We start from the raw sequence: 144,179 nt of genomic DNA on the forward strand, positions 1-144,179 counted from the left end.
ATTTAACAGAAAGCTTCAATGATTTGCAGACGACGCAATACGAGGAAAATGGATATACATAGGTATTTGTATCAACGAAATGAGTTATTTTTGACATATTTATCATATATTCATTATCAGTAAAAAAAAAAAAAACACTTAGGCTAGAACTAACCTTACACACGAGTAGCGTTGTATTTTGGTTTCAGCAAAATTATGAAGCGGTTTCAATTAGAGCCTTTGGAAGGAAGACAAGTGTGTCTTCAAGTGACTTCGATGACTTGGTTAAGCTATATCATCAACTTGTACTATTTCACGTTCAGATTTACAATGCATTAAGCAGTACCAAATCTTTGAATATCTTTTTTATTTGAAGAGGATAATAAAAAAATAAGGTATATATGTACATTTTATTATAACTATTATATCTTCATCCTCCAATGAGTCGGCATTTCTGTGAATACGTAACTTTATATAATTAACAAAATATGGAGTGCAAAATCATTATGGATACTAATGTACTAAGAATATACAGTATGACATTTACAAAGGGAATGCAACCTTGATAAGCCATGTGGAATTTTTTAGGAATATCTGTAGAATGTGTCTATGCTGTGTCCATATGGTGACAAACTGGCATCTAGAAAGCCATACTTCTTGCCAGATATGACTAGAAAACAGCAAAACGGCAACACTGCAACACGCCGACATCTGGCGGTGGCATTAGGAATCATGGAACTGTTGGTAGCGTTCTCAACAATAGAATTATCATAATTACTGAATAATTATTAATAATATAACATATTTTAGGGGATTTATTTCTATTTCATGGATATTTTGGAGCATTACTTCTGTTTCGGGGACATTATGGGATTTGTTTCTGTTTTAAGGAGATTTTAGGGTGTTATTTCTGTTGTAAGGACATTTTAGGGGGATTATTTCTGTTTTAAGGAGATTATTTCTGTTTCAGGGACATGTTAGGGAGATCATTTCTGATTTGAGGACAATTTTGAAGAGATAATTCCTTCTTAGGGACACTTTTCGGGCATTATTTCTGTCTTAGGGACTTTGCTTGCTGGTTATCTCAATATCAGGGACATTTTGGAAGATTTTCTTGTAATCAAACCATCCTTCAGAGCTAACTATAGTTATATCATGGCTGTTACTGATTCCTTGAATTCTGACATTTGATGAACGTAATCTACTCACGTTTTACCCCCTATAGGTTATCGACGGCCTCTTCCTGGGGAACATCAAAGCCGCCTACTGTGAACCTCTGCTCTGTAAACTGGACATCGAGTGCGTTGTAGATCTCTCTGACGTGATGCCAGCTCAGGTGCCTTCGGCCAGCAAGTCCATCTGTCCCTGTACGTGTCCCCTGGAAACGGCTCACTTGAGAACTAGGTGGGTGTCTGGAGGTCCCTGGAAGAATAGTGATACATTTGTTTTTGAGCCTGGGTTCTGGAAATAGCTCATTTGAGAATTTGTTGGGTGGTTTGGGGTTCTGGAACAAATCCATCTGTCCCTGTACATGTCCCCTGGAAACGGCCCATTTGAGAACTAGGTGAGTGTCTGGAAGCCCCTGGAATAATAGTGATACATTTGTTCTTGAGCCTGAATCCTGGAAATAGCTCATTTGAGAACTAGGTGGGTGTCTGGAAGTCCCTGGAAAAATAGTGATACATTTGTTCTTGAGCCTGGGTTCTGGAAATAGCTCACTTGAGAACTAGGTGGGTGTCCGGAAGCCCCTGGAATAATAGTGATACATTTATTCTTGAGCCTAGGTTCTGGAAATATCTTACTTGAGAACTAAGCAGGTGTCTGGAAGCCCCTGGAATAATAGTGATACATTTGTTCTTGAGCCTGGGCTCTGGATATAGCTCACTTGAGAACAGGCGTGTGTCTGGAAGTAACTCGAATAATAGTGTTCTGGTAATAGCTTATTTGAGAACTTGTTGGGTAGTTTGGGGTTCTGAAAGTGCCTGTTTCTGGAAGCAGTCATTGAGAACGAGGTGGGTGGGTTGGATGTCTGGAAGTCCCTGAAGTGACAGCTGATCACTTGTCTGTACCTGTCCCCTGGAAACGGCTTATTTCAGAACTAGCTGGGTACCTGGAAGTCCTTGGAATATTAGTGATACATTTGTTCTTGAGCCTGGATTCTAGAAATAGCTCATTTGAGAACTAGGTGGGTGGTCTGGGGTTCTAGAATGAAGTGAGTGTCTGGAAGTTCCTGGAACGACATTTGTTCATTTGTTCTTGCGCCTGGGTTCTGAAAACAGGTCATTTGAGCATAAGGTAAGTAGAGTTGGTTCTAGCAGCTCCCTGGAATGTCAGTTATTCAATTGTTTTTTTGACTGGGTTCAGGAAGTAACTCATTCACTGATAAACTGAGTGAACTGGTTGTTTACTAGCAATATGGAATGATAGGCACACATTTCTTTGTCATCTGAAAATAGTACTACTCGTCTGGAGCCAAGGTGAGTTGAAGAGGTCTTCTGCCCAGGTAGAGAAAAGGTACTGTGTATGCAAAGAACTGAATGACTGATGTCTTTTACATTAACCAATATTCTAATGTGACACTGGTGACACAGCTCAGAGCCAGTAAGGCATGGAAGATGAAATTAAGTATACAGACATGAGAAATTATGGGTCTGACCCATCTTCTAAAACCTAGTGACTAATTTTGACTTAGAGTCTTAAATTGTTAGAACTCCATGTTATTTTACTGATGCTGGAAACTGGCATACTTGTCAGTCATTGTCAGACTCTTCCTCCTCCTCTCTCTCTAGGCTCTGTATCAACATCCCCAACTCAGAGGAAATCGACATCATGCAGTATGCAGATGACATCAACCGGTTCATCGAAGGATCGCTCAATCAAGGCAAGAATGTCCTCATCCACAGCTTTCATGGGAAAAGCAGGGCGCCTGCTGTCATCATCCAGTACCTAATGACGGTAGGTCCTCTGGATAACTGCCATTTGAAGTGATGCTAATCACGTCACATAATAGTAGATGTACTTAACTATGTCCTACAGTGATCGTGGATGTAATCAGGTATATCCTAGAGTTGCATTTTGAAGTTAGCCATGGCCTATAATGATAGCTGTAGTTAACCACGTCCTACATCACAGCTGTAGTCTACAGGTCTTATGATTCCAAATGAAATTAAATGAACCACGTCCTATTGCAGATGACTAATAAAATCTGTAATTTAGAACATGTACATATTATTAACCATGTCGTATGATTACAGATGTCATATCCTATAATTGCAGATGTTATAAACTGTGTCATATAATTGCAGATGTCATTAACTGTGTCATATAATTGCAGATGTTATTAACTGTCATAAAATTGTAGATGTTATTAACCATGTCATATGATCACAGATGTCCTTAACCATGTCTTATAATTGCAGATGTAATTAACCATGTCATATGATTACAGATGTCATTAACCATGTCCTATAATTGCAGATGTTATTAACTGTCATATAATTGCAGATGTTATTAACGGTGTCATATAATTGCAGATGTAATTAACCATGTCATATGATTACAGATGTCATCAACCATGTCCTATAATTGCAGATGTACAAAATGTCCTTCAGCAGAGCCTTCTCCCTTGTGAAGTCTGCCTTCCCCGAAGTGTCCCTCAACGGAGGCTTCCACAAAAACCTGCAGAGGCTAGACAGACGCCTCTCTGCAGGGAGTTCAAACTCCCTTAACCTCTCAGGGACTCCAAAGTCTCGGAGTGCCTGGAACTAAGCTTTTTGTTCCCTTTATAGGAGGGAGGTTTAACTGATAGCAGTGAACTACTTCGGTTTGAAGTTGTGAATGTGTGGAAGTTTTTTTTTTTTTTTTTTTTTTTTAAGTTTATTTCATGTGAAGTTTCAGAGATATTGATACATGTTCATATGGATCATACATTTGGTGGTATCCAGATCGTTTTTCATTTAACCGTACTTTTTATACCTAAAGAGTTTGGTTTGTTATGCACTGGCATTGCAATTGTTTTGGTCATTGAAGTGGTGTTGGTGTTATTGGTATTACGCTGGTATTATTGCTACCTAGAATTCCTTTTTATCTTTAAATAAACGCAAAACACCTTTTTCAGACCTTTTTAGGCTGCTCCATAGACTTTCCTACCCCCCAACAAGAACAACAACAATTTGTAGGCTTACTCCCCGAGTAAGCAAAAATTTAAAGGACACTTCAGTGACCATCATCACTGGGACGCCAGTGTATTAAGGAACCAGATCACTCATGTGTAAAAAGTACGTTTCAATGAGAAACGATTTTAGCTATTTTGTATAAAAAATAACGATGAAAGACAATTGAGGAATTTCCTTAACTTAAAATTTGTTGTTCCATGTTCCTTAAATAATTATGGCCACTCACAGCATTGTAACTCAAGTCTACGGTTACTATAGTGACCTCCTGCAACTTGAATTGGTATGTTATACGTGAATAGACGAATAAAGTGTGTAAATACATCGATGGTAAACGAGTTTTATTTAGTTTAATTTTTCCAATCACAGTCGATTGGCGTGACAGTGATTACTCACTGAGAGGTAAAATCTTTTCACGAAACTTTACCCAAATCAAAGAATTCCCACGTTAAGAATGTATCAAGTAATAATGAGATTATATCCTTATATATATATATATATATATATATATATATATATATATATATATATGCATATATAATGCAATATATATCATATATATATATACTATATATATATATATATATATATATATATATATATATATATATATCATATATATATATAAATATATATATGTATATATATGAATAATATAAATATGATATATAAATATAGAATATATAAAAAAATATATAAAATATATATATATATATATATATATATATATATATATATATAATATATATATATATATATATATATATATTCAGGAATGCTGATGACACATGGATGTTTTAAAAGATTTATTCATTGAGAAACGTTTCGCACATGACTATGTGCATCATCAGTCTGAAAAATGACTAAATAAAAACATTAAAAATACACAGGATTCTTAAAATGACAATTAAAAACATTTAAAGACTAAAAATAAGAAGCAAAGTAAAAACAACTGCTGTTACACTAACCTTCAGGTACAAAGGAAGAAGATAGAATGACCAAAGAAGGAACACCAACCTCCAAAGACGACTATGCCAGATATAGTTGAGCAGAGGAGCAGCCACCGTTTAACGATGGAACGAGTCTTAATATATAATGACTCTTAAGGTCGTCAGATAATCGGCATCCTTAGAATACCCTAATATGGAAAAGTGCTGCTTCTTGACCTCAATTTTACAATTGATAGCATGATTTTTTTATATTTGAATATTCTGGTCTGCTCAATCTTTGTCCCGTTCTAAAACTCAACCCTAAGTGACTGCAATAACGCATCTGCAACAACCTTTTCGTTGATCCAATATAAGTACCAGGACATCCTGGGCATGTAAACTTATAGACCACATTGGATCTCATGAAGGGCTGCAGACGGTCCTTGAAGCCAAACAAGGAGCCAATTTTACTGGGATTATTTGATATTAATTTTAAATTAATGCACGGTACTTCAGTTTCAATAATTTGTTTCAGTTTATGCGAAAATTTGGAGTTAAAAATATAAGGGATTGAAGCATACATAAGCTTTTTCGGAACATTAAAAACCGGTGTGGCAGGATGGAAATAATTAATTAAAAGTTTGTTGATGATTCTAAAAACTAGATCCTTGGGAAATGAATTTTGTTGAAAAAAGTAGTTAAAAATTCAATCTCCTTATGAAATATGGCCCAACTGGACGAGTATCTAAGAGCCCTATACACTAAAGTATAGATGGTATTCATTTTAAAACTGGTTTGGCAAGCACTGTAGAAATTATTTGCAAGACCTGTAGAAGTTTTCTTTCTGTAAACGGCAGTAGTAGAAACAGTAGTAAAATCCTTAATTAAATCCTTCCACCCTCTACGGTAAATCCCTTATTATCCCCTCCGCCATTTACTTACAGGTTAAAGTAACCTTTGTAAGTCCCCAACCCTCTACCAGGTCCAATCCTTTAGTTATCCCCACCCTTTGGACTTTGGCAAAGGTAAATCCTTTATAATCCCCCACCCTCTTACGGGTAAATCCTTAGTTTATCTCCAAACTCTACAGGTAAATCCTTAGCAATCCCCACCCTTTACTTATTGGTAGTACCCTTGTAATCCCCACCCTTTACTTTACAGGTAAATCCTTAGAAATCCCCACCCTCTACAGGTAAATCCTTAGTTATCTCCACCCTCTACAGGTAAATCCTTAGCAATCCCCACCCTTTACTTTATTGGTAAGTACCCTTGTAATCCCACCCTTTACTTTCCAGGTAAATCCTTTGTAATCCCCAACCACGACAGGTAAATCCTTAGTAACTCCCCAAACCCTTTAACAGGTAAACATACTTTACAGATAAACCCAACCCACTGCCCTTTACAGGTTAATCCTTAGTAATCCCCAATCCCTCTACAGGTAAAATCCCTTAGTTAATCCCCACCGTTCTACAGGTAAATCCTTAGTAATCCCCACCCTCTACAGGTAATCCTTAGTAATCCCCCCCACCCTTTAACCAGGTAAATCCTTTAGTAAATCCCCACCCTTTAAACAGATAAATCCTTAGTAATCCCCACCCTTCTACAGACAAATCCTTAGTAAGCCCCACCATTTACTTCACAGGTAAATCCTTAGTAATCCCCACCATTTACTTCACAGGTAAATCCTTAGTAATCCCCACCCTTTACAGGTAAATCCTTAGTAACCCCCTCACCCTTTACATGGTAAGTGCCCTTAGATAACCCCACCCCGCCCTCTACAGATAAACATCCCGTTAGTAATCCCACCCTTTATCCAACAGTAAACTCCTTAGTAATCCCCACCCTCTACAGGTAAATCCTTATTAATCCCCACCCTTTACAGGTAAATCCTTAGTAATCCTACCCTTTACAGGTAAATCCTTAGTAAGCCCCACCATTTACTTCACAGGTAAATCCTTAGTAATCCCCACCATTTACTTCTCAGGTAAATCCTTTGTAATCCCCACCATTTATTTAACAGGTAAGTACCTTTGTGATTCTCACCCTTTACTCTACAGGTAAGTACCTTTGTGATTCTCGCTGTTTATTTTATAGGTAAGCACATTTACAATCCACACTGTTTAATAAAAAAAGGAGACGATTTTTTTTATTATTCCAAATAACTAGATTATATCCTTTATAGGATATTGCCTTGTAAAATCTCACAATTTTAGCTGATAAAAAACATGAATAAAAAAATCTTTGAAAAATGCATTTTACTCGTAAATAAATAAGAATTGTAAGCAAATTACTTTCGTATCCTAACTACGTAACGGTTGACTACAACGAGGACCTTTCTTGGTACTAATATTTCATACGAAGTGGGCAAAAATATTCACAACAACCAATATCCCCTTCACAAACAGGTATGGATAAGCACCTTCATCTCCACTCCACTCATGGGACCTGGCCGTCTACTTACACAACCTGCTCTCAGCGACGTACCACAAGGTGGACATCGAGGGCTTTCAGAATTCCGCCTTCGATGTCTTCAGGAACATCGTGGCCCAAGGCGACCTGGTGACGACGAGTCTGCCATCTCGAAGGTTGCTTTTTTTTCTCGTGGTATATCTTTTGCTTTCTTATTTCTGGTGAGTAAAGCAAGGCGTTATCTTGCTTTTATTTTAAAGGTTTGAAATCTAGTGGGTATGTGTGTTATCTCAGAGTGGGCTTTAATAAAGTTTTGCGTATGGCAGAACTATTTCGTTTGCTTTGGCTCACAAGTGGAAACTAGGGCAAACGTATAATGCCTAGGCAAAGTTTTATCAATTATTGGGGGAAAATGTGCAATAGATACTAAATGCTAAGGACTAGTAATAAGATTTTCATAGTTCTAAAACCTATAGGTATTTCCTTTGCTTAAGGAATGCATTTAAAACATTACATTGGTTCAAGTACCGACACCCCTTAGTGGGTCTGTGAATGGTACAATCTTGAAATTAAGTTTTGCAGTGAATTTATGATTTTAGTTTAAAACATTTGGCTCATAAGAAGGCTTGGATTAATTTACTTCACTGAAATATTAGTTATATACAGATATTTTAGTAACCTGTGTGAGTTCTACTTCAATTTCTACAAACTTAATATTTTCATCTGCTTCTCTTTCATTTCAAAGGCAAATGAAAGTATTGCTGTGTTCTTTGTGAATCAAACTTTTTTTTAAATTTCACGATAAATATTTTCACTGCTATATCTATATATAATTCTGCAATCTCCCTGTGATAAATCCCAGCGCTTTCCATGACCTATAACAGCTCTTGAATCTGGAATCTGATAACAGCAAAATATACTCCTTCTAGCTCTTTATTCTGGAATGCTGACGGCCGTGCTGGCCATTCCAGCCTACGAGACTCCAGTGGACTCCCTGGAGGACCTACCTCGAGCAGTGGGTGAGGGATTCGTCCCAGAAACAGCAAATGAGTAGTATATGTTCCGCGTAAGTTTCGAATTGATTTGGTTTCCTCGGTAAGGTATAAGACCCTAAATAATGTTATTTTGTGAAAATATATGAGAATCTCTTCGTTTTACGTCATAAATAAAAAGAATATGTTATGTATGGGTAGCAGGCATAATGGTAAATCCTAATTATGGGAACTAATGTAATCGTTGATTGAAAATGTCAGTTGTACAGATTGTCACTTCTCAAATTGTCCACACTTTGAAAATGAAATGGATAAGTTATATATAAGAAGTGTTACACAATATCAAAATTAACTTTGCAAAGAAGTTATTCCACTAAAAGAATTCTTAAAAATAAGGAAACTCACAAGAGAATTTGTCTTACTAAAATAATACTGGTAGTTCACCTGTATAACTACGACCCTACAAACTTCTTGAAGATAAACGAACAAATGGTGAACAAACTAAAAGTTTCCCTCTGTGGTTGCTTACCATGCAACCTAGCACGAAACTACTTTAAAAGGGAAAATTTAAAGGATTATTGAAAACCCTCTAAAGAAAATTCATTTCCAACAGATATGAAAATTATTCGACAAAGCAAGCCTACTTATATTGAAGAGAAATAACTTTCCAATATATTTCAAGTTATTCGATCTCAAAATGACGAATAATTCATAAAAATAATTGGATACTTTCTGACCCAGTTTGACCCAGTTTTATTCTCTTGGAAGGTGTTTGAAAGGAAGTAAGTGTTCATCGGGCCCAAGACCTTGTCAGAGATCTTGGCTATGAGGCTTGGAAAAGAAAAGTTTCACTTTGGCCGGAGCAGTTTCTACCCTTTGGGCGTTGCCATGGCGTGCCCACTAGGGGCACCTTATATTGAGGTGTTTAGCAGTCAGTAAGTAAACTGGTGTTTAGCTATCAGTGAGTAAAACATTAATGTGGTTAGTATTTGCTTATCAGTAAGTAAAACGCTGCTATGGGACATATTTTCTCAGCAGTCTGTGAGCAAAAATATTACTAGCCGATATTTTCTTACAGTCTGTGAGCAAAAATATTACTAGCCGATATTTTCTTACAGTCTGTGAGCAAAAATATTACTAGCAGATATTTTCTTACAGTCTGTAAGCAAAAATATTAGTCAGATATTTTTTTAGCAGTCTGTGAGCAAAAATATTGCTGGCAGATATTTTCTTAGCAGTCAGTGAATAATATATTATTATGGCAGATATTTTCTTAGCCGTCAGTACGTAAAATATCATTGTGGAAGATATTTTCTCAGCAGTCAATAAGTACAACGTTGCTACGGGAGACATTTTCTTAGCAGCCAGTTTGTCAAATATACTATTGCAGATATTTTCTTAGCAGTCAGTATGTAACGTTTACGTAAGTTACAGTAGTACATATTTTCTTACCAGTCAGTGAAGCATTACTTTGGCAGATATTCTAAAGGCCTGTCCACAATAGCGGGCATGTGCCCGTTGGGCACTTCCAGCTGTTTGTATTTTCTCTAGCCTCTGAAGCAGTGTTACCAGACAATCACATCGTTCTGACCCCGGACTCGGTCGGTCACTATAGAGGAACGGGTTATGGTAACAATGTGTGCCTGTCGGGCAGCGACCGCTGGCGTGGACAAGGCCTTACTGACATGAACATTATACACTAGACCAGTCTTGAACTTTAAGGTTCTGATTACCAATTATATCTGTTTTACACTTGTAAAATCGAAGTATACTGAGGATGAACAAGGGGGGCTCGTCACGAAGTGGAAAGACTACGAAATCCGAAAGATTTCGCTGCGCAGACCTGAAGGAGGAGAATCAGTGGCCTCACCTTTCACCCTCACTCGGCTGCAAGTGAGTTTAATTGCTCGTTCGTGTCAGGTTGTAATGAGAATGGCGTTTCTTGTTCGTTTTCATTTTACTTTTTTGTTTCTGCTTTAATTCTTGCTGCAACAGTTCCTATGGAATGTAGTACGTCGTGTTTTTGAAGAACCGTGTCAGTTTGCACTGATCAATTTTGCTTTTATTGTTAGATATTTTTTTTTTATTTAGCTGCAACAATGAGTATGAGTTGTGTTTACTCTTTCTAAAAGGATCTAGTTCTGTTCTGGATATGGTGAACAGGGGGTTCTGTGTTACAGTTCTTTTAGCAACCATTTTCTTTAGTGGTTCTAGGACAGTTCTTAATTAGTTCTTGACTTGATTTGATCTTTGAAAATAATTTGTTAGTGGTCTGTTTGTCACTGGAGTTATTTACAGTATATATATATATATACATATATATATATATATATATATATATATATATATATATATATATATATATATATATATATATAATGGCATGTTCCGGAACATGCCATTATCAGTCATTTATAATGAATCATTGTAATGTTACTCGTGTCAAAAAACATATTTCCTAGATCTAATTAATACCTAGATGGAAACCCAGCGAGTTCTGTTTTATAATAATCATTGCCAATGTATTTTTACTCTCGTAAGGAGGTGTTTCCTTCGTTAAATATATTGTTGCACTATTTTTTAATATAAAGAAGATTTTGTCTTGCGTCAAAATCATCCAAAATCAAACTATGATTCTGCACTTATTGATTCAGCCTTTTAAAAAATAGTTTTTTTAACGTGTAGAAGATTTTGTATTAGGTAAAAATTTGCCAAAATCAAATTATGATTCTGTACGCATTGCTCTGGGAATTTTCACAATAAAATTTTCTTAACATATAGATTTTGTATTGCGTCAAAATTAGATAAAATACAACTATGTATCTTAAAGGCCGCTAATAACGTCCAGTTATACCTGCGCAGTCGGCCTGTGCAGGCAAAACTGAACCCAGTAACGTTCAGTTAATGGGTTCAGTTTTAATTGCACAGGCCGACTGCGCGGGCATAACTACACAGGTATAACTGACTGCTAGTGGCGGCCTTTACGTACAATTTCAACAAATCTAACAATGAGAATATTTCCTCCTTTTCAGGCTGCGTTTATTGTTGTCATCATTGGACTTTTAGCAGCGACTGTGTCTCTGGTTTTGGAACAAATCACCTTCCGCATCTCGTAACCTCGTGACGTCACGCCTCAGGAGTAATATCGTACAGGTTCTAGGAACTGAACTGGAATCTGAACGCTTCTGAGAATTTCAAATGTCTTAGTACTTACAAAGTGAGAATATACTATATTAGATTCACATCAACCATGTATTTGATGTCTGGGCCAGTCCTTTACGACGCTCCTGATTGGCTGTTGATTAGCTGTGATTGGCTTATCAACAGGCAATCAGGATCGGCTTAAGGGACTGGCCTAGACATCAAATGCAAGATTGATGTGAATCTACTATAGCCTATATAATGGAGCTAAAATTTGTATAGATGGAATATATTGGTCGATTTATATTAGAACCTGATCTGACACTTATTAAGTGAAAATGCCCCAGCTAATATTTATAAAGGAAAAAATGGAGGGGTCAATTTATACTTAGGACTGAGCTGATATTTATAAAATGGAAACTTTTTGTCATTTTACACTGAAACCTAGGCTGATACTTATAAAGTAAAGATGTATTGGACAATTTATGCCTAAAATTGAGTTAACACTTATATTGTGAAAATATATTGGTCAATTTACATTATACCCTAAGCTAATACTAATAACGAGAAAATATGTTTGTCAATTCGCATTTGAAACCAAGTTAATACTTTTAAATTAAAAATATACGAACCAAATTACACTGAAATAAGAGAGAATACTTATAAAAGGGAAATATATTGACCAATTTTACTTGAAACTAAGCTAACATCTATAAAGTTGTAATATATAGGAAAACGTATTCTAAAACATGAACTAATACTTTGTAAAATGAAAGTATACTGCAGGTAGTACTTATAAGGATGAAATAAACTGGCCAATTTATGCTAAATCCTGAGCTTATACTTTAAAGTGGAAATGTATTAGCCCATTTTAAGCTAAAACCAGAGTCAATAGGCCACTTTTAAACTTGTGTAAATTTAGGGACATACAAATTACTTAATTTAAAAGATGAATTTGAGTTGACGGGATTAATTAATACAAAATATAATTATTCTTATTGAAATGGTAACAAGTATTTAAAATATATTTCTATGTCAAAGTCAACATTGTCGACAGTACTCCTGTCCTAAAAAAAATGCAGCAGGAACTGACGAGGCAAACTATCAAATCAATATTCTTGTACGAAAGTATTTTGTCGATAATAAATTTGCATTCTAATTAGCTTTCTTATTTATGACCTAAATCAAGTATTTGTTGTCAGCTGATTTGTGTTTTGTACTAAAAATAGAGTTCACACAAGATATATATATATATATATATATATATATATATATATATATATATATATATATATATATGTAAGTGTTTACATAATAAAAATATGGAATGTTAGTCCATATATATAAAAGTCTAAAACTAAAGAGGTCAACCAGATTGCTTGCAGGAATGTGATCAGACTAGAGACGCTAAAGATGACGTATACAATAAGTATGTAGGCTAAGATAACATGCCGTCACCTGTAGTCATTCAATTGTTTATAAACATTAGTCCAAGCTCCCTGCTTGAGACAACTACCCCGACCTATTATTCAAACGGCCTACGTGATCTGTAGCGTGTCTCATTTGATTGTGTTCGTATGAAACTATGTCATCTGATAGTATGTTCATATGTTCGAACTACTGTCTGTTCCTTCATAACTTGTAACAGAGATGGTAGACAGGCAGAACAGAGTTAGCTATCGTCATTAGAAGACCTGTACCTCTTTACCTAAGCTTTATCATGTAGAGGAATAGGATTAGCCATCATCATTGGCAGAAGCGATCAAGCTATCGTCATAGAAGACTTGTGCGATCATACCTGATCTTCATCATGTAAAACTTCAGAAGAATATACTATTTTTATACCTTGTGTTTTCTACAAGAACCTCACCGAACCATGAGTTTAACACATCGTCGTAAAGATAATACCGACTTCGTAAGTGATCTACAAAACCCCAGACACTCCATTGAAGATGGAAGTGCAATACCAACCGACTTAGCGTAAGTTTATCGCTAGTCTAACATTACCTCATAGGGCGCCTTATCATACAAGGCACAAGCCCTAATATTTGGTGGCCAGCGGACCAGAAGAACTCTACAACGTCCTACGAAGAAAAAACAGAATAATAAATCATGAAGTCAACGACGACGAAAGCAGCAGATTCTTCAAGCAACCTAGTATCATCATTAGTGAGCGACTTCAGAAAACAACAAGATTCGTCAAGCAACTTAGTATCATCGTTAGTGAACAACTTCAAGAAACAAAACCGACGTGTCTTTTTCTTACGACAACGCAAGCTTCGTCTCTCATTAGAATCATTCAAGAAAACATCGTTAGTGAGCGTTTCCGGCACTGCAAGAAACAAACCGAACGCGTCTGCAGCATCGGATCTTTCAAGGGCTCGAATCATCGAAACAACGCGCACGGGGGAAACTGAAGCCAAACCAGGTCGTCCGCTAAATAGAGAAGGAGGACCAAGGCCGTGTGTCGTTATCGGAACACCGTGACTTCCCACAAAAGCAAGCTAAGTACAATTTTTTTATTCATTTGGAGTAACTTTGAGTGTTTCCTTTGCAGGTCGAATTTCGTTATTCCTGTGGCTGAAGTTACGAGACATTCTTAATCTTACTTTTTACAGAAATTATCTACATCATTGAGATTTCGCTACTGCGAGTTTTTTATCTTTGAGTGTCTGTTTCCAGAAGTTCTACTGAAATATCATAATCATATACTATGTTAATTTTATCATTTTGGGTGATTATTAATCCCTTACGTAACAAATCATATTAAACAGTGAATATGCGTTTACGCAGTGGACGTCTGTATTTATACAGATGCATGGATAGGGTCGTTAAGCACCGTAGTGATTAGAAAACACACAAAAACAAGTGGAACACCCGTACAAATCTAGATAAATTAGAGGTAACACTATTTCGGGTCATGACAATAAATGCTCCTTTGCAAGTCCCGATCGCAGTTTTAGCCTTGAGTTTTTTGAGTTATATAAAATATCGAACCTCAATGACTCAACTCAACTTTAAAATATGGCTGGATTGCAAGGAATAACATGTCTGTAAAAAAAACTTTCATCAGGCTAAATGCGCTGACCAGGATCCCTCACTATTTCAAATTTTAGCAAAGAATGAAGTACAAACAGTTAAAATTGTATGCAGTAGTGATAACTTGTCTTATTAGTAATCGCTCAGTTCCTAATAGTTCATCATTCATTGCTTTATACGTAACCAGCAACATAATGCTAAAAACACACAATACGTTGCCGATGGTAATAAAGAGAAGGATCCTAATTATTACAAAAAGAAATAGAAACAGTAGCCCGTTCAGAATCAAACAAGCAAACTCGGTGACTGTGTCACCTAGTCAAGCGGTCAAGGTTAGTTAAATCTGCCGAGTTTTCAAAGCGAAGCAAATTCCACACAATAAGCGACTCTAGCAGAGTGGGGAAAAGCGATGTTGGTTCATACATACCGATATCTTTTTGAACTAAAAAGGATTTTTCCTATGCATCACACGACAGTATCAAGTAATCAGAGCAGGTTCTAGTAATTTTAATACATTAAGTTATAATAAATACTGGTGGATTAAGCCCAACTGTACGCGCCGTAAAAATTAGAATATCTTGATTTATTTCACGTATTATCCTGTATTTACGGACTCACCGTCTGTTGTTCGAACTTCCCTAATGAGAAGTCCGGATAAGCGAGCGCTTACAGATACCTCTATAGTTATAAAAAACGTTGATCTGTATGTAGTGTAATTGTAAGATCCATCTAGGGGTATACAAAATATTATCTTACATCCTGCAAAATAAGGCGTGTTTATCAAAGGAAAATCCTATAAACCTTCAAACATATTAAAATCCGTTTGAACAAAAATGAGACAGTTAATCAAATAATAACTTATATAAAGGAACTATACATTTGTCTCATAAATCGTAACATTGTTCAAATGACCCAACAGAATTCTCCCACAACCGCAGTCGCACTTTGCACGCAAAAATCTCGAGAAGCATGCACCCTCGAATGTCTTAGTGCGTGTAAAAAGACTTTGCTGGGAAATGAAATTTTAATCCTTCCCGACACTCTGAAATATAACGATTTCCGCGAACAAAGCCCTAAAAGTATACATATCGGGGATACGGAAGTTATAAATATCGCATTTTTTATTGTTGCTAATTTTTAATCACGCCCAATCAGTCGTGGATGAATCTCTCTTATATTCTATCCAAAGTAATATCAATAAAGTCATTCAAGCAGAGGTGATTCAGCAGATTTTTTTTTTATCTTCTACCTGAATACCAGGAAGTTTCTCCACTAGCGAGTGATCTCTGGGAGAAAAACGGATGTCATTGAAAACAAAATACGGTCTAAGGACAAACATAAAGCTATATACGTACCTTCGCATAGACTCTCAATGAAATTTCAAAATAGAGATAAATGACGAAGTTGAAAAATGTTAGTAATAGGAGTCATTAGGAAATCAAATAAGCCCATATAATTTTTCCCTCAAATGTCATGCCATAAAAGATCGGATTTCGCGTATCTGCGTAGATTCTGTCGCTTAAACAAGGAAACGACTCCCGATAGTTTCCAGTGCGATGTACCGACGACATCTTATCTCTGTTAGGTTAGAATAAATTTTTTTCACCAACTTGGACTTACTTAAATGCTTTTACCAGATACCATTACCTAAGTGATTGTACCTCATACACCGTTTTCAGCACACTCAGGGGACATTATCAATTTTTACGTATGCCTCCGGCTTACGTTGCGCCCCAATTATAATATAGTGTTTGGAGACTTTTTAGGGGATACCCTACATGCCTATATGGATGATCTTGTAATCTTTTCTAATACCTTAGAAGTACATTCACATAAAGTAGAGCTAGTGCTACAGAGACAAAGACAAATAATCTCAGAGTAAAATATCTAAATGTGAGTTTTTAAAAAACCGAACATGTTTATCTAGGTTTTATGTGTCTGGTCAAGGTCTTAAAAGTAGTCCATGGTAAGGTGTCGGCTATTCATAACTTTCCGGTACCTATTAACGTAAAAAGGGGATACAGCACTTTTGCGCTGTTGTGGGTATTACAATCGTATGCAAATATGTAACTCTTCAATCATGACAGCTCCTTTAACAGATCTTACGAAGAAGAGCGTAGATTTATTATGGTCTAAAAAGCATCAACAGGCGTTCGATATCTTAATAGCGGAATAATGCAGCTTACCTAACTTAAAAATCCCTGATTTAAATAAGGAATTTTTTTTTATCGCAACAGACGCCTCAGACCAAGGGGTAAGAGGGATACTACTTCAGTAATATGATAAACAGTTCTTCCCTATAGCTTTTTATTCACGTAAACTAAAGCCCTCTGAAAGTAAATATGCAGTAATAGGCAAGGAAGGGCTAGGTATCTTTAACACTAGTACATTTTAAGTTCATAATCTATGGCTATCCTGATAAAGTCCTTACTGAACATGAGTCCTTTACCGAGTTTTTCAAAGGCTTTAATCACAGTCCAAAAGGAACTCGGTGACAAATGATCATTCAGGTCTTTGGAGCCAAGATAAGATATCTACCTGGGAAAGCAATTATCATAGCTGACGCATTATCCCGCAATCCCGCATCATACTGCAAAGAACCATTAATTAGACTAAAAGATATAGAAACATCCGTACCTATTGTTAAAACCGTATCTAAACAAGAAAATTCCTTAACCCAAGAGATCGCGAGCATTGAATATCTGGGTCGGAGCGCAGAACTGTTACAAACTGAACAAAGCAAGCGTCAACAGACATAACCCAAACAATAAACACTTCGAACGGAAACAGAGTCAGCAGCAATAAACACCAAACAATAAACACTTCGAAACGGAAACAGGGTCAGTGGCTAGGCAAAAACAATAAACACTTCGAGCAGAAACCCTAAAGCAAAAGTACATTTAAAGTATGTGTATCAAAATAATGTAATCAAATGTAATATTATATGTAGGTCTGTGACGAGGAAAACCCGAAGAACACAGCAGATGACTAACGACCAGGTAGTAGTAATAATCTTTCTCATACCAATCGTCATAAACTGGTTGCATTCCGTCATCCAGGGTTCCCTCCTTTTTCACAGAAAGCCAAATCACTGTTTTCTGGCCTACAATGCTTACAGATATAAAAAGCACATAACTAATTGTAACACGTGTCATGAAAACAAGGGATACACTAAGACACCTGTCAGTTTAAGGGCCTATCCTGTGCCAAATCAATCCTTGAAAGAATATACGTAGAATTATTAACAGAATTACGAGTCTGACAGAGGGAATAAACACTTCTTAGTGTTAATAGTTCCTTGACACGTTATATAGAATTAATAGCACTAAAAACAAACACCGCAATTGAGTGCGTTACGAATATTTATGAGTGCTAAATCAGTAAATATGGAATTCAACACATAATAATCTGTGACTCGGGTGGTGTAAATCAATAATAATCTCCTTAACACGTTGTGTGAATTCCTTTCCATTAAGAAAAACCAATAGTATATTTTATCACCCAGAGTCAATCGGTTTGGTTTGGTAGAATAACGGATAATTAAATAGGAAGTGTCAATGCCTTACGAGTTACAACTCGTGATATTGGATCCGACCGGATTATAGCGGTTCTCGCGGTTTTAAATACCTTTATCATATATATCTTGTATCTATAGAATTGATGCCGCAAGTAGCCTTATACGGTACGTCGCTAGAACACTTTTCCACATATTCAAGCCAACCATTAATTTATCAAATATATATAAAAAAAATATATAAATAAATAAATATAAATATAAAAAAATAAAATAAATATGGATACAAGTGGAGTCAATATAATACACTCCGTAAGAAGTCGGAAGGGTTACAAATTATAATAAAAAAGGAATCACGATAATATCAATAAGCAAAACAACGTAACCATTAAATATCCAAATATATATGCGTAAAGATTTGAACTCTAACTTAACGCTTTAGTAATGACAAATAAGCTAAAAGTTCAAACACATATCAAAACCTACTGACATATTGTCTGTCCCGGTGATTTATATTCGTAGTCAATGAAAAAAAAAAAAATTAAATAAATAAATAAATAAATAAAATAATAATAAATAAAATAAATAAAATAAAATAAAAGAGATTTTAAAGTCAGGAAGTCTAGAAGTGAAAATGTTATCTATGGAATAATCCTATATGAATCTTATACAGGGCTATAATATATATAGAATTTGTATGGAAACCTTTTTCATATAGTTTGAATAAGGAATATTTATTTAACATAATACCAACATGAAACTAATATATTGTTCAATTTTGGTACTGTTGTTTTTTTTTTTTCAGACATTCTTCTCATGCGGGTGGAGAATTAAAACACTAAAATATCATTTGAAAATACTAAAGTCGTATCTCTTACGGCAAGTAACGTAACTCTTAGCTGGCTGAGAGCAATCTCCTGCCAAGTGACGACGTCATCATTGCCGTATCAGCATTTGTTCCTTTTAACCTCAATAATCTGCTTACACAGGCTTCATCTGTGTGTCGTCTCTGCTTGCAAAAGCAGATTGACTGGAGAAAGGAATGCTTAGTTCATGAACTTCACATGTGGTTCATAGGTCACATGACAGGCCACATAACATATTCTTATCCGTGTGTGTAATGCAATTAGTTAAGGACTTGCAATCATTTTAAAATTAATGAACAAAATAAGCAAATAGAATTTCTATAACAACAAAATTTTTTTTCTGAACCTCATAGACATTTAGAAGTATCAAGATATGTATATATGAAATATTTACTTGCAACATTAGCCTATTACAATTCAAGTAAAACATTCATGGGAAAATGTCACATTTTCTTGAAAAACCCAAAGTTTATATAGAAATTGGTTACATAGTGGGTTTTTTGTTGCATCTCCTATCTATTAATAATGTTTTAAAAGTTAACCTCAGAGGATGCGCACGAGAAAATTGAATATGAAACTTTTGTTAGGGCACATAGAATCATGATTAATCTTCTCTTTGACTTTTATGTTGCCTGGCAATCTTACAATTAGCTCCGTTTTCCACTTCTTTGTCTAGTAACTTACTACCAGTAATATCGAATTTTCTTTGAGATTCGTAATGATATCTATTTATTTGTTATAATTATGGATATTTTTACAGTCATCATAGACCTGGATAGGTTCACTCATTGTTAATGCCATGGATAAAAAGTTTGTACAGCGGACTCTTCTGAATTCCAAAATATCAGCGAATTCATGTGGGTTAAGTCTGGTCTAAATGGCTCTCTCCCCTCCCCTGTATTTGGATGTCGTCTGAATTTACTTTGCCCTTGTGACAAGTATAATTTCACTTGCAGGCTGATTAATGGAACCTGGTTACAGTATCCTGCAGTACGAGAGTTTCACATCGCAACTTCAAAAAATCGTTCGTCGCAGCGGACGACTACAGTCAAGTAACAACCGCCTACAATGTGAAAGGAATTTCATGGACTTCTTCGACCGACACCGTATCTCGTCGTTAATCTCGTTTTAATGCGGAATGCTCCAGCGGCTGTCGGAATTCGACTACAAAAGGGACATACTTCCGACAATTACGACCCGAAGGATATTCAACTCTACTTTGCTGGCGAAGGACTCGTGCTGGGATGATCTATTCATCGCGAACGTAATCGTGTAGCTTAGGATGCAGAGAATAAGTATGAGCGCAAAATAGAACGTTGGACCCGCCCAGGCAAATTTTCCCCTTGTTTTAACCATTGAAAAAGGCCGTTTCAATTGGCTAAAGGTGGTTGTCTGGAACTGTGTAATGGACGAAAAGTTGTTCGAAAGCTAGTTAAAAGTGAAGTAGTATAACCTCGGTCATGTATCCTATATATATAAAGTATCATGTATCCTATATATAATTGATCATAAATAACAGAGTCGAAATATATCTTTGCGTGTACGCAATAGGAATCTCTTATATAAATGATCATAAATAACAGAATCGAAATATATCTTTGCGTGTACGCAATAGGAATCTATTTAAAGTGCACATATATTAATCATAATTTTATGAATCCATATACATATGTATAAACAAATCAGGTAGCCTATAATCAATCTGTTACCTTTTATCTTACCAATATCTGCAGGTATTTATGAGTTAGTATATTGATTAATGAATCAGATACATAACAGTTAGCATAAAAATCAACGAATCAATCAGCATAAACATTAATAATTTTATCAATTCATATATGAAATTTTTTATCAGTTAAAATATGATTTTTATCATGTTAATCTTCATTCTATGCAATTATCAGAGTACATTAGTATTTTCTGTAGCATAAGTATCTTAAAGAGATGAAGTGAAAAACTGTATCATTATATATCATGTGATCACTATTATTTACCAATATCATTGTTTTATATTTTATTACTTGAATCAATTCATGTACACCATGATTTTTTATTTACTTATATATATATATATTCACATAGTGTCTGTATCACACTCCTATAAGTCAAATGCAAGTCAAGTTTGAGTAATATTCAGTAGTTGGTTTTGGTAGCTGACCGAGCTAATGTAAGTGTTTACATAATAAAAATATGGAATGTTAGTCCATATATATAAAAGTCTAAAACTAAAGAGGTCAACCAGATTGCTTGCAGGAATGTGATCAGACTAGAGACGCTAAAGATGACGTATACAATAAGTATGTAGGCTAAGATAACATGCCGTCACCTGTAGTCATTCAATTGTTTATAAACATTAGTCCAAGCTCCCTGCTTGAGACAACTACCCCGACCTATTATTCAAACGGCCTACGTGATCTGTAGCGTGTCTCATTTGATTGTGTGTTCGTATGAAACTATGTCATCTGATAGTATGTTCATATGTTCGAACTACTGTCTGTTCCTTCATAACTTGTAACAGAGATGGTAGACAGGCAGAACAGAGTTAGCTATCGTCATTAGAAGACCTGTACCTCTTTACCTAAGCTTTATCATGTAGAGGAATAGGATTAGCCATCATCATTGGCAGAAGCGATCAAGCTATCGTCATAGAAGACTTGTGCGATCATACCTGATCTTCATCATGTAAAACTTCAGAAGAATATACTATTTTTATACCTTGTGTTTTCTACAAGAACCTCACCGAACCATGAGTTTAACACATCGTCGTAAAGATAATACCGACTTCGTAAGTGATCTACAAAACCCCAGACACTCCATTGAAGATGGAAGTGCAATACCAACCGACTTAGCGTAAGTTTATCGCTAGTCTAACATTACCTCATAGGGCGCCTTATCATACAAGGCACAATAATATATATTATATATTATATATATATATATATATATGATACTATATATATATATATATATATATATATATATATACTATATATATATATATAGATAATATATATATATATATATATAGATATATACGTATATATATATATATATATATATATATATATATATATATATATATATATATATATATATATAGTATGTGTGTGTGCAGGAGCGCGCTTGTGAGTGAGTATTTGTGTGAAGACTGGCTCCAGGGTCTTCAGAAAGTCCCTGGGGACTACATAGGAATTCCCCTCTTCTGATACGTATGAAGACGGAAGCAGCTCCCGTGAAGCCCAAATTGACTCCGGAATCCAGACACCTCTACTGCGTCCGGGGATCAGCAAACATTCGAAGACAGGATCGGCTCCGGCGGAACCAGAAATGACTCCTGAAATAGAATCCAGACACGTCACGTGGGATTTTTGGAAAATAACCATAAGGCAAATAGAGTTGATTTGTAACGAACAAAGATGTTTCTTAGTTTGCTTACAGTTGTGCTTGCACAGTGCTTTGACTCCATGCTTCAAGTCCCCCGAGTGATTACATTGTTTGCCATTATTGTTATGCTATTCACCGGAGTATTTATACTTCGTGGATTTAGCATTAAAATGGTTCAGTTCTTTGTCGATTTCATAGCCTCCGACAGCTCTGCCTGTCTTGATGAGGCTGGAAATCAGGAGGACGAAATTGATCACTCTGGCTTTGAAGAAGACCATGTTTCGGATAACGAAGTAGTATACGGACGTTCCAGCAATGAAGAAGGCGACCATCCAGATAGTGAAGAAGAAACAAGGAATTTGGACATAAGTCGGAAGTTTGAGGAAGCAATTAAGGAAAATGAAAATCTTTTCTTGAGGTTTGAGAAAGAGAGATTAGAAAAGGATCAGCTGATCGACGAATTACTGGACAAGGTAGAGGGCCTGACCGTAGCAGGACTGCAGATGGAAGAACACATCAGAAACCTCGAACGACTGAACAAAGAAAAGGAAAGAAAGATCAGTTCAATGTCCGAAGAGATGCAGCTGAAAAACGAAATGATTGAAAAGGCGAAGGTTACAGAAGTCCAAAGGAAGGAAAACGAGGAGAGAGACCAGATGCTAATTATTTTGGAAAACACGGTCGCGGTTCTCTCGATGGAGAAGGACACTTTGCATCGAGATATTCAGCAAAACGATAAAAGCCGAGAAGAAATGCAAATGAAAATGAACAAGCTGAATCAGGACCTGGAAGGACTTCGAAAAGAGAATGGAAGGAAAGAGAAAAACATAGAACAGCTGAAGAGGGAGAACGAGAACAAGACCTTGAAGATGAAAGGTTTAGAGGACGAGTTACAAGTCCTCACCATTCAGACACAGATGGCCCACGAAAATTTGAAAGAGCTCGACCAATGTAAAAGAGAATTAGCTGAAAAAAACAAGGAACTCGAAAAGCTGAGAGAACAGAACTTGCAGAAGGATAGCGAGATCCTTCGACTGGAAAATGAATGCATCCAGAAACAATTGGAAGTCAGCGGTTTACTGAAAGAATCAAAACTTGAATTCGATCCTGCTGAAACGAAGGAGCAACTAGAGACCAGAGTTTTTGAAGAGATGGAAGCATTATTGGAAATCGTAAGACGCCAAGAAGAGGTCTTGGCGCAGGATACGAAGATCAGCTACTTAGGAAAGGTCAAAATCCTTAATGGATCAAAGAATCATAAAGAAAAGGAAGTTTCCAGAAAAGAGAGGACGATAAGGAAAGCTAAAGAAACAAAGGCTTCGAATGAAACTCGGTGTCTGAGGAAGCCCCAGATCAACTGCAGAGCTCTCTACCGACGAATGGACAGCATCGAGGAAGAACTTCTCCAAATCAAAGGATTGCAACGACCTTCAGCTAGAACCAAGAGGCACTCTAAGGTCTCGAATAAAACTCCAGCAATTGAGAAGCCTCTAAACAGAGAAGAATTGCACCAGAAAATGGGGCTGATATCTGCAGCCAACCTCCAACGACTGGAGCGAGAAGCTAAAATGGTCCGAGAGCTCTACAAGATAAACGCCGTCACTTAAAGGGTGCAAGTAAAGGAACCTCTGCATTTTTAAGAGAACTGTGGTTTATTTGCAGAGGATAGAAGGCAGGAAATCTTAGATGTTGAGAATAGGAAGACACTAAAGTTTGTGATGGAATCCTTCCTGGATATGCTTGTGGAAGCAGCTCCGAGTGATCGAGAGACTACAGTGGATTGTGGGCTGGCGATAAGTGCCCATAGACTGGATTGTTGTGCATCCCATGTCCAACACTGGACTGTGGTGCATCCCCTCTCTCTCCTGCCGCATGATACCCTTGGAATAGGGTATCAAAACCCAATCTCATATGGGTAGTAGGCAACCACTGGCTCGGCGTAAGAACCCGTAAGTTTCATGCCTACTGCATATGTGAATTGGATTATGCATTGCAAATTGCATCCCATGTTTTGCATATACTACTGTGGCAACCTCTGGCGTGGCGTAAAAACCCGTAAGTTCAATGCCTTTTATATATGCAAAATATGGGCTATGCAATGCATAATGGATCAAATACTAGCATATACTGCAGAGGCAACCACTGGCGCGGCGTAAAAACCCGTAAGTTTCATGCCTTTTACATATGCAAAGTGTTTGATCCCAGTGTGGCAGAGGCACTAAGACATCGAAGGGCATCGTCAGGAGTCGCTGTACTTCGACGTCGTCTGATTAGGAGACCAGTCTGGAAGCTTCCTGTCTATAACGAAGGGTTTCCTACAATTAACAGAGAAATGACTGGATATTGGACTTAGTAAAGGAACCACCTGTTCTCTAGAATCAACCGCAGTGGAATAGTCTGGAGGCGTTACAAGAAGAAGGGTCATCAATCTTAGGAATTCATCTATCTTGGCTAGCTAAGAGAGCTGAGAAATGGGGAAGGGCCCACCCCTGGTTAAACTAAACCCCCATTTCTATGACGCTCTCTTAGTAATGATGCCCCAGGGGTGAGATCACATACGATCGCTAAAGGCCATATTTATATCTTTATCTATATCTATATCTATATCTGCATATATGTATACATACATATATATATTATACATACATATATGCATACAGACATCTATTTATTCATATACAAACAGTACATATGTATAAATATGCATACATATATGTATATATATACATACATGCATATATTCTATAATATTTATATTAGTAATATTATAATATTTCATGTACCTATTTATATGCTTACTATACCATATATCTGTATATAAATGTATAACATATATAATCTTATATAATAATAATATAATTATTATTATATAATAATGTATAATATATATATATCATATATATATATATATTATATATATGTATATATTATATATATATATATAATATATATAATATATAAAATGTATCCCATATAATTATATATATATATATATATTGTCTATTATATATAATAATAATATATCTTATATTATATATATATATATATAAAATTGTCTACCCATATAATATCTATTATATTATTATCTATATATCTCTCTAATAATATATAATATATTATATAAAATGTATCCCATATATATATGTCATATCACATTACCATAATTCATATACATACATCGAGCTACAATGTCCTTTAATATCTAATTTGCTCTACCTCGGAATTAATATATTTTCATATATGCTTAACCGAAGGGGAATTTTTTTTTCGATAATAGATTTGCCTGGTCCTGGGCACGAACCCAAGAAGACATTCAAAGCCAGGAACGTCAGTGAAGTTTTTACCTACCCCACCACCGCGAGAGGCCCATAAGTTTTTGTCGTCTCTCACCCTCAAATACCTTTCGCGCTCAGGTAATTCGTTGGTTTGGAGACAACATCAACCCTCCTCGGCTCCGGTAGTGTTGTAATGCTTTTTGACAACACATAGCATTTACATAAGTCATATCACATTACCGTGATGTTGATGTTGTCGCCAAACCAACGAATTACCTGTATGTATGTATATGAATCACCGGAGCCGAGGCGGGTTGATGTTGTCTCCAAACCAACGAATTACCTGAGCGCGAAAGGTATTTGAGGGTGAGAGACGACATAAACTTATGGGCCTCTCGCGGTGGTGGGGTAGGTAAAAGCTTCACTGACATTCCTGGATTTGAATGTCTTCTTGGGTTCGTGCCCAGGACCAGGCAAATCTATTATCGAGAAAAAAATTCCCCTTCGGTTAAGCATACGTATATGAAAATATATTAATTCCGAGGTAGATCGAATTAGATATTAAAGGACATTGTAGCTCGATGTATGTATATGAATCACGGTAATGTGATTTGACTTATGTAAATGCTACGTGTTGTCAAAAAGCACTACAACGCTACCGGAGCCGAGGCGGGTTGATGTTGTCTCCAAACCAATGAATTACCTGAGCGCGGAAGGTATTTGAGGGTGAGAGACGACATAAACTTATGGGCCTCTTGCGGTGGTAGGGTAGGTAAAAGCTTCACTGACGTTCCTGGATTTGAATGTCTTCTTGGGTTTGCGCCCAGGACCAGGCAAATCTATTATCGAGAAAAAAAAATTCCCGTTCGGTTAAGCATATATGAAAATATATTAATTCCAAGGTAGAGCAAATTAGATATTAAAGGACATTGTAGCTCGATGTATATATATATATATATATATTATATATATATATAGATATATATATATATATATATATATATATATATATATCTATAAATTCTTGGTAACGTCCAGTCCATAAACTTTGGCTCCCATTACTGGGAATTGTAATTTTTTCATTTAATCCCTTATTGCGACTGTGTACTTTTTTGTACCATTAGCTGGGTAGGTAGATCTACAGTACTATTCCGCGGCGGCCTAGGCTATGGCAGTTGCGGTTTTTCTATGCAATTTTACCTCCTGAACAAGAATTTTAAGTAATATTTATTCGGATGACTGTAATTAATCCCCAGGGGCCAGTACTAAACATGGCGAAATACATTGGGCGCCCCAATCCCTAGTGGATTGTCGTATCCGCAGTTACGTTCCTTGCAGTCCGTGCGGAACTATTCATTAGAATTGCCCTGTATATTTTTGGTTGGTCTTAGGTAGTTGACAGAAGTACTTCGAGGAAGGTACAGGAATAACAATTAAAGTTATATTACTCTAGCCAAAACACAAGATCTAGATCGAGTTCATATGTCAGTTGTAACCTCTTTAAGCAAAATTTTCTCATAGGCGCATGCGTTAATATTTCTGGGTTCGACCTGTGTTCGCCGGTGAAAAATCCCTGTAGCTCATTTTTCAAGTATAAATATATCCTAAATATACCAGAGAAAAAACTAGCATGGTATGCTGAAGTTACTACCCTCAGCGCGAGCACCCAAAGGGCGTCGGTATAAGTAAAGGGGCGAAGTGGAAGCCACTACTTACAGGCCTTCTGCCAATTAGAGGATTCCTTTCCAAAATCCCTCTCTTAGAGAGAGCCGTTGCAAAGGCCACTCCTCCCTCCTCGCTCCCGCTACTACTACTACTACTACTACTATACTACTATACTATATCTACTACTACTACTACTACTATACTACTACTACCTGACTCGCGCATCATCTAGCATTCCTGTATTAGCGATCGTGTGCGATATACGCGTTTGTCGCAGCTCCCAGGATTTAAGCTCTCTTCGTGATGTCGACTGGAGAACTTCCCTCTACACCTAAGCTGAGTACTCCAATTTACGTTTTTGTGACTTATATGGTTGAGAGGTTTTCCATAGTCCCTTTATTCAGCCTTAGGTTCAACATCTTGAACTTAGCAGCAAAACATTAAAATCTAATAGTATAGTATTTTAACGTGCCCTTTTTCCGATTTTTTTTGTCACATGGGGAGATATCTGCTGACATAAAGGAGTTCCACAAGGCTGCTTACTGACGCCTATTTAGTAAAATGGAGGACGATTTGACACGCAAGATACCTTAGTCATACTCAGACTAATACTGTGCTTGGAGGTAAGTTTTTATTTATAACAGTCGTCATTATTTCTAAAAAGCTTCTACTTTTGCAAATTTAATTCGAATGATTCTCGAGTCGTTAATAATAACACATTAGCTTGATGGAAAAAGTCCATTCTTTTCCCTCATCTAGAAATATACTGCAATCTACAATATTTATGTAAGACCATACGACATATTTACTGTTTTATCTGGTTTAATGTTAAACTACAGTATGTTCTGTAGTACTTCTCTTAACTCTGTCTTTTTATGTACAACAAGCGTTGGTTTCGCACTTGTGAAAATTAATGTGCCGAGTGTATAAAATTGAGTACCACAATATTTGTAATGAAGGGTAGGACTTTTTAATGATTTAAGAATAGGAAATTGTGTATTAACAATCTTGCAGTTCAAAGACTGACTCCTGCGTAGTTCAAAGACGTGTGAAGAGCGAAATTCCTAACATTAAACTGTTCAGTGTTTGTTAACTTGCCCTTCCATCCAATTTTTTATCTTGTGCCTGTTATTATCACATTTCGAAACTACAAAAAAATCTGTATTCAAAAAAATGTGAAAGATAAGTCATTCTTAAAGGTGCTTAAAGTATAAAAAGGTGCCCAATCAGTTTAAGACATTAATAACTATTGAGTTTAGTGCTATTGAGTTTATAGTGCCATGCGTTTTAAACTTTAAAGAAAATATGGTTGATTATTTTACTCTTGTATAATATTGTAAAACTAGTGCAAAAGCCACTTGCTTGGTTCAACAAAATCTAAAATGTGTGCAAAGCACATTAACCCAATTTTCACATTCATAAATTTGTATACGTATTGTGAAATGGTCGTAAAGGTAAGTAGACCTACTGTTGGCATCACAGGAGAGCGCTTACTTAAGACTGCATAAGAAGAGCACGCAGCAGAAAAACGGATGTATTAGAACCAAGTTATGCTAGAAGTTCAATGAAGTAATAATTATACAAATGATGATGCCGAGGATTATCCACTAACTGGAGCTCTGACATCTTGAAGACTGAAATTGTATGGTACAAGATTGACGAAACACATTGGTGCCTGTACTATTTGCAAGTCTGTAAGGAAAATTTGTTTTCCTGTAATTTTAATAGGAGTTAACATTACTCCTTTTGCGATGCTTAGTTAACAGCACTTGCTAGCAATAAATAAAATATATTGGAATAATATTTTAATGCGTGTTTTATTTTTCAGAGGTATGAATCTCGAGGGACCTTACTTGGAACCCAACAGAGTTCCTCAAGGCTGGTCACCAACTCCCATTTGGAAAAAAGTATAATGATTTGACGTGCAAGATGGTGTTGCAGAAGCCATACTCAAATTCTTGCTCTGCCTGGAGGTAAGGAAATAATTTTTTATTTGCTCTATTCATAGCATTGGTCATTCTTTCCTGAAATTTTATAACACGATAATGCTATTTCAGTATCAAACTTATCTCAGAATTGTGTAGAATGCAACTGAGTAATAAGCTTTAAAATTAATTTCTTCTCGTTTGGAATATTTGAGGGTATAATATACACACTGTGCATTACAGTGTGCATAATGCTTATCCCAGTTTAAAAATAAAAACTCTTCCTCCAACTTTTCTTGTGGTACACAGCATTGGTTTCACACTTGTTGGGTTGGCTAACATTTAAATGTTACTCATTTCAAGTAATAGTGCAAACCAGCGATAACAGCATCTGTACCATGTGCTTAGAAATCATAAATTTAAAAGCTACAACTTGTAAAGATCCCATGGGTAATAAATTTTCATTTAACTTGTTAAAAGTTCGTTCTGTTAGCCGTCCTTTAAATTATATATTGTGACTAGTCCTTTTTATTATCACAGCATTAAAAAATAGCCAAACATGACTGCAATAATGTTGCTAAACGTAGGCATTCTAAGGTGCTCTCTTGTACAAAAATTGTTTATTTACAACGTATAAATTCAAAAGTATTCAGTAACTGTATTCATCCATAACTTTGTACTAATAGTGCAAATAAAGTGGTTCTGTTAAACGCCAAAATTTATGCCAATTATTTAAACGGGAAAAAATGCTCAAGTTATATGCAAATATAGTCTTTATTAAACAATAAATACACATACAGTTGGCTTTTGGTTTTGAGAATAATCAACTTCAACACAATACAGCACACAGATAATAAGTTATGTTATGCTAAACTAGAAATCTTTTTAAGTAGACATAACCACAGCAGTATAATCATCCATAATACACGAAGACAAAAATTTACGGTACTTTTTTCAGGTTATAAGTGGACAGACAAGACACACATTAGAGCTGGCTTACTAAATATGTGAAGAAATAAATATTTTTCTTTTAAATGGCAAATTAGATTATGTCCTACTGTTGAAGAGTGACAAAGGAATGCAATGGAGAAATATGAAACTAAAGTAACTTAACATTGTGTTCTTTATATAACCTGTAACATAGAAAAATGCAGTCCTACCTAGTTTTATAACTAAAGAGTAATCCTTTCATTAACTACAAAGCCTAATTTTCTTGTATAATTATCCATTAACACAAGTCTTTATTAAATTTGTACACTTTCAATCATGTGTTGTAATATTATACTGTAATTACACAAAAACTAGCTTTTTCAGGGATACCAAATGTTATAAGTTTGTCAATTATGAATACCGTAATAACTTCATTTCTCTGTGGTAATGTGGAGAAGCACCTTACTGTAATAAACATATTCACAAATCACAGAAAGCTTTCGATTTCAGAAGACACACTTGAAGAAGAAGCTACCCAACATTATACATATAAATCAGAATAGTTTTCCCATGTACACAGAACCTTTCTCACAAAGCTTTAGATTCCCTGGAAAAGACCCAGTCACAATCATTTACCATATTTAAAACTGAAGCCTCTTAGTGTGGTTTTCTAAAAAATTTAAAAGATTTTTTTTATTGTGTTTTGGCAGCTTTGTTATATACAGTGTTCACAGTTTTCATGATAGCTCGACTCAGAACCTTTTTAAATAGCTTCATGTAGTACTTGGCCCTCGGCTCTTCCCGGATGGGTGTTACCGTGAAGACGCCTCCACCGCTCTGTTAGGAAGAGGAAGAAAATATACTGAAAAGGATACTATCTGCAAATAATTAAAATTTGTAAGTCTGCATAATCCTTAGAATCCAGTAAACCATAAATGAATTCAGTGCATTCAGTGCAGTTATCACTTCAGTACTAAAATCTACCTTCAAAATCTAAATGTATTTGCAGTTGTAAATATAAATTTTAAAACTAGACTAATTACACTGTACTGACTACATTAAATAGCACCCAAACTCCACTGTTGTCTGTACACCACTAATACAAAAGTGTAGATATTATCTACTTTAAAACTATTTTTGTATTTTTCAGAATCACATAATTGTACCTACAAGAAAAAGCCTGAAACTGAAGGGTTGGCGGTGCAGCCCTGTGAGAATTGGCAAGGAAATACAGTTCTAATGAGAGTAAGTGTGGTACTAATCTACACTAGCCCTGAGAATCGGACGAGAAAAAGCAATGAAAAGGTCAGCAGGAAAAGCTTTAAAGAATCTGCCAAAACTTTAAATGTTCAACTACAACAGCAGTCTTGAAAAAAAGTGCCAGATGAACATTCTGATGAACAACTGCCACATATCCAAGAACGATGCATCCAGTGTCAGCACATGAGGACCAGATGAAGTATGCATGCAGTGCCAACAGCCCTAGAAGCAGCACCCAATGTCACCAAGGGAGACCAAAAAGAAGCATGCATGCAGTGCCAACAGGCCTAGAAGCAGCTTCAAGTGTTAGCATAGGAAACCAAAAAGCATGCATGCAGTGCCAACAAGCATAGAAGCAGCATCCAGTGCCAGCATAGAACCAAAAAAAGCATCCATACCAGCATAGGTGACGCAAAAGCAGCATATACGCAGTGCCAACAAGCCTAGAAGCAGCATCCACAGCCAGCATACGAGACCCAAAAGAAGCATGCATGCAGTCAACAGGCCTAGAGCAGCATTCAGTGCCAGCATCAACCCAGAACAAGCATGCAAGCAGTGTAAAAAACCCTGAAGCAGCATCCAGCGCCACCACAGAACAAAAAGCACCACCCATGTAGTGCCAACAGGCCAAGAAGCAGCATTCGGTGCCAGCATAGAAGATCCATAAGAATATAGTGACAACAATCCTAGAGGCATCATCCAGTGCCAATATAGACCCAAAAGATGCAGCATCTAATGCCAACCTAGACTCAAAAGAGGAATGCATGTATGCCAACAGTCCCAGAAGCTGCATCCAATGCCAGCAGGCATAGAAGCTTCTTCCAGTACCAGTGACTGCAGGACCTCAGTGTTACCCAATAAACAACATAAACACCATTGAGCAATAATGCCAGCTAAACCAGCAACCGCAGCCTTGTTGATGGTCAATGCCGTGGCCAGCCAGCCCAGAAGCAGCATAACTGATCAACACCATAGCCAACAACCCAAGCAGTAGCAGCAGTAGCCAACATTGTGGCAGCAGCTAGTTCCCGCAGCCCCTAAATGTTGACGCTGTGGTAAGACACTGCCAAAAGCAACCAGGGCAGGCTTCTTGAAAATGTCCGGTGTACCAAATCAGTAACACTTAGAATTGGCAAGGAACAAGTGCAGTGTCCATGCCTACACCAGGCAAATAAGTGCAACACTACTATGTTTAGCCCCCTTGCCACCTCATTTTTGTCCTTCCTACCCATGGAACTACAGGCAGTCCCCGGCTTTCGACGGGGATTCTGTTCTTGAGACGCGTCATAAGCCGAAAATCGCCGCAAGGCAGAAAATCATCAAAAATCCTAAGAAAACCTTACTTTTAATGCTTTGGCTGTATTAAAAACCATGTAAACTGCATTTATATTGCATTTTTCATAAATAAAAACCTTCAAATATAGATTATTTTGCATTTTTTGCAGTCATATTTCTTTCGCCAGATCAGTGTTGTAAGCGTCATAACCCTGGAACATCAGTCGTAAAACAGGAAATAATTTCCGATTAAAGTAATTGAAAAGCGTTGTAACCTCAGAACGCCATATGCCGAACCCATCATAAACTGGGGACTGCCTGTACTGACCAAGGGACAAAATAAAGCCTCCAGTTGAAGAAAATAGTAATGCAAACCCAAACTTTTACTGTTATTGACGTGCATCTAACTGAGAAACTTATACAATTCCTTCTAATATACTGCTTCTTTACTTGAACTGGGAAAATAGCTAAATATGTTCTGAGCAAGTTAAGGTGCACTGTTCCTGACAATTTTTTTTATTCAGGCACACTGCACAGTAAAAGAGCATGAAACTCTTCCAAAATGTGAAGTGAATTTGTTCCTGATAAGTGTTTCAAGAATTAAAGAGCAAACAACAAATTTATTGTTCCTGATAAACGTGTTTCAAGAATTAAAGGGCAAACAAAAAAATTATGAGTCCCTGAGAACATATTCTACATAAAAATTTCATACAATAGCAGACAAAGTCTTCTAAATTTATTTTTGCAAAAGTAACCCAGCTCTTGTGATGTCAGAAGACTTAATATCAAGTAAATAAGATCACCTTACCTTTGTAGCTAACTGTGCAATATTGGAACTGGGTCTTCTCACACCCCAGGAATCGACAGACTTTTGCTTGTCCTGCCTGAGGCTATAGACTCTCCATCTATCTATACCTGTAAAATGTCAAACTTTACATTTCTAATAATATCAAATGGTACTAATCAATTTTATAGCTAATGCATATAACTTTTCAGCAAGTGAACAAAAATGATGCTACAAACCAACAGTATTCCTGACAGCTTTTGGACGGCTAGGGTTAAAAACTAACAACTCTGGCGTGAGGGTAAACAATACTAAGCGTCTGCGAACCATCTCCTTGGGCAGAGTTTCTGTGAACTGAAACAGAAAAAATACAGTTGCAAACAATCTGAGATTACTGAATTGCAGTATTTTTTGTATGTTTTTTTGTATGATCATGATGAATAATGTAAGATAAGAACAGAAATCTAAGCAAAAGGCTAGGTGCTAGAAAATTTAGGAAAAAGGCTAGGTGTTGTGTTAGAACCTATGAGGTCATTCAGCAATACAAGGCACATTGACAGTAAGAGGGTTTAAAAGGTGTAACAGGACGAAAACCTTTGGCACAAAAAACAATTTTAAGCTGCAAAGACCCTTGATTAATGTCTATAAGAATACTAGCTGAACAATAATTAATAAAAAGACAAAAGGAACCACACCAAAATAGTGAAAAGAATAGTGTATGTGCAATGACCATGCATGAAGTCTGCAACTCAAAATTCTTTACATGAGTTCCCACCATAAAGGTCAGAATGTTCAAAATAATCTGACAAAATAGACAGCCAAGTAAATTTTTTGCCCTAACCTTTCTACAGTAATGATTACAGTATAAATATGAAGAACAAAAGAAGTTAAATGTTACTTTTACTTTTAACAAGTTCATAAGTTCTAACCAGACTGTCAGCCAAAACTTGAGTTAGTCACATGCAATTAAAATTTTTGCATTTTAATGAAACATAGTTACTACTTGATACACAAATGTTTAATTATAACATATGAGGAGAAAAAGTTAGTTAATTTGCAGTCAATATATGCACTATTCTACAATTTATTTCAAATAAAATAATCTCCCCAGATATATAATCTCCTGAAACCCATAAGCAAAAGCCATCTTGTCTGAACCCCTACTTCATTTATGTAAGTGGATGTATCGTACTTCTGAAGCAAGGCAAATTTTCACACTGATGTGAAATGCTTTCCAGTAAAATTTTAGTTACTATAAAATTCACAGTTTTTTTTTCCAAGCTGTATATGTATTATTAACCAAACATGGCTGAATGTATGTACTTGCTCATGTGTTCTGATATGTAAAAGAAACTTTCTAAAATTCAAAAATGACCTTCAGAAAGTACGGTATCTTAAGACACTACACATGTAGTCTTTGTAATATTACTCAAGAGCTTCTTAAGAAACAAAATATTCAGAAATGTAGTGTTAACTTCAAAATAAGGCCCCTTGTTAAACCACATTTTGTGCTGAACTCCTAAAGGATAAGCCATATATTCTTGTTAACTTGGTGAAAAATTAAGCTTTATCAAAGGCTAGGTCATTTTATGTTATTGTACTTATTATAGCTTTTTGTTAAATGAATATACGTATATAAAAAACTCACATGTGGTATATCCTGGTTACTGCATCGAATGGCAAGTGCTATGCGCACAGAGCCTGGACGGAAAGGGAAGTTGCTGACAGCTCTTAAGCTTTGTCTCAGAGATCCACGTGATCGTTCGCTGTTGTGTGGCTGAGAGAGCTTTATCAAGGATGGCGATGCCAAGAGGGATGACCCTGGTATATGATAAATTATGTCTCCTCCGCCCACACCGTAACCAATGGCTGCCATCTTGACATCACTGAAATAGGAATAAAGAGGAGGAAGATACGTGTAGCTATGGAGTAATAAACTTACCCAGTCATTATGATACACAGTTTATGCAGTTTAAGCAAAATGTGGATACAATCCCTCAAGATCAAGATCTGAACTTAAAGAATTTAAAACTCACGTGATATTTTTTGCTTCGGCTATTCTCTGCAAAACGCCAGGGAGAGGACGGATGAGATTCTCGTACATAAAACTGTCACAGGTACTTTCATCAACTAACAATACGACATCGACCTGCTTTTGATCAGGCAATACTGGTTCACTGTAGGTAAGCTTGTTTGTTAGACCTGTGAAAAATTAAAGACAAGTGATTAACAAAATGGTGTCATAATATATTAATAATCTAATGACAAGAATACACATACTTATGTTATTCAAGATTTCTCGCAATCAGTGTCAAAGATAATGAATGACTGTGCCACTAAGACGCCTGTTTAGTCAGCCAGAGATACTGTTACTGTAATATCAGGCAAGGGACACTTACCAGTACAGACGACTGTAAACAAACTAATTGTCTCAAATTATCCTCATGTCATTCACACTACACTGGTCACGAGAGCACCTAACTGTCAGGTGTACAGTACCATACACTGACTATCAACAGTGTGTGACAGACACCAGATAATATCCTACTACTGTGACACCGCCCTTCCAAAAACTCAAATAGAGACAAGTAAAGAGGGAAAACCTTACTTGATAAGACGGCTTCCAGAATGAATTTAGCAAAAACGTAAATGTAGCGGAGTGTTAGTCCTCTTGAACTTTTGATTCCAGAAATTAACTTCTATATTAGGTTCACAAGTTGGAGAATTAAAACAAAGGGCACCTAATTTAAATACTCTGTCTATACACATTGCTTAAATTCCATGAGTAATTGGTACAATTCTTTTACAGCAAACCACATTCTACTTACCACAAATAGGGGGCAGCGATAATTCCATCTCCTCCTCTTTACAATTAGTGACATACGCAGACATGACATTACAAATAGCAGTCAGGTCTTCACTAGTTGCATCTACAATGTCCTGCTTAACATACGTAAACGGGAATATTAAATCTTTAATACTAATCTCTACACTAACACTCGAGTAATTGTCCACAGGGCTCTCAACAAAAGTACTCGTTTCTTCTATGCTGCTGTTATCTGTTGAGCTAGGACTACTCCAGTCTGTATGAACACCAGTTGTTTCACTGCTATTCACTCCAGGAGCTACCGATCTTACTTGCACGCTGCCAGAGTTGTTAACGCTTTCTTCTTCAAAAGAGGCCAAGTATCGGACGCAGGTTTCGTAGTATGGCTTAATATCAACAGCACCGTGGCAAGGGCTGTAAAAATGTTGAAAAAAGATTGCTATACAGTAACTTCACTTGTCTTATGTAGCTGCAAAAGTCAAATACTCATTGTAATAAAATGAGGGGCATAACTATGGCAACATTAGTTACACCATATTTCAGTATATAGTACCAAATGATTGTTTAACAACAAGTATCTAAAAGATTAATTGTTACTGGCTTGTAGAGCAACAAAAAACATGAGTAAATGAAGTATTTTGCTGATATCGTTTTACTTCGTTTAATTTTTTAAACAAGGACTAAGATGACTCACAAAATTGATGAAGAAATGTCCAGGAGAAACTTCTTGCACAAATGAATAGCTCTAGCACTAGATGGAATTTCCATCATCGTTGTCTCTGAGGCACAGAAGGATCCAACCTGCCAGCTGTGGCTAAAAACTTCCCCACTCAGTGCAATCTGAAACGGAAGGCACCATCTATCATTTGCCACTTTATCAGCAATCTCTGATGTTACATACATTTCTCAGATACTACTCAGATTTAATCCTACAGCAAAGAAAACTTAAGAAGTACAAAAATGAAGAGCAATGCCTCCCAAACTTTTCTGATACTCACCTGACCACTTGGTCTCATGAGATCATCTGCTGGGTCTAAATTCAAATGACCCAACAACCCCCGAGTGTCGGCGTGAAACCATCCACTCACCGTGACGACGCACGAACGATGGGTCGTCCAACAAATTAATGACATCAAACTCCTCTTCAACTTATCAAATGTTGCTATGCTTAAATGTTGCAGGTCCCTGGTAACGACTATTCTCTCACTTGTGTAAGGAAGCGAGATAGAATTCCCATCTATAGTTACCTATGCAGAAGACACAAGGGCAATTATTCATATGGAAAACAAGACTGTAAGATGCAATAAACCTTTAAGGTTTTAAGGTTTTCCAATCACAACCAAGACTTTACTGATAAAACCATGGAGTCTACTCCTAATTTCAACAACTTAGCTATCAGCATTTCTAAAATTTCTAAGGTCTTGTGGTCCCACTTCGCAGATTAGAATATATTTGCATAATTCCTTATCGAGATACATCTTCACTTCACACATTCACTTTGGTTAAACACAGTATACTACATGAACTAGTGCATGGCCTGAAAATGACTGTATTACACTAACCTCCTGAAAATACAGTAATGTTATATAAATACCTACTACAGTTAAGCAATTGAGTAACAACCTGAGTTACAAAAAACAGCTACAATGTTTACTATCATGAAAGAGATATTGGGGTCTCATTTAGAATAAACAGGAAGACTAAAGTGGAGTAAAGTCTTTCTTGGGAATAATAAAGACTTTTCTTTAGAGAAAAAATTCAAGTAACATTTTATTACAATAAACATAGTATGATGTAGCTAAGCACAGAATATCTACCTGCCTTTAATAGAAAATTTAAACAAAAATAGAAATGAACTGAATCTATATAGAAATTGAACAAGCAAAGCTTTGCAAACAATGTCATGAGTCAATGAACAATAAAATTCTCTTTATGATTTAATTACAATTGAACAAATGCTAATTAGCATTATGAAATTTCCCGGTGCTTTGAAAATATACTTGAAAATGTACAATATAAAGTTGTAAAAATTTCATTCAACTAAGCAAGTTCATCTCTTTTTTTTCATCATTCAACTAAGCAAGTTCATCTCAAAGAGAAGGTTATTAAACTCTTTGTCATGAACAACATTTTAACTTGCCTGGTAATCTGGCTGAACTTTAACCACTTTTCCTCCAAGAAGAAGAGTGTAACTTCGCAGTCCTGGCGACCCTTGCAAATCTGACACAAGTGTGAAAAGTTTATCTCTTGCATCAGTAAGAAGGATGTGGCTACACGACGTGTTAAGAGCAAATGTTCGGCCATCCAGGCTAATGAAGTTCGACTCGCCAATGACCGCACCCTGTGCTGTGAAGTAGCACCAAAGAAATATATCGTTTCAATAAAGATAAAGAGACTTCAATTCATTTAATTACACAAAGATAAAAACTTAGAAAAGATACCTTAAAAATAAATGATACACCACCATGTTATTATGCTAGCAATGGGCACCATACTAACTTAAACTAGAAAGTTTTGAGAATAACTACATATCTATAAGAGTAAACTGAAATTGGCACTGTACCAAAATAACAGCATTCAAACTCACTCAGACATCTTACCATATCCTTCAACTTTTGCAAAAATGCTCAACCTTGGTCTTCATAAGAATTAAATCAACACATTTAATCTAAATAGCACTGCATATCGTTCTGTCACTGTATAAGGTCATTTAAGATCCGTCTTATAAAAACAAGCATGTAGCCTCTCTATTTCCAAATGTTTGATGTGATCTTTTTCTTATATTCTTTCTTTAGAAGACATCTATTTGTTCTTTGAAGTCATCTACTTCTTCCCCAGCATCATAAGCATCAACCCTCCTAGTCTTCCAATCTCCAGACTCTGATAAGGGTACCAGGTTGCAACACTTTTTCAAAAGCAGACAGGTTGTTCTGGCGAGATCACAAACTAAAAAAACAAAAACTCTAAAAATACATGTACTTACCAACTACTTGACACACTCAGGGCGGGAGCTGCAATGTCCGCTGGATACGACCGTCGTAACACAATACACGAACAACCAAACAAGGACAACAACCACACAGCAATTCAATAACTGTACAACAAAAGACCACTGCACAAACAATCACTAACATCATCAACAAACAATAACATGACAAGTCAATACACCACCTACAACATCAAGGAACTACAACTCACCAACAACAACACTCAACAACTCATCTATAAAACAACAGAACTCACAAGCACAACAAATTCAACAACACAGGCACAACAACCTTCAAACATACAATATCAACAATAATTCAAACAATGACTTCAAAAACACACAAAACAACTGACCATCAATAATATTCCAGACTGCTGCCAAAAAACTGACTCTCCACCACAGACTCTGATCACAGACTGATTCAAAGCACAGATCATCAGACTTGCGACCAACCCAACTGACACAATAACCCCTCGCTGAACGAGCAATTCACTTGTTAACTATCCATTCACATGAACACAACCAACCTAACAAGCCAACAACCAAAACAGCCAGCTTCTCTCTCTCTCTCTCTCTCTCTCTCTCTCTCTCTCTCTCTCTCTCTCTCTCTCTCTCTGCAACCCCAGAAGATGTTGTCAAATGGAATAAACAGATCGTTCCTCCATATTGTTACTTTCTATCTTCAGACCTTGTGCTATAGATAGAGACAGTAATAACTGTCCTTGTCTTTACCTAAACAAATCACTGTAATGAATGCAGCCACATAAACAAATCAACAGGCATTTGAAACCAATTCTTGTAAAATATTAGAAAGGGTTAGCACACTAGTGAAAAAGGAGTACTGTACATATACAAGTTTCCAGAACATGTATTTGACTAAAGTAACTTAGGTAGATACTAGTCTTTCCAGTTACTTTCCTGTAGCGTGGAAAGGCTATGATATAAAGTGCAACAGTCTGCTAATAAAACTCATCTAAAGGGTACCACATGAACTTATTAGTACGACTTTTTCAAAAGAAGTGAAGTGCACTTGCATACTACTGTGATCATGAATGGAAAAAAAGTACCTCCAAGAGCAAACATTAAAATTTCGAAAGAACACGTCAAGACCAACCTTGGAAAGGAGGGAAGAAGTAATTGAAAAATTCCAAAGGATGAGTAAACAAATGCCACCACTGAAGGATGGCAGTTGGCAAAGATACTCTATGCTTGGCTGTTCTTGCTGTACCAGTCAAGAGGTTCCAGACATCAAGTAGAGAATGACTGCATTCTGGTAAGGGTACCTGTTAGAATGTACAGAATGAAAATCACCATGTCATTGAAATTTAGTTCAACAATCTACTTTTCTAAAACAAATTTACATTCTTTATACATAAAAACAGTTGGTTTTCCTTGAATTAAACTTACAGGCCTTCACGAGAAAGTGGTTAAATGAATAAATGATTTTTTTTTATTATAAATCATTTAATATTTTGATGATGAGTATTCATTCCCCCCCAAAAAGCAATTAGTATTTCCAAAAAAAAAACTGAGGTACAGATAACTTGACAGAATTCGTCAAATGTAACATACAAGCAGCACAAAGTTCAATAACAGAAATGTAGAACATTGTCCTAAGTACATCTAGGGAAGGTTGGGAGGTTTCATAAACTCCTCTATGATGTACAGTGATCTAATGCTCTGGTGTTCATTGTCAATGTACGGGGCCAGGAGTCCCACTGAAATTACAACTGGCAAAGCAATGTCTACAGCCTCATTTTAACAATAATGTCAATAATAGTCTAAGTACTGTACACTTGAGTGGAGAAAAAGCACTGCGAAAGGCCTACTATAAGCTGCAACCACCTGCGAGGCTGATAATTCATAAATTTCCAGTCTCAAAAACAAAACATAATTGTGCAAAATTAGAACTCATAAAACCTAGTATACATAATATTCACAAAAAACAAAGTTTTAATTATCTTACACATCTTTTTCCATGAACTTACCCATACATTCCATGCTTTGGTAACATATTCCCCACTGAATAGATCTTCACTGTTGGGATATAGTACTGACATGCCCTGAAATATAAATATATTCATAAGATATTATCAATGATACATCATTAGGACATCACTCTGTCAAAGTTGTGCCACTATATTTTTGGCCTAGGTATAAAAACATCAAACAAAATAGTATTTAATGACAGGTTAAGAACACCTTTCAATCCAAGAACAGCAATAAATAAAAAGAATGTGGTTCCATCAGTTACTAATAAGTCTTTCCTAATAAATATGTATATTATTCTGATTAGGGAAACAAAATTATTTCTTATAATTTTTACCTTTTCAAAATTATTTGGAATTACCAGAAAATGATAATACCACAACAGTTAAACTTAAATTGGAAGGGGTCTTTAGGACAGAAATATGATGATGATTCTGCTAAAATAATGGAAGAAACTTAAAGAAACAGGATAAAGACTGACCCGGTTTATGTACTGAATCACATTGTACAATGCTTCCACTGTAACTTCATATGCATAAGATTCAGAAATTTGGTTTACTCGGAGAATGAACCACTGGATGCCATCAGCAAGAAGAGGCACAGTGGAAGCTGAAGAATAAAAAATAACATAATATTTCATGAATCACATTGTATAATGCTTCCACTATAACTTCATACGCATAAGATTCACAAATCTGGTGTACTCGGAGAATGAGCCATTGAATGCCATCAGGAAGGAGAGGCACAGTGGAAGCTGAAGAATAAAAAAAATAACACAATATTGCAATGTCTTTTCTACCTTAATATTTTCATTACCACTATTATATATCATAATCTGTTATCTATACATGCTAATTATATACTAATAGTACAATTCAATTTATAGTGTAATGTGTTTTCACAGTTTCTGATTACAAATGAACTGGTAATCTTGGAGAAACTAAAGAATTTTGTGGATCATTTAAAAAAATGAAGATTCAACATTTTGAAATGAAATAGATTGCTTAAACATCAGAATACTGGAATTAAGACACTACCAAACACATTTGTTTTAATAACATTACTTAGAAATCAGTAAAAAGGGTTTTTCCAGGTTAAAGTAAGTCAAATAGTACTTGACAAAATACAAATACCTATACGTACATAATGTTATATAGCTTCAAGAAAAGTTTGAAAAAAAGTATATAAACTCATCACAGTGACTTTACATAACTATAATGAATGATATCACTGTGAAATATAAATGAATTACAATTATGTTATGAGATTTAATCTAGGATCTACAAACCGTATTCTATTATCCTCAGAGGTAGGCTGTAAATATACTCCATCGAAGAAGTGAAAGCGTCCTGTGCAGTGGATATGGCATTTAGGATCAACGTTCCTAGAGACTTGACAGACTCTGAGGTCCACGATGTTGCCTTGGCAGCTAGGTCGGTGATCATTTGGCCGTAATTTCGATTTAGGTAAGCAACCCCAGCTTCTACCACCAGACTGGAAACAAAACCAGTTTTGTTAATGGTAAATTAATACTGTTCAAATAAACAGTTTCATGGCAAAACTAGCCACAATAGGTTGTTTCTGCAATATTCCTTTATCCCTCAGTTGCACTGCTTTCTGCCTTTTAATTCTCATTCATTCCTTTCAGTCTCTCCCTGATTAGGTGGTCCACTTTTTCAACTTTTCCCTAAGCCTGCTTTCATTGACTTTTTGAAAACAAATCATAACTATGAACCCTGTGCAAATCTAGGAAACTAATTTAATAGTCAAATTAAACTAGTTGATAATAATAAAATGCTGCAGCAATACGTAGTAGTAATAATAATAATAATAATAATAATAATAATAATAATAATAATAATAATAATAATAATAATAATAATAATAATAATAATAATAATAATGAAACAGAAAAGTTCTGTACAACTGGAAAATTGTCAGGTCACACTGTACCAGAGTTCACTAACCAGACATGAAACCACTTATGAATAGTACAAATTTATGTTTTAAAATTACAAAATGATAAAGTAGCGACAAATGTGCTAAATCAAAATTTACCTTGTGACATCTAAACATATTTGAGCATTGTGAGAAAGTTCCTTTATTAACTCATCTCCCTCAAGCTCTATCAAAATCTGCTGGCTTTGAGACTGGGTGTAATTAGCCAGGAGGTGGACAGGTGAAGGGGCTAAAACCCTCGACAAAGACTTCAATTCCTTCGCATCTGACGCAAAGGCGAGTGCCACGGATCTGAGATTTCCAAACAGCTCGGTAAGTTCTATCAATACATTCTTCTGTAGGGGATAGAAGTAAGAAATGCATTCTATGAGACTTTTAAAGTTTAAAAGAATAAAATACAAAATGAAGCCTACATTACGTACATAACTATGACCACAGGATTTTATGCCAACAAAAGTTTTTAAAAAATTAGTCACATTGGCCTAACTTGCTGTTCCATAACAATAAACCTATGTTGTTTGAACTTTGTGTTCAATATAAACATTATCTATGGAATTTCAAGGAATATTGGAAATTGAGACGGTAATTATGGGTCTCTATCTAAATTAAAATAATGAAGCCGCACAAATATACACTTTGTAAACACTACAGTGTATAAGTCAAAACATGATAGATTGCAACAGATAGACACAAATATGTAAAGTATTTTTATTTATTGCAGCACAAAGTAATACATACATAAAACTGGGCCACATGAATTCTTTATGTGCTGGGTAAGACTGAATATAAAATTATTTAAGGAAAAACTGTTAACCTCAAAGGAGAAAGCACATAATTAAGCCTGCAACTTTTTTTAAGCCACCTTCATGTAACAACCTGAGTAACAAAATCTACTGAAAAAAGTTTAAGAGACTGTCAAGATCAAGAACTGAAATAAAACATAATAGAGTAGAGGCTACTTTTACTTACCTTCAAACTAAATTGAATAATGTTTCATGACTTTAATTTAAAAATATCCTAGTTTCAATTCAATGGTGTTCAGTTGAAAACCAAACTCTACACTATACATTATTATGTAATGACTTCTTTCTACGGTCTGCTATCTTGTGCACATTAAGCCAGAGTGTCCAAGGCAGATGACGGTGAAGAAAGCCCATTTCATGTCTAAACTGTGATGGGAGCAGTTGACACGAAAGGTTAACAATGAGGGTGACAATTGGACTGACCTTGAAATTTTCCCATCTGTCCCACATATTCCCTCTTGAATGAGCCATGGCATGCAACAAGAAGGGTGGGTGAAGCTGGAACTTCATGTGGACAGCATCTACCAGGTCCAGTTCTGCATTTTGCATATCTAGTATACCTAATCTTATGGCCAATTCCTTCTCCTTCACTTTCTCAGCTGTAGAAAAATCAATAAGAACTGTAAGTATATGAATTATGGTTAAAATGTTCATTAATCAGTCTCGGAAAGTAGTGCAACACGTCTAATAATATTATATTGCAAATGACCTCTAGGGAATATTCAGAATTGTACAGGGTAAAGAAACTTCCTTAAATCACCAATAACTTGATGTAAAGATGAACCTGTAATACTTGTCTTCTGAGTAAGATGCAGATCATTACATTCATTAAATACTCTGGTCATATTACTCTATATGTATACCACTGCTTGAAAGCTGATCACATCAAACCAGACACTGAAGTTAATTCCAGAAAAAACTTTGTGCGTTCACTACAATAATTCAACTATGTACTCAAGCAGTAATACTACTCACTTTTTGTTGACACACTAGCCTGGAAGCTGTTAGGGTTGTGGCAGCTCTTTTGGTTCAGTTTGTAATTGTGGTTCAACAAACGCAAAGATGTGACGAGCCCATTACAGCCTGACTCCCGTATCAGCTGGTACCTCGCATAAAGTCTCTCATCTACAGATGGTGATGTCAGCTGATGTAAGAGAAATTTAATAGTAATTTAGCAGTAATCAGATTGCTACTTTCTAGAAAATCATGAATTAAAAAAAACATTAAAAAACCTGCAGTGTGATTTTTTAAACATCCCAAATGGTAATTTTATATAATATCAAACTAGGAAAATAGGTTTTATAGCAACCTATTATGCTGAGGTCCATAAGAAAAACAACTTAAAGACTTGTCTAAATTGAACAGTAACTAATAGTAGGCTTATGTGGACCTAAAGCCATATTCATAGAATACGTAGCTGGTAATCCAAAGGATTTGTTGTTCAATGAGAGTTCAAAATTAGAGCTAGTTACAGTTAAAAAAGCTGGACAGCTGAATGAGGATAGACCACGGAATAAATAAAAAGCAAAAGGCAGCAACCTGTGGGTTACGAGGAAATGCTGTGGTTGACCTGACTTCAAAATGTTATCTACACAGGTTTCTTATCAGCATGGAATACAGGGGTTATTCACTATAAATATGTATATCAGTCTACCATTTTCTATAAAAGAAAATTATTTTTACTCCATAGAAAACCAGCAATTATTAGGGGGTACTAGCATGCTTTTCTTAATAATGCTATGAGGAAGTGTTATCCAGCTTACGTGTTAATGGCTCACTCAAAACACTTATGCCATCCTGAGTAATGCAAGATACCCACCCTACAGCTCACAGACGTATATTTGTGGGGCGAGTCCAGTCCGCAGGTGAGCGTGAAACGAGTGTCGGTGTAAATACCCTCAGGGTAACTCCCAAGATGTTTCTCTTGAATACTCTTTGGGACAATCAACACCATACTTACTTCACCACTATCAGGTGATGGAAGGAAGGAAATGACAAGGTCCAGAAGTCTTGGCTGAGATTCTACAGCTTTCTGGCATTAAATGAAAGGAATATTATTTAGCAATAATACTTAGAAGTCTCAAGTCTGAAGTAATGAACTCCACATACAAAACTAATATCAAATAACTTTACACAAAATCCTGAAATCAAATTCTATAAATAATATTAAAATCAACTAAAATGAGTGGTTTTTGTTACAGAATAAGTCCTCCTTACTAAAATCTGTTAAAAAAATTGCCATCTTTGAAGTTCACTGATATACTATACAGTAAGCACACAAAAAATCATTACTTGATAAAATGCTATCAAATGCAAACATTTTTCTCATATTCAGATACAAAATCCAAAAATGGGTTGGCATAATAGTTCAGGACCTACAGGTAACTATAGATTTTTGGATATAGTTTCGATGTTTGAGCACCGATTGAAACAGACAACATCAGGTAATACTTACTGTAAGATTTGCAACAACAATTTGGCTCCCTTGATCTTGGAAAATGTCTACATTAAACTTCAGAGCATCTCGTTCCTCTGAGAAGATGTCGAGTAATACCAGCACGTGGGCAGAACTTTGCTCTGCAGTGAGTTGACCTCCCAGCCGCAGTACCTTGATCAAAGGAAGCATAAAAAAGTTAAACCAAGATATTTCTGTAGATATCTAATCAGTAATCTCTTTCTCATTCAGTTCATTCAAGGTAAACTGAAGCAATGACTTCCTTTTTTGGGCCTCAAGAGCATGCAACAATCTCTTACGTACTCTTGAGTTTTGAAAAAAGGTTTCCTTTCAACACTAAAGATATTTGATGAGATAGGTGAATAAACATCTAGGCTAACTAATATTTGACAATTATTTAATTTAGTTACCTGTTCTTGTTGTATTGTTTGCCTAAGTCAGCTCACAACATTAATAAACAAAAGAATTACTTATGAACCCAACTGACAAACCATAATTGAGAGTGCTCACAACCTTTCGTTACCACCACAAACTCCTGACTAACGCCAATCACCATTTATTTTTCCTACTTCTCTTTGATTTCTGATAGTTACCCAACACCTATATTGTAGGTTGATGCAGTTTTAAAAATTTCTTTTGAAGATCTTGGTATAAATTCTAGTGCAACCTCTGCTATATGCATACAATGAGCCTACACAATTCCTGAATATTGTAAAGTAAGGAAATCCAACTCTATGAACAACTTCCATCAAATAAGTGAAATAATTTATCTCTCTCACCTTTCCGAAGGATTCGTGATATAAACCTGAGCGTAACACCCATTCTGAGGCCCTGGAAGAAGCATATCGGATGACAGTAGAGTTCCAGTTAATCATTCCATCTGGATCTCTGTTTAGATCCATCCAGATATGAGTTTCGAGGGTCGAGGCACTCATGAGACGGCCGCCCGGAAGCACTGCCGGAGATATTTCACTCGTGTCGCTGCTTCTCATAACACTCTTCAATTTCATGGTGCGGTTCGTTGTATCTAAAAGAATTTCTAAAAAAAAATAGCTATGATAATATGGTACTGTATACTGAACTCAATGATGTAGAACTCTAAAATAATGGATAATCAAATTATTTTTTCAAATGTACATATGCAAAATGCATAATCTTTACAGTTTAGCTGTGGGCCAATTGGTACAGTCTTACATATGCTTTGTATTCGCTTGTAATGATTCAATAATAAAATCACATTATCACTCATTATAAAGTAAGTTTAAGGTCACTTCTTCCTGATAAAAATGAGTAGCATACATACTCACACACTTGTCTATTTTCAGCTACAATAACTTATACCATTGATAGACAATCCACAATAAAAAGGTGCAGATTGATGAAATCAATGCATATTTACTACCACAAGAGATTGGACTCCAAATAAGTTAACAACTGTAAATAATATGCCTTTGAATCTGGCAGAATCAAAGTTGCAACAGACATAAACCTTCTCAGATGGCTAAACAATAATAAAAGATGAACTGAAAGTAAGGATGATGTTTGGGGTTACAAGTCTAGTGTTTACAAAACTAAAATATTTGCTATACTGGCACCCAGGAATTCTAAAATATTCAGTAACTGATACTGACAAAAAACCTGGAAGAAACTTACCTAGATCATCATCTGTAATTTGAAGAGTGGCATGGAGAATTCCTCGAATGATAAAATCATCACAAGTGACATGGCCACACTCTACCTGTCGTATACCACCAGCAACAACAACTTTTTCAGACTGGAAAGAAAAAAATTGAAACCATTTCAATGGATGTACAGTTAATATAATTTTCCTAAAATAATTATTGGCACTTTTTTGGCAACAAAACATTTTTTTGGTCAACTGCATAAATCATGTTCCATGGGGCAAAACATTTGGATCCTGAAATTTCGTTAGACAATCAACATAAGAAAATTAAAATCATCAGAGTAATCAAATCTGATCAGGTAAGCAAAGAACAAACAATATGATCACTTCCTTTGGGGGTTCCTCTTGAAAAGCTCGCCACGGTAGATAGAAAATCCAGATTTAAAATTCTTAGTCACACAATATAAACTAATTAAACCAAACAAAACCAACAAATGAATCCTTGACAGAAGCACAACTCCCCCAAAAATAAAACCCAAAAAGACCAACTACTCTACATAATAAAAAAACTTACAAAATCTCCCTGGAGCATTAGCAAACAAGAAAAGCCCAAAAATACTCACAGTTTCCTGGGCACTGAATGTCAGAGAGTTCTGGACTAAGGATTCTTCCTCATCTTTCCAGAACAGTGAATTAAGGGCATGAGCAGAAACTGCGTACATTCTGGTCGATGGGGTGTTCTGAGCATGCGCATGAGCTCGAAGACGAACGCACTTTTCGCTCGTCGTGCAGACAGAGAGGAGGAGCGCTCTGGTGTGAGCTGTGACTGTAACTCCTACCCCGATTATTGGTATGACCCCAACTGTCATGTTACTGTTGATCTGCAAATTTAAAGAAAAATAGGTCAGTATTATTCTGATATGCAATTAAAGGAAACTGCAGATATATGCTTAACAATTTATTCAAAAATTAAATTAACTTCAATTGGAAACAATGTATAATGCTCTTAGTTTCTGATATATGAAATTAAGTGATCAAAAGGATAATATTAAGTTAATGCAAACAATATGCAAAACATATATAAAAGGATGAAAATGATTGAATTTTGAAACAGGGACCTCAGTGAAAAACTCTTAGCAATGGCAATTCTACGCTTGGAAAAACATTTTCTAATTATCAAACATACCTCCATTCCCCCAACTGGTAATGTAATTGCATGAGAGATGAGGAGATCACTGTATTCCTTTGCACTCAACACAACATCTTGAGCGCCAGCTCGCCAAATCATCTCCTCTTCTGTTCCATGAGTGTAATACATCAGCCTAAATAGACAAATTTTTCAGTTATTCAAATTTCTTAATACAAATTCTCTTTGACAGCAACATTGTACAAACCCTTAAATTTACCATTAAGTTATTGGAAAGAAATCTAAAAAGTTACATGGAAATTAATGACTGCAATAAAAGCAGCCTTCAAGCTTCAGTAGGGTCTAATAATACATTAATTTTCAATTCATGATGCGTGTGCTGGGTATCCTACCAGCTGACCATTACATTTTAATACTACGCTTAAATCTGGCCTTGCATCAAAACTTTAAAGAACATGTATAGCTTTTCAAGATAACCCAGAAACTCTAAGATAACCATGGGTTGAACTAAACAAAACTTATGCATGCTGTGTAAAATACAAGCAAGACTGATCCTTCATTAAGTAAACTTCTGAATGAGAGATTAAACACACACACACACACACACACACACACACACACACACACACACACACACACACTTTCAACAACAGTCAGATGCCTTAGCACGGTATAAATACCTTGCACTATGAAGAGTATCATTCTGCACGAGATATCTAAATTGGACTGCTTGTTCTCCACCTGAATCAGGAACCGCTTCTAATTCTGCAGTAACCTTCGTGATGTTGAAATCCGGGGCATCAACTTCTATCTTGATTATGAATTCTGACAAGCTGGGGAAGTACACATCATCTTGATACCTAAACGTTCTTTCCCCCCAATCTAAGCTAATGACAGTTCCCCAGTGGTGATTGTTATACTTTGTCCGACTCGTTGTCAACTGTGAAAGAGAGCAAGTTCTAATCATTTCAGTAATACACAGTGCCTCAAGAGACAAACAAAAATGATTACATTCTATTCAAAAGCTTTCAAAGACCAATACAAAATATATAAGCAACAGAAACTATATCAAATTTTGCATATTGAATGAAAATACTGTGTGCTCTTCAAAATCACTCCTTCTGCAGTAGCATAACAAACAAAATTAATAAAAAAATTTATAATTGCCATTCATTTTGTAAACTCCAATGTAGTATAAACCTCTTTGCAGCCACCAACAAACCATAACAAGCCATGAAACCAGTAATGAAGTTAGCTCTCAATTTCAGCATCTCAAAGCAACATGACAAGGTTAGAGGAAACTATTCAGTGCAGAATAATGGTATTATGTATAGCTTTATAAAGCTAATGGAGGTATTACAATAAAAACTAAAGCCTTCCTTCCTACATCTAAAACACAGGGTATAGTTGAATGACTGTTTGTTAGGCTGTATCACAAGTTCAGTCTCGGCTGTAACAATGAAGGATCAGCGAAGAGTTTCGTACGTAAAGGGTGTTGACTAATGACGATCAGCAAGGGTTTTCATACATAATGTATGGTCACTCAACCCTATTCAAAATACAAGCACCTCAATTTCTCCAGTTACAATGGAGTTACTTAATAACCCCATTGTTTCTTGAAAAAACGTATAACTTGAAATTAGCCTAGCCTACACTAGGGTATACAGTACGTACAATCTATACATAATATACAGTTGCATAACTTACACTATACGTACTCCATACAAATGGTATAATTATTAATATCAGCTAAGTCTGGAGGTTCAATACAGATTGATTTATAATAATTCAGTACAAGCAGAGAACTAGAATAACACAAACATGAATCAGACGTACTGTGCAGGGGTACTCGCCAAGATTCGGACAGTCATTGATGTACTTGAACAGTTTCAGGCTGCTGATGACTACATATAACTAAAAATCAGAAGAGGGGGAGGATGATAAAGCAGCAGGATCATCAACTCACTCCTCTTTAGATAGTATTTCTTCCGCTGTTAGTTCAAGTGTTATTAGAGTAGGACCGTAGGATTTCAAGGAAAGAGCCATCGTGAGACATAGAGGGTTTAGGCTCAAATGTGGGGGAAGACGTGGTGGAAGGCATTGCCACTGGAGTCATTTTCTTAAGGAAGTAATCCATTGTAGCTTGCACAGTGCGCTTTTATCCGTTCTTCATACATGACTCAATAAAATGCAATAGAGTCTTGAAGTGCTCTCTCAACTTTAGCAAATTGTTACATGTTCACATCTATTTAATTGAAAAGTTTTTGAATGTTCAACTGAGGCAAACTCTTGCTCGGGCTCTTCTTCAATTTTTCCTTCCTCTTCTGCTCTTTTTCTCTCTTGTGCAAGTGCAATTAAATCCTCTGCTGTTAACTCTACATCTTGCACATTTATGAGTGCTTGGATATCTTCCTCTTTTCAATTTCTAAATCTAAACTTAGCCCAAGTGTCGAGATCTATTTATTAATTTCCACAACTTCTTCATGCTTACTGAAGCCTATAAATGAGTTCACGTACAATCTTAACAGATTTTTCCGAATTTCATTCATTCACTCTTTCTTTAACACTTTCCAAGCCTTTCCGATGGACATAATGGCATTTATAACATTGACATTGAATTTCTTCCAGAATGTTCTAAACTCTTTGTCCGCATTGTCTGAAGCCTGAACAGCCTAAGCAAATGTGTTCTGAAGGTAATATGCCTTGAAAGTAGCCAAAGTTCCTTGATCCATGGGTTGTATGAATATTGATGGGGATGTTGTTTTCCCTACAATAATCTTTAACTTCTGAAACAAAGCAATTCACAAACCAGTCTTCAAACATAAGTGTAGTCATCCATGCTTTCTTATTATGGTGGTAATGTACAGGAAATGTATGCTTGCTGATTCTTGCTAATGCCCTTGGATTTGTGGAGTGATAAATCATGAATGGCTTGAGTCTACCCAGACACATTTCTCAGGCCGACGTATCATACACTGTTTGCTGCCTGACAGTACGCTGATGCCAGCGCCTATCACGCGGAATATTAAAAAATACTACTATTTTCAAAATATTGTTGTATCAGTACCACACTGCAACTTTGAAATTATCGTAACTGATAACCCTATTGCAAACATGCATTATCATAAGATGAAATATCCTAACTGCAGAAATACCTGTATATTACAGCCTACATACTACACAATATTTTCTATACGTATACATTATTACAGCTAAAAGCAAGTCAACAGTTCCTAACCTAAACATTTAATTAAAGAGATTTACCTAAAAATTTATCACATCTAAAAGGCAGCATAGCTATACGTAAATAATCATAATGACGTCGCTGATAAGTACTACAGAAGTCTGTTAAGTCGAGGTGGTCTCATATATATAATCACCTCATTAACCATTTCTTCACGAAGAATGGTACATACTAGGTATACATAGAATGACACTTAGTAAAATGAGCATTTGCATTTCTGTAGAAAGTTCTAGAATTACAACAAATTTACTATCATAATGCAAGAAAAGTATAGCATATATATATATATTATTATATATATATATATATATATTATATATATATATATATATATAGATATATATATAGATATATATATATATATTATAAGATATATATAATATTATAATAATATAATATATATATATAAAGTACCTTAAATTCATATCCTTGGACTGGTGAAAGACTTAAAACTGAGGACCCTCGAGAAGGAGAGATAAACAACTCGTGATGCAGCCTTGACTGATGTCCTCGATAGACCAAGAGACCATTTGTTGTCAGTGTATACGAAGTGCCCGTTCCCTTGAAAAACACACAAAAGTGTTTGTGATCAACTAAAAAGCCTCCTTATTCTAAAAATATACACGAAAAATAAATATGAAATTCTATTTCACCTAAAAAGTCAACAAGAAAGGTCTCACGAATGCAGTGTCGTTAACTATAAACCAATAATTCAATAAGTAAATATAATTTCCACATAGTATATTTATTTACCTTCCGGATTCCTATGCTCACATCCTTCAGTTCCGTCTTCACTGTCGTGCTAAAATACGTCTCGTCTCTATAAAAAGCCTTGACGGTGACTTCCTGGCCGTCAACATAATGGATGGAAATTTCTAAAGGTACTTCTTCAACAAGTCCCTCTACGCCGATTTCCAGTTCATTCCCTGTAAAACTACCCTAAATGGAGGGGGAGAATTGCTAAATTTTTTTGGGTTAAAACAAAATTCATAATTAACATTCTCAAATAATGAATTTCACCGATAAAAATTAGAGCTCATAACATGAAGGATCTGCATAATGTTGAGAGCATTTAGTGTTAAATAACACATTCTCTCCACCATTATGATTAATTGATTCATGAAAATTTTGCAATAAAGTTTAGCACTGGGGCACTTTCAACCATTCAGAGCTTAGGACAGTGAAAAGAGAGTTGTAGTGGTTGGACAGCAAAGCAGAAGAAAGGAAGCAGGAATGGAGGTAAAGTGAAAGCCAAAGCAGTGGGTGTAGCTAGGGGTTGAAGGAACACTGCAAACACCTTTAGTAATGCCTAACTGCACCACGTGAGATGTACTAACAGCATTACCACCCTACAGGGGCTTCCTGCATTTTGAACAGTAAGTGTATGCACATGGGCTACTTCTAAAATGGCTGTTTTGTAATTAACTACAAAAATAACATTAAATATTATACTGCATACATATGTTACATGAAACAATGCTACTTATTTCAAATAATTAAACTTTTGGTGATACATCAGTACAGAAGGTAAATTTCTTTAATTTATTAACAAAACTCACCTCTAAGTTATATGTGTGATATTTGGCCACATCTCCTGCGTGGGATATAACAAGCTGACCCTTTACCTTCGGTACATGAACCAAAACTTCTCCAGCAGTCTTGAATATTTCTTCATGGTCTTTTTCAACATCTATTGAATGAGTCACCTGAAATACAGTTGCAAATGAAAAGAACGCCAATAAAATTATAAGCATCAAAGTTGTGTACCCTACTTTTTCATCCATTAAACAAATACAAACATAAAAAAAATTACAGAGTGGACAAAGATGCAGAACAAGTATGAGATTATAATAATATACAATGCCTCTCAGATCAATTGTAATTATGTACTGTACAAGTAGTATAGTATGATTGCCTTACTTCAATTATGGGGATATTTCATAAAACCAAATATACTACATATTTTATGTCTCCACCATTTAAAAGTAATCATTATCAGTTTAGCAAAATAATGTGAACATTGGAGCAATGTAAAGTTACAGAAACTGGATAGCTAAGGAGGAAGAGACCAAAGGGAATTAATGAAAAAAAAAGAAAGCAATGAAGCTGGAACCTAAGAATGTTACATTGTAAAGACATTCGATACTGTCTACAGTGTGCTATACAAAGTCAGCAATATCCTCACTTCAGGGCACATTTTGAGACTAAAATCTCTATACAACAGATATTTTTATAATAGTTTCCCTAGTGGTAAGCCAGAATCAACAACAATAAAAAACGATAGTTTTAGGAATAAGCTCTAGAAAAAAAAAGTTACGCAGAAGCATTTCTGGGCTTGACCTGTGTCGGCCTGTGAAATGGTTCCTTTGATACTATTTCTGAAGAATAAATATTGCTATTCATCCTAGAGAAAAAAGAAACAATATAATGCCAAGATAAATGGCTCGCTCACTTCTTATAGAAGTGTCGGTATAGTAAGGAGCGAGTGGAATCACTACCAGAGGTCCCTTGCCATTTAGCTTCTTCCTTCGACAAAACCCCGAACTACGGAGGAGCCGTGCTACAGCTCCCGGTCTACTACTACCGTGAGCGCCTCCGACGCCTGAGACGACATTCCTTTCGATAGCGCGCGTTACACCAAACGTTAAAATTTTTTCGGTGCTGTGTTTCGCTCTATTTGGATTTATTTGGATTTATTTTCAAGATGTCTTCAACTTCTGCTTCTAAGTTAAGTACTGTTTGGGGTTACTGATCTCATTTTATGATGATCTTCGTGTTTTATACATATTCGGAGCCTTATCGGCCGGTATGCCCCTCGACCGCATGGCGGTATGGGTTATCTCTTTCGGTCTTCCATACCGTTAGAGATTTCCCTTTTTCTCAGTACTTTAGATATGGTTACTTATACATAGTCTCTATATCTTTATGCAGTTAGTTTTTTAGTTAGGCCTCCACGGGGCACGCTCCGACCGCACATTTCGGACCTTAGTCTAGCTACGCCTTACATTGTTAGGAGTTTTATCAGTCACGAATGAGAGTCATATCATCTTAATTATTCTGATGTTCTCTCTTTCCTTCTCTAGTTCCTGATTACCTTTAATAATATTATAGGTACTAGGTTGGCTAACATACACCATGCTTCGGTATGGCGATTAGCTTCCCTGTTATAATTTATTTTACCGTTAAGTTAGGCTTTCATACCCCAATTGTCGATTGGTGATTAGCCTGCCCCCGTTTTCTTGAACTAGAGGTTAAATTAGGCTAACATACCCCTTTCTTCGGATCGGCGATTAACCTAATTTTCTGTTTGCTTAGCTTCGTGTTCCCCGTGTTAGTCTAGCTTTAAGATATCGCTTTAATTTTATTTGATTGATTATTATAAATAATCCTATTTATATCAGTGATATTGATGTTGTTCCGACGGTTCTTCCCCACCTCGTATCTTTCACCTGGCTGGGAAGACCACCGGTTTATATCACGGTGAGCCACCCGGTTACGGGGTCCCCCTCCCACGTCCCCCCATTCCCCCCCTCCATACATTGCCATCCACGTCGATGGGTGATGACTCGTTTCTCACAGCTAGCGTCCGAGTCTGCATGAGAGGGGGTGACTCACGGGACTGGTGGGGATCTCCCCTCCCCTACTGGTACTCTCACTCGTCACGTGCCTCGGGGGCTCGGGACCTCCTCCCCCCTTCTTCTCCGTCCTTAACTGGCCGCTCAGGGGGAGGGCTCCCCTACCCCACATTCTTCCCTACTCTTTCCCCCTCAGTTCAGTCCGGCAGGTGTCTATCCGCCGCTACCGAACATAGAGAGGGGGGGAGGGAACCACTGGGTTTCCTATCCACTTAGGATAGTTCACACGAGCACTTACTGATATAAGGGGTTTTTATTTTGTTTTATTTTGTGTTATTTAATGTTTAGAATCTTTTGCGTTACTCCGGGGGGTTTTTTATTTCCGCCTCTCGTACTATCCCTTGCTTCGTTAGAAGTTTGACATTGCTCACTCAATATTAATTAACTCCGGGCCATACGGAGAACGCCGGGCCGCTCCGGAGTCTATTTTTAGTCATATGACAAGTGAGCTTAGGCGGAGGCAGAGACTTTCTTCCCCCCTCGTAACTTTTCTACGTAATATTCATACGTAGATCTCTATCCGTCGGTCCTACTCCGGCACCCACGGATAGTTTGCATATTATTCCACCGGAGGTTGTCATTGGTACTCATGTATCCTTTGACTTACAGATGTTGTGCCAGGAGATTGGGTGCAGTGCCATCCTCCAAGACCCGTGCGGCCATATAGTATGCCGTTCTCATGCAGGATGTGCAGTGAAAGTGGAGGATTTTATCGTTTGGCATCATGAAGCTTGCCAAACCTGCTACTTGCTAGTAGGAGATGCCTCACTAGTAGTAAGTTTCTTAGCACTTTCTTCATTCATTCGTCACCTGGAATACTTGTTGTTATATTATACCTTTCACATATGAGACACATATTCATATAATCTCAACACAACAGACATTCCTCCCCTATCCTCTCCTAACTCTAGACCCTTTTTTACAGGGTTCTGATGAAGAAAAGAAGAAAGCTTTGTCGACTCTCAAAGCTTGGGTAGGGGGTTTTGGCCGGAATTCTAAGGGCCGCCCCTACATTCTTACCCAGGATATGGCGGACCTAATATTCCCAGGAGCCAAGAAAGGATCAGTGGTGGACCCGATAGCGGCCGCCCCTTTGCTGGCCGACCTTCAAGTCATGATCTCCCTACAGGAGGGGGATTTCCCAGAGGACGTTGTGGCAATGAACCTCGACGTTGAACCCATGGCTATTGACTCCATGGGTACAGGTAAGGGTGTAGTAGGGGCAGCTCCTGTGGGTTCTCAGGGCCCTTTCCTGAATTCCCTTTCTCCATCACCTTCTACTGATCCTTCTACTTCCACTTCTTTCCGGGGCTTCACTGAAGAGCAGCGGTCTGTCCGTCCTAAGGCTACTTCAGTGATCCCAAGGCTAAGATGACCGAGGAGAAACTTAAAAAGTCTCTCCCCAAGAAATCGGTCATCCTGACAGACACTATAACTCCGGCTCACCACCCCGGATCAGTTAGGTCAAGGGAGGCCTCTTCCTCTGCGTCGAGGTCCCCCAAACATAGATCACGTAAGGATCGGGCTCAAGTCCCTCTTTTTGATCCCGAATCCTTTTCGGCTAACATTCTGGAGCAGGTGGGAGTGATCGTAGGGGCCTTGGTTGACAACAAGGTCGGCTCGGTGCTCTCCCAGCTCTCCAGTTCTGTTACATCTTCCGGCCAGTCGATCCAATCGCTGGCGGAACGGCTGGCCGCTCAGGAAAATGCCATCGCCGGGATCCAAACCTCGATTGCGGCAGGTTCCCCTCTATCTGTGCCACCTTCTCCTCTTCCAATGCCAGATTCCAGCCAACTGCCGGAATTCAAGGCGGCCAACCCTTGGAGGATCGCTTCGTATGCCCCGTTTGTCAACGGAATGTTGACAATCGAAGGCATAGGAACTCGAAGGCGTGAGGACTTCAAGTTCCACCCCAGAGACCTTCAACCACCATTCATTGGCTACGTCCGACTAACGGAAGCAGCGATGATGAGAGAGGACAATGGTTCCCAAGGAAACAGATGATCCATTTCCGAGGAACAGGACCATCAGGCAGACTCTAATGAGAAGTCTGGAAGAATGGGGGTGTGAAAACACCGCATCACAGCCTTTAGGAGTCCTTTCACCATTTTTACTCCGGTGGAAGGGACTCCGCTACCACTGACCTTAAGGTAGTGGAAGCAACCTTTCAGGCCGCCCTGAAAGACGAGCCCCTGCCTCAACTACGAGAGACGGAACCCACCTCTCTCTTAGTCCCAGGCTCCGAGACGTACTTACGAAGGGGCAGTTCCTACTTTCTCCAGTAGGAAAACTAAAGGCGGACTGTGCCACCTCTCTCTTTAGTGAGAGACTCCCCAGGTTGTCGGACTCTCTCATCCAGATGGAGTACGACGCCCGGACTAGGCTCGCGAGATCCCTTTCCTCCATGACTATGGCGGAGATGACGGCTCTTGTATACCAACAAGAGCCGTTATTTAAAGTTTTGGCTAAAGGTCTGCTGCACACCATGCAGTGTGACCTTTACGACTTCCTCATAGCCAGGAGAAAAGTAGGAAGCACGTTCTGGCGGAAGCTACTATCCGCCATGAACCGAATAAACTGATTGCTTCCTCAATTTGGGGAACAGACCTCTTTCCAGCACCAGTAGTAGCATAAGTCCTTCATGAGGCTTCTAAGGTCAACCAGTGCCTCAAAGTCAGGTGGGGACTGGTAGCAAAGCGGAGGCAGGAATCTTCTGGTCCTAACCCAAGGAACAAGAAGAAACCAAGGAAGTTCTCTCCCTTCCAGCCTTCTCAACAAACGTTGGTTCAGGCAGTCCCAGCATCACAAGGGCAACCATCGTCGAAGGGTCAACAACAATACCTTGTTCTGACCCCTCAGTCCCAGCAATCTCAACCCTCCACTTCCTTTGCTGTCTCGCCAGCCTACAATTCCAACTATGAAAGCCAGAACTTTCAGGCTTTCAATAGGTTTGCGAGAGGCAGTAGAGCAAGAGGTGCCTCTCGATTCAGAGATCCGGCAGGGCTGCTAACAGGGGAAGAGGTTTCCAGGGAGCAAGAGGTGGCCGCCCCTCGGCAAACCAGCAGTGAGAATCCCAAGGTAGGAGGGAGGCTGTACCTCTTCCGCCAGCGGTGGGGGTTCAGCCCTTGGGCTCAAAGTATAGTAACAAAGGGACTAGGTTGGAGTTGGCTAGAGGGCCCTCCTCCAACCAACAGATTCTATCAAGCACCAACAACGGAATTGGTAGAGTATACCGAAGACCTCCTTCTCAAAGGAGTAGTCTCGAGAGTCAACAATTTAAAATTTCAAGGACGCTTGTTCAGCGTGCCAAAGAAAGACTCGGTAAACTGAAGAATCATCTTAGACTTGTCCCATCTGAACTTATTCATTCATTGCGACAAGTTCAGGATGCTGACCGTTTCGCAGGTACGGACCTTACTTCCCCGTGGGGCCGTCACAACCTCTATAGATCTTACAGATGCCTACTATCATGTTCCCATAGCCAGACACTTCCGTCCATTCCTAGGCTTCAAACTAGGCAACAGATCCTACTCCTTCAAGGTAATGCCATTCGGGCTCAACATAGCCCCCAGGATCTTCACCAAATTGGCGGAAGCAGTAGTGCAAGAGCTAAGGAAACAGGGAATAATGTTAGTGGCTTATCTGGACGATTGGCTTATTTGGGCAAAGAACCCCAAAGAATGCAAAGAAGCAACGGTCAGAGTGATCAAATTCCTGGAACATTTAGGTTTTCAAATAAACAAAACCAAGTCCAGACTAACACCGGAATCTCGATTCCAGTGGTTAGGCCTTCAGTGGGACTTACAATCGCACACTCTATCAATTCCGTCGTTGAAAAGGAAAGAAATTGCAAGAGCTACAAAACAATTTCTCAAACGACAACAAACATCCAGGAGGTGCCAGGAGAGGATCCTGGGCTCACTCCAGTTTGCATCAGTCACAGACGTTCTGCTCAGAGCCAAACTCAAAGATATAAACAGAGTATGGCGCTCAAGAGCGAATTGCAGATCACGGGACAAACTAGCCTCTATTCCCAGCAAATCTTAACGGAAAACGTCTCCACGCCCCTGGACGGAGACAAAGAACCTTGTCAAAAGCAATTCCTCTACAGTTTCCCCCTCCATCATTAGTGATCCACACAGACGCCTCACTAACAGGGTGGGGAGGATACTCCCAGTACGAAAAAGTTCAAGGAACTTGGTCGTTAACATTCCGCCAGCTACATATCAATGTACTGGAGGCCATGGCAGTATTCCTCACACTGAAACGACTCCGTCCGCCCAAGAACTCTCATTTCATTACATTTTGCCAAAGTTTATTTCTACCCTTAAAATTTGTTCCCAGTAATTCTGAGGATTCTCCAGCCTGCTGCAAATGAAACTTAAACCTTCAATAGGTTCAATTGCATGGAAATGACAATGCAGAGCACTTACTTTAAGCCTTCCTGGATTGTGCCCCACACTGAATGATCCATTTAACGATGATCCGAGTTGTTTCCAAGATTTTCCCAAAGGAATTTCAACTTCCGCAGACCCGGATATGTGGTGCTCATCCTCCACAATCCAATACGACCCCACAGAGTTGATGTTCACAATTTCGATGCCCCAGCTTCCGTCCACCTTCATGTTAGCGGTTGTGCCATTCCATTCTCCACTTGCGCTGATTTCCAATGGCTCCCAATAATTAGCCTTTGAGCGGGTGTTTACCTGAAGGACAAACATAACTGCTTTTATCATCTTTCATGAAATTCTTGCAATTTAATGAATACAAAACATAAATACAGCATGCACTCCATTTCTAGATTGCATGTAGTTCTCTGAAAACCTTTTTCTCTTTCACCAAGAAAATATCTAAATTTATTTGGCAATTCCCGAGGTCTCTCCAAAAGTATCTAAATTTTCATCAGTAACCCAAAATTAAGTATCCAAAAGGCCAAGTTAAATCATTCTTTTCATTTACTAAATGAATAAAACCAAGTTCGATTAAATTTACCCATCTCTAAACATCCTGCATTTCTACAATTTTATGTTCAGTTTCTATGAAATAAAAAATAAATGCAAAGACATTTAAATTGAGGAATGACTACAAACTCGTTTGTGGCAAAATCATAACTGGCATTTAAATCGACTACCAGGAACAAAATTAACCAAGTTGTACATTGTTGTTACAGCAAAAATGGAATGAGTAAAAACTTTAAAACCTTACCGACACATCCATCTTCCTAAATTTAGCATTATTAGATGTCTTGATGTGTATGTGGAAATTTGCCTCTTCTGTAATAGGAGACTGCACGCTGAACGTAACAACTCCACGATTTTCATAACTGTTCATCACAATACCCTGAACAACCAAGGACATCTGTAAAGCATCAATATAAATCATTAAGTTGAAATTCCTTTTCTCTGAAGTGTTCTTTTGTGCTTTTATTTGTGAAGCTTTAAATCCAAGTCAATGAGCCCCTGTGGGCTTGTTCATATGAACAGGGTTCTCCTTCTGAATAATTATGGCAATAATAATTCGCTTGACCTGCCAGTTTTTAAAATTCAATATGTGTCGTTTATTTTATCAACATTCATGCTGGTTACAAGACACAAAGTAGTACTAAACTTACATTATGAACATTTTTGTCTGGCATCTGGACTTCAAACGTTGTTGACAGTTCCAGATCCCTGTCTCCTACTGAGAAGACAAGTTCCGATCCAAGTTGGAATCTGCATATCAAAATAAAAGGAAAGGAGAATGCATGATATACCAATGTGCACTGAAATATCCAAACACTGTACGTATGTACAAATTAACACTTGACATAACTGTTAATGAACAAGAAGAATTCAGTGCATTGTCAACTGCTTTCAAGATTGATATATATTCTACTGGTTTTCAGTCATATTACTGCAAGCAATTGGTGTAAAACAACATCAAAAGAATAAAAAAGTACTAATATTAAAAAACAAAATACTGTATTGTTTTGATCGTGGAAATTAAATTTTCTATTACAGATTGAAGATTACAGAATACCAACCACTGTTATCAAACAATATTAGTAAAGTAAAATATAAATATAATTCAATTTGCTTGGTACATAGTCAAATACTATACCATCAGACAAAATAGGCCATATTCCTTAACATAACTTGTAACAAATAAAATAAACAAATGTTTTGAAAATTCAAATTAACCTGAATTTCCTTGAAGCTATGTTGCGTAAAAATCAATATACACTATATTGTATGCGCAAACCTAGCGAATGGATAGTAGCACAGTACCCTTTGATCAGAAATCACAATTCTCTAATTTATATTTGCTTCACAACAAACCAATGACCTACAATTTAGCAAACTTATTGATCACAAAATTATCCCAGATACTTCAGTCCATCATAAAAATGTGATAGATAGTTCACATGCACAAATACCACAGTCTCCAGAGGGTAACAGGCTCAATTTTTTCTGTCTCAACACCAGGACACCTTGCCTTGAAACTTGTTTCCCACGACATTATCACTTTTTTTTGCTACTCTTAATTTTTTCATTGTCTTCCCGCCTTTTTTTCCTGCTGACACAAGGAGTAATTTGTTTGTTATGATTTTCTCTCAATTCTCTCTAGCATTGATGGATATTCCTTCCATTTGGATACCTTGATAACAACGAGATTGAGTGACTGGAGCCTCATAGTTTGGTAGTCTGAAGATATTTCAGTGCACCAACCAGAGTCATTGTAGACATCCGAAGCTCCTACAGAAGGAATCTCAACAGTAGGACTATGCACAAAGGCACAGGACTGTAAACAATGGATCCACAAACATTTCATGGTAAATGAAATGGGTAATTTGGAATAATAGATGAAATGTGTTTGTTGTCAAGCAAGTCAGTATTTAAACATCTTTGACAACCCCCTAAGTCTAACAAAGTTACTCCAGAAAATTTTCTTCAGAACACTTACTTGGATTCATCTGGGAGAATCAGAGTATAAGTAAGATGATGACTATCACCTACTTCATCGCCAAGTACAACAGTAAGTTCTGTCTGCCAGGTCCATGACAAAACTGACATGGAGCCTCTGAAATGAAATGAGATATATAAAGAATAATCATCCTTTTGGTGATACAATCTCCATGACAGCAATAATGGAAATATATCATGAAATGAAATTCTTTACTTCCACCGGATAACTTTACATTGTTAGTTAATGAGAGTCAAGTTTAATCTCTTCTATACAAATCTCAGACTACAAGATCAAGAACACTTTTCCACGACTTACTTTAGTTCCAGAGGTTTGCCGTCTTTGGGCAGCTGGACCACAGACGACAACATTACTGTCCTAGCAACATCTCTCCTCACATCCCAAGAGAACTCTCCATCCAGGAGGCCAATAGAGCACCCATCATGACCGAGGGCAACCTTACCTAGCAAAAAAGAATTACGGTATGTAAATGACTATTAGATATTAAAATGCGAAATAATTAATTTACAAGTCACCACACAACATTTTTCTGTAGATGGAACCCCTAGTTTAGTATGGTACCAAAATTTTACAGGTTGTGGTGAATACATGTCGTGAGGAAAGTTGAAGATTCATCAAGCTGTAAGTTCTAACCAATTATCCGGTCCTAAGGCAAAGTCTACATGTATTCATGGTTTACTCTGCTGCTTAATAACTCTTCTGTATGATGTACAGTATACTTCATTTACTATATGTTCTTTAATAAATTTAATCTTTCATAATTCTTGTTTCTTTCTTTAGCAATTAATATTTTATCAATAATAATATACAAAAAAGATGAAATGCAGTTGAGATAAAACAGGTACAGGTATTTTCCCCAAGTGTACTACTTTAATCCTTTTACTTGTCATCTAGATTTGTCATTCTATTCTTACCTAGCCACCCAACTTCTGTGAGTCTACAGATGTGATTCACTGGAACTATTAAACTAACCTATCAAAATAATACAGGCGGCCCTCGGTTAGCGGCAGGGTTCCGTTCCTGGCCACCGACGCCAAGCGATTTTCGACGCTGAGCGATTTTAAAGCCTACGGCCGCCGCACACTTCTTTCGTAAACTCTAGACCAGTCAGAGGCACCGTAATCCCACAACGGCGCAATAAGTAAAATTATATTCATGCAGTATAGTACTATATATTTACTGTACAGTACAATGTGGGTGTCTAGAGTATGTAAAGATATAATAAAAGTTTATACAGTGTACAGGTATCTGTAGTGTTTCAGGTTACGATCATTAGTTTACGATAGTTCGATTTTATGAGAGATCAAATTACAATGGCCTAACTTTATCCATCTTCTAGTTACATAAGTTCAATAACAGCAAAAGAGAATGGTGAAGTATGGTTTTAACGTTATACTCGTTGCGTGAACGTGTACAAACCATGAACAACCGAACGAGGGGGGGAAAACGACTTTTTTTTTTCTAAGTACAACGAAACTGGATAACATCTGTTTGGCTTGTATTTCGATCATCGTACTATAGTGACAACATTACCGTATTTGTTATAAATGGGCGTTATGTATAGAATAGAACTGAGATATCTTAATGTAATAACTTTAATTCGCTATAGATCAGAGATCAATATAGATTAAAGATCAATCTGGAAAATATACCGTTAAATTTAAACCTAATTATGACTGAGCTGAGAAAACTGTTCAAGCTGCTAATGACTATTATCGTACATCGGCAACAAGGATAAAACTGCAGTAAACGTCTGCCATCACACACAACCATAGATAAAATTGGGATAAAATAATTTTAATCAAAACTACTGTGCTTGAAAGAACAACATTTTACTGTTGTTTCACGCCGATATAAGATAAATAACGTAAAGTTCGTATTACGATGATATAAAGGATTACGTATTGCGAACGGAAATCGCGTAATTTTTTTACGCAGTAAGCATGCCGCCAACGTAATCTGTTAACGAGAAAGAAAAAAAAAAGTAGTTCACATTCACAACGAGACATATTCAATAAATATTTCCACCTAAAAACACGCTGTATAAGGAAAAATAACTTTGTCTCATATAAGTCAAGTATCTAGATATCGTTTATGCTAACTAGAGCAAGAGCATTCGCTCAGAATTGCGTTATGGCTGAAACAGACTCGTATTCATCATCTGATTTCAAACCACAACATTGGCCGCTCCGCGGAATACGGGCTTAAGTTTGCCGTAGTATTTTAAAATACAATAATATGATAATACATATAATATTCTGGATACAGTGAAATAATTTATAACTTTTTAAAGGATTTATGGAAAAGATGCATAATTAATAAAATAACACAATGCATTTTTCGGAACTGGCGGACAAGAACGAACATGAAAAACCATCCCATGACAACGTGGAGCGTAGTTACAAAGGCTGCCTTAATTTGTATCTTATTTCTGTACAGAAATGAAAATACCTTTCCGCAATATATTTTCCATACACATTTTAAACATAAAGCATAAACATTTGAAAAAATCGACACATCGATCGCTAAATTTGCACACCTTCCCTCTCTCTCTCTCTCTCTCTCTCTCTCTCTCTCTAAACTCGATATTTTTGGAAGAGCGGCAGACGGCGGCAAAAAAAAGTGCAAATTAGCGATCGATGTGTCGATTTCATAAATGTTTATGCTTTTATGTTTAAAATGTGTATGAAAGTGTATTACGAATAGGTATTTTTTATTTCTGTGCAGAAATATGATAAAAGGCAGCTTTTGAAACTCCCCACCCTTCAAGTTATCGACTACGATGTGTTTTTTTTTTTTTTTTTTTTTTCATTTCCGTTCGTTCTTGTATGCCGCCGCGGCATACAAGAACGAACTTGAAAAACACATCGTAGTCGATAACTTGAAGGGGAGTTTCAAAAGCTGCCTTTTATCATATTTCTGCACAGAAATAAAAATACCTTATTCGTAATACATTTTCATACACATTTTAAACATAAAAGCATAAACATTTATAAAATCGACACATCGATCGCTAATTTGCACTTTTTTTAAATCGATATTTTCGGAAGAGCGGCAGGCGGCGGCTTACAAGAAAGAACATGAAAAAACATCGTATTTGCTATCGTGAAGGGCAGTTTCAAAAGCTGCCTTTGTATCATATTTCTGTACAGAAATAAAAATGCCTTTCACGTAATACATTTTCACACACATTTTAAACAAAAGCATGAACAATTATGAATCGACACATCCATAGCTAAATTTGCACTTATGTAACTCGATATTTTCGGCATAGAACAGCGTCAGAGGCATATATTTTACCCTAATACCTACGTAATAACTCTCCATAAAATTTGTTAATATAATTTGCATAACCTTTATGGTCTGAACGGCATTTCTGCATATGTATGAACTCGTTAGACAACGGCGCTAGCGGCGCTGTTAACTGAAATTTGTGCCGTAAAGATACCTTTAAAATGCCTTATTTTTTTAATGAATATTTTGAACGACCGCCGTAAAACCAGATTCGCCGTTGAGTGATTGCGCCGTTAACCGCGGGCCGCCGCCTGTAATTACAACTGCGTATTGATAAATATTAACACAGAATCCTAAACTTGTGGTTCCACTGTATAAAACTCCACTAAAGACACACTTTACTCTGTGTACTAACTTTTAATTTCTCTGTTGAAAGGAACAATAACGACATTTAAATTGAAGTCTGTGCTCCTCCCCTCGTTATTGAGTGTTATTTCTCCTTCATAGAGATCCTTAACCCAGTTTTTGAGGTGGAATACAATATCACCAGATATAATGCCATCCATAGCAAGTTCCAGTCCAAACACAGTGATATTCCCAACTTCCGCTGAGGACTGGAGACGCAGATGTTCTGAAGACCAGTCAAATGATTCTTGCAAGCTGGAAGGGAAAAAAGCGATGGGAGTTCTACAAATGACAATTGCATATAACAGCTGTTGGTGAAGAAATGACAAATTTGTAATCAATTTGTATTTTTCATAACTACAAACCTAAGGTCTTTATGTAAGGGAAAATCTCTATGGGCTAGTTGGATCAGGTTAAAAATGGAACAAGGTTTACGAATACATAAAACAAAATATGAGAGGGTGACTTTCTCATTGAGCAGATTAGCCACACAAATGACTTCTTCAATAAGAAGTTTTAAAACATTACCCCAAAAAAAGTTGTTTACTAATGTGAAATTCTCAAGCTGACTAATCTAGGAATCTGAAAAGTTTATATGAAACTTGAGAGGAATGAGCTTAATTCTATGATTTTTATGCCTTGGTTTAAGTTTAAAACTTTATGAATTTTTTAGTTAACCATTGTGTTTATAGTATAATACGTACTGAAGTATACATATAAGCTAGTAGTACGTATATACAAAGTAACCAGCACTTATCTATAATTTGAAAATGATAAGCCACAAAAACTTTTCTTATTTTCAAAGAGAATAGAAACTTTTCTTACACATATGTATGTATAATATAATGAGGATATGTAAACCATTATACACTACACACACTGAACAATGAACCATGTCACACTGAAAAATCCTTCTGTTTGTCGGACCACAATTCACACAAAAAACTGGATGACCATTATCTCAAAAGGAAATCTTAAGCTAAAGAGCTTGTATTTCAGGTAAAAAAAACTTTATTTTATTGTTTAAATCCTACAAAAGAAAAGAAATATGATCATTACCATAAAACATATCCTAGTAGCGCTACAGCAAGTACTAGAGTAATGCAAAAAAGGCCTACTTACACAATCTTCCAAACATTCATTCCGTCTCGGATCAGCACATCATATGACATCTCAAAGATGGCTCTCTTCTGCGTTGTGTTTTTGTAAATCCTCGAAGAAGAGCTGTAAATCCTTCCAGAAGGCATTACAGTAGTACTCTGCCCTACCATATCCCCATTTGGCCGTTGCTGAAGAGTGTCTACGTAACTAAAATGCCACGCAGGTAGTCTGATCTACAAAGAAATCATAACTTTGAACAATTGCTTTACTCTCCAACTTCTGCATTTTCATCCAGCCAATGAAATTACTAGTACTACGCATAAATGAATTACAGGTAGCCCTTTGAATGCAAGCTTTCAGCTAACAAACTTTCAAAAATACAAACTGTCATGTCTGCATGAGATGTGGAATATATCAACTACTGCCACTTTTTTCAAGAAAAGATTACATATCTTTAGTGTATTTATTATAAACTTATTTTATGTACAAATGGCAAACTCCTTCATAGAAAGCTTCATTACTGCAGAGTGCTATATGCCATAGGCTAACTACATTACTGGATGCCTAGGATTCACCGTACAAAGAAGCTTATGAAATGGAACTTGTTTGTATGTGGAAGACTTTTTAAACTACAAACCAAACAATCTAATGAAACAAAAGTAATAGAACATTCAAAGACCTCTGCTATTTAGCATCTACGATTTCTTTTGCAAAATATATTTCTTTTCATTGCCTTTTATGCAATTTAAGTTTTATACAATTATCTGGGAAAATGTTACCTCTAGTTCCATGTGGTACTTGAAGAATTCCTCACTCTGGTCATAGAAATTACTCATGATCTTATGGTTTTCATCACCAAACTGAGCAACGACTAGGTTCTCGACAGATTTATTAGTCAGTTGTAGCACATGCTCGATATCCCAGTTCACATCAGCTGCCAGGCTTGTCACTGAAATTGGCATCAAATTTAACAGCTAGCAATGAAAGCCATATTTTGCAAACACACTATATAAGTTTAGTACACTACATTTAAAGTTCCTGCTCTCTGGTTAAAATCTTGTTTACAGCAAAAAAAAAAAGGATAAAATACAATCAAGGTTAAAACAGGAGGTGGGAGAGGTAAAGTTATTTTGTCTATGAACAGTTGTACATCAGAAAAATGTCCATTCAAAATAAATAGTATGCAATTAATATTATACATATTACCATCAATAGTAGGGTTTTGTAGAACAGGATACAAATGAAGGGGATGAACTGAATGATTCTATTCTTGATTTGTTTATATATGTAGAAATATATTCATTTCAAGGGGCTGAGGATCAAGGCTTGCTAGCACAATTTAAATAGGATACTGTGTCCTAGACAGAATGAGATTAGGATCAATATACAGTTTTGTAGTTAAAGTTATCTGGTACCCTAAAAATGAAGAAGCACACGGTTCTCATTAAAAATGACCGAAGTCTACATACATACCCTGCAGTTTATTAACAATCCTTGCTGCAAGACCTGGCAGAGTAGTTTCCTCTGCTATGGTAGAGTTTTCGTGATTCAGGAGAGGAGGTGAAACTGGGTTCGTGACTCTCCAGAAAGTGGAGTGAAAGGCTTTAAATTCTCGTTGTGTGTCTCCTCCTCCAACGATAAGGGTAACATTGTTAGTTACCTTGAAAGAAATGGGTCATTATGCATATTACAGAGGCTTCTCATAAAGTTTAACATGCAGTTAATATGCAAGAAGCATCAAAATGTAAACGACACAAAATTTAGTCTCCAAAAAATGGTAACAATCTTTGCAGAGTTCTTACATAACAAAGTCTGACCCAGTTTCTAGACTAATATCAGGGATATCAGGAAATTACATTATTTTTTTCTCATTATACTGTGTGAGCTTTATCTCCAGAGCCTTTAATGGAAAAATAGAAATTTATGGAAATTAAAAAGCTTAAAAAATTTCAAGGCTTTGGAGGGTCTCCTAAAAGTTACAGAGTGAGAAAAGAATGTGAGCTCTGGCACAGACATAAGGATATTCAAAACAGACCTTAAGACAAATAACGAAAACTGCCTTAACACACCTCTGAGGCATAAACCTGGGTAATACAAGATATTTTAGTGTCGAAGTTTGGCTTCTCGGGAAGAAGCAACTGAAGGTTCACTGCATAGTGCTGGTCGTCATGTCCCGAACCAAGATCGCTGAAGCTGCCTTCCAGGACCACTAAGTGCCCATTCCAAGTTGCCTGTAAAACACTCCAAAGTTCTTAACAAAGTTTCAGTTTGCAAAACAGTGTATATGAAGTCAGTACAGTACTGCATAGTGCATGAAAATGAGAACTCAAAATTTCATGACTACCTGAATTCATTACTGATGAATTTTGTGGATTAACTTACTACACGACATTAACATCATACCTGTACTTTAGATTCGATGGTGTTATCCTTTAAAGAAAATGTAGATTCTAAGCCCAGTGAAAAGTGAGGTGTTGACAGATGAACATTCTTGAATGTTAACACCTTTCCTCTTCCTTTTGGAGCTCTGTACTCTGCTGTGCCTAAAAAAAATTTGAGTTATTCATAAGTATTTCATTTCAGTAAGTGATGATACAAATGATTTTTTGCTTGTTTGAAACATTAAACAATTATAAAAGATCAAATGTGGTTTGTGCAGCTCAAACACAAGAGCTGAAGTTGTAAAATCATAAATGAACAGTAGATCATGGAGAAAGACTCCTACTGCCCATTAAGAAAAACTGTACATATATTGATTGAAACTCTGTGCACACACATTTTGAAAGAAATATATGTATTCCTCTACAATATGCATCGTATAACTTGAAAGGCCACACCTTACAACATGGACAATATGACTCCCAGAAAGTTTTCCACACATTAATACTATGAAAATCAACTTTGATAACATGTGTCTATAGACCAACCTTTTATAGCAACATCCAAGAGGTTTCTGAGAGTCCCCTCTGTATAGAGATCAAGGGATAAACTGCTCACTTTATCAGATGAATAATGTGCCACGTACCCTTCAAGAAGGGCGTCTTCTTGGTTTGCTGGATAGCTGATGACAAGTCGTGGTTTTACACTAACCTTAAAAATGAAAACATATTTGCTCTTTTACAAAAAAAATAGCTACAAATGAAAACTTAGTAAGATACTACAGCAATTGTTAACCACTGTTACTTACGTCAGTTTCACAAACTTTCTGCATTCCTGAATCTTCTTTAATTACTTAACAAATTTTCACAAACTAGCAGCTCCATCAGGCTTTTGAAATTCAATTATCTTAAACGACAACTCCCAATTAAAGATGAAAATACAGTAGACAATTCTTTAAAATTTCAGAAAATTTACTCACTGCTAAGTTAGTCTGCTTCAACAATCAAGTCCTATATCTCCCCTCCATTACAATCACATAGTATTATAAATATATAATTGTAAATGCAACAGTTATTAAGTTTCACAGTACTGAAACAATGTTTCTACTTATGAAATATTTCTAACAGATTTCAGTTGTAAAGTGAAAAGTATATAAGAGCAAAGATAATTATACATGAATGTAGAGTAAATACCTCCCTCAAATATTTGAGCAAGACTTTAGATATGTAATGGACACTACTTACTTGTAAAATCTGAACCAGTGATATAAACCTCCACTGTTCGAACACAAATTTGCAAAATTTCTTGAAAATTGTCAAATTTCTTCAATGAATAATTTGAAATTAAAAATGAGTGAAAAGTTATCACACAGAATCCAACAATTGAGGAAATATCATGAGCTACTAACAAGTCCGCAGACACACAAGAAGTGATCCTAAGTGTTACCTCATACCTGAAGGAGACTTATCACAGAGCAGGCCACATAGTAGTAGCATCCATTAATATTGTAAAATGCTTCGAGTGTCTGGAAATTTATGCAGATGCACAAAAAAGGGACCATTGAGGGTTGTGGAACTCGAAGGCTAGAGGACTTCGAGTTCTATCCTGAGGGACTCCAACCCCCTTTCTTTGGCTATGTCCGTTTAACGGTTGCCGCCATGAGCAGGGAGGATAAAGTCCCGAAGGAAACAGTAATCCTCCCCCAGGACCAAGCTCAACAAGCTTGGCGCCGGAATCTTGATGAATGGGAATGCATAAATACAAATGTTACTGCATTCAAGAGCCCATTTACAATTTTCACAGTAAATGAGGACACTCCGTTGCCATTCATCTCAAAAGTGACAGAGGCAACAGCCCAGGCAGTCCTGAAAGACGAGCCTATGCCTCAGCTCCGGGAGACAGAACCGACTTCCCTTCTGCTCTCAGGATCAGCGGAGTTCTACTCTGACGCTCCTGCCACCTTTTCAGTGGGCAAACTCAAGCCGGACTACGGTAACACGCTGTTCAGCGAGAGGTTGCCTAGACTGTCAGAAGCCCTAATTCAAGCGGAATACTACGCTAGGATGAGGCTTAGCAGGTCCCTCAGTTCGCTAACGATGACCGAGATGGCATCTCTTATCTATGGACAAGAGACACTATTTAAAATCATGACTAAGTCACTACTGCATACAATGCAGTGTGACTTGTATGATTTTATGGTAGCGCGGCGTAGCTGTCGGAAACATGTTCTGGCGGAAGCTACTATCCGCCATGAACCGAACAAATTGATCGCCTCATCCATATGGGGCACGGACCTCTTCCCCGCCACCGCTGTGAATGAGGTTCTGTTCGAAGCAGTTAGGGTAAACCAGAGCCTGAAGATTCGTTGGGGACTCATGCCCAAATGCAAACCCGAGTCTACTGGATCAAATCCCAAATCAAAAAAGAGACCTAGGAAGTTCCAGCCCTTCCAGGCTCCCCAACAGACTCTAATGCAGGCGGTTCTGGTACCCCAAGTACCTCAACCGTCAACATCCAAGGCACAGCCGCAACAGCAGTTTGTGCTGTTGACCCAACCAGCACAATCCCAGGCTTCGACTTCTTTTGCAGTTTCTTCGGCCTTTAATGCGACCTATGAATCTCAGTCCTTTCAACCGTTCAATAGGTTCACTAGAGGCAGCAGAGGTAGGGGTCCCTCCCATCACCGGGGCGCTGGAAGAGCCACCAACCGGGGTAAGGGTTTTCAGGGAGCACGAGGTGGTCGCCCGTCAGCAAACCAGTAAGAATCCCCAGGTAGGAGGGAGGCTGTACCTCTATCGACATCGATGGGGGTTCAGCAATTGGGCACAGAGCATTGTGACCAAAGGTCTAGGGTGGAGTTGGCTTCAAGGTCCTCCTCCATCCAACACCTTTTACCAAAAACCAACAGCGGAGTTGGTAGAGTATACTCAAGAACTTCTTCAAAAGAGGGTAGTATCAAGAGTCAGATACTTAAAGTTTCAAGGGCGCTTGTTCAGCGTGCCAAAGAAAGACTCAAACAAATTAAGAATAATTCTAGACTTGTCCCATCTGAACTCATTCATTCATTGCGACAAGTTTCGAATGCTGACCGTTTCACAGGTGCGGACGTTACTTCCCCGTGGGGCTGTCACCACCTCTATAGATCTTACAGATGCCTACTATCATGTCCCAATAGCAAGACACTTCCGCCCATTCCTAGGCTTCAAACAGGAAAGAAGGCTTACTCCTTCAGAGTAATGTCATTCGGGCTCAACATAGCACCCAGAATAATCACCAAGTTGGCGGAAACAGTAGTACAGGAGTTGAGAACTCAGGGAATAATGTTAGTAGCCTATCTGGACGATTGGCTTGTATGGGCCACAAGTATCGAAGAATGCCAAAAGGCGACGGTCAAGGTAATTCTGTTTCTGGAACATTTAGGGTTCCAGATAAACAAAACCAAGTCTCGGCTGACAGCGGAGTCACGTTTCCAGTGGCTAGGAATCCAATGGGACTTAAACTCTCATACTCTATCAATTCCGCCGTTGAAGAGAAGAAAAATAGCCAAGGCCACAAGGCAATTTCTCAAAAACAAACAGACATCCCGGAGGAACCAAGAAAGAATCCTAGGATCACTCCAATTTGCATCAGTAATGGACGTTCTGCTGAAAGCCAAACTAAAGGATATAAACCGGGTTTGGCGCTTGAAAGCAAACCGGAGATCCCGGGACAAAATGGCTCCCATTCCAGCACTCTTACACAAGAGGCTCCGCCCTTGGATGGAAATCAAGAATCTGTCAAAGACAATACCCTTGCAATTTCCTCCGTCTAGTAGTCCACACAGATGCCTCACTAAGCGGCTGGGGCGGTTACTCACAGTACAAAAAGGTACAGGGAACCTGGTCTCTAACATTCCGCCAGCTACACATCAATGTACTGGAAGCTATGGCAGTGTTTCTCACCCTGAAAAGGCTACGACCAGCCAAGAAGTCTCATATCAAGTTGGTATTGGACAGTGCGGTAGTAGCCCACTGCATAAACAGGGGTGGCTCCAAATCGAGCCACGTGAACCATGTCATGATAGCCATATTTGCCTTAGCAGACAAGAACAAATGGCACCTGTCAGCCACCCACCTAGCAGGAGTCAGAAACGTGGTGGCAGACGCCCTATCACGATCCGTCCCGCTAGAATCGGAGTGGACATTGGACAAGGAGTCATTCAGATGGATCTGTCAACAGGTACCAGGACTTCAGGTGGATCTCTTTGCCACAGAGTCGAACCACAGACTCCCTTGTTATGTGGCTCCCAACCTGGACCCTCTGGCCTACGCCACGGACGCTATGGCTATAGATTGGAATGTATGGAAGAGAATTTACCTCTTTCCTCCAGTGAATCTACTCCTGAAAGTCCTGAACAAGCTCAGGATGTTCAAGGGTCACATTGCACTAGTAGCCCCCAATTGGCCCAAGAGCAATTGGTTCCCTCTACTATTGGAATTAGGACTCCGGCCTCAACAGATTCCCAATCCCAAACTGACGCAGTTGGTTCAAATGCGGACTGTGTCCGCTTCCTCAGGAATTCAGAAAGTCCTAACTTTATGAACTTTAAGAAGTTTGCAGTTCAGAAAGATACAACAGAGATCCTCAGAACATCCTGTTCTTAGAATCTGACAAACGAGAATCGACCTTGCGTCAATATGACTCAGCTGTTAAGAAACTAGCAATATTTTTAAAGGACTCAGATGCACAAACCATGTCCACGAATCTGGCCATAACCTTTTTCAGAACCTTGTTCGAAAAAGGTCTAGCAGCTAGTACAATTACTACTACCAAATCAGCTCTTAAGAAGATCTTCCAATTTGGTTTCAATATAGATCTAACAGATTCGTACTTTTCCTCCATTCCAAGAGCTTGTGCAAGACTCAGACCATCTGAGAGGCCCAGGACGGTCTCATGGTTTTTAAACGATGTCCTTAAATTGGCTTCTGACACTAATTATGACTCATTTAATTATATACCCCTCTTAAGGAAAACGTTATTCCTAATAAGTTTAGCCTAAGGCGCCAGAATTTCTGAACTGTCGGCCCTCTCTAGGGAATCAGATCATATTGAATTTCTCCCTACAGGAGAACTACTTCTATCACCAGATCGTCAATTTCTAGCTAAAAATGAGGATCCACAAATAGATGGGCCCCATGGAAGACTGTCCCACTTCCCCAAGACCCATCCCTATGTCCAGTTAATTCTCTAAGAGCATATTTAAACAGGACTGCCCTGATATCTTCAGGCCCCTTGTTCATTAGGGAAAAAGGCGGAACTATTTCCCTAAAAGGGATTAGACAACAAATTTTGTATTTCATAAAACAAGCTAACCCGGAATCCTTTCCAAGGGCGCATGATGTTAGGGCAGTAGCCACCTCCATTAATTATTTTCAACATATGAATTTTGACGATCTTAAGAAGTACACAGGCTGGAAATCTCCGACAGTATTTAAGCACCACTACTTGAAGTCTTTAGAGGCCCTTAAATTTCCAGTAGTGGCAGCTGGAAACACAGTTTCCCCTGACATTGCATAATTAATAATAAGTAGTTATATAGCCTATATCTCTCTTACATCTCTCTCTCTCCTACCTGCCTCACTAGCATTCTTGCCATAGCTCGGTCGTTACTTTACCTTGGATAGCACTTTCTGTATATATGTATCATTTGTATTGTATATATGTTTGTATCTGGGTCTAATTTCCATTGTAATGGTTTGTTACTGGTGTGTGTTATTTGGACCTTTTATGGGTTGTTTAACCCCACAGTGTAGATAAGTTAATTTTAAGGCTCATTGAAACTCTAGAACACTTGTATTTTGTTGTTTATTGTGATCATTTATTACTTATATTATAGTATTTAACTCTAATTGAGTTTTATTTCATCTGTAATTATTGATTATCTACACTTTTCCAAGCTGGTGGAGCCAATTCTCTGGCATTATTTCATGGAGCGACACAGGATGAGCCCAGAAAAGGGATTTTGACGAAGGAAAAATCTATTTCTGGGCAAGGACCTGTGTCGCCCAGTGAAATCCCACCCCACTTTTCTTCCAAACCCTTTTTGGCCCAGCTTGGGTACTATCTACAGGAATGAAAACAAAGGCGCTAGTCGTAGTAGTAGCGGGTAGCGGGGCCTTGGATCGGCCCCTCTGTAGACGAGGGATATTGAGGAAGGGAGAACCTAAATGGCAAGGGACCTCTGGTAGTGGTTTCCACTCGCCCCAGATACCATACAGACACCTTTATTAAAGGTGAGCAAGCCAGTCTATTCTGGCATTATGATTTTAGTTTTTCTCTGGTAATTATAGCAATATTTTACCTTAGAAATGAACACTAAAGGAAGCATTTCACGGAGCGACACAGGCTGAGCCCAGAAAGCTATGTAAAAGTAACTCATCCTTACCTGACCCCCATCTTTAACCAACAGTAGTTCTGCTTTAATTCCATATTCAGATCTTCCAATATTCAAGTGGCCTTCGAAGCGTTTCAGATTTGGATCATTCACGATGGAAACTGAAAGAAAATGTTGAGTTATCATGCTGACAAACTATCGGGTAAAGTAATACTCTGAATCCTTAGATGAGTAATTAGATCACTTGCATATTCTGCATTAATGAAACTTTATGAATCTGAGTGATGTCCCTTCTTAACTCATTCTACACTAAGCTTAGTTTCTGATGCCAGATATGTTACAAGCAACCAATGATACTACCAGGACTAGTGAGAATATATTGTGACATAATTTCTAAAAGTGGTCAAGGTTTGAATACTGTATATAGTCTTTTTCTGATATAATCCAGAAGCATGCTAACTTTTAGGGTAAGTTACAATACTACTGAATTCAAATGCAGAAGCAATTTGTGCGGCCAGATTCAGCCCATCTGCTTTTCAATCATTATCACAGCAATCATTCTTGTACATCTACATTTAGGTGGAATGTATCAGAGTCATCACCATAAGTTTGCACATTTGAGTGCAGAGGCTGTGACTAGCAAATTTACAGCAACTTTAAGTCAGCAAGAGCAAGAATTTTACAACGGTGGAGATGATCAACCATAAAAGTTATTTTGAAATGCTTTTAAATTCTCGGAATGACTTACATCCTCAGATATAAATGCAATAACAGGCACCAGCATAACCCAAAATTTCTTGAAACACACATCCTCAAGAAATAAATCTAAAATTTATACCTTCTCCAGATGCAATAAGCTGTTGAGTTTGAAGAAGTACTTTGATTGTGAAGTGTGGACTATATGTCAAGCCAAACACTATCCCCATCTTCTGTTCCACACTTGCTCCATCTGCTTCGACATATATATCCAGGAATACAGAATTGACACCTGAAAACCAAATGACCGATGACATTATATCAATAGAATTGAGAATGATTAATAAACCTTTACCAACTTCAATAAAATTGCAAAAAAAAAAGAAAAAAAAAAAAACACACCAATACCAATTACATTCTCCATTACCAAAAGATTTTAGATCAATGTTATAACATAAAAAAATTTTTTTAATGAAAAATGTAAGAGCAAATATTAATAACACAAGTTCTAGGATTGCATTAATATTACACTTTAAAATACGTATGTATAACACAAACCTTATGGCAATTTTCCCGTTTTACAAAATAATGATTTTGTAAACAGGTGTAAATATTTTGTCTGTAATGAGTTGCTAATGAAATATCTAAAGCTGAGATGTTACAAAGAAATAAAAATAACAAGTGTATAACAGCTCCACTGAATATCATGATTGAGGTTTGGCCACTTATCCTCAGATTTTCATCGCTTAATTCCTTTTCTTATTTACATTTTTTTTTTAAATTTCGAATTCATTTACCATATGTTACTAACTTGAATAGATAGAAATAAATTTAAACAAGGTTCAACAGTAACAATGTTGACATGGACACAGCAAAATTAATGGTAAAGTACAATGACAATCTACAAAACCAAATATTATCAAGTTTATGAAAAATTGCAGATATGATTTCTTTCTAAAAATTTCATTGAGAATTATATAGTAAACATTCACTATATACTACCAATCTTTAACAATTTCCAGCAAAAACCAGTTCCCTTAAAAAATATCTCTGCATATACAAAAATTAAGTGAACTAAAAATAAGTTACATTCTGTGACTTACATATGACATATAAAGCTTTGGAGGTATAATGCTAAAAAATGACTTCCTACCTGGGTTCTTGGAAGAAAAACCAATCCTATATCCAGTGATGCTCTCCTCTGACTTCTCTACAAACTTTCTCTTTTCAAGCATCACTTCATGAGGTCCTTGTGTCATAAACGATGTTTCGAAGGCATTTAGACCAACAACTTGTTGGAACTGCCTTTTGCAGCTGCTCTTAATCCTATAACCTCCAGGGCTTCTGAATCTCTTAGTGTCATCATCTTCCTGGAATTCACTCCCAGTGCCTGGAGGGGAGCACCTCATTCTGTCACTCAAAAGTTCATTGAGACCTTCCTTTGTTATTTTACCGAGAGAATCCTCGTCCGATTCGAATGGCTCTGATTTGAGACGACGGACAACACTGGATGCGTCACCTTGAAACACGCCATGAGGTATATCTATCTTCAGCTCAGCACTGTCTGTTCCCTATAAAGAACTTATTCTATTATATTCATTCAATGTTTACTATTAATTATTCAAGAGGCTGTCATGTGTTGAAAAAGTCAGTCTCCTGTTTTTCATATGAGAAACAGTAACTTAGCTATCCAAGACTGGGAAACTTAACTTGCAAACAACTCACAATCACTAGAACTCATCATGCATCACTGCAACTGAGGCACTTCACAGCACGCTTCGGGATTTTTTAATGACTATATATAATATACAATACGTAATAGTATGTATATATACAGCGGACCCCCCGTATTCGTGTTCTCCAGATTCGCAGACTGACACATTTGCGGATTTCTATCGGGAACGTTTCCCCCCATTATTCGCGGAAAATTTGCATATTTGCGGTATTTTTCTATGAGAAATATCTACAAATTCCTGGTTTTTTTTATCAATTTCATCATAAAATGCACTTTTTGTGATAAAACTATTAGTCACGGGAAATATCGGCGGATGGTATTTTGGCGTAAAATAGTCGAATAAGTGACTTTTCTGGTATATTTTGGAATTCTGGACAACTTTTATTCTATGCATTTTGTTATTTGGAGTAATGGTTCTGGAATTGTCAGATCTGTCCCCGGATCTGTGAACTACCCTAAACCTCTTCTAAGTATTCATAAGACTCTTCTAAGCATTATGCACTAACTAGCAAACAAATTTAAAAGTAGCCTTACAGGTACTTATTTTCATATAGGAAGGCTAAGAGATGCCCTCAAACATATGATGTTAACTTCCCAAAATCTTTTCAGTTAAAATAAGTACTTTTATTGATAAAAACAGTTAAAAAAGTCGACAACTTTTAGCAAACTTATACTAAAATGATCTCACAAATGCATTTACTGTGTACTAGAATTCAAAGTATTCATTATAGAGTGGACCCCCCGTATTCGCGTCCTCCGGATTCACGGACTCACACATTTGCCGATTTCTCTCTGGAACACTTCCCCACATTATTCGCAGAAAATTCGCCTATTTGCGGTATTTTCTATGAGAAATATCCACAAATTCCTGGTTTTCTTATCAATTTCATCATAAAATGCACTTTTTTGTGATAAAACTATTAAAAAAACCAGGTCTAAATATTTTTAGTAGGCTTTTCTTGAGTTTTAACTAAGAAAATAGGAGGTTTTAAGCATTTTTATAGGGGTTCCAACTATTTGTGGGTTCTAACTATTCATGGGGGGTCTGGTACGCATCCCCCGCGAATACTGGGGGACCACTGTAGTACTATTTTCATTGATCTTTACATAATAAAACTCTGGATCACAGAATTATGAGATGATCTTAATGAAAGTTTAAGCAAATTATTTCAGAAAACTTACACAGTGCCACCTTACCTGAATTTTCAAGTTAGCCGACACATCAAAGGCTGTGCTTCTTGCATTTGAATATTCCGCAACAACAGTTCCAGATAAAGAAGTCAATTCCAAATAAGAAGAAGAGTAAGTACCAACACTGAAATGCAATTCAAAGACAAATTTCAATTACCAAGTAATACTAAGAACTGAGTCAATGTTTAGGCTTATAAACAGAAGAGGAAATATTTGCAAGGCCATAGTATGATCTGAAAATGTGTACGGATCAGGAACTTTGGCTATAACTATAAAATTATTGAATATAAAAAATGAGCAAATAAATGCCACCAAAGACATTTGTCCAGAATATTTTTCTTATTATTACTAATACCTGAAGCAGATTACCCTAAAAGTATTCAAAAGAACAGGGTGCATGCTAAAGATTATTTCGAGCTATTCTGTTGTACAGTATATCAAGAACATAATGAAGGAGAATGGTAGAATGGTAAACATAATATTTCCTTAATTCTTTCAATTAAATAAAACATGAATATTTATACCCCAATATGCACTAAGGTGTCCAAAACTTTATCAATTTTATTTTTTATTTAAAAATTTTTTGAATGCCAATCTGTTACTTCTAGTAATAGTTGCCAAATTACTGTACTACCTTGCGGCCACCTCCAAATCTAAACTAGATGAACTTGGGTTTCTTATCAAGCTGAGCAGATTCACTCGGGAGCTTCCTGCTGCACTGTACACGAATCCTTCCTTCTTATGGAGTGTGATTGGGAATCCCATCATCCCCCAGCAAGAGAGTGTTTCATCTCGACTTACCCATGCATTCGTTGTCTCAACCTGTTGGGGAGATAGTATTCTTCATTCACTTTCTTTATACTAGAATATACAATATCATACTTAACAAAAACTATAAATCTTGACTACCATAACATTAATGTTCCAACATGTTACGTAATTCAAGATAGCTTCTGATTATTGTATACATCATGCTTCCAGGGATTTGCAAATACTGTAACTTCTAAGCACAATAAATTGGGGAAGTTTTTACTCAATATATACATGTCACATTACAGTATTCGACGCATAAAATATAATCATTATTGATAAAAGACAAAACTTGACACTGAACACAAACTGCCTACATTTGAGTTTAGGAGAAACGAATATGATGCTTCCAGGAATAGTTCCATCCAGTCGTCAAGGAGTTCTCCCCATTCAACAGCAAAAGGGTCGAAGTTGAAGGTGTTGAAATAATGATCAGCACCTCCAATCCCAGCAAATATCCAGCCCTTAAAAATAGTTATGGCCTTCTTCTTTACCTGAAGTAGAGAACCTGCTGCTGTAGTGAGTTATCTCTTTAGATTAATCATAGCTCTTGCTACGAGGTCTAGGAATGCAAGTATGATTCCAAGAAAAAAACCTCCTTCAATTTGAATGACTATGTTGAGAACCTCTTTTGGACTTACTTACATAGACACTTGGTCGTCTTTAAATGCTTTCATTTGCAGTAAAAATATCACAGAACAGCATCATCACAGTGGCATTTAAAAGAACATTTAATTTAAATAAAAGTATTCAAAGACTTCCTGATCTTGCATCCCAGAATTACATTTAAGTACGCAACTTTAACCACAACATATTTTCCTCCTTACCTTCCGCAACAAATTCCTGACATCAGACACATCAAAGCTACGTTTATCCCTTTCATGTTCCTTAATAAAGTCTTCTGAAGCAGATGTGAAAATCTCCTGAGCTTTGTGAAGTAAGACGCCTACCCATTCTAGAAAATTATTTCCTGCAGAATTATCATGTCCAAAGACAGACTGTAGAACTTCTTCCATGTTTTCTAGTCTCCCACCAAACTGCAAAGAACAAAGTACTGTAGCTTTACAAAAACCAGAAGATTCATCAACTAAAGAGCATTTTAAAAATTTCTTTGAAATGCACTGAAGCTAAATAATATTTGGTGTCTAATTGATCTGCCCATAATTCTTTTACTGTTCTAAAGTAATTTCTTCATTCAACCAATTTAGTTTTTAATAAGCTGTGAAAGTGGAGTAGAACAAAGTATGATACATCAGAAAGATCGGTGAGAAAAGCTGAAAAAGAATGGATGAAAAGCAAAGGCAGGATTTTAATACGACACTGCCGGCTGCAAAGGACTTTAATTATTGCCAACAGTGCATAACCTAAATTAATTTAGGCAGTATCCCATTAAAGGTTTCACACATAGTATTCAAAATTTAATTTTACAAAAAATATATTTTGTATACAAACTGATCATTTATATATGATGTTCCACTTCCCAACCCAACTTATTTCTTGTAGACAAGCCTAGGCTACAAGAAAAGTAAAGTTCTTACCCTTATAGAACCAAGGGTCCTAGCTGCTAATCAGTCCAGAGATGTTCACTGGCTAATTGTTATAAAAAAATTGAGTGTCAAAAGATTTGCATACTCACAAATGAGGCAACAATACAAGTGATAGATTTGTATGTTATAAAATTGTTTTGCTCTTTTGCTCTTTCATACCTCATGCTGAACTGTTTGTCTGGTGATCTTTTCATACTTTGTTTACTTACCTGATTGAGGGGCAGTCAGAGCAATGTTACCAAGTGATTCCCTTTACAAAATCTTTTGTATTTCCTTTTGTTTATTCCTTTAAATAAAATATACAGAACATACAAGGTTGACAATTTTGTCTATCTCACCTGAATGCTTCCTCCAAGCTGTCTCAGTAATTCTGAAGAGAAGTTGAAGGAAAGACTTTGCGGTAAAAATGAATTCTGGAAAATAACGTCAGTTTCCAAATGCGTTTCTGGGAGCCCAAACACAGACGTTAAATTTGCGGTCATGTGGCGAGAAAACTGACGGATGTCCCCTTGTTTCTTCCCATTGTTAACGTAGGCACTGACGTATGACCTGACTAAATGGGAAAACAGTCTCACATAGTAAGTGAATTCAAAACGGATTCAAAGATGCTTTAGCTATATTTCTAAATTAACAGATCATGAATGAAAATTCCATTTTAATCTATGAATTTATTTATCCAAAATGATAGCATTTGGTACTTTCTTAAAAAAAACAGTAATAGAGAATATCGCATACTGTACACCTCTGGGTAATAGGAATAAACTTCTTGTCAAGCTTTTGAATGTAATATATTTCTTAATAGTAGTACTAGGTACAATTTTACTGTATTATACTTTACACAGAAACTTACTCCTAGTAAGCTATAAAAACAACTTTTGATATCTGGAATTTCATATACTACATTTACTTTATTTATATGAAAATTATAAACCAACCTTCCTTTTAAAATAATGTCAATGTCTATACTGCACAAGAATTATAAATTACGTACATTAATCAAAAATGGTGAGGATATTTATACGTATTAATGAAAAATGGTGAAGATATCTTCTCATGAAAAATTGTAAAACTTTACCCCACACATACCTTGAGTGTCTGACTCCTTCTCAGTTATCAGTAAAGCAACAGCCTCTGCCTCTACAGGAGAGCAGGCATACAAGGATTGGAAAGCTGTGATCCGAAGCTCAGCCTCCACCGTCTCATTTAGAGCTTGCCATTTTAACCAGTTGGTAACCTGTGTGAAGAAATTCAGTTAAATGTACATTACATGATCCAATCCTAAGCTAGGTTTTTGTGATTGATACAGTGTGCCATCATCACCATAAATGTTCTTATGATTTTAAGTTAGATTTTCCCTTCATACGATTAAACACAAAATATATTCTCTCAACTTTCTTCTATCCTTCACACATTCTGCATGAGTTATTACCTGATCTGGACGTTCATATCTTTCCCATTTCCATGATTTCCTGGATTTTATTGTTCTCTTCGTCCTGCTATTCCCAAATCTACTGCTTCCCTGCCTAAATGTTCTTCATTCCTCCCCATCACATTTGCATTACCAAATCAATCTTCATGCCTCTCCAAAAATATCAAAATATTTATGCAATGGATTTCAGTTACTTGTTTTTAAAGCTCCATGAGTTCTGCATACCCTAAATTTCCTCATACAATATCAGAAAGATCTTAAACTTAATGTGTACTAATGAAATGAACATCTTACTTCTCATAAAATCATGTCTGTTATAGAATGCATGCATTAACATTCATAAAAAACTTAAAATTCTACATTTTTGTGTCAATTAATAGATATGTACATGCACAAACACACACTCATCATAATTTAATTTTGGAAGCTTCTACAAAACTAAATTTTTTTAACAAAACTACAACTTACAAAAAAAAAATACATATGCATACGTATATAATAAAATCATCTTACAAAAAAGAAGTCATCGTGACAAAATAAACTGAGTATTACGCAGAAGAAAACTTACATGCAAACTGCACGAGCCATGTTTCATTGCTGCCACAGAAGCTAGACGAACAGAATAATCTGCCTCACGTCCGCCACACGTCATGAGTAACCTTTCCACGTCGTGTCCGTAAATGCCGATGTTTCCTAACCCACGAATAGCTAGAAGAAGCTGTCAAATTCAAATGAAACAATTTACAATGTTGACAGCACAATGTTTTCTTCCCATCAGATACAGAACTAAGGGATACTGTACAGACTTTAAGTATGTATAAAATATTCTCAATAATAGCAATACTAACACACAACTTTCAAGCTTCAGCAACCTTTAACATTTTACCTATCCCCCTGAATGAAAAGGCATAGTATCTACTGTATTCATTGTTTTGAACAGACACAATAACATACAACATTCTATTTTAAATTAAACTAGCATGAGGATCATAAAATGAACAGGAACTTTATATACATGTAATAAAAATCTTTACAAGCTCAGCAGACTTGCTAAGAAATTATGGCAACATCTAAAATGGTAGCTAACAAAAAATTATTATAATATGGTAGCTCATAAGTATAGAAATTTAAAAATTCGTTAAGTTAGCTTACCTGATTCCTATGTTCTGAGCGTCGGTCTAGACATCTGGGCAAATGGCTCGCCAGGTTCTGTATGATAACTTGTAATTTTTGTCCCAAACTACAGATTCTGGTATTTCCTAAGGAGCAAAACAAAAACAGTTAATCATCTTTGCGTCTTCTAAACTTCAGCAACATCAAAATGCCTTCCTAAACCAAAGGAACCAGTAAAAAATGTATTTGTATTGTATAAACTGGCATGTCTAAACAGTACCAGACACTGCAACATGAAATAAACAGGTAAATCTGGGATGAAAACTAATTTAGTTACTTTGTCTTTTCATTAACAATCCATACTTAATATAAAGATATGCTTTATTTCACAATACGATACAGATTGTAAAATGGAAATTTACAAATGCATACCCTTATTTCCAAAATAATATGAACCATAGTAGCGTACCTTGGGGACAACCAGGATTGTCAAAATTACACTGGTGTGATCTTTCACCCCAGCAGGAATTTCTTACAGCCCTGCCAGCCATGGCTGCTACCCCTAACACAGCATCTTTCCAATGAGAACCTTCAAGTAGTTGCTGGAAGTAGAATAAAAACAAGCATAAGAACGTGAATATTACAATGCAATGTTGCTAAGTAGTTTGGACATTTCCTTTGCACCATCCAAAGGTCGTCAGTTCATGACAGTCACATGGGCAACTCTGATACCGGAAGACTTGGAAAGCAAGTCATTCAGGGATGAATTGTGTGAGACAGGAGGCTGGAGATGAGTGGAGATTTGTGGGAGTCAAAGTTTTCGATAGACATGGCTGGTAGAATTTTGCATTGCACTGTGCTGGAGGTGGTGGTTATTATTATTAATAGGGGTTAGTTTTTCCAGACCTCTGAGTCTCAAGTAGACTCTTCTCAGGCTGGTTCTCAGGGATTAATCCTGAGAAAAAAATTAATTAATTAATTAATTTAAACAAATTATACTTTATTTGAGAAACCTGTCTTATTTAAAAAATTTATGATGTTATTAATTGAAAAATCTTTGCTTTCAGCAAGAATACTCAATAAGTAAATGCTGTAATGTCATGGGTGTTTGACATCTGTTACACTTCATTGGGTCAGCATGTGGTGTTGACATCAAGTGACCATGCGAGAATCTTGTGTGTCCTACACGGGAGGTGGTGAAAATGAAGATGTTAATGTCAGTGTGTGTGTGAAAAATAAAATGGAGGAGCTCTCAAAATATCATATTCAAAGTGATGACAAAGTACATGATTGAAAGGTTTTCTCAAAGTATTCTAAATCCATTTTGATTGTACAATTATACCTGTACATGGACTGAATTAACTTGTCTCATTTTAAAGTTAACTCAGATTCTCTGAAACCTTCTAAATGTAATTATTTTCATCATTGCAGACTTCTTTGGATCCACCTTGTGGCAGATCATAGTACATCAAAGTATTGTGCACCTCACTCAAGTTTATCATGGACATGTAACTTTTACTACAAGCTTAAGTCTATAATCCAAGAGCAGATACAGTGAGTTACATCATAATGTTGTCACAGTGAATAATACTGTAATTTAATGTCACTTGCCGAAGAGCATTTTCCTAATGACCCTAAAATATCACTTTCAATTTAAAATTAGAAATTCAACTTTACTCCACACCTCAAAAATAGCTTAATCTATACCTTTCACAGTAGCTGATCCAAACAGGTTTACTTACTAATTAAATAAAAAAAAGTAACGACTAAACATATAAATGCACGATGCTGCTATATAATACATACATAGTTTCATGTCCAGAACAAAATTATACCCAGAAGCTTTCCTTAAGAGATCAAGTTAAGTATATCTTAGTTTAACCAGACCACTGAGCTGATTAACATCTCTCCTAGATATTTTTATGAGGCTAGGAACCAATTGGTTAATTAGCAATGGGACATACAGCTTATTGTGGGATCTGAACCACATTATATCGAGAAATGAATTTCTAATCACCAGAAATAAATTCCTACGATTCCACGTTGGCAGAGCGGAGAATTGAACTCCAGACTACCGAATCAGTAGGTGAGCACATAACCCACTTGTCCAATGAGAAACTCCTAAGAGATCAAAAAGAAAAAAACTGCATAAGGGACTTTTACACGTACTAGTCATGTCCCCTTCAAAATATGCAATAAAAAAAAGACTCGCAATAATACTCACAGAGCAGGATTCCAGAGCTTCTTCTGTTGTTTCCTCAACATTCATCAAAGACGACACCCACAGGCGAGAACGTTCAGCAGTACCCGATGCCATAAGCTGACATTTTGTAGCTGTGGCAGATGCTGTTGTGACAGTACGTAAGGCAGATGCATACAGTTGCCTTAATAAAACGAACATTTTTCTTTGAGAATACATATGACCTGAACTTTCCCAAAAAGTCATATATAAAAACCATGAATTCAACAAACAACCCATAAGGGTGGGCGATGTTCATTAACTTTCCAGCATGTAACATTACAAGATGTGAAATGCCATTATGATATGGTATTGTACAAATACCATGATATACAATGTAAACATTCATTAATATATCAACTTAGGACAAGCAGCATTTTACATGCTAGATGTGTCAATAAATACTCTGCTTACTTAGAAAATTATAAGGGTTTCACAATATATTTATCAAGACAAAATAAAAAATAAAATTTTATATTAACTGTACAGTACACAAAAACCTTTACTTTCTTTAAAAAAAGTGCCAATGAAATATATGAATAAAGTTCACGTAACCCATATACATACATATTTATCATTATCTTTGCAAGTTTTAAGTGGGAAGTTTGTTTGTATGTAAGGCAGTCCCCGGGTTATGACAGGTTCGGCTTACGACATTCCGAGGTTAAGGCACTTCTTAATCAAATTCATCAGACATTATTTCCAGGGTTACGACGCCTACAATGCTGATCTGGCAGATGAAATATGACACCAAAAATGCACAATAATCAATATTTTGAAGGTTGTTTTGAGGAGAAATGCAATAAGAATGCAGGTTACATAGTTTTCAATGCACCTAAAGCATTAAAAGTAAGGTTTTCTTAGGATTTTTGACGATGTTCCGTCTTACGGCGATTTTCGGCTTACTATGCGTCTCAAGAACGGAACCCCCGTCATAACCTGGGGACTGCCTGTATATGTAAAGGACTACCTGTACACAGTCTGATACTTACTCTAGCCTTCTGTGCTCTGAGCAAATGCGCCTCCCAAAGATCTCTCTGTACACATGAACCAAAGCATCTGCCTCTAGCCGCTTAATCTCTTCTATCAACTGGAAATAACTTCTAACAGCTTCCACAGTTATTGCCTGTCTTGCATTAGTGCAAAGATCACTTAGGATCTGATGAACTCTGAAGGTGGGGTCACCTTCAGGTGGCAATGAAAAGCCATTCGCGTTCAGTTCGACCTTGTTGAATATCTCTGCAAAGCAATATTAGTGTAAAGGTTTTGTTAAGTTTTGCTACCCTGTGAAGATCATATCAAATATCAAATACTGATTGAATATTTGCAAAAACATTTCAATCAGACCTTTACATAAAACACACTGGTTGATAAAAATATCTTGGATATCTATAGCACAAAAAATGCAGTAAAAAACTTCACAAATATAAACTCAATCATTAACATACCCTCATCGCCATCACTAGGCTCCCATTTCTGTATGCTAATTAAAGTCATGTTCAGATTCGCACTAAAATTTGCTGTTTCAGGCAATGAAATCCTCTGGTAACACACAACTTTCTTGAGCAAAGGATTTTCACTTTCAAACATTTCTTCACTATAACCTGCATCTAATCCTCCGTGAAGTTGGTATAAGTGATGACACTCCCAATTCTGTCAACAAAAGACATGGCGTAAGAATTTTTTGACATGAACAATTCAGCAGTGATATAGGAACATTAAAACAAGGAGTAAAAGCTTGTTGCACAAAATCTCTAATATCTTTTAAAGCAAAAGTGGCTCTAGATGTTGAACAAATACCAACTGAACTGACGGCTTGCCAGTCCTACATTCTAACAGGAAGAGCCCAGTTGCTAAGTGACTCATTTTGAGTCCAGGAGTGTCAAGTTGACTACTGCCACTTAAGGTTACCTAGCTGTTTGATTCTAGAGTAAACTTGATTAATGAAAAACTCCGATGCTGACTCACTGATAAAGCAGAGGGCTGATCCAGAGAAAACAAACTCCCGAAAAATGTACCACAAAATTTTCATCAACCAAAAAAATAAACACTAAAATAAACAGAATAGTAGTCATTAAATTCATCATAATGCAACAGGATTATGAAAAAATATATCAAGCTTATTAAAAATGAGCTTCATCAAACTGACTTTGATTAATTAATCCTTTTTTTCTCACAAAATTATGCAGAAAGTAAAGAAGATAGACTACCTGTGCTTACAATGAGATACAGAAAATGTAAGCTTCATGGTCATCATATGGCATTAAGGATTTGGAAATTCATGGCTTCATGACGCTTAATTCTGTACGTATATGAATTTGTCCAAAGTTTCCATAACTACAAAAAGTATTACATAATGGAAAAAGTAAATATGCACGACTAAAATAATCAATGACAAAAGTGTTTTGACATCGTTATGTTTTGACGTTAGTATTCATAAATTAATTATAAATATGCAACATACATGTCATGGGTTGTGACACTTGTCATACACTGAACACTCAACATCCTTCGTAATGAATTATTATTACATTGCAAGTTTTGGTTTTAAGCAACTTGCAAAGCTGTATTCCCAAGCAAGACCTGAACCGGATTGCATTAGGTGAAATATTTTCCGTGAACAACAGACGACCACATACCCCTCAATCATGATACATAATGACTTACTGCATGCTTCGTTAGATAAGAAAGGCTCTTGGAACTTTGTTCAGTGGCCGCGCTGTGAACACAACGACTGAGGTCTTTGCTCCTCTTGAGAATATGATGACCGGGATCCATATTCTGCGTGTGGTAGTGAGTACCGCAATGTCCGAAGTAATCACTCTGGAAAATGAGGAAATAAGTAAGCATAATTCTTTCTCATGGGTACATCTCAACTTAACAGGCACACTGAGGTTCTGGCCTTTCACATAAATAACAGTCTATTTACTAATGAAGACCCTATATTAAAGCTTCACTTGTATAGTTTCTAGATACTATCTCATAGGTGACAGCAAATCTAGATACAGTTGACACTCCCCCCATTATTCGCAGTTCTGGATTCATGGCTTCTCCTATTCACGGACTTTTCTGTGGAATGTATTACTTGTTGAAAATTCACTTGTTCATAGAATTTTTTATGTAGAAATATTCACTCATTACTGTATTTTCATATAATTTTCATATCTAAATAAATTTTTCATGATGAAACTATTAAAATAGGCAGGTACACATAAGCATTTTTAGAGGGGTGTCAAGTACTATTCGCAGATTTTAGCTACTCATTGTGGGTTGTGGTCCCTATTCCCTACAAATCCTGGGGGTTAACTGTAATTCCTAATATAAACTTGCCTGTAACTTTACATTTACTATTCAGCTTAAGAGATATATCTAAAATATATACGTATTACATCTGAAAAGGTAGCAGAAGAAAAAATAATCATAGTAATATGGTACCAGATAAGTACAGGAGCCCACTGAGGTGTTACTAATGTTAATCATAAACTAAAATTCAAAGAAGTCACTAGCCAACAGGTAATTGGGCATGAATTAAGACTTTAAGCATCATAAAACTTTTCCACTCACCTCAGTCATTACATCATCCTGATTCTCCTCAAATGGCTTCAGGTTCAGAACTGCAGAAACAATGCTGTGAATCTGAGCAACACCATACTTCGATAACGTAGACGAAGAACCAACAGCTCCGTCTGCCATACAGAAAGACTTCACTGAACCTGCTGTTACTGTGATGGCAGCCTCACCTCTTTCTAGGTTGACCTACGAATGCGGAAAAGGGGCATAAATATAGAGAACAGTATTAAAAGACTCTGGTTTGAAAATGAAATTACCATGATATAGGAAAAACACTATTAATCTTTTTTGTCCTAAAAGAGATTAAATTCACAGATCAGGTATGTAATCTCTCTCTCTCTCTCTCTCTCTCTCTCTCTCTCTCTCTCTCTCTCTCTCTCTCTCTCTCTCTCTCTCTCTCTCTCTCTCCTTGCACCTCAAAATTAATCTCTATGGCATATGATCTTACTTTTAATATTTTTCTTAAGCACAAAAAGAAAATTCATAAAACGTACATGCACCCAACATATAAATGGTGCCACTTATTAAAAAAAAATATTTTGCTTTGAATGAAAGTATGACAGGTACTCATAAACCACAAATGAGTTATCTCAGCTTTAATTGGTTGCTGTTGTATTAACATCAAAATGTATGATGATGGAAATTCATCTAAAATGGATCCTTTTTATATTAAATTACTGTACAGTTCTCAATACCATGTCCATAGATAAAAATTGCAAAAAGAATTAAAATGATTTAATTTTCTGGCTACCATTTCAAAAATTAAAATGGCATAACCTCAACTTGGTCCGAATGAAAATGGCCTACTTAGCATCAAGTTCTTGAGAAAATGCAATACTTAATAAGTACACTGATATTCTATGTTTACAAATATGAAGATTAAATTTGACAGCAAGACCTCTGAATGATATCTGAAACTAGAAATCATGACAAACCCCTCACCTCCCCATCACTGACGGAGTAATTACGAAGCACTACTCTCAGCTGGCATTCCGAGACTCTTGTTAGAGAAACATCACTCTCCACAAAAACCTTTTTCGAGGACATCTGGGGCTTCACCTCCTCATCTTGGGAGTCCATTTTCAGGTCCCACCAGCCGCTGAAGGCAAAGTGTAGTGTGTGCTGGAGGGGCAGATGGGATATGCCAACGCCTGGAATGGATAGAGAGACGGAAATGATCCATTAAATATTTTAGGATGAGGTTGCTGGACCCACGCCCTGTCCCACAGGTGTTCAGGGTGCTTATCTGCTAACTGCATCTGGGGATATCTCACTGATCAGTCACTTCAGTGATCACTGGATCAATACCTTCACTGAAAATGCAATGTAAATCCATATCCGTGTCATACAAACGTGCAAAATAAAGATCCTTCAGCCCTGCCTTTGAAATAGCCCTTAAATTCCCTGGGACTACAGTAGATTCACATCAACCGTGCATCTGATGTCTAGGCCCATCCCTTACAACTCTCCTGATTGGCTGTTGATAAGCCAATCACATGGCTGGAAACTCTCAGTCTCTCGAGAGAGTCCACATAGGCAGGATGTATGTTTCACCTCTCCTGAGAGATACTTTTGAAAGACGTATCCCTCAGGAGGGCTGGAACATACATCCTGCCTACGTGAACTCTCTCGAGAGACTGAGAGTTTCCAGCCCTGTGACTGGCTTATCAACAGCCAATCAGGAGAGTCGTAAGGGACAGGCCTAGACATCAGATGCACGGTTGATGTGAATCTACTATAGGACCCAGGACCACTGGAACTGGAAAGTTTGGCAGCGTGGCACATTTATTCCATATTGGTGCTGCTGTTCAGCGAATCTGATTGCTGTCAGCAGGAGAAGGGGATCAGGGATGAAGTAAGAATGTGAAAGATCTCTGCTGAAATAAAACTTATGGAAAAGTGACAGACAAGAGACCATCCGTTGATGGTCCTAGTCATAACTGCTACTACTATTAGGAAACAGAAACCTACCACCACGAACCACTCTATCTGAAAAGAGATCAATCTCTGGCTGAAGCGGAAATCTACACTGGAGAACAGTATTCTAGTAAAGGAAGTATAAACGACCTACAACAAATTGCACTGTTATAAATATATACGAGGCCTTTCGTACAACTTTCGTGCGACATTTTTTGACACCTTCATCAGATGTTTCTCAGAAGCAAGATGTGAATCGAAAGTTACGCCTAGAATAGTTATAAAGCTTCAGATTCATTCAGCAGAGGCCCGTCGACTTTGGGAGGAGGACAGGGTGGAAAATCTGTACGAGATCTGCTAATGAACAATGGTTTCATTTTACTGAAATTCAGCCTCGTACCCCATTGACTATACCAAGGTCTTGGACTATACCATTCAATAATCTATTCCACGTCCAGATTGACTCTAAGGGCAGTTTCATTTCTATAAGTGGAGACTTTACGACACCCACAAGTGTTGCATCATCAGAATACTGAACGATTTTTTTTTTTCCAGGACGTCAACATATACCTGCCCCTTACAAAAATTGTGTGAGATTCAAGATTCATAACCACAGAGAGAGAGAGAGGAGAGAGAGAGAGAGAGAGAGAGAGAGAGAGAGAATTTTCAAGTCATTCATACACTGGGGCCTCTTTCTATCATGAAGGACAAAAGAAGAAGAAGAAAAGAGTTTACTCAGTGCAAAAGAGGGCAGTCTAGTGATAAGGGAATGTTGGGATGACAATTAATTTACAAATGGTTATCTTTGGGGAGGGGAGGGGGGGTCATGATCCATGATATATGAAGAATACATTCTTAATACATTCCCGGAGGAAATGAAATGAAAATATGGTCTCAATACATTCGTGGAGGGAACAAAATAATACATATTCTGATTACATTCCTGATATGAAGAACTCATGGGAATAATTTTGTAATTCATGAGAAAAATGTATAACAGAGTGATGGTTTTCCAATGAGACATAAATCCGTGATTGCCAGGGAAATAAATCACTTTAAGGCAACAAGGGTTTAATTGGATTTCAGTGGGGTACCTGAAGCTGGGGAACTGGAATCTGACCCTCTCATTAGTGAGGCAAGCATCATAACCAGTAAACCACAAGATACCATGTTAATATGTATATTAAATACATAAATACGACTGACATAAAAATAAACCTAGATAATCAGGCTCCCAAACAGGAAACAAGATAAGTATGAGTGTACCTAAAACAACAATTCTCACACTTGACAATATTAACCAGACCAAGTCCAAATCGAGCGCATGCGCAAGCCCGCAAACACAAAGTGCATATATACGCCTCCCCGCTTAGCAACAAGCACCCAGTCTCTCTCTCTCTCTCTCTCTCTCTCTCTCTCTCTCTCTCTCTCTCTCTCTCTCTCTCCGGGTCAACAGCTGACCTGGTGCCTTGTTTATACTCGGCAACAGAAGATGTCGCACCAGAGACATGCGTCCTTCATTTGTTCCTGTTCCTTTGTCGTTTGGAGGCCGCTGGAGAGGGAATTCCGTAGTCTTATTTGACAGGATATAGAGGAAATATGTGGGGAAACACAGAAGGTGAAAATAACATCTGAAACTGAATGAATAACACACGATACACCTGATAAATATGGTACACTGTGGAGGGCGCTGAAGCAATACGATGTAGACTCATTTCCCAGTGGAGAAAATGAGATGCATTGAAAATTCTAAAGCGTCACCAATTTACGATAAAACTAACACAATGTGGAGAACTTTGAGGGCACAGGATGCAAAAGGTAATAATCTGCTTTAAATGATAAAGTTTTATGACGAGAGAGAAGCTTCTGTTGAAATATATGCAACAGGGAGAGTGACTGGTTTGGTGAGGAAGCTGGATTCAGATAAGAAATAAATAAAAGTTGATGTGCTGAGTCTTGATATATGATTGTACATCGAAATTTCAAAGTAATATCTAATATTTTAAACATTTTCTCCTCGTATTCACAATATGGGGACGCATGTAGTATGCGTGTATGTGTGTTTGTCTTCTCAAGAGCCATACAAAGAAAGAAGCATTACAATACTCCCACCCCGACACACAAACTGAGACTCACCACTACTCCTGATCATTAATTAAAAAAGAAGACCAACACTAACGCCCTACAGAAAAGTCACTGTAAAGTCCACCTCTCATGAAAACACGATCCAGAATCTCTCTCTCTCTCTCTCTCTCTCTCTCTCTCTCTCTCTCTCTCTCCAGGAAGACTCCTTACATCTCTGTGGTCACCCGACACCTTGTTAGCGCACGATTCCGATGACAGGCAGCGCGCGGATTCAAGGGCCTCCTTAGCGCCAAGTGAGACGAACCAGATGACTTCGGCGAAGCTAACGAAGAGTATAACCAGCATAACGAGACAGGGTCCAGATCCGATGACCAGAGATTAACGAGGAAGAAGGGAGAAGAAGAAGAAGAAGAAGGAGGAGGATTCGAGACGCTAGGCAGGACGACGGTGTTGTGGTATGCGTCATCCCTTAAGGTGAGATGAGGTCGAGTTAAATGGGCTTTTAACGTCTAGATGAATAAATGACAGGGGAAATGAATACATAAGAAGAACAATGGTCAACTAAAAGATTGGCATGTATTAATTAGATAATCAACAATAAGGAGGACAGTCAAATGTAAAAACTCATGTAAACTGACAACATAAATGCAACAGGTTTCGGACAAGACAAAACTGACAGACAAAACACGAATCTACACGAAATGTTTATTGAACGGTGGTTGCATTATACAGATTTTACCTGTGTTTAACATACTTAACAGAATTCATTCTCAAGATTTCGACATTCACACACACACACACACACACACACACACAGAATATAACTTGTAGGTATCCCGCATCAATGAGAGATAACCACATATCTAAAGTACAAAGAAACAAACCAACATGTTATGTGGCTGTATCCTGTGTTGGGGGAAGAGTGACCGGTTTCATGGGCATGGGGGGCCAAGCGACCTCACTCCAAAGTCAGCACTCAAAACAGAAGCGGTCAAAGGTCAACCATTTCTGGGAGTTCCCCTCGCGAGGATTCAATCTGTTCTGATACCAGAGGGGAGATGATGAGTGGGTGATTATCACATCTGCCTGGTTGGTCAAAATGACTAAAACGGGTCAATTGAATTGAATAAGGAATTTAAGCCAAAAGCCAGGCACTGGGACCTATGAGGTCATTCGACGCTGAAGCGGACATTGAAAGTAAAAGTTTGAAAGGCGTAACAGGAGGAAAACTCCGCAGCTGGAAAAAAGACGGAAGAAAGAGAATATGAAAGGAGGTACAGTAAAATGAACCAAAGGGGTTGCAGCTAGGGGCCGAAGGCACGGTGCAAAGGACCTTAAGTAATGCCTACGGTGCACCGCATAAGGTGCACTGACGGCACTACTCCCCTACGAGGGAAACTGTTCAACGTTATTAAGGTTTATAGCGGACATACTACACCTCTTAGAGGGGCATGTGCTTGCAGTGAGCCTTGTATTGGGCACTGTAGACAGTACTACTTATAGCCCATCAACTGCAGTGGTCTACTTTAAAATGAAAAGGATAATTTGGACAAGAGACGTATATGGACAACAATGACAAAAATAATACAACCACTTCAGGAAGAGAGGAAGAGAGAGAGAGAGAGAGAGAGAGAGTACACAAGTTCAAACGACCAAAGGAAGTACCACCATTGCACTTAATCCCACCAATGACAAATGGGCGACTGGTACCTAGGTAACAGGTTCTTTGGTACACGAGAGAGAGAGAGAGAGAGAGAGAGAGAGAGAGAGAGAGAGAGAGAGAGATTATATCAGCCTCCTAAGGATTTGTATTTCTTCTAAAAGGCTAAAGGGACTTCAGCCTCGCCGCTTACATCGGCCTCCTAAGCCCTGTTGCCAGCCCAGCAAGGCTTACTTTTCCGTAGCATAAGACGGGGAAACCGACCATACGTGCGCTCGACCCTCCATGGGTCCGACATCTTTCTGAATTCGCCTTACTCAGGCTACATTGGATTCGCCCCATGGAGAACGCCGTGACGTCATCAAGTTGGGAAAGGGAGGGGAGGGAGAGAGGAGGCATGGGGGTTGTATCTTGTTATCGCTACCTTCTGGGTTGCTATTTATAGCATAGTCAGCAAGTGATGCTTAGTACTCTTCGAATTGCAAACTCCTTTTGGACTGAATGGTTTTCAAATCTCTTTGTATAGCAGTTGTGTAACCCTCTCTCTCTCTCTCTCTCTCTCTATAAATGAGTGAAATTGCGTAAAAGGGTTGTGGAATATATTTATCTATACAGTTTTTGTAACTACGAATAATATAAGTTGACTTCAAATCGTGCATATCAAGTTAGCATTTCAGTATAGTATATTGTGAAATGGGTTACCTCGAATTTTCCTTTGATGCACTTGGTAATATTCGGTAGAGGATTAACTCAAATATTTGTTACTGGTGTTTTAATAACGCATTTTCAATTAATAGCAATATAGGCACGAATAAGACGTAGTCTAAGATCGAACACAAACCATTATATTTTGTTGTTGCTAAAGAGCATTCCATATTCTTCGGCAACAACAAATTACAGTCTTCTTGATATGTTCTGTCAACTGCATCGCATCTATTTTCACTGTACCAGAGTTTCAATGGATTACTGTGCATTATGCTGCACTGTACATCATCAAGCGCCTCAGTGGCGTGGTTGCTACGGTGTTAGTGTCCCACCTCGGTGGTTGCGAGTTCGATTCTCGGCCATTCCATTGAGGAGTGAGAGATGTGTATTTCTGGTGATAGAAGTTCACTCTCGACGTGGTTCGGAAGTCACGTAAAGCTGTTGGTCCCGTTGCTGATTAACCACTGGTTCCATGCAACGTAAAAACACCATACAAACAAACAATATACATCATCAAAGCCATATGTATTATGAAGAACCCTGTTGTATTACTCTTTTTTTTGTATCGTAATGTGCTGTATAATGTAGTAATAATTTAATGCAATTATTCTAGGCTGGAAAGTACTGCAACTGCTATTGTACTAAGCTGCATATAATGTGCTTTAATGTATTTTATTAAGCTCTACTGAACTGCATTGTACAGTAATGTATGTACAATACAGCACTCTGATGTACTTCAGTGAACTATATTTTAATGCACTGGGCTGGATTGCCTTGGGCTGTAATCTACTGTACTGTACTGTGATAGTTGTACTCTATTACACTTCTGTACTGTTTTGTACCCTAGCCTTTTTTTTTTACTATACTTCCCATACTGTACGGTGATATCTGTACTCTGTCACACTGTACTGTACTCTTTTGTACCCTAACCTTTTCCACTGTACTTCTGTGCTGTTCTGTACTGTTCTGTGCTGCTGTACTGTACTGATTTTTCCCAAAGAACAGACACACCATTCCAACAACGACTGAACAACCTAAGCATGATTTCAACTACTTGGGCCTCCAGTCGCAATGTAGTACGAATACAGGGGGCTTCCTTTATCAAGGACAGCCTATATATGGGGGAAGAAAGTGTATCCACCATGACAGAGCAGAACGATAAAGCCTCAGGGTGAGTAAACGATGTACTCACGTTTATCAGCAGAGAGTTAGATAACTGGCCGTGTGGAAATGGCAGGAGACCGAGAGACGTAAGTACACTTCAGTACTTTAAAATTGACACGGTTCCATTCGAGTTGAACCAGTGTAAATCACAGAAATAAGTTTGACAGATGTCACCACAATAGTAAACTGAAACGCCATTCAGAAATATAACAAGAGCAGATCACGTGCCTAGGGTTTCTCTGTTTCTCTGTATTCATACATCTTTTACTTTATTCTGGTCAGACTTCCTTTAACCGACCAACTGGCTTTATTCTAGGTCCTCTCCGCTGAAGCTAGAAGCATCATGGTTAAGGATATGGCACCAAGAATATTATACAAAATTTTTCAATAGCTTTCTAAATGAAATTATACTTTTATGTGCTGTGTGCTTGGTGAACAAATGTCCTAGAGACTGTACATATTATTACACATGAGTACACAAGCACCCCTTCCTCTCCACCCAGCTAGGACCTGGGAGAACCAGGCACTGGCTTAAAATGGCTCAGCAGGTAGACCTATATGGGCTCTGCCAAATACCCAACACTAGTTCACACGGTCAGTCAAGTTGTGTTTGACAGTGAAAGCTAACAAGACATGAATGTGGCATGAAATCTGACACACGACGCTGTGAATGTCAGGCAAAACCAGTCAAGCTACCACAACTTGAAGATAGCCAAATGAATGGTTTTCGATCAAGCGGGTCTTTCTGCATTTCCCTTACCTTCTCTCAGTTCTTCCTGATGAGCGCCATACCCTTTGGAAGCTTGAATAGACTTCATCTTCTGAGTAATAATAATAATAATAATAATTGATTACATTGGTCAATCTGTTAGAAGTATTACGTGGAAACTATTGAACAGATTTTCACCAAATTCTGAGAAAAGCTTCACCATCATCTATGAGATAAGCAACCAAGTTTTTTGTGTAGGACAGAACAGAATATAGAATTTAGGCCAAATGCCAAGCGCTGGGACCTATGAGGCTATTCAGCGCTGAAACTGATTTGAAAAGGTGTAACAGGAGGAAAACCTCAAAGCAGTTGCACTAAGAATCAACTGTTAAGAGAAGGTTGAGCTAGGGGCTAAAGGGATGCTATATAGACCTTTAAGTAATGCCTACAGTGCACCACATGGGGCATCTACGAGATAACCTACCAGATTTTGGTATGAATCCACTTCTGGATTCAGATCCAGATTAATACCCAACATTTCGCTCAAGCTGATTGGTACCAAGGGTAAAGGGGTAAAGGGTACTGGGAGTCTGTGCCCAGTGGCCCCGTTTTCAGCTGACTATGCGATGGTTTCTGCCCTTCCCCGGCTGGGCACTGAGGTCGAATGGATGACCTTGGTCGAGTGGGTGAGTTTGAGTGCGTTTGAGAGGTACTGGGGTCTCAATGTACCTGGATTTTATTATTATTATTATTATTATTATTATTATTATTATTATTAAATGTAATGGCTACTTCAGCAGCGTTGAGATTCTTCTCTATTTTCCGAATAGCGGCTTTTTCCCTGCTACCTAAACAGGCTAGTATAGAGCGGCTATGGAGGTCATGATAAAAAAGTGTCAAAATCGGTGTCTATATATTTGAATTTTACAGATTTTGACCCTGTATTTGATCATGGCCTCTATAGGCGCTCCACTAGCCTGTTTAAGTAGCACGGAAAAAAAAACCGCTATTCAGAAAATAGAGAAGAATCTCTACGTGTAACACTGCTGAAGTAGCAACTACTTTTAATAGTGTGCTGGAGAGAGGGTCTGCTTTCTATGTACACTTTTATTATTATTATTATTATTATTATTATTATTATTATTATTATTATTATTATTATTATTATTATTAATTCTGGAATAGGCCTTAGCCCTGTCTTCTAATTGAAAATGCACAAAAGGACGCCGTCAAAAAAATGCATACACAATGAAAATAAATATTCAAAAATAAAAACCAAACTTCAATACGAACATACTCAGAAGGCAAAGGTTCTCTCTCACACTGGTGTAGCCACAAACATACAAACAAACAGCCAAACAAAAGCAATCAAAAGATTACATATATGCACAGGAGTGAAACACGGTACAGTGCTTGGCCGAGAATGATCAGTCAATAACATGTACTACTCTCTCTCTCTCTCTCTCCTGTCTTGTAGACGTTTCACTTTTCACAACCAACAACAGCCATCCACAACCAGATATCCAGGTATCAGTCAGTGAATATTTCAAGAGAGAGAGAGAGCTCACGTCTTCGACTGTAAGGACCCTTGTTTCCAAACCATTAATTTGGCAAGGAAACAAGCTACTATTCCCAAACGAGAGAGAGAGAGAGAGAGAGCTCCACCATCCGGTCCAATTATCTCAAACTGAAAATAACGAAGGACAATAACAGCTTCATTTGACGAGTTATCTTGACCTCCTTCCCACTCGCTGTTGCATCGCAGACTAAGGAACCAATAGAAATGGAGAAGAAAGGAAAGTGGAAATGGAAAGGATAGAGAACCCAATAGAAATGGAGGAGAAAGGAAAGTGGAAATAGAAAAGACGGCGAAAACAGAACAGGAGAGACAAAGAGAAAGATGGAAGAAGCGATCGGTCATCATTCGGAACTTCTGTTTTCTGTTTGCGAGAGGTTACGAGACTTCGCAAAGGGCCAATTTGCACAATCGGGCTTAACATATATTTGTTCCGTTTATCAGTGAAAGTTTCGTTTATTCAAAAGTCAAGTCAAATAGAGACGTCTTTCACTTTAAACCTTGACATAAACCACTCTCACAAACGTACTTTCATGCAACGCAAGTCACACACACACACACGAGCTTTCATCAGGAATTGGTTGAACTATATTTAAGTAGACGTTCATTGCTTTTAGAAATCATCGAGAACAAAGACAGTGAAAGGGCCTTCAATAAAAATTGACCACGGAAAGTGTAATAACACTTAACAGTCAGGATAAATATAGAGCAATTATATCAAGAACTGTCAAGATCTTGGACGAGGGAATTTTTGACACAAGGGGCCAATAACAATCAGTAAGATGACCCTCAAAACTCCGGAAGTGGAACAAACCTCGAGGTATTTTAAGAGGGAAGTGAAGACACGTCTCTTACGCTAAAATTACAGACCGTAGCTCAAAAATGATTGGCTTCACTTTATGACAAAATTAGCGACTGTCGCTCAAAGAGACGTGGGGTTCAAAAACGAAAATGAACTGACTGAAGATGACAACTAGTAAATGGGTTCACTTTGATCAACTGAATACAGGCTGCAGGGTGGACCAGTGGGTCCTGGGTGGACCCACACCCTCCCCCCAAAAAATAAACCTGGATGGTGAATAGAATAGAACGATAGAGAATTGAGGCCAAAGACTAATCACTGGACCTACGAATTCATTCATCTATAAATGAAATTGACAGTCAAAGGTCTGAAAGGCGTAGCAGGAGGGAAAGCTAGCAGTTGTACTATGAATCAATTGTTCTTGGCGATTAGGTCTAGACATAGTGCATCACCAATCAATTGTGTTCTTAGCCTATGGAAGATCAATACAGGCCCACAAATTATATATATATATATATATATATTTATATATATATATATATATATATATATATATACACACACTATGTGGATCATTGTTGGCATAAAGGATATATTGACAATTTAAAAAAAAATAGAAATTACGTCTGCGTACATTTAACGAAAGGAGAGAGAATTTTATATATATATGTATATATATATATATATATATATATATATATATATATATATATATATATATATTATGTGAGTCATTGTAGCATAAAGGATATGATAATGACAATTTAAAAAAATAGAAATTACGTCTACGTAACATTTAACGAAAGTTAGGAGAGAGAGAGAGAGAAATATATATATATATATATATATATATATATATATATATATATATATATATATACTATGTGAGTCATTATTTACATAAGGTATAATATTGATAATTAAAAAAAATAGAAAGTACATCTACGTACATTTAACGAAAGTTTGGACAGAGAGAGAGAGAGAGAGAGAGAGAATATTATATATATAGATATAGATATATATATATATATATATATATATATATATATATATAGTATAGTATATATATATATATATATATATATATATATATATATAAATATATATATATATATATATATATATATATATATATATATATATTATATATATATATATATATATATATATATATATATATATATATATATATATATATATATATATATATATAATCCTCTCTCTCTCTCTCTCCTAACTTTCGTTAAATGCACGTAGATATACTTTCTATTTTTTTTAATTATCAATATTATATCCTTTATATATATATATATATATATATATTACTATATATATAATTCTCTTCTCTCTCTCTCTCTCGCTCTCTCTCTCTCTCTCGCTCTCTCTCCCTACTTCGTTAAATGTACTAGACGTACTTTCTATTTATATATATATATATATATATATATATATAATATATATATATATGTATATATATATACCCAAACCACACATACTATGAGAGTCATTGTTTTACATAAAGGATATAATATTGATAATTTAAAAAAAAATAGAAAGTACATCTACGTACATTTAACGAAAGTTAGGAGAGAGAGAGAGAAAACATGAAATCCTACAGGAAACATTTGAAGGACTCTCCAATACTCACCATCACAGTCAGGAGGATCCCGGTAGCAGATCCTGGACTCGTCCAGCGGTTCCTTGGCTCCATCGTCCGCAGAGGAGATTCCAGACGATCCTGGAATGGGAGAAAGAAAGAGTGAGAAAGAGAGAGAGAGAGAATGTTCGAGAAATGGAGGGAAAGTGAAAGACTTAAAAGTGGGTGTAATAATAATAATAATAATTCGAGTTTATAAGGTAAATACGTCTTAGCTGCGTTGAGTTTATCCCCACCTGACCTAACTTGGCCTTAGCCACAAGAACCCAGGCCAACAATATCATCAATTTTACTAACAAGGTATCTGACGCTCTCTCTCTCTCTCTCTCAGAAAAAGGAACGTACAAACGGCTGACGAAACCCTACGTAGGCGTGACAATGACTACAAGGGAAATGCATTGGGTATTGATGAGTGCCCCAGGCTTCCATGGGCATCCCCGCCGGGCACCGAGGTAACGTGACGTGACATAAGGCACGCGTGCGCGGAAATTTTTTTTCCTTTTTTTTTTAGTTCGATAGAACACGTGCTCTGGAAGAGAATTCCGGAGCGTGTAGATTACATAGGCGTCGCATATAAAACAAAAGAGATGAGAAATACAGTCCTCTGGGTTAACTAGAACAGAAATACCTTAACATTAACATAGTGAGTTTTAGAGCTCTAGAACTTCCTATCTTCTTCCGTGCTTCCATAGACTGAAGATACTACTTGGAGCACGCATTGACGACTCCAAATGACCTAGAATTTTCTCCCGCCTTCTGTTTTCCCAGATAATTTGGGTTTAGTAAATACAAAACAGATAATACTCAGACTTGCTACTCGTTTCTAAATTACAAATTGTTAACAGTAATCAAGCTATTATAAAAAATTACTAATTATTTATGTAAGTTTTAAAAATTGACAAATTAATAATATTTTTTTAATCTCACGAAATTTTTTAATGTTAAGTTGAAACGATGTAAACAAATTAACTATGAGTGTTCACAACCATAGACTCAATAATTGTCTTAAAACCATTCAAATATTCTTGTTATTTTAACATTAAATTAACATTTTTTTCAATTCATGGTAAGAAAAAGTGACATTATATATATATATATATATATATATATATATATATAGATATATATAATATATATATATATATGTATGTATATATATGTACTGTATAATAACATTCTATAATATATAGTCATTATTTAAAAACTGCAAAAGTATAATAACCAACAACATAAGAGTTATCAATTTAACAACCTCAGATATACTTACCAGTTACGCACAAACCAACAACAAGACAAAGTGTCTTGAACGTTCGAGATTCAACTTTCATCTTGAAATCCTTCTGTGGACATCGAGTCAAAATTAACTAATTTTTTTGTTTTTAATAAAAACACCCGTCCCTTTTGACGTGTGTTTTTGAAGTCGACTTGACTGCGGGTGTTTTCAAAACACTTCGAAGGGATGTTTGTTTTTGAGGAATTCTGTTTTTGGTTTCACCTTTTGTAAACTTTTCTTTTGTGGGTTTTAAAACTCTCCTCGAAGAAAGTTTTTGCAGATTTTTCTTTGGACGAGTTTGGATAAGTCAGTTATCTACGACACCTGAATGGTTCTTATTTATCACTGATCCTATTATAGACAAATTTGTTTACATAAGGAACAAGACAGAAATCTTTTAATTACATCACAGACAACACTGAGAGAGAGAGAGAGAGAGAGAGACTCAAAGGTGTTAAAAGATAAGGCCTTCAGTATCGTTAAACACTAAGATTTAGACCCTTTAGTGGCCTTATGTGGCCTGAAAAAATTTGTGTGGTAAAAAAAAATCTATCGCTGCCCAAACAATCATTAGTTTCTCCAAAAATATCATTAGTGGTCCCGACATCTTTGGTGGACCCAATCTTTAGTGAACCGTGAACTCAGAAAGCTTTAATGAACCCCCACTAAAATATTAGTGGCCCCCAAAAATTAGTGTCCCAAAATATTCTGGTGGCCTCCCATAAAATTTATGGCCCCAAAATAATTTTCAGTTGTTTAATATTCTTTAGTGGACCACAAAAACTGTTTAGTGACCTACAAAACAATTGTTGTGGCACAAAAATAAACTTTAGTGGTCTCTAAATTTAGTTGACCTACAAGATAATTTAGTGGCTCTTAAAACATTTAGTGGTCCTAACTCTTTATTAGGTCCCAAAATATTGTTTAGTGACCTACAAAAAATCTAGTAGCCCCCAAAAATTTAATGACCTACAAAAAATTTAGTGATCTCAAACATTTAGTGGTTCTAACTCTTTATTGGGCGCCAGAAAATTGTTTAGTGACCTAAAAAGAATTTAGTGGCCTAAAAAAAATTACTGGTCCCAAAACAACAATCTTTAGTGGATCTAAAAAAAACTGATTAGTGACCTACAAATATACTTTTGTGGCCCATAAAACCTTAAGTGGTCCCAAACGCAAAATCCTATGATGGCCACTACAGTAGAGGCCACCACTGGCCACCAAAGCAAAGAAACAAAGCCCTTTAGTGGCCACAGGAATAAAATAATCTGTATCAACCAGAATTACAGAAACGTTTCAGAGTTAATTACATCCACGAGATGAGCTAGAAAAAAAATGTTCTATCCTTAAAACTGTTTGAGAGGGCCATAAAAATGTTTTAAATTTACACGTAAAATGTCTGCGAGGGTCATAAAAATGGTTTAGATTTACAAAAATGTCTAACAGGGCCATTAAAATCTTTTAAATTAAAAAAATGCCTGAGAATGACATAAATTTTTTTTTAATTTACAAAAATGTCTAACAGGGCCATTAAAGTGTTTTAAATTCACAAAAAATGACGGAGAGGGTCATATAATGTTTTAAATTCACAAAAAAAGTCTGAGAAGGTCATAAAAATGTTTTAGATTCACACAAAATGTCTGAGAGGGTCATAAACATATTCTAAATTCACAAAAAATGTCTGAGAAGGTCAAAAAACCTAAAATCATTAAAAAATGTTTCACATTTACAAAAATGTCTGGGAGGGTAAAAAAAAATGGTTTAAATTCACAAAAATGTTTCGAAAACATTCACAGGTCCTAAAAACATCTACCAAGTGATTATGAAAACTTTTCGGCGTCACAAAAGAGACTTAAGAAAGCGTACAATTATCATATTTAGACCTCAAGATGATTATATAATATTTACACATTAAAATCAATCAAATTTCCAAGGAACATTAAATATGTCTGAATAAATACTGGAAATTACTTGAAGGTGATGAAAAATATTTTCTAAATTGATTAAAAATATTTTAAGACCATGAAAAATGTCTGAACTAATTACAAAACTTTCTCGAAACGGAAAGTAGAGTTTAGGTTATACAAAAATACTAATTTTTTTTTTTTAACATTTAAAGTTAACTATACAGGTGACTTCAGAATGTGAAATTCTTTTAAAATGGATTGTATAGAGAATCTCAATATTCTCAAAAGTGTATTTTGCTTTAAAAAACAGTTTTGTAATCAATATTTTTACAGGAAATTATTCGCAGGTTTTGTATAAAATCGGGATAATACGCGGTGAAATAATGCATCTGTCAAAACTGAAAATAAAAACTGATAACATATTCGGAAGAACAGGTTTCCCATGACAAAGACTTTCTGCTCTCGTCAAAATCCACTGTCATATTTTCTCAAGAAGCTCAAATAACACTATTTGGATCCTGTCACTTCTAAACCATTCAGTTCCAACAGCCAGTAACAGCTGTTCATTGCTTTCGTTTCTGTTATTCCAAGAACTTGAACGATTGAACACATCACCGAATTATCAGTAAGCAATTTGAGTCACTTGGTATACCGAGAAATACCACTAATTCAATCCCGACAGAGAGAGAGAGAGAGAGAGAGAGAGTAGGGGGCGTTCGTCCACCAACAAGCAAGACTCAAGCCAACCGCCTACGAAGGCACCCGGCTACCGACTGTCACTAAGAGTCACTGACAGGGCCAGAGTAGTGCCTCGAGTTGAGAGCGTCCTACAGGATCGGGGAGGGACACCAGGGGTCTCCCAGGGGGTCCTGTTGGTGGAGGGTATCCTGCCCTACCTCATGGCATACAGCAATGTCCACTGGCGTACCCCGTGGGGGCTATGGGAGTGTTCAAAGTGCCCACAGCGGGGCTGATGTCTGATGTCCACGCTAGTGGGTCGTGATTACACCAAGCACAGTTACCCGTCCCTAATCCGCTGGTATATAACCCCCTTTTGTCCTCACGCTTATCTGCCTTTGCTCCCTTTTTATCTTCGTTCCCCTTTTCCTCAGTAAGGGAGGGGGGATGGATTAGAGAGAGAGAGAGAGAGAGAGAGAGAGAGAGAGAGAGAGAGAGAGAGAGAGAGAGAATATGATACTAGTTACTTAGGAACACCAACTTCTCCGATCCATGTCTACTTGAACATTTACCATTTTTTCAAATGTAATTCGTACACAGCGCTCGTTCGAACGCAGGTCTGCTCAGTACCTGGAACTGTGGCCATTAAGGCTCAAGTAACTATCAACGTGCCGTATGAGACTGGTATGAGCAGCCCGCGGGCCACAATGGAACCCTTGACCACAACACAGTAATATGTGATTGTTCTATTATAGTCTACTGAATGTCCATTAGATTGCGTGTATGATATTGTAAGTTTATGCGTTTTTATACTCTATTTGAACGTGTTTCTGTTTAGATATTGTACGTGTATGTATTTAATGTAAGTACGTCTCCCTATACACGAGTCTGTGTACGTGAGTACGGAATATGTATGTATGTTTTGATGTACTGACTGCACGTTTACTGTATTTGCCAACAATTGTGAATGAGTGCACTGGAAGTGTATGTATCTGTGTACGTGAGATCTGTATGTGTACGTATTTCTCTACGTGTACACACGAGCGAGAATCTACGTATATTAAGGGCATATGTCTAGGCACGTGTGAAACAATCACTTTGTCCCGCACCAAACCAGTATAATATTATCCAGTCGAGATAACATGTAGTATACTACCTAGTATATGCTCTTGAAACATAGACATGTATCATAATATTCCTTACGACAGTCAGCCAAACACGTACGCATTTCCAAAAGCATTTAGGCAACTGAGTACTGGAGTTTTCCTTCTTCAGTGGTTTCTGAAACCTATAACACGCCTTTTTGTTCGAGGTTATGGCGTTGTTACGTTAGGAATTAGGCCTATTACCGAGAGAAAGGAAGTGTGTTTTGAGCGACTCTCTCTCTCTCTCTTATTTCGACCAGAGCTTCACCTGCGCTATATCACTTCGCAAATCCTTTAATTAAGTAACCGATACCTACTCTTAAGATATGATTCACCCCACGAATGGTACTACTACCTCCCAGCCCAACCCCCACCCACCTTAGATGGGGTTAGCGTATGCAGTAAACTTTAAAACATTTAACGAGATTTTCAAGACATTTTAACGACAATTCTAACCTGAATTTTCCTTCTTAATGATTAATTTGACTGATATTTGTAGCACTTGCATATATGTTAAGTTAAAATAAGGATATAACAACGAAAAAAAAGTTCCTGTTTTACAACTGCCTGGATATAATTCATTATTATTCACTTTAAAAGAACTATAAATAATAACATTGTGAGAGAAAAGGCGTTATTCATCTTAATGTGGTTGAATTTTTTTTATTCTGAAATATAAATGAAATTACAAGAAATAATTACCTTCAACAGTTTAAGTCCATTCTTGTTTACTTCCTATACATTGTTTACTTACTCATCTTGAGCCTTCATCCTCTGGACTTGACCGTTGAAGTTTGTAAACTCTATTGTAAGTTTTAACTATATATATATATATCTATATATATATATATATATAGATAAATATATTTCTATTTCGTCCCTTTTTAACCAGAAACGATAAGATATAGGTGATCCGGAGGAGCAGCTAATAAAATATCAAAGATGAACTAACTGTTCTTCTTATCCAGGCATCCTACTATAATATATATATTATATATATATATATATATATATATATAAATCTATATGCTATATATATATATGTATATATATATATATATATATATATATTATTATATATATATAATATATACCTATATATATAGATATGTATATATAATATATATAATTATATGTATGTATGTAATATATACTTATGTACTATAGTAACAAAACTATATAACTATAGTATAAGCATATATATATATATAATATATATATATATACATAATAAATATATATATAGTAGATATTAAGATATATATTATATATATATAGTGCTACGTCTATAGAACGCCTCGCCTTCCCAGCAGTTTTAGTTATATTTAATTATAAAAGTAGCAGCCATGCCTTCTCCTGAAGCGACTGTTGTTGGGAGAGTGGGTATGTCGTAGGAAGATATTTCCGGTCTGACGGAAGCTTAGGGTAAGAGAGGCAAGTCACAAGAGTAGCTAGGCTTCGAGATGGATTTTAGGGACTTCTACAATAAGACCTATTTTCCTTCCCAATTTGCTGGCGTTGTGTTTACCACCTTTCAGGCAATGCTCGAGGCGGTCTTTGGAAGCCCCGTGATTCGAAAACAACCAGTATCGCTCTCAGTCAACTGCAGTCGGTAGTCCAAGACGGATGTCCACCCGGCCAGCCTCCCAAACTTAGGCCTACCCACGATGTACTGGTGGACACGAACCCCAGACCTGAACCGAGGTCAGGCCGCATTCTTCTACAAGGATACTCTGAATATTGCATAAAGGTACGTCTGAAAGTGTAAACTTCAACCCAGCACCTTTTACTACCATACGACTCTTGCTAAATTCATTTTCAATTCTCATTTTTACCCCTTCTACATCAAAAGCCCTTTGTCCTCATCGGGCCACGTGCTCCCCTTTGTGACTTGTTAAAGACCGAGCTTTCGTGCATACCTCAGTGAACCATTCGAGTTTACCTTCCCCAATGTTAGAGAATTAATCAGCCTTAATCAAAGCAAGAAGTCATTTTTTCTTTTATCTCGTTTAATCTGGGATTCTTTTACCCAGATTCCATGAGTCACGTGCCGTCTCTGCCCGCAAGTGTGCATTACCCCAAGTGAATGAAAATCAGCTTGAATTGAATGAGACTATAAGCCCCAACGTGGGGGCCAATATCATTTAACTTTTCTCCAGGCCAGCACGGGCCTTTTTGTAAATAAATAGCTGTTAAGTAACGAGCTGAGTTTTCTGGCGACCTTCCCTCTAAAGAAATTAATAATAACTATCAGTTTATGGTAAGTTAAAGCAATTCCCTCTTGAAATCCCTCAATTATTTCCGTTTACATATCTAGCCTCTCTCAAGGCCGCTATATACGTAAAATTGGCGAATCTTGCCTGGATTGAACCTAGCTTGCTAAAAAAAAAAAAGCTTGTAAATCGCGTTATCCGTTGTAAAACGTAAACTGTAAATTATTTTACAAAAAGCAAATCAAGCACACTTGCAGGGAAAGAAGACACACTGGCTCACGGTAAGGTATTCCATTCATTAATATGATTATTCTATAACCTATGTTAGATTAAGGTACGTTTAAGTATTTTTATTGTAAAGTGTTTTAAACAAATGTGAAGGTAGAAATCTTATTATTGTAACGGCCAGAGCGCCGAGCGAGTTCGGTTATTTTTGTAAATCGCATTGTTGTTGTAGGAGCTCACACGAACACGTGTGGCAGAAGATGCCAGAAAGGACCAGATCAAACTAGGAAGTGCTTTGCCAGGGTTTATTGCTGTATTAGAAAGCCTAGCTAGTTAGGAGTGTTTTACTAATAGTTACGGCAAAAGAAGTGTACAATTCTTTTGTCTGTGATATGTTAGGGAATCCATTTTTAACTTAGTTTTCATTCCAAGTGTTGGTAACCGCTTACCTCTCAGCTTAAATTCAGCTTAGAGCACACTCGCGCCTGCACGGTCTCAACCAGCCTTCGTTTTCGCTCACAGCGGCAGCCATGTTTGTTTTCTCTTTCAACATTATCTAAACAATTTAAGCAAAGTAACGTAAGTCACGAAGTTTTAACGTAAATAATATCAATGTCTGTACTAGTATCTATCGTCCTGCCAGAGAAATTAACGTAATTCGCCTTGAATAAGAAAGTAGAATCTTGTGTTGTAAATTGTCTTCGCATTTACAGAGAATCAGCTGATTCGCCATCAATGCTAGCACACCGTGGTGCTAACCCGCTCTTCTCGCCTCACGTGTTTCACCTCGCATCGCTCACTCGCGCGCTGAGCGAAAATTTCATTTCACTTATTAACGTAACCTCATTTACATTTGTTTGCTAACATCGTTTTCAAATCCTTACCGTAATTTTTCACTTGTCCTTACGTAAAGTTAACGTAAATCTTAAAAGTAGAGTCACTTGCAAGAACTGTTAACGTAAAACGCGTCTTTGTAAATTTCATATTGAAACGCAAATCATTTCATAAGCGCAAGCCGCTAACATTAACGTAAACATCGTTTACCGCGAGCGCGTTATCATTTCTCATAAAACGTTTTCAAAAGTAATTCGTTCAGTAAAAACGTTAACGTAAGTAAATCATTTAACGCAAGTTGCGTCATATTAAACTAACATTAGTAGTTCAATTCAAATATAAGGGAGTTCATTCATATATCATTTTTCACCCTCTCCGAGAGAGAGAGAGAGAGAGAGAGAGAAAACCAGAATCCATTATTCACGAAGCCAAGAGTACTACATCTTACCATTAATTATAGCATGCAGAATTAACATTATTTTAGTCTCTTGTGTCTTTCATTTACACAGCGTGATACGTACGCGCATGTGTCCATTGCAGTTTGCAAACATTTATTTGTTTCATTTACCGAGTACTTCAGCGAGGGCCTGAGCATTTATAAAATTTCCATTACCTGTCGTTGCCCGAGTGGTCTTGTTCATTTTTATCCCAAAAGACTTGCGTGTACCGCAAGCACAATTCGCACAGTGTGCCACGCAAATTCATTACTTCCAGACAGGGAAGTCGTTACCAGTTTAGGACTGGCCACCACCAGTGCACGTCAGGTCTTATCATTTTACAGTGCCACTAATTCTTGACACTGTTCATCGACTGGCTGCTGAAGTACTCCCACCTTTTACTTTCTCTCCTCCACCATTACACTCTGCCCCGAACAGAGTGCCATTTCACTTCGGTATACTTGAGTATACTGCGTGTAGTGTCCGGGACACACCAGCACGATACCAGTGCTCAAAGGAACGCCTCCTCATAAGTGCCATTGCACCTGTACAGGCCGTACAGGTAGCCATTCTACCTGCGTGTCCGTCCTGCGGAACGCCCCTTAGTGTGACGTGCGCCGCACACTCCATTTGATTTGTCCGCCTCATCAGAAGGTGCCACTCCCCAAAGTGCCACAGAGCACCCAGTCCTTTAAGATTTTTTTTCATCCAAGCCTCCACTGCAGCCTAAAGAAATGGCTTCGGCTGTCCAACCACATATATCCATGGAGTTGGAGAGGCTCCAGACACTCATGGCTATGGGCACGAACGCCGGTTACACTGGGCAGGAACTCACCCAGTGGGTGAAGGGGCAGATGGATGATCTGCTCCTACAAGAGAGAGCCGCCAGAGAAGAAGAGAGGAAGGAAAAAGAAGCAGAGAGGAAGGAAAAAGAAGCAGAGAGGAAGGCAAGGGAAGAAGAGAGGAAGCATGAGCTAGCTCTCAAGGAGAAGGAGCTCGAGGTGGAGAAGGCGCGACAGGTGAACGCCGAAGCCCTAGCCATGCAGCCAGCTCCCAGCCCCACGCCTACAGTGTCGTCCAACCCCATTGCCAGCATTAACGCTCTCATCCCGAAGTGGACTGAGGATGAGCCCGAGGCATGGCTGGAAGAAGTAGAAGCCTTATTCGGAAACTACCCTACCACTGAGATAGAGAGGGCCGCCCTGCTTGCCAAGCACCTGGACGGCAAGGCTAAGACTGCCCTCCGCTCACTGGATCAGGGTCAGCGAGGGGACCTGGTGGAAGTTCGCCGGGTCATTACAAAGGCCTATGAAATCACCCCGGAGAGGTGGAGGCAGCGTTTCAGAGGTCAGGCAAAGGAAGTTGGTTGGGCCTGGGGAGATTACTCCTACCACAAAACCCAAGCCGGGCAGCGGTGGCTTGACGCCATGTCGTGCACCGAGTTCCAGGACCTGTTTAACCGGATCATGCTGGAGGATCTCTACCGATGTGTACCTGGACCACTCGCAGTGCACCTTAACGACAAGCAACCCAAGACACTTGTGGACGCTTGTCGCCTGGCTGACGACTGGGAGACTTTCAACCCCTCTCACAGCACTGCCCACCGACGCATAGTGCCACCCGGTCACCTCTCCGGATTCACTCGGCCCAAGGACCCCCACCAGGGACCACTACGGACGTGCAACTTTTGTAAGAAGGTGGGTCACCCTGAGGCCGAATGTCGCCTTAAGAAAGCAGTAAACCAGCAACCGCCTCAGCGACCCACTGGCAGGCCTACCGGCCCCCTCACTGCCAGTTCAGGCAGGCATTCCGATCCAGCTGCCACCACGACCCATCGACCACCTGACAGGGACCGGTGCAAGGACTGTGGCCAGAAGGGCCATTGGTCTGCACGATTCCCAGGTTGTCCCAAGCAACAGAGGAAGAGCGTGAATCTTGTCTCCACGGACCAGCCCCCGAAGGAGTGGGCCCAGTTCAGGGGAGTGGCGGTGGCCCCCCTCGGAGGGTCCCTTCCCCAGGAAGAGTTACTCACCATGCTGGACACCGGAGCCGATGTTAGCCTGATTGCCCGGACCCACGTACCTGCGGGTGCCCACATACGGGAAGATGAACGATGGACCATAAGCTGGGTCGAGGAGCAGTCGAAGGATATCCCGACAGTCCAGCTCCAAGTCAGCACCCCGTGGGGACCCATGGAACATCGCCTAGGCGTAGTGAGCTCCATCAAGCCAGGGTGTCAGTTCCTGCTTGGCCGAGACCTGCTGTGGCGCCTTCCCCAAGAGGTGCCTCTGCGGTGTATGACTGCCCTGGCTCCTCCGGAGCCTCCTCCAACCAAGGCTACACCTCAACCGGATCTGGGGTTAGGGGATGTCCCCTGGCTTCAGGAGGGACCCATGCCGACCCCCGAGTCCCAGCGTGCGAGTCGAATCGACACCCTGCTGGTCGCGGGGGCTGCTGCCCAGTTGCCGGAGCTCCGCCGGTCGCAGTTAATCGCTGCCCAACACGAAGATGACGACCTTCTCCCATTGCGGGAGGAGGCCCTCCCCCAGCTTGAGGACCTCCACGATCTCACCAAGACCAGGTACCTCGTCGAGGATAACGTTCTCTACAAGATTTCCCGGGGCCTAGAGGAACCCGCACACACCATGCACAAGATGGTAGTAGTGCCTAGGAAGTTACAAACCCGAGTCCTCCAGCTGGCCCATGACGGACTGGGAGGCCATTTTGGGGTTAATCGCACCGCAAGGTTATTGGAGGGAAAATTTTACTGGCCAGGGTGGCGCAAGTCGGTGAAGACCTATGTCACATCTTGCCCCGCCTGCCAACGCGTAGGGAAGCCCAACGAAGTAGTCCCCAAGGCCCCCATTCAAAACATCCCATCTGTCGGTGTTCCGTTCCAGGATGTGGTCATTGACTACTACACGCCGGAAGGAAGGAGGAAGCAGAAAACTGGAAATTCACATGTGCTCACCATCATCGATCGGTTCACACGCTATCCCGAAGCCATACCGGTGCGGAGCACCAGTTCCAAGAATGCTGTCAAGGCCCTCCTACATTTCTTCTGCCGGTTCGGGTTCCCCGCCACAATCCAAAGTGATGGGGGAAGTCACTTTATGTCAAAAGAGTTCAGGGATAGCCTGGCCAGCCATGGCATAACACACCTCCACTCGACTCCTTACCACCCCGAGAGCCAGGGGATCATCGAGCGTTTCCACCAAACACTAGGGGCTCGGCTCTCTACTCTGATTAGAAGAAAATGGGGGGGGTGGCGGGTGGGAAGACAACCTACCCTACGACCCTCTTTTTCAATCCGACAGGCACCCTCGGAGACCCTTGGGTATAGCCCGTTTGAGCTTTTGTTTGCTCACTCCACGCGGGGCCCACTCGATATACTCTATGACGCTTGGGCAGACCCGGAGAAGGCTGCCTGGGCTGAAAAATCTGCCCATTATCCAGCGGAACCTCCAAGCCGCCTGGGCGGTGGCCCAAGCTCACGAATCGGCCACTCAAGAGCGGGTTAAGTTACGAATGGACAAAAAGGCTAGCACCCGTAGTTTCGAGGTTGGGGAACAAGTAATGGTGCTCCGCCTTGGCGCCTCTCGTCCCCTCCAGACGCATTTCACGGGCCCCCACAAGATTCTGGCAAAAAGGGGGCAGCTCAACTACCTGTAGACTGCGGACAGCGTAGAGCCAAGTGGCTCCACATCAACCTACTGAAGCCTTTCCAGGAAAGAGGCAGCTCCCAACCGGCCCTGCCCGACCAGGGAGTCATGGTGGGCTCAGTGAGTACATTCCAAGTACCAGAGAAAAATTCGCAGATCCTGGCAAATATCCATCGCATCACGCCGGGACTTGAGGAGTCGAAAAGGAAGGATATTAGTGACCTGCTCCGGAAGTATCCGCAAGTGACTAGGGATGAACTGGGCTGCACGTCAATGGCGGAGCACGCTATTAGGCTGGAAGATAACGCACGCCCGATCGCTCAGGGCTACTATAAGGTAAACCCCCAACGTGCGGAGAGAATACAAGCCCAAGTTCAGCTCCAGCTAGATATGGGCCTAATCGAGAAATCGACCAGTCCCTGGTCCTCCCCAGTAGTGCTAGTCCCTAAGGAAGAGGGTGGGGACCGGCTGTGCATCGACTTCCGAAAGCTGAACGCGGTCACCCAGCCGGAACCCTATCCTCTGCCACACATTGAAGTCTGTCTGGACAGCCTAGGCCAGGCCCCCTTTCTCAGCAAGATCGACTTGGAAAAGGGGTACTGGCAAGTTCCACTAGCCGACGGCTCCCGGCACCTAACCGCTTTCTCCACCCCTTCGGGGCACTATCAGTGTCGGGTAATGCCTTTTGGTTGAAAAAATGCTCCAAGCGCCTGCTTCCAGTCGGCATCATGAATGAAGTCCTAGCAGGCATTCCGAACTGCGTAGTGTACCTGGATGACATTGTCATCTTCGCTAACTCCTGGGAGGAGCACCTAAAAATCCTGGCCCAAGTATTCCAGGCCCTGCAGCAGGCAAACCTGGTGGTTAATTTGCGTAAGTGCCAGTTCGGGGTGGCAGAGATCACCTACTTGGGCCACGTCGTGGGCAATGGCAAATTGATGCCCAAAGATGCAAACGTTCAGGCCATCCGAGAGATGCCCTATCCCACCACGAAGAAGGACGCCCAAAGATTCTTAGGAATGGTCCAGTATTTCAAGCGGTTCATCCCGAACCTCTCGGAAGCAGCTGCGCCCATCACCAATTTGTTCCGAGGAAACCAGGATTCGCGTGCACCCCCGAGTGTAAGAAAGCCTATGACTATCTCAAGGGGATCCTCATCAGCAACCCGGTTCTGCGGACCCCAGACTATGATCGACCTTTTTATATGGCCGTAGATGCAAGTGACATAGGGGTAGGAGCGGTACTGTTCCAGGAGAAGGAGCAAGTGCGCCACCCTGTTGCTTACTACTCCAAGAAATTGAATCCAGCCCAGACCCGATACAGTACCATTGAGAAGGAGCTCCTCGGGTTGGTTCTAGCAATGAAGCATTTCGAATCGTACCACTCGGACCACAAATTCCCCTTAACAATCCTGACCGACCACAACCCCTTGGTCTACCTGACAAATTTCAGAAACCAGAACAAGAGGCTCATGAGATGGTGCTTAGATCTGCAGGATCACAATTGGCAAATACAACACATAAAGGGGACTGATAACAAAATAGCGGATGTGCTCTCCCGGCAGTAAGCCAAGACATCCCTAAGCACCGACCTAACCAATCATTAACACACTAACCAAAGAGCCACATGCTCTCTTTGACACCTGTGCCCGAGGTACAGGGTCGCATTCAATTGCAGAGTGATCCTGGCACCTACCCAGAGAAGGTAGCCAGCCTGATCTCTGCCAGTAGAACTAACCCTCTAACCCCTAGAAATTGTGATACTAACACTCATGTAAATGTCATAATTACCTCATTGCATTTCCCTCCTGGTCAATTAACCACTCATCATCCCCAACGCATCATTACCTCTCATTATGTATTTTAACAATTCCGTCGCTGAACTGCTGCTGTGCGTACCACACTCTGGAATGATTGCGTCTTCATTTAACTGTATTGAGTAGGTTAGGCTAATGATTTAGTACCAGAGCATTAGGTTAGTAGCAAGTAGAATTTTCAAGTAACCTTATCTAGGGGTAGAGTAGACTGTCGTCACAGACAACCCGTAGTTATTACTTAGGCTAGATTACATCACTACATTAAGTTAGTACACTTAGCATCTTTGCCTATAAGTTAGGTAGGCCATTGTAGTCAGCCGTATCGCTGCTCAAAAAAACTTCAAGTTAGAGTAGGAGAACTGGGTAGTCGAGGCGATCAACTTATTTAAGCCAAGACCTTCACGCCCGAAAGGGAGTGAATGCCTTCTTAACAGGGGGAGCTGCTACGTCTATAGAACGCCTCGCCTTCCCAGCAGTTTTAGTTATATTTAATTATAAAAGTAGCAGCCATGCCTTCTCCTGAAGCGACTGTTGTTGGGAGAGTGGGTATGTCGTAGGAAGATATTTCCGGTCTGACGGAAGCTTAGGGTAAGAGAGGCAAGTCACAAGAGTAGCTAGGCTTCGAGATGGATTTTAGGGACTTATACAATAAGACCTATTTTCCTTCCCAATTTGCTGGCGTTGTGTTTACCACCTTTCAGGCAATGCTCGAGGCGGTCTTTGGAAGCCCCGTGATTCGAAAACAACCAGTATCGCTCTCAGTCAACTGCAGTCGGTAGTCCAAGACGGATGTCCACCCGGCCAGCCTCCCAAACTTAGGCCTACCCACGACGTACTGGTTGGACACGAACCCCAGACCTGAACCGAGGTCAGGCCGCATTCTTCTACAAGGATACTCTGAATATTGCATAAAGGTACGTCTGAAAGTGTAAACTTCAACCCAGCATTTTCCTTTTACTACCATACGACTCTTGCTAAATTCATTTTCAATTCTCATTTTTATACCCCTTCTACATCAAAAGCCCTTTGTCCTCATCGGGCCACGTGCTCCCCTTTGTGACTTGTTAAAGACCGAGCTTTCGTGCATACCTCAGTGAACCATTTGAGTTTACCTTCCCCAATGTTAGAGAATTAATCAGCCTTAATCAAAGCAAGAAGTCATTTTTTCTTTTATCTCGTTTAATCTGGGATTCTTTTCCAGATTCCATGAGTCACGTGCCGTCTCTGCCCGCAAGTGTGCATTACCCCAAGTGAATGAAAATCAGCTTGAATTGAATGAGACTATAAGCCCCAACGTGGGGGCCAATATCATTTAACTTTTCTCCAGGCCAGCACGGGCCTTTTTGTAAATAAATAGCTGTTAAGTAACGAGCTGAGTTTTCTGGCGACCTTCCCTCTAAAGAAATTAATAATAACTATCAGTTTACGGTAAGTTAAAGCAATTCCCTCTTGAAATCCCTCAATTATTTCCGTTTACGTATCTAGCCTCTCTCAAGGCCGCTATATACATAAATATATATATATATATATATATATATATATCTATATATATATATAAAATATATATATAGATATATATATAATATATATAAGTATATAGTATAGTCGAAGCAATAGCACTATATAGATATATATAATAAAAGGAGCCCATAAAAACACCAAAATATAGAGAGAAAAATACTATATTTCAGGGACTGCTGTCTCTCTCTTCAGGTAGATGAATGAAAAAAGTTTACAGAAAAGGTGGTATTTATACCAAGAGGTCCATCCACAGGTAAGCCAATTTAGGTCACCCCCGCTGATAATCTTCCTTTAATCTTCTTAAGTGTTGGTTGAATGAAAATCTTGTCGATCACATCCGAATCCCATGCTCCTTTTGAGATGTTCATTACCTGCCTCTCTTTTATTAAGGCCGATTCCATCATTTGACTCTTGTACCGGCAGTTGCTGCTATAAATTATACGTGACAAATTCCAGTTTATTCTATGGTTTATGTTCATTTATATGGTTGAAAATAGCTCAGTTCTGTTGTCCATACCTAACTGACCGTTTTTGTTGTATTAATCTCTGGGGAAGTGACTTTCCTGTAAATCCAATGTAAGATTGGTCACAGTCCTGGCATGGGATTTCATAAACCCCTGTGTCCCTGGGGTATGTCTTTTGTTGGACGTTAATCAGGGATTTGGCTAAAGTGTTTGGGTAAGTAAATGCAAAAGGGTTAGATTTTCCAAGGGCCTGAGTCACCAACTTAATTGTGTCCAGGTGTGGAATTTTTATTTTATTGTTGGGAGTATCTCTGGTCTTGTTTTGAGGAGGTCGGTAGAAAATCATGTTTGCTTTGTGAATTGCTTTCTCAATTATATGGTCAGGATACTCTAAAAATGAAAGTTGCTTACGAATTAGTTCAAATTCTTTCTCCAGGAAATCTGGGGAACAAATTCATAAGGCTCTTAAGAACAGGTTGCTGGCTACACCTATCTTGATAGCAATGTCGTGATAGCTAAAGTAGTGAATGTATGAAAGTGAGAACGTTGGTTTTCTGTATATGGTAAATTTGTATTCTGTCGTGTGTCTGATTATTAAAACATCAAGAAAAGGAATTTTGTTGTCTGTTTCTCATTCAACTTTAAATTTGATACTGGGCACTAATGCGTTTAATTTTGATAGGAATTCATTAAAATTGCCCCACCTATTATCCCAAAATGTTAGAATATCATCTACATATCTCATCCACAGCATGTTTTTGGGTTTCATTGCATTTATTACTGTAGTTTCAAAATTTCCATGTACAGATTGGCTAAAATCACAATTTGTCGTAAATTGTATTTTTCACAACTATACAAACCTGAGGTCCTTTAACAATAGGAATGTAATCAGTGGCAGCTAGAACCGGTCGTAAGCTTTGAACAAGGAGGTTCGGTAGTTAACTGCTTGTCCGGTAGTTGGGTGTCCCAGCCAACTGGGAGGTGAAGCTTCACTTTGCTTTAGGCCCAGGAAACAGAGTGAGGGGTGGCATGAGGTGGGACTATGTGTAAAAAACCTCAGGTTTGTATAGGTAGGAAAAATACAATTTACGACAAATTATGATTTGTTCCAAGACATAATACAAACCCTCGGTCCTTTAACAATAGGAAGACTCACTTATTGGTGGGTGGAATCTGAGTCTTATGAACAGACTGGTGTTCATCCGACCTTGGTTCCCTCCCTGGTCGTAAGAGCAGAGGGAGGAATCCTAGCCTCTGTCCAGCTGATCGGGGTGTGCACCGCAGGATCAGTGGTCAGACCTCTGGACCAAATTCATAAGAGGGAGGCAAGCGTCCTCTTAGAATAAGCAAGCAAGAACTAGTTCCTACTTCAAGAGCCAAATATAAGGTCATGGGTTTGTCTCTTGTTGGCATCCACTCCTCCCCTTGTTAGGGGAGTGGCGGATAACCACTCCTACCCCTAATTAAAGGGATAGGGAAAAGCTCAGTCGCGTAGCTTACCTGCATCGGCCTCCTGTCGAGCGTAGTGACAACTGCAGCCCTCTGCCCACAGGTAGAGGAGAGAAAAGAGGAGGAAGAGAAGCCAGTCACCTTCTTTCACTCGTCCATTCATGCAGTCACAAAAGGATGCGATGCTGTTCTGTCCACTCGGGAGCTGGGTAAGCTACACAACTTGCTGAGCAGCCACCACGGGTCCCAAGGAGAAGGTGTCCAAGGACCTGTGGGCAATATCAAACCGAAAATAGAAAGATGTGAAGGTGATCTGGTTGGCCAAAACCCCTGCCTTCAACCTGTGCCACGGAGAAGTTCTTACGGAACGCAAGGGTTGGACCAATACCTCTGACTTTGTGGGCTCTTGGACAAAGGGTACGTGTGTCGTCACTCCTATCCGCAGTGTACGCCTTCCTGATTGCCTCACAAAGCCAGAAAGAAAGAGTGTTCTTGGACACCTCCTTCTTGGTAACCCCGGTGCTAACGAAGAGGGGTCGACACTCACAAACAAAGCAGCATCTCATCCGCATCATCGTCAGTGAAGTCCTTCAGGGAGGGGATCGTGAATGACTCGAACCGGTTGTCAGGGACCGAAGGATTTTGAGTCTTCGCTACGAAGTCCGGGATGAAATCGAGCGTCACAGATCCCCATCCCCTCGTATGCTTTACATCGAAGGAAAGACCATGAAGTTCTCCTACTCTCTTCACCGATGCCAGGGCCAGCAGAAAGATGGTCTTGACGGTCAGATCCCTGTCTGACGACTCTCGGAGTGGCTCAAGGGTCTTCGAGTCAAACTCCTAAGGACGAGGGTCACATCCCACCCAGGGGACCTGAGTTCCCTGGGTGGGCAAGACCTCTCGAAGCTCTTCATCAGGAGGGAGATCTCCATGGAGGTGGAGATACCCCCTCCCCGCAGTTTAAGGACTAGGGCTAGGGAGGCTCTGTAGCCTTTAAATGCGGAGACGGAGAGGAGCTTCTCTCGGTGAAGGAAGACGAGGAATTCCGTTACCTGCTGAAAAGTGGCTCAGATAGGAGTGAGACCCCGTCCACGACACCAACCACAGAAGACGGACCACTTCCTCTGGTACACAGCTGCAGAGGACTGTCTGAGGTACCCAGCCATCTCTGTTGCTGCTCGGCGAGAAAAGCCTCTCGCTTGCAAGAGATGGTGGATAACAGCCAGCCGTGAAGAGACAGGGACCAAACCGATCGGTGGTACCGTTCCACGTGTGGCTGGCACAGGAGGTTGTGCCAAGGAGGAATCTCTCTCGGTGCTTCGGCAAGCAGAGAAAGCAGGTCCGGATACCAAACAGCCTGGGGCCATTTGGGTACCACCAGAATCATCCGAGGATTCTCGGTGACCAGCACCCTGCTGATCACCTTGCGAATCAGACAGAACGGGGGAAAGGCGTAGATGAAGAGGTTGTCCCACGGATGTTGAAGAGCGTGCTCTGCAGCTGCCCATGGGTCCGGCACAACCGAGTAGAAAAATGATATTGTCATGATACAATAAAGTTTTATACATACTTACCTGACAGATATATACTTAGCTATAGACTCCGTCGTCCCCGACAGAAATTCAAATTTCGCGGCACACGCTACCGGTAGGTCAGGTGATCTACCGCCCTGCCCTGGGTGGCAGGACTAGGAACCATTCCCGTTTTCTAATCAGATTTCTTCTCTTCCCCCTGTCTCCTGCGGGGAGGCTGGGTGGGCCATTAATCGTATATATCTGTCAGGTAAGTATGTATAAAACTTTATTGTATCATGACAATATCATTTTATACATTCAACTTTCTCTGCCAGATATACTTAGCTGATTAGCACCATTGGTAGGTGGGTAAGGAGGACCGCTAACTACTGAAATAGACAGGTAAACAACATATGTTGTAGGTATTAATAAACCTTGGTTCCTACCTGATTAGGCGGAAGACTTCGTGGCTACTGCCTAGGAGTCTGCTTCGCCTCAAGAGCCTCAGCGAGATATTGATCTACGGCTAAGAGTTCTTGTGGGTCTGCCAATGGGGTCTTAGCCACTTACTCGGCAGAGCCTAAAGGCCTTTGTCATTGGGTGCTATTCCACTAACATGACAATACACCCTGTTCAAGGAGCACAACACCGATCCCGATCACCTGATCCTAACATCCATGTTAGTTCTAAGATTGCAAGGAGTTATCCCCAACTCCTTACAAACAACCAAAAACTTGAAACATAAATACACATTCATTTATAACAAAACTTTAAAAAAAAATTTGTACCCCCCTACTAGCCATACATACCCCTGATCCCCTACCAGCAATGACACCAGTCGCCCGTGCGACATCAGTACACTTGCTAATAGGAAACCAAGCACATATCTGACAAGAGGTTTATGTACATTTAAGATAAAATATTTTAAGGATCAGTCTTTGCTCCAAGACCCAGAACTGTATCTGCTGATACAAATGGACCGAGAGAGAGAAGCATTTCTCATAGGTTACTTTCACATCCTTCAGGTAATGAGACGCAAACACTGAATTGCATCTCCAATATGTAGTCTCAATGATATTCCTGAGAGACATATTCTTTTGAAAACGCCAGAGACGTTGCTACTGCCCTTACCTCTAGTCTTAACTTTAGAAGACTGAAGGATTCATCCGGGCAGTTCTTGTGTGCATCAGAAATCACGCTTCTCACAAAGAAGGCCAAGGCGTTTTTAGACATGAGTCTTTTGGGGTTCTTCACATCACACCAAAAGACCTTGTTGACATCCTCCCATCTGTTTCTTTCTCTCTAAATAAAATTTAAGAGCTCTAACTGGACAGAGAGACCTCTCTGTCTCTCTGCCTACGAGGTTAGATAGGCCTTTTACCTCAAAGCTTCTGGGCCAAGGTTTTGATGGGCTCTCGTTTTTCGCCAAAAACAATGTCTGGAACGAACAGATAGCCGCATCTCCTTTGAATCCCACTTTGGAGTCCAGAGCGTGCAATTCGCTCGTCCTCTTGGCTGTCGCGAGAGACAACAGGAATAAACATTTCCTAGTGAACGTCGCGGAAGGAAGCAAGATGTATGGCTCGAATTTATCTGAGGCAAGGAAATTTCAGGACCACGTCCAGATTCCAACTAGGTGTTCTAGGAGATGCTGATTTCGAAGTTTCAAAGGACCGAATCAAATCATGTAGATCCTTGTTCTCTGCAATCTCTAGCCCTCGATTCCTGAATACTGAAGACAGCATACTTCTGTATCCTTTTATTGTAGGGACACAGAAAGGTGCGATTCCTCTCTCATAAAAAGGAGGAAATCGCCAATGTTAACTATAGAGGTACTGGAGGAGGACAGCTTCTTATTCTTACACCACCTCCTAAAGACTTCCCACTTCGATTGGTATACTCTTCTCGTTGAAGATCTGCGGGCTCGAGCGATAGCGCCTGCAGCCTTGCGAGAAAATCCCCTCGCTCTGACAAGTCTTTCGATAGTCGAAAGGCAGTCAGAGCGAGACCAGGGAGGTTGTGATGAAACCTCTCGAAGTGGGGTTGTCTGAGTAGATCTGTTCTGCTTGGCAGAGATCTGGGGAAGTCCACTATCCACTCCAGTACCTCCGTGAACCATTCTTGGGCTGGCCAAAATGGGGCTATGAGGGTCAACTTCGTGCCCTTTGAAGCTACGAATTTCCATGAGTACTTCCCCCAGGATCTTGAATGGGGGAAAGGCGTAGGCGTCAGGCCCAACCAATCCAGGAGAAACGCATCTATTGCAAAGGCTCTTGGATCCTCCACTAGAGAGCAAAAGATCTCTACTCTTTTGGAGAGGAACGTAGCAAACAGGTCTATGTGAGGCCTCCCCCACAGGGACCACAGACTTCGGCACACTTCTGTGTAGTCCACTCTGTGGGAATGACCTGATTCCTCCTGCTTAGCCTGTCCACTCTCACATTCCTTATCCCTTGCACAAATCTTGTGAGGAGAGTATACCTCTTTCCTCTGTCCAGGTTAATAGTCTTTTGTTAGTTGATAGAGGGAGAATGAATGAGTCCCTCCTTGCTTGCGTATGTAGCCAGAGCCGTGGTGTTGTCCGAGTTTATCTGAATCACCCCGCCTCTGACTACCTCCTCGAAGAATCTTAAGGCCAGGTGTATGACTACTAGCTCTTTGCAATTGATGTGCCAGGACACCTGTTCCTTTGTCCAGGTGCCTGACACCTCCCTTGCTCCTAGCGTCGCTCCCCATCCCGACATCCGAAGCGTCGGAAAAAAATAACACTTGGCTGGGGTTCTGCAGGGCAAGTGACACGCCTTCATTCTTCTGTAGAGGAAGGATCCACCACTTTAAGTGATTTTTTATCTCTTGTGGAATCGGGAAAGTGTCTGAGAGTTGTCCTGTCTTCCAACTCCACACCCCTTCTTTTCAGGAAAAACTGAAGAGGGCAGAAGGTGAAGCCTCCCCAGAGAGAAGAACTTTTTCTAGCGAGGACAGAGTCCCTAAAAGGCTCAGATAATCCCTCGGTGAACTGCTCTCTCTCTCTAAGAAGCTCGAGATTTCTTGAACAAACCTCGAGTGATTCTCTCTCGCGAAGGAAATACCCAAAAACCCCGAGAATCCATCTGAATCCCCAGAATAGCCAAGTTCTGGCTGGGGATCAGTTGCGACTTCTCGAGGTTCACGAGTAATCCCAGAGATTCTACCATATTTCTTGTTATCAACAGGTCCTCCAAGCACTGATTCTCCGACTTGGCCCTGATCAGCCAGTCGTCTAAGTAGAGGGAAATGTTTATTCCCTCTAGGTGAAGCCATCTCGCTACATTCGCCATCAGGTTGGTGAAGACCTGTGGAGCTGTAGACAGGCCGAAACACAGAGCCCTGAACTGAAAAATCTTGCCTCCTATCATGAATCGAAGATTTCTTTGACAAGTGGTGAATGGGAACGTGGAAATATGCATCTTGTAAGTCCAGAGAGACCATCCAATCTCCTGACGAAGTGCTGACATCACTGAGGCGGACGTTTTGCATTCAAAACTTCTTCTTCTGAACAAAGCGGTTCAGCGCGCTTACGTCCAGTACTGGTCTCCACCCCCCGATGCCTTTGGTACTAGAAATAGGCGATTGTAAAATCCCGGGGAGAGTGGATCCTGTACAAGTTCGATGGCCTCCTTTTCCCACATTTGCTCCACCATTTGAAGGAGAGTATTTCTCATTACAGGGTCTCTGTACCTCGCTGACAGTTCCCGAGGAGTAGAGGTTAGGGGAGGACTGTCTTCGAAGGGGATTATGTATCCTTTCTTTAGGACTGAAACTGACCAAGAGTCGGCTCCCCTCTGTGCCCAGGCTCCTGCAAAGTTCAGGAGTCTGGCGCCTACTGGTGCTTGGAGGATCATCAAGTCACTTTCCTTTCTTGAATGGCCTGAAGGAAGACCTTCCTCTCTTATCAGAGCTCTTCTTTCTGGAAGGGGGACGAGCCGTTGCACCTCCACGAAAGGGCTGCTGAGGAGGACGAGAGTCCTTCTTACTCGTCGACACTACAGGGCGACTCTTCTTAGAAGTCTGAACAAGGAGGTCTTGTGTCGCCTTCTCAGTTAGCGAGCGAGATATATCTCTCACCAACTGAGAAGGAAACAAATGGTCTGACAGAGGGCGAACAAAATAAACGCTGTCCTCTGGCTAGGAGAAACAGCTTAGATAAAATGGGATCCATAAACTGATCTCTTTTTCAGCAGACCAGCTCCAAATAGGGAAGCAACTTCTCCCGAACCGTCTTGTACCGCCTTGTCCATGCAAGACAGGATGCTATGGAGAATTTCTGGGTTTTTAAGAAATTCCGAGTCCTTAGACTTATTAGCCAGAACTCCGAGAGACCAATCCAGAAAATTGAACACTTCTAAAATGATGAAAAGATCCTTTAAGAAAGTGGTTCAATTCTGAAATGCTCCACATAGAAACTGACCGAGACTAAAGAGTGTCGTCTGGAGGCATCAACCAGATTAGCAAGTCAGCGTCTGCCGATGCAGGAAGAAAAAGACCCATAGTCTCTCCTGTCCCGTACCAAATACCTCTCTTTCCAAGGAGTTTGGAAGGAGGCATGCAGAATACTGTTTTGCCCAACTCTTTCTTAGTGCCCATCCACGAATCCAAAGATTGGAGGGTCCCTTTGTTCATTTCGAAATAGTCAGCTGGTTTCGTTTCCATTTTTTCAGGGGGCGAAAGGCCGAGGATTTCCCACCAGTAGCCGTTAACTTCCGAAAAGAGAGAACGAGGAGAAGGAGCGGCTGGAATACCTAAGAGAGTCTCCAAACTCTTGCAGTAATAAGGAGGCTAAAGTCTTGTAATTCGAGAGTCCCAGATACGAGTCTATTCGGATCTTGCCTTATGGAAGAATTCCGACTCCTGGCCTCCTGGCCCTTCCTGACTCCTGACTCCTGGCTCCTGCCTGGGTGACTCCTCACTCCTGGCCTCTTGGCTCCGCCTCCTGGAGACATCCTCGCTCCTGGCTCTTGGCTCCTGCCTCCTGGGTGACTCTTCAACCTCCTGGCTGGCGCCCAGACGCCTGATCGGCTCCTTGCAACTGATAAGAGTCTTGCGCTTGGATGACTCCTTACGTTTGGTTGACTCCTCGCTCTTGCTAGGAGCCTCACTTCTAATAGGAGCCTCGATCCTGGCGGCAGGTACCTCCACACGTCTGGAGACCTCTTGATGGGATATCTGTTCCTGCATGGAAACTAGAAATCTTTTAGTAACCTCCTCTTTATCCTCTTCGGGAGGAGGGAAGGAGGAGGTGGGAGGTGCCATGGGCTCCACCTCCTGACTCCTTCTAACTATGGGTGACAATATGGCTCTTTTTGCCCTCTTAACATCCGAAGGAGACTCCTCAGGGAAGCGTTCCGGGCTCGAGTCAATAGTCGGCGCCTTTCAACTCCTCTTCAGTGGTCGCGAGCGATCCGAATCCCTCCAATCACGTCTAGGAGACGAAGACCCCGACGATGAAAAACACTCACGCAGGACGCTTTTGCAATAGCGATCCCTGGCAGTCTGGGGTGTCACAGAGCCTGCCGAAGGGACACCTGATCGGTGGGATTCTCCCACCAACCTCCTTACGGTTTTTGACATTCCTTCTCCTCTGGGCATGTGAGCTTGGAAGAGGTCTAGACCTGGGAGCGTTGTGGAGCCGACCAGATGCCCCCTCCACTACACTGGAGACATCACATCACTGTCCACTGTAATATCACAAGCCTTACCTTGCAGAGCAGCCATTTTGTTTTCCATGATCTTGAAGGCTGCTTTTAGATCCGCAAGTTCTTTTGCCGAATCTACAGGATCTGCGATAGGTGAAGAGGCTGAAAAGGAAGGAGAAGTAGCAATTCTTACAATTGGGGAAGATCCCAAACTAGGAACTAGTTCATTCGATCTAGAACTACTCAAACTTCTAGAAGAAGCTTTCCTCACTCTCTCTCTCTCTAACTTCTTCAAATAAGTAGTTAGATTCTTCCATTCTCTCTCACTCAAATTCTCACATTCCTTGCAAGTATTAGTGAAAAAAGAACATTCATACTCCCCTGCAACCCTTATATACGGTGTGGAGGGTTCTACCGAAGCTTTTGGCAACCTCACCTTACAGCCTACATTCACACAACGTCTCACAACCATTCCAGCGTCAGACATTTTAAGAAAAATCCAAAGCAAGTCCACAAAACAGTCCACAAAAGCGTATGCCAATCCAACAATCAGATACGTCACCAAAAGTCGGTCCAGAAGATCAATTGCCGGTGAAAAAAGAAAATCAGTCAAGAGGGGAACCAACAACAATGTTGATGGTCCGGGCGACAGAAGAAATCTGATTAGAAAAACGGGAATGGTCCTAGTCCTGCCACCCAGGGCAGGGCGGTAGATCACCTGACCTACTGGTAGCGTGTGCCGCGAAATTTGAATTTCTGTCGGGAACGACGGAGTCTATAGCTAAGTATATATCTGGCAGGGAAGTTGAATGTATAAAACCTGGAGTTTTCTGTTGTGCTGGGTGGCGAACAGATCCAAGACTGGACGCCCTCACAGGTTGAAGAGCCTTTCCGCCACGTCTGGGTGAAGAGACCACTCGGTCCCTATCACCTGATTCCGATGGCTGAGCTTGTCTGCCACTACGTTCCTCTTGCCTGGAATGTAGCGAGCTGACAGCTCTACCGAGTGAGCCACGGCCCACTCGTGCACCTGCAATGCCAACTGGTGCAACGGGAGGGACACTAGGCCCCCGTTTGTTGATGTATGCCACTACCGTGGTGTTGTCGCTCATCAACACCACTGAGTGTCCCATCAGCCGTTCCTGAAACTCTTGGAGAGCGAGAAACGTTGCCTTGAGCTCCAGGACACTGATGTGAAGGTGCTTGTCGTGATGATCCCACACACCTGCAGCCAGCAACTCCTCCAGGTATGCGCCCCATCCCTTGGTTGACGCGTCTGAAAACAGCAACATCTCCAAAGGGAGGGAGGGTAGAAATGCAAAGGGGCACTCCTCTTACGAGGTTCCCGTTATCCAGCCACCAGGCTAGGTCCTGCTTCACCTCCTCTGTGAGAGACATGGGGAAGTACAGTGGGTCTCTTGCCTGTGACCAACTCTCCTTTAGCCTCCACTGAAGAGACCGCAGGTGAAGACGCCCGTGAGGGACTAACTTCTGAGAGAGATGACAGGTGACCAATCACGACTTGCCACTGCTGAGCTGGCTGCTCCTTTAGGGACAGGAACCGTCAAGCTGCCTCCTTGAACCTGCTGATCCGCATGTCTGTGGGGAAGACTCGCCCTGCTACAGTGTCAATCAGCATGCCCAGGTACTTCATCCTCTGCTTGGGCTCGAGATCTGACTTCTCAAAGTTCACCAAGATCCCAAGATTGCGACAAAATTCGAGGAGTCGATCCCTGTCCTGTAGCAACTGTGAGCGGGAGCTCGCCAGGACCAACCAATCGTCGAGATAACTCAGAGGATGTATCCCTACCGAATGGGCCCAAGCCGACATCAGCATGAACACTCGCGTGAACACCTGTGGGGCGGTTGAGAGACCAAAACAAAGTGCCCTGAATTGGTACACTATCACGTCGAGGATGAAGCGGAGGTGCTTCCTGGAGAACTGATGGATGGGTATCTGAAAATACACGTCCTCCAGGTCCACAGAAAGCATGAAGTCATTCTCCCTGATGGACTCGAGCACTGAACGTGTCGTTTCCATCATGAACCGAGTCTGGCGAACGAATCGGTTCAAGGGAGAGAGATCTATCACTGGGCGCCAGCCCCCCCGAGGACTTCTCCACTAGGAAAAGTCGACTGTAGAAGCCCGGCGACTGATCCCATACGATCTCCACAGCTCGTTTGCTCAGCATGGCTTCCACTTCCTGCTGAAGCGCTACGTCCCTGGCAGAACCAGGGACATACGCACGTAGATGGACCAAGTTGGAGGTGAGGGGTGGCCACGACTCGAAGAGTAGTAGATACCCCTCCCGAAGGACATCCACAATCCAGGTCTCGGCTCCAAGCGCTGCCAAGTTGCCCAATGGCTCGCCATGCCCCCCCACTTCCGGCAGCAGGTGAAAGGGAACGCCGTCCCTAGCCTTTCCCCTTCTTCGACTTCTTCCCGGGTCTTCCTCGGGAGGGAGAAGGAGGGCTGACGATCGCTCCTTACAGAAGAAGTCGAAGGCTGGGTCTTTCCCCTGGGCTTCGATGAGGCCGTTGTCTTAGCCGCAGAGGAAGCGCTAGCCAAGCTCTTGGGCTTAGCCGCAGTGGCTCGAGGCTGCCCAGTAGCCCTCGAGACTGCCTGGTGGACTAAGCGGTCACTGTCCTCAGTGCGCCGCTGTTCCACCGCAGCGTCCACCATCTTTCTAGGGAAGAGAGAGGAGGAACCAAGCACCGGTCCGTTCCTTAGACCCAATGCCACCTCACACCCTGCCGACCTGGTCACTTGAGAGAGGACTGTGTCCCTACGTCTCAGAACCAGGTTGGCTGTCTGGTGAGCCAGGTAGGAGATCGCCCTACCTCCAGACTGACACAGTCTCCCAAAAACCGGGTCTCCTTTGGGAGTGATGTTTCCCAAGGAAGCTGCAACCTTAGACACTGTGAGGGACCACAGGTCTAACCAGGAGACTGCTTGGAATGCTGCCATGGCAATCGATTCCAATGCCAGTGCCTCTTGCTGCAAGAACCAGAGGTTCTCTGCCAGCAGGTGTTGAAGAGACACCCCCGGAGTTAGCCTAGCCAGCTCCGGGTTAACATGTTTGGGTGGCAGCGGGTCCTCCGACGGCACGTAGAAGCGCCTCTGTCTTGGTAGACGGGGGGGAAAGGAGCTTGTACGACCTGCCGGACTGAAGCGATCCCTCCTGTCTGGGGACGAGAGAGTTCACTTGGCCCAGCACACTGTCGGCCAAGGCTGATAGGGGCAGACCCACCGTCATCCTGGGTTTCTTCTTAGGACCCCAGAACGACTCCAGCCTAGATGTAGGCTCGGAGGTCAGAAGCACCGATCCTTCCAGGAGGTCATTGTGCTGACGAATCAGCGCAATTACCTCTGCGAAAGACCTCTGGATCTCAGGAGTGACCGCATCCTAAGGAGATGGACTGTCAAGTCCATCCAAGGAGAACGCCTCCCGAGACTCTCCTCCTTCCACAGGAGGAACCACAACAGACCCCTCATGGTCTCCTCCAGCCACTTGAGCGTACAATCTGGTCGGTCCTAAGACTGCCAGGTTCGTAGGCCCTCGTGGAGGGACCGCGAGAAGCGCACTCATCGCGGTCGCTCCTGATCGCCTTGCTCCTCCCGGTGTCGCCCAAGGAGGTTGAAGGGATCGGAGAGGAAGACCTGACGCTCCCCCCCTGCCCACTGTCAGAACCGGTGTGCTGGGGGGGCTGCAGGCGATCGCCAACCCACGGTGACGATCGAGCTGCAGGCCTAGTCACATGGCTCCCCTGGGGAGAACCGCTGGACCGAGAACAGTAGCAACAGTCCTGAGCATCATGATAGCTGCTGCCAGTCCCCCTATCCACCCAGTCCCGGTGGGAGCGGCAGTCAGGGGACCGGCAGAGTCCACTGTCGCGGTGGGAGCAAGGCTCGTCCTCACGGCACGTCACAGTGCCTGGACCAGCCAAGGCTAGTCCTGGCAACTGAGGGGACCTCTTGCTCGCCTCAGCCCGCGTACAGTCCGGTGGGACCATCGCATCAACCCTGGGGAACAGCAGATTGCCATGAGAGTGATCGCTGGCCTGGCGGGAGTCGCCTAGGCGACCACCACCAGTCTTCCGCTCCATGCCTGGGTCCTGGCGGCAAGCAGGTTCTGCTGCCTGGACCATGGCTGCACGGTCACACGCAGGCACCGTACACTCGGTACCTCTCACGAACAAGCGGCTGAGACGGTTCCTAACGCCGAGGCAGAACCTCTGGCACCAGGCAAGGAAGAACTGGTGTTAGCCGGTACCCCTCCAGTCCCCATCTTCTTCTTCCTTGCGGAAGGAGAGATAGGCCCCGTTCCTGAAGGAACAGGAGGACCAGCAGAAGCCCCAACTGTCCCACCGGAGTGGGACAGACCCTTAGAGGTCTCTGAGCGAGACTTCTTAGGGGAGGGAGGAGGCTGCCTTTCTTTCCTCACCTGTGGGACCTTGGAAGTCGAAGAGGAAGAGGCGGCTGCAGAAGACGACGAAGAAGACGACGAACGACACCTTCCTCTTCTTCCTCTTCTTCTTCATCAGCTTCCTCAGGATCACCGTCAGGTCCTCCATCCAGGACGGAGCCGGGGCAGTTGCCGAAGCAACAGGGCCCGGCTGCACCTGTCCAGAGGGACCTGCGGTGGGGGCAGCAACACCACGGGCAGGGACTGGTACAGGAACAGCAGGTACAGGAACAGGCGGCAGCACTGGGGCCATCGACATCCTGGGTACACCGAAAATCAGGGGCTGGGGCAAGAGCAGCGAAACCAGGCAGCAGGGTGACGTCCCTCCTCTGAAGACCCAACAGCGGAGCCTGTACTGCAGCTGTCGGGGTCACCATGGTCACATGCTGCGTATAGACCAAATGAGGGGCCGCAGCATACCCTGGCATCGACACTGTCGTCGTAGTTGAAGTCTCCGGACCATGGGTAAAGCAGCCCCTGAATGCTCAGTGTCCCCTGGAGCCCAGCGAGTACCAGACCTGACCGAGATCATCCCCACAGCAGGCTTACCTGAGAAAGGAACGGTTGGGTTAGTGGCGGGGGTTCCCTTTCGCCCGGGGGCGGGACAGGTCCCACCCCGAGCGAACAGAAGACCCCGAGTACAGTTGTATGCCGAGGTGTCTCACTCCCTCCTCTACGCTCGACTGATCAAGAGAAGAGAAGGAACGAGACACGCCCCCCAAAGGGGAAGGAGCCATACGTGGGAGCTGCGATGGAGGGAGGAAAGAGGAAGACGTATCCGTGACCAAAGGAGTCGCTGGAGAGCCCTCCGACGACTCCTTGGCCGGTTTACGCGCCTTCTTCCTCCCCTCGTAACGCTCCCACTGCTCCCGACCAAGAAATACACAAATCACAAGGCTCGGTGCGAGAGCACTCACGCCCTCGACACCGAGTGCACAAATCATGAGGATCAACCTATACCAGAGACCTAAAGGCCCAACACTTACGGCCCTCCACACCAGGGCACAATCTGCGGCTGACGGGGGGGCAGGGGGGTCTCTCTGGCTCGTGGGAATCCATAATAACACGATCCACGAGCGGAATAAATATAAACAAATACCAATTACTCACGTATTTCCAACACACACACACAGAAATAGGGAAAGTAGGAAAAAACTTGCTTCAACGTTAATTTGAAGTTATTCTCGGCATACGACTCAGAGCGGGCAGAGCATCCTGGGGGAACAACACGTCCCTGACAACCAACGGGCTTCGGGACGAAAGTCAAAGTGGAAGCTTCACCTCCCAGATCAGCCAGGACACCCAACTACCGGACAAGCAGTTAACTACCGAACCTCCTTTTTTGATTCAAAGCTTACGGGACTGGTTTCCATCTGCCGCTGATTAACATTTCATATTGTTAAAGGGACTGAGGGTTTGTTATTAACGTATCGGAACAAAACACGACTTAAGGACTACCCATACTACACCCTAATTTTTGCTTATAGAATGATTCCCCGAATGGGGGGGGTAAAAAATACATTATTAGATGCCACATAATTTCAACTAACTTAATTATTTTGTCAAGCGCCAATGAGAAATCATCTGAATAGGGGGATAATTTTTCCCTCAAAAACTGAAGAACGTCCTGTACTGGTACTTTTGTGAATAGGGGATCTACGTCAAGGCTTAAAAGTTTTATGTTGTGAAGTGGTATATGTGCTTCTCTGAATTTGTGACAAAAATCTTCCGAATGTTTAATGTGACTGGGAGAAAAAGTGTCTTAAAAAGGAGAAAGGCCAGCTAACCATTTAGAAATTTTGTAATTGAAAGCTCCAGCACATGAAACGATGGGTCTGAATGGAAGATTGTTTTTGTGAGTTTTGGGAAGGCCATAAAAGTAGGGTAGTTTAGGATTAATTACTGTAAAATTCTCTAATAGTTCAATACTCTTTTTGTATTGGCCAATTAATCTTACTTTCCGAAAAAATTCTGTGGGGAAGTTTTGGAGGGGATTTTTCGTGTTTGTCGTAAGTGTTTGTGTCACTAAGGAGTTGGTTGATTTTGTTGAGGTAGAAGTCTTTGTCCATTATTACGATTTTGCCGTCTTTGTCGGATCTACATATTATAACATCTAACTTTTTTAGCGAGCATATGGCTATCATAAATCTACGGGGAACAGGATATTTCTTATTTAGGTCAGTTAAAGCATTTAGTAACACAAAATCAACCAACTCCTTAGTGACACAAACACTTACGACAAGCTAACGAAAAATCCCCTATAAAACGTCCCAACAGAATTTTTTCGGTAAGTAAGATTAATTGGCCAAGACAAATAGAGTATTGAATTATTAGAGAAATTTAAAGTAATTAATCCTAAACTACCCTACTTTTATGGCCGTCCCAAAACTCAGAAAGACAATAAGACAATCTTCCATTCAGACCCATTGTTTCATGTGCTGGAGCTTTCAATTACAAAATTTCTAAATGGTTAGCTGGCCTCCTTTCCCCTTTTTTAGGCACTTTTTCTCCCAGTCACATTAAACATTCGGAAGATTTTTGTCACAAATTCAGAGAAGCACATATATACTTCGAAACATAAAACTTTTAAGCCTTGACATAGATTCCCTATTCACAAAAGTACCGGTACAGGACGTTCTTCAGTTTTTGAGGGAAAAATTATCCCCCTATTCAGATCATTTTCCATTGGCGCTTGACAAAATAATAAAGTTAGTTAAATTATGTGCATCTAATAACGTATTTTCATTCGAGGAATCATTCCATAAGCAAATATTTGGGTGTAGTATGGGTAGTCCTTTAAGTCCTGTTTTAGCCAATATGTACATGGAATATTTTGAAACTACTGTAATAAATGCAATAAAACCCAAAAACATGCTGTGGATGAGATATGTAGATGATATTCTAACATTTTGGGATAATAGGTGGGGCAATTTTAATGAATTCCTATCAATATTAAACGCATTAGTGCCCAGTATCAAATTTAAAGTTGAATGGGAAACAGACAACAAAATTCTCTTTCTTGATGTTTTAATAATCAGAGACATGACAGAATACAAATTTACCATTTACAGAAAACCAATGTTCACTACTTTAGCTATCACGACATTGCTATCATGACAGGTGTAGCCACCAACCTGTTCTTAAGAGCCTTAAGAATTTGTTCCCCAGATTTGAACTAATTCATAAGCAACTTTCTTCTTTAAAGTATCCTGACCATATAATTGAGAAAGCAATTCACAAAGCAAACGTAATTTTCTACCGACCTTCTCAAAACATGACCAGAGATACTCCCAACAATAAAATAAAAATTCCACACCCGGACACGATTAAGACGGTGACTCAGACCCTCAGAAAATCTAACCCTTTAGCGTTTACTTACCCAAACACTTTAGCCAAATCCCTGATTAACGTCCAACAAAAGACATCCCCCAGAAACACAGGGGTGTTACAGACTCTGAGATCTCAGAGATAATGTTACGGTGTCGAAATATCCTGGCCAAGGGTCGACACAATGTTACGGCCTCTGAGAGAGGTCCGCTTCAGGTTCGATATGAAATAATAAAAAAAAATGTATCAACACAAACAGTTGAAACTGGGGATACGAATATAGAAAGAAACACTAACACAACAAAGGTTTATTTACAAGCTTACTAACAAAGGTAAATGCAGAATGGTATCTCCTATTTACATAAAAAGATAGAATCTTACACTGCATGAACTGGGGGAACAGTGAGGCAATTAAAATACTTGCTAGACAATTTGGCAATTCGACGCGCTGGCTTCATAAATGTAGAGCGGCAATTGCAGTCGTCCTCTTGACTCCGTATTGCAGAAACTAGTCTATTGAAAGGCAGGAATTCCCCAAAACCTGTAGCAGGACCTTTTCGTTTCTGAAGTCTGCTCGACGTCGAGAAAACACGGCCGTCCACTCCTGAAGACGACTAGACCAATATCCAACCAACTCTCGAACAACTCTTCTTTTGATTGATACTTCGTCGCTTCCTTCGTCTCTAGTCTCTCTCTGACGATCACTGCTGCTGATCTCTCACTGATAATCTGATCTGTGGCTCTTACTAACTGGTGATCTCTCTCTTTTACGATCTCTTCCTCTTACGATCACTGTTTGCTCCTACTTCCTCCGTCGTATTTATACGGCATCCTGGGGGCGGAGCCTACGGCGAGCGTCACAGGTTCCCGAGTTTGCTAGAATTTCTTAGATGAATCTACACGAGGTATTGCATCAGAAATCGCGGCGTTTCTCACGTAACATTGGCGCATTTTTGCGCTCCACAACACGCCCGACGATTCCAGAACAGCCGCGAGGAAAAGATGCCTCCAACACGGGCGCGAAAACCTCCTTACTGCCGAACTTCTCGAAAATGCGTTCTCCTTTCCTTTATCTTCCTTTGCTATGAAGCAATTACCATTACACGACCCCCCCCCCCCCCCCCACCCCCCCCCCCCCCCCCCCCCAGAGAAAAAATGAAATCAACTGATTTTATTTTTTCTAAAGAGAAGCAAGAATTAAACAGTGGGGAAACAATTCTGCATAAAGCTTTAATCCAGTCAAACACGCACACTTCCCCCCCCACCTCACACTCACTCGTGCGATAACAGAAAACGGTATTAGGCTACTCATTCTGAGAAAACTCTAGAGAGGCTATCAGCTAATACATTATCCTTCTCTCTTACTTTTTCCGTTTTCTGAACTCTGCTCAAAACTTTGAAAGACTAAGACACCTCTTACGTCTTTCTCAAAACTAATTTCTCTACTCTTACCCACATTAATTCTATAATGTATACTTCCCCTCTCCTCTAACACTGAATAAAGACCTTCGTACTTATAAGGTAAAAATGGACTTTCTCTAGAGACTAGTACTAAAACTTTATCTCTTACCCACAAACTTCTCTTGTTTGATCTCAGATCAAGCTTTCCTTTAGTTCCCCCTTGACTTCCGTTCGGGTTTTCTTTCGCTAAGTGCCAAGCGCTTCCGTTCTCCTCCGCTAGTTGCCAAACATCTCCTAGATTATTTTTATAATACTCAAGATTAGTTATGCAATCATCTCTACCCTTACTTCTAAGCAAAGTTCTGAACATATTTATAAATACATTCGCAAAAGATAAGCCTACTGAAGGAATATTACACAACTGAACTCTAGGAATTACTTGAATCGGTTTCCCGGCAATTTGATATTCAGGACAGCTTAAAGCAAACCTCTTAAAACACACATCATTTTTTATCTTAGGCCAAAAGTACGCCCTACTAATACACTTGAAAGTTTTATTTACTCCCAAATGTCCTTGCTCATCATGTGCTAACTTCAAAAATAGCTCACGAAGCTTCCTAGGAACTACTAATTTTCCAGTGATTCCCCCTTCACTACCTGACTTAGGACAAACGTGACACAAAACTTCGTCCTTTACACAAAAAGTTTCCTTAAACACATCATCGAGATCATCATCCAGCTCACATTCAAAAATTCGGGTTAGTGTCTCATCCTCTTTCTGCAACTTGACTAGCTCATCCTTATCCAAAACGTTAGAGCCTAATTCATCACCGTAACTAGTACTAGATACTGGTACATTTACTACGTTACTCTCGACAGCTACGCCTTCCCCTTGGCTCTCACTGTCAACGATAGAGTTAGGTCTCTCAGCCACACTCATGCCAAGATCAACCTCGCTACCTCTATCACACTCGTTCGAATCCACGAACTCACTCTCGTTCGAATCCACGAACAAATTATGACCATAGTCTACGTCTGTATCTAAACCCGACCTAGTTTCTACCATTTCAGGCACTGGAATATTCCTCACAACAGGATTCACATTCTTGGATAAAGCTAAGTCGTTACCGACAATAATGTCAACGCCTCGACGGGCAAACTGTCCACAACGGCAAGTTTTACTTCTCCTGACACTACCTGACTTTCTAAATTCAACTTCAACAAAGGACAAAGAACACAAGTGTTAGGAAATCCACCTAACATGACTGTCTCTTCCATATTGATTTCTGCCCTGTTCGGCACACACTCTCTTCGAATCAGTGAGACAGCAGCCCCTGTGTCTCGAAGCAAGACCACTTCTCTCGAATCTACTCCTCCAAGAGAGGAAACCACGCCTTCCGACAGAAATTCACCAAAAACTTTCCTAGTTTCTCTCATCACATCATTCCATACTTGACGAAAGGTTAACTAGGGACACTGGTTCTTACCGTCCTTCCTTTCTGCTGCACAATTCCTCACTAAATGCCCTTTCCCATTACATCGGAAACAAGTTAATTCTGAGCCACTATAAGCCATTCTACTCTTACAAAACCTTAGACGTATGACCCGGTTTTGTTTCCGCATGTATAACAGGAATAGTCACTTTTACTCGCATTGCTATTACTAGGACTGAAACCTTTACTGCTTTGTACTATATCAGACGAAGGATCATTTCATTTCTTACTAACACTCAAATTATGAGTTAGAACTATATTCGTCAGCTAGCCTAGTTGCTCCTGCAAAAGCTACTTCTCGCCTATCCATCTAATATAAAGTTTAATCTCAGGGGACACGTTATCTTTGAAGTTTTCTAACAACAACACTAAGTTCTTCAAACCGTCCAAAATCCTCAACCTTAGAGAAGTTAACCAATCAAAAAAACAAGCCTATCTAACCTTCTACCGTATTTCACATGCGTAATATTTTGTTCATCCTTTCTCAAATTTCTAAATTTCTTACGGTATGCCTCCGGTACTAACCTATATGCGCTAAGAAACAGTTTCTTTCATGATATCGTAATTATCACATTCCTCCTTAGACATGCAACTATACACAGTAAGTGCCCTACCACTCAAACTGACTGCAAATATAAAGTCCAAGTTTCTTTAGGAGAAAACCTACTCGTTCCATTAACTTCTCAAAACACATGAAATATGTCGTAACATCTTCCTCATCGAACTTTGGTACTAATTTCAGCACTGCACTCGTACCTAACGTTTCAGCTCCGTTTTCGTTTTCGCCTGTTACGAGTACTTTCCCTTAAACCGAGCAATTTCCAACTCATGCATACGTTCTTTTTCTCTTTCTTCCTGCTGCATTACCAACATTTCTCTCTCTTGCTGCATTCTCATTACTTCTCTCTCTAGCTGCATTTTCATTGCTTCTTCTTCAGCCGCTCTCTTTCATCTCTTTCTTTCTTTTCAACATACTCACAGAGATCATTCCCCTCTAGACCTAGTAGCTTACCTAACTCAACAAACTCTTTCACCATCTCACTCATTCTGGTTCTTTCTATATTTTCCCTGTTTCAAAACCGTTAAAGTGTTGATAGCCTATGCAAGGTCACCACAATGTTACAGACTCTGAGATCTCAGAGACAATATCCTGGCCAAGGGTCGACACAATGTTACGGCCTCTGAGAGAGGTCTGCTTCAGGTTCGATATGAAATAATAAAAAAAAATATATCAACACAAACAGTTGAAACTGGGGATACGAATATAGAAGAAACACTAACACAACAAAGGTTTATTTACAGCTTAATAACAAAGGTAAATGCAGAATGGTATCTCCTATTTATTATAAAAAGATAGAATATGACAATTTGTCCAAAAATTGCATTTTTCCTAACTATACAAACCTGAGGTCCTTTTACAATAGGAAGGTACTAGCGGCAGCTGGATAGGTCGTAAAGCTTTCGAAACAAGGGGTTCGGTAGTAAACTGCTTGTCCAACAGGCGCGCTCGCGCGACTGGGAGGTAAACAAATCACTTTTGCTTTTGGTCCAAGCAAAAACTGCAGAGTGAGGGGTGGCATGAGGTGGGGCTATGTGTAAAAGGACCTCAGGTTTGTATAGTTAGAAAAATGCAATTTGGACAAATTGTCATTTGTTCCGACACGGCATACAAACCTTCGGTCCTTTTACAATAGGAAGACTCACTTCTTGGTGGGTGGAATCTGAGTCTTTTGTGAACAGACTGGTGTTCGCCCAACCTTGGAAGCCTCCCTGGTCGTAAGAGCGAGGGAGGGATCCAAGCCTCTGTCCGATTGATCGGGGTGTGCACCGCAGGATCAATGGTCAGACCTCTGGACCGAGTACTAAGAGAGAGGCAAGCGTATCTCTTCGTACCAGCAATGTAAGAACTTGTTCCTGTACAGGAGCAAAGATAAAGTCATGGTTTGACTCTTGTAGGCATCCACTTCCCCCCCTTGTAGAAGGAAGTGGTGGATATTTTGCTCCTATCCCTAGTGAAAGGGATAGGATGGGGCTCTGTCATATAGCTCACCGGCATCTCGTCCTTATCCAGCAGGGTGATGACCGTATCCCTCTACCCACAGGTAGAGGGGGGTAGAAAAAGATAGAAAGAGAAGCCAGTCACTTTCTCATTTACTATCTATTCATACAGTCACACCAGGACTCGATGCTGTTCAGCCTGCTAGGGTCTGGGTTAGCTAGACGACGTGTTGAGCAGCCACCACGGGTCCTAAGGAAACCGATCCAAGGACCTGTGGGCAATATCCAAAAGGTATAAGGAAGTTGCCGGTGGTCTGGTTGTACCAGACACCTGCCTTCCATACCTGCGCCACGGAGAAGTTCTTACGAAACGCCAACGAGGGGCCAATACTTCTGACTTCGTGAGCTCTCGGACGGGACGTACGGATGTCGTCACTACCATCAGCCTCATACGCCCTCCTGATGACCTCACGCAGCCAGGACGAAAGAGTGTTCTTTGATACTTCTTTCTTGGTGACCCCGGTGCTAACGAAGAGGCGTCGACACTCAGGCCGAGGTGTCGAGTTCTCTTCAGATAGCGCCGTAGTAGCGCCTCCAGGACAAAGCAGCATCTCATCCGCATCATTATCGGCATGAAGTTCCCGTACTCTCTTCGCCGATGCCAGGTCCAGCAAGAAGAGGGGCTTGTGAGTTCCCTGGGTGGGCAAGACCTTTCGAAGCTCCTCCTAAGTAAGGAGATCTCGAACGAGTTCGAGATGTCCAATCCCGTCAGTTTCAGGACGAGCGTCAAGGCGGCTCTGTATCCTTTGACTGTGGGAACTGAGAGGAGCTTCTCTCGGCGAAGAAAAACGAGGAAATCCGCTACCTGCTGAAGAGTGGCTGAGAGGAGATAGGCCCCGTCTACGACACCAACACAGAAGACGGCCGACTTCCCTGGTACACAGCTGCAGAGGACTGACGGACGTTTCCAGCCATCTCTGTTGCTGCGCTACGAAAAAAGCCTCTCGTTCGCAAGAGATGGTGGATAACAGCCAGCCGTGAAGACGTAGGGACTGGACTGCTCGGTGGTACCGCTCGACGTGTGGTGGGCGAGAAGGTTGTGCCAAGGGGGAATCTCTCTCGGTTCTCTTGCGAGAAGAGCCAGCAGGTCCGGATACCAAATGGCCTGTGGCCATTTGGGAGCCATCAGGCGATCATCCTGAGATTCGGGGTGACCAGTGCTCGACTGATCACCTTGCGAATCAGGGTGTTGAACGGGGGAAAGGCATAGGCGAAAAGATTGTCCCACGGGTGTTGAAGAGCCTCCTCTGCAGCTGCCCATGGGTCCGGCACGGCCGAGAAGAACACCTGGAGCTTCCTGTTGTGCCGGGTGGCGAACAGATCCTCGACTGGTCGCCCCCACAGGTCGAAGAGCCTTTCCGCCACGTCCTGGTGTAGAGACCATTCGGTCCCTATCCCTTGATCCCGACTGGCTGAGCGTGTCTGCTTACTACATTCCTTCCCTGGAATGTAGCGTGCCGACAGCTCTATTGAGTGTGCCTCGGCCCACTCGTGCACCTGCCGAGTCAACTGGTACAACGGGAGATAGACCCCACTAGGCCCCCCCTGTTTGTTGACGTAAGCCACCACCGTTGTGGTGTGTTGTCGCACATCAACACCACTGGGTGTCCCATCAAGCGGTCCTGGAACTCTTGGAGAGCGAGGAACGCTGCCTTGAGTTTCAGTACATTGATGTGAAGGTGCTTGTCGTTCTCGTACCACACTCCTGAAGTCAGCAACTCCTCCAGGGTGTGCGCCCCATCCCTCGGTCGATGCGTCTGAGAGCAGCTGCATGTCCGGGGGGAGAGTGCGCAGAGGCATCCTCTTAAGAGGTTCCTGTCGTCCAGCCACCAGGCTAGGTCCTGCCTCACCTCCTGTGTCAGTGACAATGGAAAGCTTGGGGGATCCGCGCCTGTGACCAACTCTCCTTTAGTCTCCCTGAAGAGACCGCAGGTGAAGACGCCCGTTAGGGACTGCCTTCCGAGTGACGACAGGTGTCCGATCACGACTTGCCATCGCTGAGCTACCCGTTCCTGCCGAGACAGGAACTGGTTGGCTGCCTCCCTGAATTTGCTAATCCGCGAGTCTGCGGGGAAGACTCGCCCCTGCTACCGTTGTCGATCAGCATAAACCAGGTACTTCATCCTCTGCTTGGGCTCGAGATCGGACTTTTCGAAGTTCACAACGATCCCCAGATCGCGGACAGAACTCGAGCAGTCGATCCCTGTCCTGTAGCAACTGCGAGCGGGAGCTCGCCAGGACTAACCAATCGTCGGAGATACCTCATCAGAGTATCCCGTGCGAATGGGCCCAAGCCGACACCAGAGGTGAACACTCGCGTGAACACCTGTAGGGCGGTGAGAGACCGAAGCAAAGTGGCCTGAAACTGGTACACCGTCCCGTCGAGGATGAAGCGGAGGTATTTTCTGGAGGACTGATGAATGGGTATTGGAAATACGCATCCTTCAAGTCCACTGAAAGCATGAAATCGTTCTCCCTGATAGAGTTGAGCACTGAGCGTGCCGTCTCCATCGTGAAACCGGGTCTGGCGAACCAACCGGTTCAGGGGAGAGAGATCTATCACCGGGCGCCAGCCTCCCGAGTAGACTTTTCCACCAGGAAGAGTCGACTGTAAAAGCCCGGTGATTGATCCGATTTCTACAGCTCTCTTGCTCAGCATGGTCTTGATCTCCTGTCTCAATGCTACGTCCTTCGATGCCCCTGGAAACGAAACGTACGCCTGCTGTTGGACCGGGGTTGGAGGTGATGACGAGATTCGAAGGGTAATAGATCTCCCTCCCGAAGGACATCTACAATCCAGGTCGGCGCGCCTAGCGCTGCCAAGTTGCCCAATGGCTGGCCAGGCACCCCCACTTCCGGCAGCAGGTGAGGGGGAACGCCGTCCCTAGCGTTTCCCCCCTTTCTTCGACTTCCTCCAGAGCCTCCACGGGAGGAGGAGGGCTGGGAGGAGGGCTGGTTACGGCTCCCCTTGCTAGAAGTCGAAGAAGACAGAGTCATTCCCCGGGGCCTTCGACGCAGCTACCGTCTTAGCCACCGAGGAAGCGCTAGCCGAGCCGTTAGACTTGGCCGCAGTCCAAGGCTGCCCAGACGCCTCGAGACTGCCTGGTGAACCAGACGGTCACTGTCGTCAGTGCGCCGTCTGTCCACCGCAGCGTCCACCATCTCTCCTGGGAAGAGAGACGTGGAACTCCGTAAAGGTCCGTGCGAAGTCCAACGCCGCTTCACGCCCGGCCGCCCTGGAAAACCCGAGTAAGGACAGCGTCCCTTCGTCGGAGAACCAGGTGGCCCACAGGTTCACCGTCTGGTGGGCAAGGAAGGAGATGGCTCCTCCCCAGACTGGCAAAAGTCTCCTG

The 144,179-nt window shown here is 39.7% G+C and overlaps 3 protein-coding genes across 4 annotated transcripts in view; 2 read left to right on the forward strand and 1 right to left on the reverse strand.

Moving 5' to 3' along the window:
• The window catches only part of LOC135205241 (uncharacterized), a 15,053-nt gene extending 10,573 nt beyond the window's left edge, over positions 1–4,480 (forward strand). The window contains exons 8-10 of the mRNA XM_064235590.1: positions 1,205–1,383; positions 2,769–2,934; positions 3,571–4,480. Coding sequence (XP_064091660.1) covers positions 1,205–1,383; positions 2,769–2,934; positions 3,571–3,747 — 522 coding nt within the window. The 3' untranslated portion in view covers positions 3,748–4,480. The remainder of the gene's footprint in view (positions 1–1,204; positions 1,384–2,768; positions 2,935–3,570) is intronic.
• An 18,115-nt stretch (positions 4,481–22,595) lies between these two features.
• On the forward strand, positions 22,596–24,032 carry LOC135205242 (interaptin-like). The gene has a single exon (XM_064235591.1). It carries the CDS (start codon positions 22,596–22,598, stop codon positions 24,030–24,032), a length of 1,437 nt encoding a protein of 478 aa, XP_064091661.1.
• A 6,019-nt stretch (positions 24,033–30,051) lies between these two features.
• Positions 30,052–107,242, reverse strand: LOC135205348 (uncharacterized). Of its 2 annotated transcripts, none has more exons than XM_064235810.1 (59): positions 107,199–107,242; positions 104,539–104,895; positions 103,263–103,352; positions 91,939–92,147; positions 90,991–91,182; positions 90,094–90,249; positions 88,875–89,079; positions 88,419–88,665; positions 87,412–87,571; positions 85,657–85,789; positions 85,227–85,333; positions 84,643–84,792; positions 83,732–83,879; positions 82,984–83,198; positions 81,926–82,135; positions 81,416–81,592; positions 80,923–81,110; positions 80,295–80,412; positions 78,516–78,933; positions 77,505–77,654; positions 76,718–76,827; positions 70,842–71,004; positions 70,318–70,457; positions 69,984–70,145; positions 69,388–69,574; positions 68,694–68,863; positions 67,936–68,147; positions 66,824–67,068; positions 63,472–63,616; positions 63,154–63,270; positions 61,823–61,922; positions 61,417–61,569; positions 60,645–60,917; positions 54,136–54,282; positions 53,330–53,515; positions 52,991–53,137; positions 50,013–50,272; positions 49,372–49,507; positions 48,809–49,066; positions 48,215–48,335; positions 47,341–47,600; positions 46,562–46,714; positions 45,926–46,138; positions 45,082–45,250; positions 44,530–44,705; positions 43,403–43,638; positions 42,633–42,838; positions 41,826–41,953; positions 41,344–41,418; positions 40,470–40,638; positions 38,507–38,712; positions 37,365–37,613; positions 37,061–37,206; positions 36,368–36,780; positions 35,576–35,741; positions 35,188–35,425; positions 33,779–33,893; positions 33,564–33,670; positions 30,052–31,057 (listed from the first exon to the last, which is right to left on the reverse strand). In XM_064235810.1, the coding sequence occupies exons 2-59, from the start codon at positions 104,597–104,599 to the stop codon at positions 30,914–30,916; spliced, it is 10,335 nt and encodes a 3,444-aa protein (XP_064091880.1). In that variant the 5' UTR covers positions 104,600–104,895; positions 107,199–107,242; the 3' UTR covers positions 30,052–30,913. The 2 variants fall into 2 exon arrangements, with proteins under 2 accessions (XP_064091880.1, XP_064091879.1); XM_064235809.1 differs by having other exon boundaries at positions 107,180–107,235.
• Between the last annotated feature and the right edge of the window lie 36,937 nt (positions 107,243–144,179).

Source organism: Macrobrachium nipponense, chromosome 49 (assembly GCF_015104395.2).
Source record: "Macrobrachium nipponense isolate FS-2020 chromosome 49, ASM1510439v2, whole genome shotgun sequence".
Lineage (NCBI taxonomy): Eukaryota > Metazoa > Arthropoda > Malacostraca > Decapoda > Palaemonidae > Macrobrachium > Macrobrachium nipponense.

Bases quoted from the DNA above. Each gene is read 5' to 3' on its own strand.
- LOC135205242 (XM_064235591.1), top strand. From the start codon at position 22,596: ATGGTTCAGTTCTTTGTCGATTTCATAGCCTCCGACAGCTCTGCCTGT.
- LOC135205348 (XM_064235810.1), bottom strand. From the start codon at position 104,599: ATGAAAGTTGAATCTCGAACGTTCAAGACACTTTGTCTTGTTGTTGGT. The intron at 80,413-80,922 runs GTAGTACAGTAA...ATTGCATTTCAG, and splicing joins GATTTGGAGGTGGCCGCAAG to TGTTGGTACTTACTCTTCTT. The intron at 42,839-43,402 runs GTAAATTTTGAT...TTTTGTTTCCAG, and splicing joins ATATGTTTAGATGTCACAAG to TCTGGTGGTAGAAGCTGGGG.